Source organism: Nicotiana tomentosiformis, chromosome 2 (assembly GCF_000390325.3).
Source record: "Nicotiana tomentosiformis chromosome 2, ASM39032v3, whole genome shotgun sequence".
Classification (NCBI taxonomy): Eukaryota; Viridiplantae; Streptophyta; class Magnoliopsida; order Solanales; family Solanaceae; genus Nicotiana; species Nicotiana tomentosiformis.
In genome coordinates this window covers 110,849,025-110,993,203 of record NC_090813.1, presented here as the reverse complement: position 1 = coordinate 110,993,203, position 144,179 = coordinate 110,849,025, and the positions used below count along the sequence as shown (strand labels likewise).

Sequence of the window (144,179 nt, the reverse complement as noted above, 5' to 3'; positions counted from 1 at the left end):
TTAGTTCATGCCTATTTGACTTGGTCTCTATTTGAGAAAGAGAGACTTAGTCTAGAAAAACTTGGCTAACAAAAAATTGGGTCAATCATGAGATTGATAATACCAATTAAAGGGTTCAACCTAGAGATGGTAATAACCCGACTTGAGCTTTAATCAACCATTTTGTGCAATACTCATTTGGACTTGAGAAAGCCAAATTAGGCAAAATCACTCTCTGACCGAGAGGTATTGAGTGGGTAATTGAGTGTTGATAGCTATAATAAACCCCGATCAATAAAACAAGCATTAAGGTTTATATTCCATTAGGCAAATACCTAGGCGATGGTCATAGTCTTAGGCTTTTTATAAAACTTGAAAAACAATAAAACCAATTTCTTAGTTTTATTTTTCAACTTGCACTCTTAGTTTTAAATTAGACTTAAAAACAACTCCAATTTGTGGAAGTGAAAATTGAGATAGTAAAATTCACATACTATAATATATACTCCTAACTCCCATATATAGCTCCTTGTAGAAATCAACCTCGATTCTTGTTGGGTACTATCATTGCATTCGACCGTTTTATAACCTTGAATTGAGGTGTGAAATTGGACGAGATCAATTTTTGGTGTCGTTGCTGGGGAGCTAAAAACGGTGTTAGCTATATATTTAGGTGTATTTTGGGGAATATCTTCTTTTCCTTCCGTGTTACTAACGTGTTGAGAAATTGTAGGTGCAATCATGGCAAACAATGAGCTCGAAAAATTACCTTTGGAGGATGTGGACGTTGAGGATGATCAAATGGATGAGGTCCCTCTTGAACCTCAAGCAAATAGACGAGGCCGATAGCCTCATGACAATGTACCCGCTCCACCCCCACCTCCCCCACAAGCGGCTCCACACCAGGATTGCCGAATGAAGGGTATGCAAGTGCTATAGTCCCTCCCCATATTAGGGCGGGCAACTTTCAAATAACCAATGTGATGCTCACTTTCCTCGAGCAACGAGGGTTCTTCACCGGTGCACCGGGTCAAAATGCATATAAACACTTAAAGGGGTTCGTAGATACGTGTTGGGGGAGTAAACAAACAAATGTCTCCGAGGATGCTTTGAGGCTAAGGCTTTTTCCCTTCTCTCTATGGAAAAAGCTTTAGATTGGTTGGAACGTTTGCCAAATCATTCCATTCATACTTGGGATGAATTAGCGGAGAAATTTATTTCTAAGTACTTCTCTCCCGGACACATGGCTATTCTTCGGAATGAAATTCTAGCATTCAAGCAAGAGCCCAATGAACCACTACACGAGATATGGGAGAGGTATAGAATAATGGTGAAAGAGTTCCCCAACAATGATATGATCGAAAACATGATCCATCAAACTTTCTATCGGGGGATCAATACAACCAACCAATGTATAGTGAATCAATATGTCGGTGGGAACTTCATGACTACGCCTTATACGGAGGCATGTGATATCTTGGATGAGATGGCTGATACTTCATCGGCATGGAAATCTCGGGCTAATGTTCCATAAGGTGGCCCCAATGTGATTCTCCTTCACAAAGAGTTTCATGATCAAGGACAAACAATAGCCGAGTTGACTACCACCATGAACCAATTGGCAAAGGCTCAACTTCAACAAGTGCAAAACCCGAGGCAAGTCAATGCAATGGAGGGAGTAGGTATGATGGTGAACAAGCGAAGAACAAGAAGTCCATAAGTGCAACAAAGAGTGGACAATTTTGTGCAAGATGAGAGTGGATTTGATCAAGATGAATCTTACAATGACAAAGAAGAGGAGGTCCAATATGTGAACAACTTTCAAGGGCAAATAAAGAACTACCAAGGCCCTAGCCAACAACAATGGAGACCTCAAAACAATCAAAGCAATTGGAATAACAACAACAATCAAGGTAATTCGAGTGGAAGCAATAATCAAGGGAATTGATATTGATGACACGGTGGAAGAGACTCAAGAGGAAGTGAACCCGTCCAGGGATCATGCTATTGGCATAACAGAACCGGTAATGCAAAAGGCTAAGGCAGAATTACCTAAGCCACCTTCTCCATATCCTCAAAGGCTCGCCAAGTAAAATTGCGAGAACCAATTCAAAAAGTTCATTGACATGATGAAGAGTCTGTCGATAAATGTGCCATTAGTTGAAGCCTTGGAGAAAATGCCCGGTTATGCAAAGTTTATGAAGGATTTGGTGACAAAGAAGCGGTCGATGAATTTTGAAACTATCAAAGTCACTCATCAAGTGAGTGCAATTGTGCATTCGATGGCTCCTAAATTGGAAGATCCCGGTGCTTTCACAATCCCTTGTACCATTGGAAGTGCCGAGTTTGCCAAAGCTCTTTGTGATCTTGTAGCGAGTATTAATTTGATGCCCTATTCGGTTTTCAAGACCTTAAGAATTGGGAAACTAAGACCTATATCTATGAGATTACAAATGGTCGATCGTACAATGAAGAGACCGTTAGGATTGATTGAAAATGTATTGGTTCATGTTGATAAGTTCATTCTCCCGGCGGATTTTGTTATTCTTGATTGTGAAGTGGACTATGAGGTGCCAATTATTCTTTGAAGATCTTTCCTTGCTACATGGAAGGCTCTTGTTGATGTGGAAGCCGGAGAACTCACTTTTCGGGTGGGTGATTAAAAGGTGGTGTTCTACGTGTGCAATCTATGCGGCAACCGAATAGCAATAAAGTGTGTTCTTTCGTGGACTTGGTGACCTATATGATTATTGATGATACAAATGCCACGATTAATTTGGGTGATATGTTGGAGGTCGTCTTGATCAACTTTGATAATGACGAGATGGATGGCTTCATGGAATGTGTGAATTCTTTGCAAGGAATGGGGCCATACAACTATGCACCCCGAAAATTTTCCTTGTATCATGAAAATAGGAAAACTCTTCCTACAAAGCCTTCAATTGAAGAGACTCCTACCTTGGATTTGAAGACATTGCCTCCACATCTTAGGTATGAATTTCTTGGCCCTTGTTCTACTTTACCAATTATTCTTTCCTCTTGTTTGACTAACGTGCAGGTTGACTCTACATTGGCAGTGCTCCACAAGAGGAAGAAAGCTATTAGGTGGACTTTGGCAGATATTCGGGGATAAGCCCCGCATTTTTCATGCACAAAATTAACTTGGAGGAAGATGCCAAACCATCCATTGAACATCAAAGGAGACTTAATGAATCCATGTAATACGTGGTCAAAAAGGAGATCATCACATGGTTAGATGTCGGGGTTGTCTACCCCATTTTCGACAGTTCGTGGATTTCTCCGGTGCAATGTGTCCCAAAGAAGGGGGCATAACAGTGGTCACCAATGACAAGAACGAGTTAATTCCCAGAAGAACGGTGACCGGGTGGAGAGTGTGTATGGACTATCGCAAACTAAACAAAGTCACGAGGAAAGACCATTTTCCACTTCCCTTCCTTGGCCAAATGCTTGATAGGTTGATCGGTCGTGCTTTCTATTACTTTCTAGATGGATATTCGGACTACAACCAAATCCTTATTGCCCCGGAAGATCAAGAGAAAACAACTTTTACATGTCCATATAGCACTTTCGCTTTCAAGCGGATGCCATTTGGCTTATGCAATGCATCGGCGACTTTTCAAAGCTGTATGATGGCGATCTTTACGGATATGGTAGAGGACTACCTTGAAGTCTTCATGGATGACTTCTCGGTAGTCGGGGATTCCTTTGATGATTGTTTGGCAAATTTGGATAGAGTATTGGCAAGGTGTGAAGAAACGAACTTGGTGTTGAATTGGGAGAAATGCCATTTCATGGTCGAGGAAGGCATTGTCCTTAGCCACAAGATTTCAAAGAATGACATAGAGGTCTATAAGGCGAAGATAGAGGTGATTTCTAAACATCCACCTCTAACTTCGGTGAAAGGCGTGCGAAGTTTCTTAGGTCACGCGGGGTTCTACCGGCGCTTCATAAATGATTTTTCTAAAGTGGTGAACCCATTGTGCAAGCTCTTAGAGAAAGATGTTAAGTTTCACTTCAATGATGGTTGCATAAAAGCCTTTGAATTTCTACAGTTCAAGTTGACAACCACTCACATTATCACCACTCCTAATTGGAGTATTCCTTTTGAGCTCATGTGCGATGCTAGTGATGTAGCGGTTGGAGCAGTTTGGGGGCAATGCATCAACAAGGTTTTTCATCCGGTCTACTGTGATAGTAAGACCATGAATGATGCCCAAGTCAATTACACCGTTACAGAGAAAGAGCTCCTTATCATTGTGTTTGAAATTTAGAAGTTCTGCCCATACTTGATGGGTGCAAAGGTTATTGTTCATACGTATCATGCGGCACTTCGCTATCTTATAACAAAGAAAGATTCTCTTGGTTGATGAGATGGGTGATATTGTTGCAAGAGTTTGATATTGACATCCAAGATCGAAAAGGGAGTGAAAATCAAGTGGCGGACCACTTGTCTCGTTTGGAGGAGGGGAAGCCAGATGATGGCCTTGAAATCAATGACTCCTTCCCCGAAGAGCAACTCTTGGCTATTTGAATAAAGGAGGTGTCATGGTTCGCGGATCTAGCAAACTTCCTTGTGTGTGGAATCATCCCGGATGATTTCTCTTCAAATCAAAGGAAGAAGCTCAAACGGGATTGTCAAGATTATTATTGGAACGAGCCATACTTTTTTCGGATTTATACGGATGGTATAATTAGAATATGTGTACCGGACGAAGAGAAAAATGTTATTCTTGAGGTTTTCCATTCTTCGCCCTATGGTGGTCAACATAGCGGAGCAAGAACGACGGCCAAAGTGCTGAGTTTCGGTTTATATTGGCCCACTCTTTATAAAGATGCAAGTGATATGGTGAAAAGATATGATGAATGCCAACGAGCCGGTGGAATATCGAAGAAGAATGAAATGCCTCTCACTACCATTTTGGAGATTGATATCTTTGATGTGTGGGGTATTGACTTCATGGGTCCTTTTGTGAGTTCTTGTGGAAACACCTATATCTTGGTCGCGGTTGATTGTGTGTCTACATAGTTTAAGGCCATTGCTCTACCCAACAATGAAGCGAGAAGTCTGGTGGCGTTCTTGAAGAAGAATATTTTCACAAGACTTGGTACTCTGCGGGCTATAATAAGCGATGAGGGGTCGCATTTTTGCAACAAGGCTTTTGACACTTTGCTTGGCAAGTATGGTGTCACTCATAAAGTTACAACTCCCTATCATCCACAAGCTAACGGTCAAGTGGAAGTTTCCAACCGGGAGATAAAGAGTATCTTGTCCAAAAAAGTGAATGCTAACCGAACGAATTGGTCAAAGAATCTTGATGATGCACTATGGGCTTATCAGACTTCTTTCAAAACTCTTATCGGGATATCTCCATACCAGTTGGTGTTTGGCAAAGCTTGTCATCTTCCGGTAGAACTTGAGCACAAAGATATATGGGCTTTAAAAAAGTAGAATCTTGATTGGGATGCAGCCGCTAACTTGCAGGTTGCATATTTGAATGAATTGGATGAGTTTCGGTACCATACATATGCAAGTTCGTTCTTGTGCAAAGAGAAGATGAAGTACTTTCATGACAAATACATTCGGAACAAGGTGCTCAAGGTTGGCGATCGTGTTTTGTTGTTCAACTCATGGTTGAAGATGTTTCCCAGAAAGCTGAAATTTAAGTCGAGTGGTCCCTTTGAAATTATGGGCGTGATACCTTTTGGTGCTTTGGACTTGAAGAACAAAAATGATGAAGTATTCCGAGTCAATGGTCACTGAGTGAAGCATTATTTAGGAATGGTTGATGATGGCCATGTGGTGGCAGTTATTCATTTCAAATTATGGTAATCTGCGGCATGCCGCGACGTTAAATCAGGCGCTTCTTGGGAGGCAACCCATGTTTATTTTTCTTTTTCTTTTCTTTTCTTCTTTTGTAGATATGCGTTATTTTTGTGCTAACTAGATTTGAAGTGTGTTGCACGGATGAATGTACTTTACAGGAATTGTGTACAGAAAATTGGCTAAGTATAGGAAGAAGTGTGGACCGCATGTACATTGTGCGGACCGCACAATTGTGATTGCTACAGCAAAAGGGAACTATGGCCGCACAATTATAGTGCGGACCGCACAAATTAAAAGGGAAAAATGCAAACTCTCTACATTTGATTTGTCTGAGAAATGGGCAAAGTGCGTCCACACATCAAAATCTGCGGTCCAGATCAAAAATCTGTGGTAGCACTGCAAATTCTGCGGACCGCAGATCAGCAAGGGATTTTGAGCCCCATGTAACAGAGCGCGGACCGCAGTAGGAATTCTGTGGCTGCACTCATCCCTTTGTCCCTTAGTCAGACCGTCCAGTATAAATAGTAGACTTAGGGCTACTGTTCATTTTTCCCTCTCTGAGCACTCACAAATCTAAAATATGAAATCGTCTATTAAATCATCTGCCACACAATCAACATCTGTGATCACTCATTTGCACTACTTCATATCTGGTATGCCTCAATTAGTTGTAGAAATTTTCAATTTTTAGTTTAATTTACAATTTGTTAGTTAGTTTTGGTCCATTTGTCAATAGAATTCAATTTTACAACCATGTGGGGTTTAAACTGTAGTGGGTCAATTGGTAATTGCTCTAAGGGGAATGGGTGAATTGATTTTAATGCTTAAATGTTAACACCATGTGAAATTTATGAAACAAATTGTTAACCCTAAGACTCTGCTCGTAAATGTTTTGAAATTTGCAGTCGCACAAGAAATTATGCAGTCCGTAGAAGTTGAGATTAGGGTACATTAGTCAAGACTGATTCTGCAGCCGCAATGAAAATTGTGCGGACCGTAGAAATCCCATCGCGACCGTAGAAAAGTGATTGCGGCCGCAAAATAGCCCACTCTTTGTCATCAGAGAGTTGGCATTTTGGTGGAATCTGATATGCGTCCGCGATAGAAAATGTGCGGACCGCACTCCAATTCTGCAGCCGCACTGACAATTGTGCAGACCGCAGTTTCACTTCTGCGGCCGCAATAAAATTTGTGCGGTCCGCAATGCCCAACCTGCGGCTGCACTGATTATTCTACGGACCGCACTCCCCTACCCTGCAAGCATGTATTACACTAGGTTGTTCACTGTTTCATTGGTGTGTTCTTGTTTGTTTGTACTAAAATTACAACTGACACTTGTTTTTGCTTGGTACATACAATGGTTAGATCACGAGGCAGAGGTGATACTTCAAAGGGGAGGGGTGAACCTTCCAGGGGCCAAGGCAAAAGTACTTTACCCCTCGCCCTCCAAAAGATAATCACAAAGAAGGCTACAACCGGCCGAGGAAGAAATGCAGAGCCCTCCGAATCCAGTTCTTGTGCCCCATCTAGGGAAGCATCGGAGGGCAACTCAGTTCAAGAACAACAGGCTGTACAATCAAAGCCACCGGGAAAGTATCAACTCCGGGACGAGCCTTCAACATCACATAGCACCTCCGAGGGTTCGGAGAGTGCCAGTCAGGCTTGAGCCCTCCTCTACACCTGTCCCTGAGGCACTAGTGACTACAGTGGATTACATTCGAGATGATGGCCGAGGGGGAGACACTACAGTTGACGGCCTTGAGCGGTCGAAGAAGAAAGAGGTCTGGGAGGACTGGTTCATCGGTCTAGCTACCTTCACTAGTTTTCGTGGGTGTGGCCAGTGAGATCGCTCACTCTTGAGCAACAGTTCCAACTGAAAGACCTTGAAAAATACAATCCGACAGTCTTGAGGCAGTTCCGAGAGCGGAAGGGGTGGAATTGGTTCACCCAGAGCATAGTGGACGCAAAGGAGTATCTTGTTAGGGAGTTCTATGCCAATGTGGCGCACATAAAGAAAGGGACAAAAGTGACCAAAGTGAGGCATCTGAAGGTGCGATTTGACCAGCACACATTGAACACCTACTTGGGGTTTGATAATGTTAAGCCTGCACAATACTTGGAGAAGTTGGAAATGGAAGATATAACTCGCCCATGGCTAGCTCAGATTCTTATAGCTCCGGGGCCACCACCATCATGGATCACAACAGGGATTCTATTTAGCGAAACACCCTGAACTTCGAGGCGAAGGGATAGTAGACCTTTGTCTGCAGCAGACTAGACCCGTGCTAGAATAAAACAAACCTTCCTATACCGCGGGCAGTTCTAGTCGCCTCTATCATGGCCGGGTACCCGATCAATATGGGTGTTGTGATGTCGGCCAACATGTATGTGGTTGCCAGGCAAGATGATACCTCCTACTCGTATCCCAACACCATTACTGAGTACCTTACGGATGCACGGGTGGAGCCGAGAGATTTTGATACGAAGGTTTGGGATAAGAAGTCCTTCTCATGGTATTCCCTGATGGATGCACACAACCCTAAGAGAAAGGGTCAGCCGACTACCACCATAGGCCCATCTGATGAATCATCGGTGGTAGCTGCAGAGACAGCCGACATGCCCTCCACTTCAGCCAGTGCATCAGCCATGCCCCTACCTTCAGCCTTTGTGCCTTCCATATCGGCTTTGAAGTCGGTGCCTATTCCCATTGCTCCGCTTTCTGCACTGCGAGTCTCCCAGACACTAGCGGGCCTCAATAACTGGATGCAAAAAGCTACTAAAATGTTGTCTGACATATACGGACATGTTTTAGCATAGTCATCCATTCTAGCACCCAAGATTCCCCCCACAGTTGAAGAAACCTTGAAGAAGCTCTTGGAGAATTAGAACACAATTATTGCCACTCTGGTACAGCATGGGCCAGTAATAGAAGAGCTAGGAAAGGAAGTGAAGAAGATGCGGAAGTCCCAGGCCTCCAAAAAGTCAGTGGACAAGCTCCGGAGATAGGTTACCAAGCTTGCAGCAGTCGGAGACATTCCATTTGATATGTTGATTGACCTGCACCACCCGAGCCCAGATCCTGCAGCACCTTCAGCACCAACTGGCCATTCTGAGGAGCCAGACATTGTTGTTGACACTGCCGAGGCAGTATGTCAGATGATCACCAACCCAACCACTCCCAGAGTTGAGAGTGATGAGATACAATTGGATGAGGCCGAGGTCGGTGCCACTGCTGGGGACACAAAGATGGCCACAAAGCCATAGGGAGTTTTCTTCACTCTGACCCTTCCTTTACTCTTATTTTGTTAAGCATTGGGGACAATGCTTATTTTTATTCGGTGGTGGAGTTTATTTGATATATTTTGATGATTCCGAGACATTTGGCATGTAATTAACTTAATACTATTTTCTTCTTCTTTCTCATTATGTATATATTCTCTCTACTCTCTCATTATGTATATTCGTTACGCTTTCAATAGTTTTTGTTTTGTAGCTTCTTTTATGTTTGTTTTCTTATTAGTTAGTGTTTAACTAAGTAGCTTATTTTTTATTTAATAGCTACTTTTCATGTTTTGGTAGATAATAAGCCTTTGGTTTTCTTAATGCCACGGTTCTTTCCAAAGATAGTTTTTGTGTGAACCGGGTGACTCTTTCCAGCGATGAATGACGTGACAACCTTCTTAAGGGATTGAGTCCGTTTTTGGTGTTTAGGTAATAATAGTAGTAGTAATGAATAAAAAGACCTAATTGAGTCATGCTCAAAGAGTCACTTCACTTGGTACCAACGCACTTAACTACACGCTTATGGTTAAAAATAAGGTTTTTGGAAATAAATAGCTCTAGTTAGTGACCTTGTGACTCTTGTGTTGACTTAGGCAATCATCGAGTGGTTTAGTTGAACCATAGTGATTTTCAATCTTGAATATGGTCGTTGTGGGCCCTCGACTCTATCCTCTTTAACAATCCAGCTGTGTGAGAGGTGAGATATTTTTGTTGCAAGTCCAAGTACCCGTGTGAATGGTCTAGAGCTTGCCCCGAATGTGTTTCAAGGTGAAATCTTAAGTTTTACTTGGCTTGAGAAGTGATTGTAGGCTTTCCTTGACTCACTTGAAGTTTTTCATTGCCCACCAATGTTGTTATCCCTTGTCAACCCATTTGAGCCTCAAACCTTTCTCATTTGATAACCATGTCACAAGCCTTTACCCGTTTTATTGTGACCCTCTATTGGCACCCGAGCTTTCCTTAACACTCTTGTGAAATAATTAGCTTAAAAACGTAAGTTGGGGGAGAGACAAGGAAAGAGCAAAAACAAAATGCAAAAAGAAAGTGAATAAGTGAAAAAGGTGAAGGGATTCAAAGAAACGTAATATTGCAAAGCATGGAGAAATCAAAGGGGGGGGAAATGAATGTCATAATCAAGAAAGAGTGATGTTAAGTCTCTCTAGTTTCCCCTAAGGAAAAGAAAAATGCGTCAAAGAATTGGCAGAGCATGAGCCGAGAACAGAAAATGGAGTGCTTAAGGAAAGATGAACCCGCTCTATCATAGCATATCCAAGCTTAGTCCAAAAGCCTTCATTGCATTCCGAAAAAACCCTACGTGATTTCAAGTCGAGTGAGCTTACATTAGTAGTGATCTACATGAGGGGCAAGCCTATGGTACTTAAAGGACTACTTGCGACATTCTTTTGAGAGAGATGAGTGCTAAAATTCTTAAGTGAGTTAGTCAAACGGAGAGTAGAGGAGGAGGAGGAGTTTGGGATCCACAATGACATACATGAAAGAGCGAGCTTCTTTGATGAGTAAAGTTAACTCTTGATGCTCAAGTGTCACATTAGACCTATTTGTGCATAAATATTTAAATTGTTGCCTGGTTACAAGTCTACGAATCGCAGAAAGAAGGCCTTGAGGCCGCAGATCAGAATTATGCGGCAGCAAACCTCCAGTTCCTACAGGTTGAAGAAATCTGCGGACCGCACATTGAATTGTGCGGCCGCAAAACCTCCCGAAGGGCATTTTTGTCCGAAATTTCCAGCCTTATATAAATAGACAAGTTTCACAATTTTAGGTTAACTTTTGAAATCAGCAACTACAATAGTCGTTTCTCTTTACTTCTTTTAGTAGTTTTTCATATTTTGAGCTATTTTAACATAGATTTTATCATTTTAATCTTGCAATATGAGTTTAATTATCATTTCTTCTTTTGTTTTCTTCAATTTCAAGCATGAGTAGCTAGATTTTCACTAGGGTTGTGACCCAACCCTAGTGTGTAAACCTTATGGGTGTTTAATTTAATGCTTGTTTATAGTTGGGTATTTATTATTTAGCCTTGTTCATGCTTTAATTTATGGAATTAATGGTTGCAAATATTAGTTCATGCCTATTTGACTTGGTCTCTACTTGAGAAAGAGAGACTTAGTCTAGAAAAACTTGGCTAACAAGAAATTGGGTCAATCGAGAGATTAATAATCCCAATTAAAGGTGTCAACCTAGAGATAGAAATAACCCGACTTGAGCTTTTATCAACTGTTTTGTGCAATACCCATTTGGACTTGAAAAGGACAAATTAGGCAAAATCACTCTCTGACCGAGAGGTATTGATTGGGTAATTGAGTGTTGATAGCTATAATACACCTCGATCAATAAAACAAGTATTAAGGTTTATATCTTAGGCGATGGTCATAGCCCTAGGCTTTTTACAAAACTTGAAAAACAACAAAACCAATTTCCTAGTTTTATTTCTCAACTTGCACTCTTAGTTTTAAATTTGACTTAATAAAAACTCAAATTTGTGGAAGTGTAAATTGAGATAGTCAAATTCACATACTACAATATATACTCCTAACTCCCATATATAGCTTCCTGTGGAATTCGATCCCGACTCTTGTTGGGTACTATTATTGCATTAGACCGTTTCATAATCTTGAATTGAGGTGTGAAATTGGACGAGATCAGCAAGCGGAATCGACGAACAAAACTATATTGCAAAACCTCCAAAAATGATTGACCGGTTCGAAAGGAAAGTCGAGTACCGGGGCGACCCCGTTCTTTCTGGTCTACGGAGCGGGAGCCTTAATACCAGTCGAGGTAGGAGAACTGAGCCTTAGGTTCCAGTATGCTATAGAAGAGTCAAATGGCGGGGCCATGACCACGAGCCTGGAATTATTGGACGAAAGACGGGAGGCTGTCCTGGTCCGGTTGGCCGCCTATAAGCAACGAGTAGAGAGGTACTAAACCGAAGAGCCAACCTCTGATATTTTCAAGTCGAGGACTTAGTATTGAGAAATGTAACACTACAGACCAGAAACCCAAATGAAGAAAAACTGGGCCCGAATTGGGAAGGACCGTATCGAGTTGTCAGAATAATCGGCAAAGGCCCGTATAAAATCGAATCGGGAAACGGTGTACAACTACCAAACAACTGGAATATGGCACACTTAAAGTGGTACTAATGTTAAGGTACGAACTTAATTTCTTTTTAATTTAGTTACATTACGGACTAACGTATGCAGGTACTCGGCTAGGGGCGAATATGACTATTAGGTTTGAAAGCACGTGTTGTACTCTTTTTCCCTTGAACTGATTATATCCCGAAGCGGGTTTTTTCAGAATGGTTTTTAACGAGGCAACAGTAAAATGTGCTACCTTAGTTTAAGAGACCGGCCTTAAACCGGAATTGATTATCGTTTGCACCAAATCAACAGTATCTGAGCCCTCACTAGTTCGACCTCGAATACTGGGGGCCATTACCCCTAAATTAAGATCTTTAGCAACGGAAAAGAAAATTGAATATGTTGAAAACCAAGGCTTGGTGGTTAGTATTCATTGTAAGGGTAAAACGGTCATGCAAACTGTGCCCATGTAGCCCACTCTTGCCACGGCACGAGGCTTATGCGCCTCCGATCATGTACCCTACATATAAAGCAATGAAAGAAATCTCTGCTTCCCTTGTACTTTATTACTACACATTTTGCTTCTTCGATCCTAGATCCTAAAGACCACGGGCTACCCCTACTTAGGGACGGTCATCCGATAAAACATTCGGATGGCCCGGGCTATCGATTCCCGGAGGCACCAAGCCTATTAGCCAGTGCCCAAATACGAAAGGCTACGACCACCCTAAAAACAGTTCGGAAACATCCGAAGTCCGTACCCAAAAAGTAAGGCCCTTACGTATAATCAAAACTTATTAAAAGGTTACCCTCAGCAAAAACATCATCGTACATGACTAAAACACTTAAGCATCTTAAAGGCCTTCAGTTTTATCGAAGACTCGAAGCCACGAGTAATCGGGAGTTGCCATTGAAATCGGGCCCATTCAGGCCTCTGAAGAATGGATGCTCTAGACTATATTTGATTTTATGCTAAGGCATTAAAAACGATATGCCAGCAAAAAATTGCAAATAGATGCTAAAAGGTAAAGATACGGTATTGCCAAAGGGGGAAATTTTATATAGTTAAAATAATATATACAAAGGCACGATAAAATGACCGCAAAATAAACAAAATATACAAGGAAAAACTAAAAAAGAACTAAGGCATCTACGCCTCATCTTCACCGAGACTCGACTCATTACCAGAATCGTCGGAACCCTCGGAGCCTTCGGGACCCTCAGGCTCGAGTCTCTTGGCTTCTTCGATCTCAGCCGACAAGTCAAAACCTCGGGCGCGAATCTCCTCGAGGGTCTCTCTCTGGGATAGCCGCTTCACATACTCGGTCTTCTTCTTTAGGTGGGCCTCAGCTATCTCCACGTCAGCCTTATACTGGGCCAGTATTTCCTCAATCGAAGGAATCAATCATAGTTGCCTCCAATTTGGACCTCAGCATTGTGTATTCTTGGCCGAGGGCATCCCATTCTATGATGGCTGAGTTCAGTTGTGCCCGGAGTTCATCATTTAGCCAAGACCACTTGTCAACCTTGTCTTTTGCCTCCCGAAGCTAGTCCTTGACTTATTCTAGCTCCTCTTTTGTAGCCTTTTTTCCGAAGCCAACAGGTCCATCCTGCCCCTCAATGATTTGGCCGTGGCCTTGACCTCGTCCATCTCAGTCCGAAGTTGGTCGATCAAGTCTATATTCTCTTGGACCTGCGAAGTTGCATTGTTAGTCATCACGAGTAGCTTCTCATTTTTAGCCTCAAAGATCCTTACCTTCTAGACCAGATCTGCATGCTCCTGTTTCACATACGAGGCCTCCTTCTGAGCCATTTCTAGCTCGGCTCGGAGAGTTGAGAGATCCTTAAGAGCCTCATCGTTTTGCTCATTGAGAGCCTTATACATGTCCTTCTTCCGGATCTGCTCTTTAAGCTCGAACTCGAGCTGACTGATTTCCAAGCGATACCGAAGGAAGCTTTCATGATGAAGCACCGAAGCCTCAAAAATAATAAGGTCATTAGACATACTAAGCAAAAATCCGCAAGGGATACAAAGGATAGTTGTAGTACTCGGTTCAGTGCATGTTGTGCCTTGTTAAAGAGGCTTGATGTGCCTACTTCTTTCATATTTGCCTGATCCTCCTCGTTCACCAGGCAACGAAGGTAACTGGCCACGCCCACTGGAGCGGACAACGCTCGGGCGTCCGCTGGGATAGTAAGAACAATTTTTCTCTTACGGTCGGGATCCACACTTGGGGTAGGGAACTGCCTCACTAGTTTCGGGCTCAAGCTCGGCTCACCCGGCCCCGATGGCACATCCTTTTTTGGGACCTCCAGGTGACCAAGCTCGGAGTAGTCCTCCAATGCGGTCATGTCCATGCCGTTAAAGAACATGTTGAGGGCATCATATGGGCCCGGTGTCATCTTGATTGATTTCTCTTTGTCATCTTGAGCCTCTTCGAACATAGACTCAGTGTGGGATGGCGTCTCCGTAATTGATGACACTAGCTATCTCCTTCGGGGCAGGAGCAGCTCCTTGGGAGGTCGTGGCCTCTAACTCTCCCACTAGTTCCCGAGTTAGAGGGGGATCGACCTCTTGGTCACCTTTTTTCGGTTGTCGCCTTCTCCCCCTCGTTGATGGTCAACTCATGAGTAGTGAAATCAAGGTCTGCATCATTCGGGTAATACCTGAGTTGGTAGAGGGAATCAGAGTTTGGTACCCTGGACTTGGTGCTCTTTTTGTTGCTTTTTCGGGCCCGAACAACTCGGTATCCGGGTAGCTCGAGGGATTCCTTTTCTTTTTCTTTTTTTCCTCCTTTGCAGTAGCCCCGGTCTGTCTCGAAGCGAAGGGTTCGGCGAGTAAGGATGGATCCTCATCATCATCCAAAGGTCTGAGCTCAGTGGTCTTGGGCAAACATGTGAGAAGGAAAAAGACTTAGCGAAATATAAGTCAAGTGTATGAATATAATTATTCGGGAGAGAGCCTCACCATGGGAACGGTCCTCCCACTTACCATTCGAGAGCTTGCACCATGCGTGCTCGAAGTAGGACATCTGTTTACAGATCCCCTCGATCCACTCCTTAAAGCGGGGGACTGCATTAGGAACCTGGACAATCGTTGCATAACGATAAACACATATAGTTAGGTAAAGAATAAAAGGAAGTGCCAAATACTCGAGAAGGAAAAGACTTACGTGATGCATTCCACTTTTCGGGGAATAGTAGAAATTCAGAGGGAATGAGGTCTTCGGTTTTAACCCGAATGAACCTCCTCTGCCAACCTGGATCTCGGTCCTCGTCAATGCTAGAGAATGGAGCTTTACTTGCTCGGTGAACGAGCTTGATCAACCCCCCTCGGATAATTCAGAAACTGTATAGACGAAGTATGGTTGATATGGGTGGGCATAATACCGACCAAACCGAAAAAACCGACCGAATCAAAAATTTCGATTTATTCAATTTTGGTTTTTTTATTTATTTGGTCAGTTTGCGGTTTATTATTTTAAAATTTTCGGTGTTCGATTCTGTGGTCGGTTTTTATGGTTCGATTTTCGGTTAAACCAAAAAATCGAAGAACCGATAAAGAAACCAAGTGTTAAAATAGTCAATGTATTTGTACATTAGCCTTGGAACAAAATTACATTATAATATTATTATTTCCACCATCACTAATATAGTTTATTAGCTAATAGTACATGTTGGATATTCTTTGTAGCAATATGTGTACCGTGTATAGGAAATAGACAACATCAAACAGTTTTTCATCTGCATTGCTGAACGTTCGAATTTTATCATCCAGGTTGTACCAAAGCAAAAACATATTTGCTATGTGTTCCAACACAATTAATGACCGCAAGAGCTTATTGGAATAGTTCTCTTAATGAAAGATTAAGAGATAATGAGTTGGTTCTGGAGCAAATGAACATCCAATGCTTCTCCTATAGTGCTTCCACTGCCACTGCTGCTACTTATGCTTTGTCTTAGCTCAGTCAAGGATTATCATAAAAGGAATTATATGAATTTGAACCGATTAAACCGAACCGAACATGAAAAAATTGAACCGAACCGAAGTTATTATGGTTCGGTTTTGGTTATTAAAATCACAAACCAAAAACTGAATTAACCAAACCAAAATTCTATAAAATCGAACCGAACTGACCGATGCCCACCCCTAATGGTTGAGTGTGAATCGAGGTGCTTCGGTGTTGTTTACGAAGTGACGGAAGAAGATTACGATCCTCCAAAAGGATGGGTGAATCTGCCCAAGGCATACCTCGTACCTTTTGTAGAAGTCGGGGACTATGGGATCCACCGAGGCGAGCGTGAAGGGGTAAGTGTAAATACTTAGGTACCCCTCCACATGAGTGGTTATGTATTCATTGGGCCCGGGGATGACGACCTCCTTACCCTCGCAGTTACATTATACCTGAACTGTGGGGAGTGTCTCCTTGGTAATGGAGCATATGTACCTACATGCTCCCTCGCCTTGGTCTTGTTGACTGGAGGCATTCTCGACGTTGAAGTCGTTCTTGATAGAGCAGCCCTCGGGGACCCAGGAAGAATGAACGATATATCCGACATCGAACATGGTAAAGCGATGCATCTCAGACTAATTGTAAGTTCTTGACCTCGGGAGACACAGTGAAGGTTTATGCATGATGGATAGAGGGCCGTAATACTCGCCCTCAATCGGATATCACGGTGTGAATCTTATTCGATATCGATTATGGGTCAACAATTACCGGAAAAAGAAGATTTTTACCTTTTTTAAACTTACGTTTGAGACTAGTCACGTTCCAATTGCTTGAAAATTTAACTCCATCTTAATTTTCTAATTCATATGATCCTTTACTGGTTATAGCTGAAATAAGGTCCTCCCCATGTTGGTCCCAGTTTTCTGGCGTTAACTTCTCGAGAATTTTGAGTTACCTTTCTCGGAACCAAATTCCCAACTTTGAAATATCGGAGATTTTCTTTGTGGTTGTAATATTTTTCCATCCTTTGCTTTTGTGCCACCATCCTCACATATGCCAGGTTCTGGTGTTCTTCAAGCTAATCCAGCTTCACCAGCAATTCTTCATTATTTGTCTCCTCGTTTGCTCCGGAAAACCTTAGAGTCGGTTCTCCCACTCCACCGGGATCAAAGCCTCTGAACCGTATACAAGTGAGAAAGGTGTTTCACCCGTGCTCGACTTCACCATAATTCAATATTCCCACAATACACCCGGTAGCTCATCTGGCCACTTACCTTTAGCATCTTCAAACTTTTTCTTAAGGTTTTGGATTATTACCTTGTTCGTTGACTCTGCCTATCCGTTAGCACTTGGTTGGTATGGTGAAGATGTAGTTTGTTTGATCTTCAATCCTTCCAAAAACTTTGTGACTTTGGAACTTATAAATTGTGGCCCATTGTCACAAGCAATTTCTTTTGGTATTCCAAACCGGCAGACGATGTGATCCCATATAAAATCGATCACTTCTCGTTTTTCGATATTTTGGTAAGCACATGCTTCAACCCATTTAGTAAAATAATTAGTTAAAATAAAAAAATCGACCTTACCGGGTCCTTGTAGTAAGGGACCGACTATGACCGTCTCCCATTTTATGAATGGCCACGGTGACACTACCGAATTCAAACGTTTCATCGGTTGATGCACTAATTGTGCATGGCGTTGACATTTATCACATTTTTTGTACAAATATATTTATGTCTTGCTCCATCTGGGCCAATAGTAACCAGCCCTTACTAATTTATGAACCAATGAATTTGCACCGGAATGGTTAATGCATACTCCTTCATGGTCAGCCTCCGATGTCCCTAAACACCAAGCCAATGGTCCTTGGAACGACCTTCTGTATAATTGACTATCAATAAGACAGTAAAGACCTGCCTTGGTATGTAGTGCCCGGGATGCTTTTGGGTCTTCAGGCAATTTGCCATGCCTTAGATATTCTAAAAACTCATTTCTCCAATCCCGAATTAAGTTGGTTGAGTTAGCTTCATAGTAGCCGTCCACATCCAACACCGAATGTGACAACTGAACTACCGCTCCAGAATTAGACCCTTTTATTTTCATGGATGAATCCAAATTGGTCAATGTGTCTATGAGCACTTAATTTTTGACTATATTTGAGTTTTTTATCATTTTTTAGTATGTAAATACTTGCTAAGTTTAATTTTAAAATTTTAGCCTTTATTTTACTTTTTATTAGGTTTAATTAATAAAATTGAAACCACAAAAATATTTTATATTCTTAGAGTAGTAGTTTTTTTATTTTTTTTTATTTTTGTTTTTGCAAAAGAAAGAAAATTCTTTTAAAATATGTATATTCTTATACTAGAAGTAGTTAGTTAATATTTTATCTTACTATTTCAATTTAGTAGGAATAATAATCTCTTTCACTTAACTAAAAAAAGGGAAGATTCCATATTGTTTCCATTTCACAAATTTTGCCCTTACCATTGGATTTCACGTGATCACAGTGCACACACCTGCACTTTGATTGACTTTATTATTTATTTTATCACTCACTCCTTTAGGGATAATATATAAATATTACTCTTTTGTCCCTTAGCCATCTCAGCTACTGATGCACACACTCACATAGTAAATTAATTCTTCAATGACAGCTAGGAAAGGTGGCCTTCCAAGAAACTTCCCTAATTCTTATCCCAATTCCAAATACAACTGCACACACATGCCTATATATCTACACACACATAGACATAAAAAAAAGGACCTAATTCCTAAAAAGAGCTTCTGCCCTCTAACCTCTAATCTCCAAGAGATTTTTCTAAGCTAAGAGACCTAACCCCCCAAAAAGAGAAAATAGATAGACCCACACACAGTCACGAGGACGACGAGAAAAGAAGAACAAAAAGCAGAAGTCAATTTGGGTTTCGAGTTTTTCGGTGCCGAGTCGAAGTTCCGGTTCGCGATTTCGGCGCTTCATTCCAATAACTGCTGCTTTGGTATTCCGATTGAGTTATAAATTTTCAACTTTGTTCGTCAATATAAAGGTCCATTCGCTTCTACTTTTTAAATAAATTTTGCATTTTGGCTAGCTTTAGCGGTGCTTCATGGATTTACCCGTTTAATTATGTTAATGTGAGATGAGATGTGTTGAATATATAACTAATATTATCTTGACAACTTTAACTTTTAATTAATATCCAACAATGTCAAAACAAGTGGAGTTCTACATTTTATGAAGAATAGTCGTGTAACACAAGTCTTAAAATGGTACAATTACTGGCGTTTCTTCACTTTGTGTATACCAAAATTGTTCTAACTTCCAAAATTAAGATTTTAGTAGCTATGTGGTCTAGATATATTATCGGTGTTTGGAAGAAATTATGAAAGATAAAACAAAAAGAGGAAGGGGCACAAAATGATATGTTTCAATCATATGGAATGAAGAGTTTGAACACATATGGAGTTAATGGCCAAATGTTTCATAGAAAGTTTGTTTGTTTAAATGATTAAAGTGTTTCATGTAGTATCTTTATATTTCTTTTAGTAATATTAAGTTGTGTTACTTTTAGTGCTAGTTAGCATTTGTTTTAGTTTATTTATTGTGACGTGACTGAGATTTGTTGGATTTTAGGAGATGTTTGATTATGTTTGGATTAGTTTGAGGCTTACTCATATGTCACAATTATCTCCATAATTTGTGGCCTTACAACAATTTCAAAACTTAGAAAAATAAAACGCTTATAAACAAACATCGTAGCTTACTTTAGGCGCGATTAATAAATCATTGTGACTATGGGTACGGTTCTCGTGGCATAGTCATGATACGTAAATCCCAACTCAAGTGCGTGTTTCACGCAACTTGACCACAACTTCAAATAATTAAAATAAACATGTTATAAATCGCGGGTGTGTTTCACGTGGCGCAATTTGCAATATGTACAAAAATAACGAGTGCGCGACATCGCGACTTTTTCAAATAAATTCCATAAATATTAAAAGCGGTAAAAGACAAAATGCACAATAGGTTTAAAACATGTAATAAATCAGATAATTACGCCAAGTATTTATTGTTAAGTGACCGTGCTAAAACCACGGAACTCGGGAGTGCCTCATACCTTCTCCTAAGTTAACAAACTTTCTTACCCGGTCTTCTGTATTCGCGGACCAGAAATAGAGTCAATTTACTCGATTTGGTATTTAAAATAAATCGGTGACTTGGGACACCATAAATTATTTCAAGTGGCGACTTTGAATTAAATAAATAATTTTATTTCTATTAATGTCAATTTAATTGGAAAAACTCCCCTATCCCCTCGGAAAAAAGGAGGTGTGATAGCTTTGGCGACTCTGCTGGGGAAAAGAACCCAGAATTTCTGGTTCAGGGTTCAAAATTCAAGCTTAGAATAACTGTTATACTTGGCTTTTGTTTATTATCTGATTTTTACGTGTTTGAGCCTAATATGCTAAATGTCATTTTTTACCGCTTTGATATTGATTGAATTGTATATAAACTGTTACGAAATCCTCTTCTCTCTGAGTCTTCTGAATCTTCTCGGAAGCGTGCGCTTCGCGTGGCTTCTTTTCTGTTAGAGTCATATCCTAATTTTAGAATGAGGTACGAACAAGTTGCAAAGCCCGTGAAGCTTCTGTATTCCCGGTACGCTGCCTCCCCTCTGCTCGAGTTGTCCGCTCGGGTAAGCCAGGTCTAGAACAATACACCCTAGGATTTAAACTTAGAATAACATAGCCTTATGTCGGATCTATAGTAGGAACGTTTGTTTGCATCACGTGCATTTAACTTTGGGGACTTAACACAGAGATTGAGTCCGTCTAGAACAAGTGTACCCAATTTAAAAAGACCATCGTGATGCATCTTACGTGCTACTTGCGCATTTGTTTGTGTTGGCTTGTATGTTGACCGGCTTCTAGAATAGGGAAAGAAAATCAAAAAAAAATCAAAAAACCAAGAGTGAGAGATAGGTATTTAAAAAAAAATCTGAAACTCTGCCGAAATTTTAAAAAAAAAAAAGAGAAAGAAAATAAGCCAATATTTTCAAAAGTCATGCTTCCCCTTTTCCGTCAAAACTGACCGAACTACGCGGGTATCATTCTCACCGGATATGAGATATGTAGGCAAACCTCATCGGTTCCGGCCCAAATTTTTAAAAATCCAAAAAATATTTTCCTTTAACTCATTCTTTAGGAGTCTTTTCTTAGAAAAATCCAAACAAATAAAAGATAAGAAAATTTTTAACCCAAAACTATTTTTTCTTTGTAGAAGTCTTTCATTCGAAAAAAAAAACAAATCAAATCAAAATCTAAAAAAATATTTTTCACCATTTTTAGAAGTCTTTTGCCCAGAAATTCAAAAACAAATCAAAAATCAAAAACCCAAAAATATTTTATTTCTTCTTTAGAAGTCTATAATTCGAAAATTTCAAAAAAATAAATCAAAACCAAAAATTCAAAAATGCTTTCTTTCCTCTTTAAAAGCCTTTCCTTCAAAAATTCCAAAAAAAAAAAACAAAATGCAAAAAAAAAATACTAATAATAATAATAATTTATATTCTTTTTCTAAACGCTTCCATAGTCTAAGTGTTATAAAAAGTAAGTAAAAAAAAGTTAGCTTATTTACTCCATTCCTGATATTTTCGAACTACGCGAGATCTGATTCATGCGACGTCCTGATACGTAGGCAATCCCCATCGGATTCGATCATAGCCGTAAACAAATTGAGTGAATAAATAAAGTGGAAAAAAAAAAGAGAAAAATTGAGTGAAAAGGAAAGAAAAGAGTGGCAAAAATAACAGAAAAACAAAGAGCAAAAAAAAAAAAAGAAAATAGAGAGCCAGAAATTGAAATGGTAGAGGTATAGAATGGAAAGAGACATTTAAAGGCCTAGATGAAACACGCAACCGTTCAAACACAGGGTAGAAGCGTTTAACTGTTAGGTGCATTGCATCCTAACGTGCGATTTCCTATCTGTTAAATGTCTCAAAACTAACAAGGTTGTTGGGTGTGCAAATTAGCCAGGTTATGTTCAGGTGGTTGGTTTTGTTGGTAATCTGGCTTCCCATCCTTACTTCACAATATTCAAAGACAGGATTCCTATGGTCTTCGAAAGTCATCTACCAATTATCGATCCTAAGGATAGCCCAGAACCGGCTATTCCACAACCAGAATCAGTAGTTGCTGGAGAGAATAGGATGTTGCATCTCCGCATATTGAAAATGTGGGACGTCTGGTCCAGTAGTATGGAATCGTCAAGTGCAATCCCTGGGTTCCCTGATTTGATCCCCAGGTCAGGGGAGACTACCAACACCCCTGTGCCCAACCCATTCATCCCGTGCGAGTACCCTCCAATGCTATTTAACGGTCCCGGAATGCCTTCTATGGTTCTCCCCCAGGCGCCGGCTTCAAAGTCACCGCCAACAATGTTCTCTGCAGCACCAGTCTGCACCACAGCACAACCAACTTTACCACGGTCGTATGTTGAGCCTCCAATGTTCACCTTTCACGGTCCACAGTTTTAACCAAAAATAACATATGTGACCCCATACTCATTTACTCAACCTCCGCAATGTGACTTCTCGGTGAGGCAAGAAAAGGTTGTCAAGAATCCCGAGCAAGAGAAAATGACTCGGAAGATAAATAGCCTGGAACAGAGCCTGAAAAACATGCAAGGTCTGAGTGGCCAAAAGAGTGTCTCTTACTCTGACCTGTGTATGTTTCCCTATGTTCACTTGCCGGCTGGTTTCAAAACACCAAAATTTGAAAAGTACAACGGGCACGGAGACCCGGTCTCTCATCTGAAATGATACTGTAACCAGTTGAGGGGTGCTGGTGGAAAACATGAGCTGGTAATGGCCTATTTTGGAGAAAGCCTCACTGGAATCGCTTTTGAGTGGTATATGGATCAAGATATTACCCATTGGCATGTGTGGGACGATATGGCTCGAGATTTTGTCTGCCAATTCCAATATAATGTGGACATCGCTCCCGACAGGAACCCTTTGTCCATTTTGAAAAAGAAAACCGCGGAAAGCTTCCGCGAATATGCTGTCAAATGGCGTGAGCAAGCTGCCAGGGTAAAGCCTCCGATGGACGAAGCTAAAATGGTTGTAGTCTTTTTACATGCCTAAGAGGCGGACTACTTCCAGAACATGATGTCCGCTATGGGTAGGCCATTTACTGAGGTTATCAAAATTGGGGAGTCGGTAGAAAATGGGTTAAAAACGAGCCAAATCTTGAGTCATGCTGCCTTTAAGGCTACATCACAGGCCGTTCAGAGTGGTTCGGAGGTTTTGATGAACAGAAATTGGAGAGATGAGGAATTTGATACTGCATTGAAGGACCTTACAACCATTGCCGAGACAGAAGAAAAGCCAAAAAATGGTCGCCAAGCCTAAAAGTTCCCCATCAGATGGGAGTCTCGGTAGCTAGTCTTGCTATCCTTTCTGGATCTGGATTATCTCAGAGTGTGATCCGGATGTTTTACTTTATTGTCTTACTTTCCAATGTAAACCCTTCTATCTTTAAAATTTAAAAAAAAAATCAAAACAAAATCAAAAATCAAAACAAAAAAATCAAATGAAATTAATATTTCATTGTCCATGAATGTCTCTTTTCTTAATTTTGTCACTTCTCTTATTCTTTTTTCAGTTCTGTTAAATGCAGATTTCAATAACATGACATGCTTGCAGACTTCATGCCCAGACCCTAAAACGATGTTAGACTCCGAAATAATGAATCAAGAATCAGAATGCAATCAAGATAGGTTAAAGGAAATAAAATAAAGAAATAAAGAAAATTGGCTCCGGATTGGAATGGTCCATACATTATAACAAGATGTACTGCCAAAAGAGAGCGTCGTACCTAGGAAACATCAAAGGAAATGTCCCTGAAACAACTGTCAATGCACGTGTAGTCAAAAGGTACTATGTTTGATCCTCCATAAAATATTAATGTTGTCCGATTGGGATGACGAAGGCTTTCATTCTTGCTACCCAAACACTATTAACCTTTTGTAAAACCTTTGAGCCGGTTCTCTTTTTCTTTGATTACCCTCTTTGGAACCTGAAAGTCATGTAAAAAAAATGAAAAAAAGAAAAGAAAAGAAAAGGCAAAACAAAAGAAAATCAAAAAAAACGTTTCTTGAACTACGTTCGACTTGATTCCGAAAGGATACGTAGGCAACAGCTCTCTAGGGTTCAGTCACACCAAAACAAAAATTCATATTTCCCCAAAGTTGAAACTGGGGTAGAAGTTACAATGATTCGGCGATGGTTTCGCAAGGTTCTAAAGTTGTAATTCAATCCAAATCCTTTTTACCCAAATCCTTTTCAAGTCCTTCAGATCAATCGGCAAAGAGATTCAAAATGGAAGGATACAGTTACTTGGATATGATACAATAAAATGAGAGAAATAAAATGAGAGTCTTATCAGTGAAAACTCTCACGGGCACTGTAAGGCGATGGTAAGTAGAGAAATTCGAAAATGAGAGAGTCTTGTTAGTGAAAACTCGCAAAGAGCACTATAAGGCGATGGTGAGAAGAGAAATGAGAGAGGCCAACTGGTGAAAACCCGCAAAGGGCACCACTGATCGAAAAGAGGATCCTCACAGTCACTGGCATCGACACAGTCGTGGGCAAAGTTTCTCAGTCTCGAGGCAAGAGTTGTCATGAATTTTTGAGAGTTGGATGGTTTATACAGATCATGCATCCAGTCCAAGAGGCATGTCATGTTCATTGAAGTTCGTATACACTCTAGATAAGTCTTTATTTCTTTTCCCCGAAAGGGATACCTCTCGTCTAAATTCATTTGTCCATTCCATTGTTTGCTTTTCTTTGAATCCTTTTCGGTTTAACTCTGTTACAAAACTAAGACAAAGAAGGGAAGGCAAGATTGATTTACAGGGTTCTCACTTGATACAAGCCAGTATGCAAAAGAAAAGGCACCCAATCTCGGCAGGGGCATCAAGTCGACTCCAACTAGCCATGTTGGCCGATGTTTGGAAATCAAAAACTGTTGAAAGAAGAAATTCAAAGTAAAATGCCCACAAGGGCAAAATAAAAGTTGAAAAGGTTAAGTCCCATGTGACTAACCATCATGGCAAAGTCTGAAAAAGCCAGAGGTTCTCCGAGGTTAGAAATGCAATCGGTATTCAGGAAATAACTAGTTGCAGCTGAAAGGGCCGAGACCAAGTGACTGAAACAATCAAGGCCATAAAACCAACCACAGTTTCAAACTGACAAATTGTTCTTTATTTGAAAAAAAAAATAGGAAACAGGTGCAATCCAAAAGAAAACTTTGCAAGAAAGCACGTGCAACCAAAAAGAAATTGCGCAAAGGCTAGAAACAGTTTTGCAGCAACCACTTCAAAAGGGAAGTCTCCTCCAAAAAATTCTTTCCTGCATTTACTCATTCTCAGAAATAAAAAAAAATGATGATGAAAATGATTTTAAAAAAAAAAAGGAAGAAAAAAAAAGAGAGTTCAAAATCATGGTAGTATAGGGTCTCCAATCCCTAGCTGCGTTTTTCCAACATAGGGTTTTCACTCCCTAGTTGATTTTATTATAGACATAGGGTCTCCCCTCCCTAGTCTCTTTCCCAACATAGGGTCTCCACTCCCTAGTTGATGATTTTCCAACATAGGGTCTTCACTCCCTAGTTGATATTTTTTTAGACATAGGGTCTCCACTCCCTAGTCTCTTTTCTAACATAGGGTCTCCACTCCCTAGTCTCTTTTCCAACATAGGGTCTCCACCCCCTAGTTGATGATTTTCCAATATAGGGTCTCCACTCCCTAGTTGATGATATTTTAGACATAGGGTCTCCACTCCCTAGTCTCTTTTCCAACATAGGATCTTCAGTCCCTAGTTGATGATTTTCCAACATAGGGTCTCCACTCCCTAGTTGATGATTTTTAGACATAGGGTCTCCACTCCCTAGTCATTTTTCCAACATAGGGTATCCACTCCCTAGTTGATGATATTTTAGACATAGGGTCTCCACTCCCTAATCTCTTTTCCAACATAGGGTCTCCACTCCCTAGTTGATGATTTTCCAACATAGGGTCTCCACTCCCTAGTTGATGATTTTTAGACATAGGGTCTCCACTCCCTAGTCGCTTTTCCAATATAGGGTCTCCACTCCCTAGTTGATGATATTTTAGACATAGGGTCTCCACTCCCTAGTATCTTTTCTAACATAGGGTCTCCACTGCCTAGTTGATGATTTTCCAACATAGGGTCTCCACTCCCTAGTTGATGTTTTAGACATAGGGTCTCCACTCCCTAGTCATTTTTCCAGCATAGGGTCTCCACTCCCTAGTTGATGATATTTTAGACATAGGGTCTCAACTCCCTAGTTGATGATTTTCCAACATAGGGTCTCCACTCCCTAGTTGATTTTATTTTTGGACATAGGGTCTCCACTCCCTAGTTGATTTTATTTTTGGACATAGGGTCTCCATTCCCTAGTTTCTTTTCCTACATAAGGTCTCCACTCCCTAGTTGATGATTTTTAGACATAGGGTCTGCACTCCATAGTCTCTTTTCCAACATAGGGTCTCCACTCCCTAGTTGATGATTTTTCAATATAGGGTCTCCACTCCCTAGTTGATATTTTTAGACATAGGGTCTTCACTCCCTAGTCGATTTTCCAACATAGGGTATCCACTCCCTAGTTGATGATTTTTTAGACATATGGTCTCCACTCCCTAGTCGTTTTTTCAACATAGGGTCTCCACTCCCTAGTTGATGATTTTTAGACATAAGGTCTCCACTCCCTAGTCGCTTTTCCAACATAGGGTCTCCATTCCCTAGTTGATGATTTTTTAGACATAGGGTCTCCACTTCCTAGTCTGTTTTTCTACCATACAGTCTCCACTCCCTAGTTGACATTTTTAGACATAGGGTCTCCAATCCCTAGTCGCCCTTTTCAACATAGGGTCTCCACTCCCTAGTTGATTTTATTTTAGACATAGGGTCTCCACTCCCTAGTCTCTTTTCCAACATAGGGTCTTCACTCCCTAGTTGATTTTATTTTAGATATAGGGTCTCCACTCCCTAGTCTTCTTTTTCAATATAGGGTCTCCACTCCCTAGTTGACATTTTTAGACATAGGGTCTCCAATCCCTAGTCGCCCTTTTTAACATAGGATCTCCACTCCCTAGTTGATTTTATTTTAGACATAAGGGTCTCCACTCCCTAGTTGATTTTCCAGCATAGGCTCTTCACTCCCTAGTTGATTTTATTTTACATATAGGGTATCCACTCCTTAGTCGCTTTTTTCCAACATAGGGTCCACACTCCCTAGTTGCTTTCATTTTTGATATAAGGTCTTCAATCCCTAGTATCTATTTTCTTGGGGTGCACCAATCCCGACTTTTATTAATTTTAATAAAGAAATAGTTAGAATTGTGTTACAATAACTAACGAAATTTTCCTAGTACAAACTGGGGCAGAAAAATTTTGTTCGTTTGTTTGTTTTGGTGTCTGAGTAGGTTTTACCTCGAGGCACAAGGTTCGAGATGACCAAAAGAAGAAGTCTCAATTTAGAATAAAAGAAAAGAAAAAATAAATGAATCCAAAATACAAAAGTAGTTAAAAAGATGTGGAATGCTCAAGACATGATTGAAGCCACGAGTATTGGAGTCCCGTTTTTATCAAAAGAGACCGTAGAAAAATGAACTACCACCTGCAGCTAGCAATCATCAAGGTTCAAATCAAAAGTTTGCATGAAGAACCATTCAAGACTCAAGATCAAGTTTCAGAAGACTTATAGATAGGAATCTTGTAATTCAGAGCTGATAGGCTTGTTTAGTTCTTTTAGATTTTGATTTTGATGTAATAACAGGACCACGGACCGGAACCTCGAACGGTACCTCACTCGACTCTCTCATCCTCTCCATATACTCCATCACTTCATTCACTTCTGAACTACACGTGACCTGATTTTCTTATTACCGGGGATATGTAGGTTGTCCAAAACCAGTACTCGATTGCACCTTTTTCTTTTATTTTATTCCTATTTTGGATAACGATATGGTCAAAAATTAGTCACACGGCTCACTTTGTCTTTGCCAGAAAATTCTTCATGTTTCCAAGCAAAGAGGGGCAACTGTGAGCACCTAATTTTTTACTATATTTGAGTTTTTCATTACTTTTTAGTATGTAAATACTTGCTAAGTTTAATCTTAATATTTTAGCCTTTATTTTACTTTTTATTAGGTTTAATTGATAAAATTGAAACCACAAAAATTATTTATATTCTTTAAGTAGTAGTTTTTTTATTTTTTTTATTTTTGTTTTTGCAAAAGAAAGAAAATTCTTTTAAAATATGCATATTCTTATACTAGAAGTAGTTAGTTAATATTTTATCTTACTATTATAATTTAGTAGGAATAATAATCTCTTTCACTTAACTAAAAAAAAGGAAATATTCCATATTGTTTTCATTTCACAAATTTTGCCCTTACCATTGGATTTCACGTTATCACAGTGCACACACCTGCACTTTGATTGACTTTATTATTTATTTTATCACTCACTCCTTTAGGGATAATATACAAATATCACTCTTTTATCTCTTAGCCATCTCAGCTACAGATGCACACACTCACATAGTAAATTAATTCTTCAATGACAGTTAGGAAAGGTGGCCTTCCAAGAAACTTCCCTAATTCTTATTCCAATTCCAAATACAACTGTACACACACATGCCTATATATCTACACACACATAGACATATAAAAAAAGTACCTAATTCCTAAAAAGAGCTTCTGCCGTCTAACCTCTAATCTCCAAGAGATTTTTCTAAGCTAAGAGACTAACCTTCCAAAAAGAGAAAATAGACAGATGCACACACAGTCACGAGGACGGAGGACGACGGGAATAGAAGAATGAAAAGCAGAAGTCAATTTAGGTTTCGAGTTTTCCGGTGCCGAGTCGAGGTTCCTGTTCGCGATTTCGGCATTTCAGTCCAATAATTGCTGCTTTAGTATTCCGATTAAGTTGTAAATTTTCAGCTCTATTCATCAATATAAAGGTCCATTCTCTTCTACTTTTTAAATAAATTTTGCACTTTGGCTAGCTTTAGCGGTGCTTCATGGATTTACCCGTTTAATTATGTTAATATGAGATGAGATGTGTTGAATATATAATTAATATTATCTTGACAGCTTAAACTTTTGATTAATATCCAACAATGTCAAAATAAGTAGAGTTCTACATTTTGTGAAGAATTGTCGTGTAACACAGTCTTAAAATGGTACAATTACTGGCGTTTCTTCACTTTGTGTATACCTAAATTGTTCTAACTTCTAAAACCAAGATTTTAGTAGCTACGCGGTCTAGATATATCATCGGTGTTTGAAAAAAATTATGAAAGATAAGACAAAAAGAAGAAGGTGCACAATATGATATGTTTCAATCATATGGAATGAAGAGTTTGAACACATATGGAGTTAATGGCCAACTGTTTCATGGAAAGTTTGTTTGCTTAAATGATCAAAGTGTTTCATGTAGTATACTTGTATTTCTTTTAGTAATATTAAGCTGCGTTACTTTTAGTGCTAGTTAGCATTTGTTTTAGTTTATTTATTGTGACGTGACTGAGATTTGTTAGATTTTAGGAGATGTTTGATTATGTTTGGATTAGTTTTTGGCTTACCCATATGTCACAATTATCTTCATTATTTGTGGGCTTACAACAATTTCAAAACTTAGAAAAATAAAACACTTATAAACAAACATCGTAGCTTACTTTAGGCGCGATTAATAAATCATTGTGACTATGGGTACGGTTCCCGTGGTATAGTCATGATACGTAAATCTCAACTCAAGTGCGCGGTTCACGCAACTTAACCACAACTTCAAATAATTAAAATAAACATGTTGTAAATCATTGTGCGTTTCACGTGGCGCATTTACAATATGTACAAAAATAACGAGTGCGCGACATTGCGACTTTTTCAAATAAATTCTATAAATATTAAAAGCGGTAAAAGACAAAATGCACAATAGGTTTAAAATATGTAATAAATCAGATAATTACGCCAAGTATTAATTGTTAAGCGACCGTGCTAAAATCACGGAATTCAGGAGTGCCTCACACCTTCTCCCAGATTAACAGAATTTCTTACCCGGCCTTCTGTATTTGCGGACCAAAAATAGAGTCAATTTCCTCGATTTGGGATTTAAAATAAATCGGTGACTTGGGACACCATAAATTATTCCAAGTGGCGACTCTGAATTAAATAAATAATCTTATTTCGATTAATGTCACTTTAATTAGAAAAACTCCCTTATCCCCTCGGAAAAAAGGAGGTGTGACAGCTCTGCCTCCATATTTTCTTCCCTTGGAATGTGGATGATTGACCATCCCCTTTACCGGGAAAGTAATACTTGAACCTTGTTCAAGTACTGTTGCATGCGCTCCTCTTTGCTGTCAAAAATTCTGTATACTTGGTTTACCACTAGCTGGGAGTCGCATTTTATTTCGATGACTTCGGAACCTAGACCCCGAGCTATTTTAAGTCCTACAACCAAAGCCTCGTACTCGGCTTCATTGTTAGTTAATGGCACAATTCTAATGGCATGCCTCAGGGTTTCTCCCGAAGGAGTGATTAATACTATCGGACCCTTTTACGTTGGAAGCTCCATCAGCAAACAAGGTCCAAACACTTGATACCATTCACGATACCAACACTGCTTCTTTAGCAGCTAAAGGTAGTAACCTCGGACTAAAGTCAACCACGAAGTCGGCCAAAACTTGTGACTTAATTGCAGTCCTGAGCTTGATTCAATGTCTAATTCACTAACTTCGACTGTCCATTTAGCCAAACGACCCAATAATTCAGGCTTATGAAGGACATTCCTCAAGGGAAAGGTTGTCACAATGGCTATAGGATGGCATTGAAAATAAGTCATAAGATTTTGAGAGGAAACTACGAGAGCTAAGGCCAACTTTTCAAGGTGCGGATACCGTGTCTCTGCTCTCAATAACACTTTACTAACATAATAAACGGAAAATTGCGTACCTTCTTCTTTTCGGACCAAAACAGTACTTACCGCTACTTCCGAGACCGCCAGATAAATCAACAACTTCTCACCTTCTTTCGATTTTGACAACAACGAAGGACTAGACATGTACCTTTTTAGATCTTTCAGTGTCTGTTGGAATTCTGAAGTTCACACAAAATCGTTCTTCTTTTTCAAAAGTGAAAATAAGTGATGACACTTCTCTGAAAACCTCGAGATGAACCTTCTTAGAGCCGCCAATCTACCGGTCAACCTCTATACTTCCTTCACACTTGTTAACTGGTCTTGGATATCCTTGATAGCTTTGATTTTATCGGGATTAACTTTGATTCCTCTTTGAGAGACGAGAAACCCCAAGAACTTACCAGAACTAACTCTGAAGGCACACTTCTCCGAGTTGAGCTTCTTGTTGTATTTTCTCAGAATATCAAATGTCTCTTGGAGATGATTCAGATGATCTCCTGCATAAAGATACTTAACTTAACATGTCGCCAAAAGGCATCACATTATAGCAATATGTGCCAAATTTTGTGATAAAAGAGTCTTCTCTTGATCTTTCAGGTCTATTAAATTTGATTATACCAGGAATAAGTATCAAGAAAACTCATTTAACTCATGCCCGACCGTAGCATCAATCATTTGATCAATGTTTGGCAACGGAAAAGAGTATTTAGGGCATGCCTTATTTAAATCTTTATAATCTACACACATTCTAACTTTATTATTCTTTTTAGGCACTACCACTACGTTAGCTAACCAATCGGGATAAGTTACCTCTCACATTGAACCTATAATTAGTAATCAGGTTATCTCTTCCTTGACAAACCTGTTTCTGATCTTTGCTATTGGTCGTTTCTTCTGCCTTACCGAAGGAAAGTTAGAATCCTAACTCAACTTGTAGACATCCACCTCCAATGGAATACTTGTCATATTTGAATGCGACCATGCAAAACAATCAATTTTAGATTTTAGAAAATTCATAATTTTTAACCTGAGTTCTGGACTCAAACTCATTCCTAAGTGAAATTTCCTGTCTAAGAGCTCTTCGAACAAAGCCACTTGTTCGAGATCTTTTGCGGTTGATTTGGTCGCGTTCGTTTCCTTCGGTACCTGAAAAGACCTCGGTACCTGATAAAATTCTGATGACTCTTCTTCTTTATCATCTTCAATCTCGGTGGAGGAAGGCACCGTTCCTATAATTACTATTTGCTCATTTCTTTGCCCTTGGTACTGGAAACGGTCCTTGCGTTCATCTCCCTTGCAGCCAATTGATCACTTCTAATCTGCTCGATCCCTTCTGGTGTGGGGAATTTCAACAACTGATGGTATGTTGAAGGTTCAACATTCATTTCATATATCCATGGTCTTCTAAGGATAACATTATAACATATGTCACCATCTATCACTTCGAAAAGGGTGGTCTTTGTTACTCCTTCGGCATGCATGGGTAGCAAAATTTCTCCTAAGGTTGTAACACTTGTTAAGTTGAACCTAGCTAGAAGCTTTGTTGCCGGAACTATATTTTCGGTTAACTTCGATTGCTACAAAACTCTCCATTGTATGATGTTGGCTGAATGATAAGTGGGGATTTTGACTACTTATTAGTGTCTTTTAGCTTTTGTTTTAGTCTAAAAGCATTAAATTGTGTTCCCAAAACTAATAAAATGTGTAAAATTGCAGGAATGCTGGAAATTGGACTCCCGAGATGAAATCCGACTCAAAAATTTACGGTCCACAGAATTCCATCTGCGATTGCAACCAAAGAAGTAAAATTCAGCAGGCATTCGTGCAAATTGCGTACCGCTCATGAATTGTGCGGCCGCAAGAGATGGTCTTAAGATCAAGATCAGAGAGATGACAAAAAGACCAAGTACAGAGCTTTATTGAATTGCGGACCACGCAAGATTTGTACGGCCGCAGAAGATTGTCTTGCGACCGTAATCATACTATTGCAGACCGCAGAAGAGTGCCTTGCGGCCGCAGTTCTAAATCTGCGGACCGCAAAAATGTTGCCTCGCAGCCGCAGTTCAGAATTGTACGGCCGCAGAATCCCAGCTCCTGCCAGATGAAGAAGTCTATGGACCGCACATGGAATTGTGCGGCCGCAGAACCTCCCGAGGGGTATTTTTATCCGAAATTTTTAGCCTTGTATAAATAGACGAGTGTCACAAAATTAGGTCAAGTTTTGACATCAGTAATTACAGTAGCCATTTTTCTTTACCTATTTTGGAAGTTTACTTTATTTTGGTGTATCTTACAATAGATTTGATCATTTTAAGCTTAAATTATGAGTTTAATTAGTCTTTTTTTTCTTTTTCTTCAAATCCAAGCATAAGTAGCTAGAGTTTTACTAAGATTGTGACCCAACCCTAGTGTATAAACCTTATGGATATCTAATTTAGTACTTGTTTATTATTGGGTGTTTATTATTTAGCCTAGTTCATGCTTTAATTTGAGGAATTAATGGTTGCAAACTTAGTTCATGCCTATTTGACTTAGTCTCTACTTGAGAAAGAGAGACTTAGTCTAGGAAAACTTGGCTAACAAGGAATTGGGTCAATCGAGAGATTGATTAACCCAATTAAAGGGTTCAACCTAAATATAGTAATAACCCGACTTGAGATTTTATTAACTGTTTTGTGTGATACTCATTTGGTCTTGAGAAAGTCAAATTGGGCAAAATCACTCTCTGACCGAGAGGTATTGAGTGGGTAATTAAGAGTTGATAGCTATAATACACCCCGATCAATAAAATAAGCATTAAGGTCTTTATCACATTAGGCAAACACTTAGGTAATGGTCACAGCACTAGGCTTTTTATCAATTTGAAAAACCTCAAAAACAATTATCCTAGTCTTCTTTCTTTATTCTGAAATCTTTAGTGTTAAATTAGAAATAGCATACAAACCTTTTTGTGGAAGTGCAAATCAAGATAATTCAATCACGCGCATTGAAATATATACCCCTAACTTTCATCTTAGCTCCTTGTGGATTCGACCCCGACTCTTAGTTGGGTTTTATTATTGCAAACGACTGTTTCATACCTTTTTAGAGATGTGCAATTGGACGCAATCACTGAACTTCCTGGATCAACCAAAACACGCTTAATTTTGAAATCTAAAACATTAAGATAAATTACCAAAGCATCGTTATGTGGTAAAAGAAGTCCATCAATATCCTCTTCTGTAAAGGTGATATCATCTTCTGAGAATTCTCAGATCCTCTTGCCATGAGTTACCGATATCTTAGTCTTCTTTGCTACCGAAAATGTCACCCCATTTACTTCGTCTCCACCAAAAATTATGTTTATCGTCATACGAGGTGACCCTTTAGCCAGTTTTGATGGTTCTGTAACATCCCAGTTTTTTCCATAGTTGTTCCTGGCCCGGTCACTTAAAAACTCTCTGAGATGACCATTCTCCAATAATGTTGCTATCTCTTCTCGAATGTGTCGGCAGTCCCCAGTCCTGTGACCATGAGTTCCATGGAACTCACACCATAAATTAGGATCTCTTTGGCTAGGATCCGATCGGATAGGTTTCGGGAACCCAGCTTCTTTAATATTCCTCATAACTCCTCTTGAATGAGAATAAAACCGTCATTGATGGTTGCATAATAGTTGGATATAAATGTAAATATTCTCTGTAACGATTATTCATTGAATGTTATTCGATATCAATTCTTCAAACCTTTGTTATCAGTTACCCTGCCATCGAAATTCATCCAGCACCGGTCACACGCTTGCAATCGGTATTAATTATTTGCTGACTCACATCTTGCCTGTCTTCAATTCCACGTGTTACCTTCTTATATGTCCAACTGTCACTAATCAATTTCACCTTATACAACTGCGAGATGTGGGAAATCGCCTACTTAATGAGGAGCTAGACTATGACGAAAAGGAGCTAAATATACTGCATGACAAATCATTTTCTCTCTTAAATAATTGCCAAAAGTCAGCTTATGATGCAATAATAATATCAGTTGAGAATAAACAAGGACGATTATTTTTTATGAATAGACATGGTGGTACTAGCAAGACATTTCTATGGAATATAATAATTCCAAAGATCATATCACAATCAAAAATAGTTCTTCCTGTTGCTACTTCTGGAATATTAGCTTTGTTATTATCAAATGGTAGGACGCCTCATTTACGCTTCCATATATCTTTGGACGTTACTACAGAGTCTACTTGTAAAATAAAATAAGGCACCCAGTTAGCTGAATTCTCAACAACACTTCTTTAATTATTTGGGATGAAGCCCCAATGGCGAACAACTTCTGTTTTGAAGTCTTAGATAAGATGTTGAGACATATCCTTAGAGTCTGGTTGAAAATAGCTCTGACAAACCTTTTGGAGGCCTGACAATCGTATGTGATGGTGATTTTCATCAGCATTACTTGTTATTCCAAAGAGTACTCGAGTTGATATTGTTGATGTATCACTAAACTCCTCTTATTTGTAGCCATTTTTCACAATATATGAATTGAAGCAAAATATGAGACTCTGCAATAGAAAAGTAAGTGATTACGATGAGGTTGCTAAAATTTTTACTTTTGACAAATGGTTGTTACAGATTGAAAATGGATCCTTTACGATGATATTAACAAGGAGCTCATAAAATTTCCTCCTGATGTATGAATGAAGTCATCTAATGGCTTAAACCTCCTTTGCAAAAGGTTAAGATAAATACCGATGGGAGTTACTCTCAAGATAAAGCAGGAATTGGGGACATTGTCAGAGACACTGGTGGAAACATGAGCATGGCTTTCTCAATTCTAGTTGAATGCAACAACAATAATCTGACAGGAGCTTATGTAGCCAAGTTTAGGTTAGAATGGTGTATGCAACATGGATATTGGGATTGCATTCTTGAATTGGATTCACTACTCATTGCTAATATGTTAGTGGATGGGAAAACCAACAACCTTAAGTTGAAGGAAGCAATTGAAGATATTTCTCAGACCTTATACCAAGTGAATTGCACAATAATTCATTGCTATAGGGAAGCCAACTGGTGGCTGATGGCTTGGCAAAATATGCAACAGATAACACAGAATCTCAGTTTTTCTATAACTGGCATCGGCTTCCAAGGATGGCAAAAGGACCTTTCCAGATAGATTTGTGGCAGCTTCCGAGTATTAGAATTAGATACGATAAAGCTAACTTTATTGTGGGTTAATGTAAATTAGTATAGTCTAACGGGAAGGTAATAGATCCTCCAGACTATTTTTTGAAGGCAAATGGCCTATGTTGTAGCCTTAGTAATGAAATCTTCTCCCATCGTGGGGTGTTTAAAAAAAAATCTAACGACCCAATCGGATCGATTGTTGAGGCAGTTTATCCATCTCCTACAAAATTATAATCACCCAGCATATATGAAAGAAAGAGCAATACTAACGCCAAAAAATAATATGGTACATGAGTTGAGCGATAGAATTCTGAAAATGATACCAAGTGAAGGAAGAACATATTTCAGCTCTAACAATGTATGCAAAGCGAGCGTGAACACTAATGATGAAGAGTTGTTGTACACAACCGAATTTCTAAATAGCTTAACATTCCCCGGCATCCCTAATCGTGACATACACTTAAAAGTAGGTACCCTAGTTATGCTTCTCAAAAATTTAAACCAAACCGAAAGCCTATGCAATGGAACAAGATTAATTTTTACGCATCTTGAAAATTGGTTTGTCAACGCAAACGTCATGTCTAGTAAGAACATCGGTTCGAGAATCACAATTCCAGGAATCATTATGTCTCATAACGATTCAAAGTGGCCGTTCAAGCTTAAGAGAAGGCAGCTCCCTTTGGCGCCATGTTTCGCCATGAGAATCAATAAAATTCAAGGACAATTTCTTAGCCATGTCGGATTGTATCTTCCGAAACAAGTATTCACCCATGGTCAATTATATGTGGTTGTCTCCCGAGTGACAACAAGAGAAGATTAACCATACTAAATGTTGACGAGGACACAAAAGATCCTACATTTATTAAAAATATTATTTACAAAGAGGTATTCCAAAATATATGTCATATGGTTGCTAAGACACGCGAGGTATTTCTTTCTCTTTTCCAAACCGTTTACATGCACTTTATACAATTTTACAAATAATTACTTCATTATAATTATTTCGAAATGCTTGTGCTTCAGGATAACTAAGTATACCATTAATGATTCATGATGAAATGAGCTCTCAATCCCGATGACCATTTTAACTGTGTTGGTTCAGTTGGGCTTAAGGCATCCAAAAATAGTGAACACCTTTCAATTAGTAAATGCAGATTATTTACTTTTTCCCGGAAGGCTCTACTATAATTAATACATAACTAATGTGTGTCGAATTAATATATTTTTGTATTTACTTTAATGAATCGGAAGAATTTACAAAAACTATAACTGATGTATAATTATCTAACAGGTTCACTTATTAAATGCTCAGGTAGTAATACAATTCTTATTTATTATTTTGTTTTTCATGTGCGATCATGCTTCTAACGTATTTATATTAAAATTATTTTTTACATGTCCAATAGCTGACAGGAGTCTCTATATTTTGGTGAGATTGTATGACAATGTAGTGAAAGGAGTGAGGTTGAATGACGTTATTCATGAACGCACTAAGCGCATGCATATTACCTAGTTTTGCATAAAGAAAAGTAGCGAAATTTTGTTTGGAAATCCTAATATCTACATCTAACAGTTATAATTATTTTTTCTCCAACGAATGTAGTAATGTAGTAGCTGAACTCTGATTAGGAATAGTTTGTTTATATGCCAATCGATCTTGAAGAAATTATTAAATGATACCTTCATTTTAATATGATCCGATAACTAAAACATAAGGATATCTAAGACCTTTGATTTGTTAAATTATAATGATTGAATTATTTAAAAGAATAGTCTGAAATGTAAAAATTGAATACGTAATTACTTTAAGTTATTGAATCAAGTTTAAATAATAGGAGTTTAAACAAAACAGAAAAAAAATATTACTAGTACTAAAGAGGTTAAAATTGTAGTAGTATAAAACTACTACAGAAAAAGCACTCCCTCCATCACTACTACAGTTAAATTGGAAGACAAGTAAAATAGTTACTGCGCATTTTGATATTTTTAAAATACTAATTTATTTAAAATATTTCATTTAATTTGAGATCAATTGACCTTTTTTCATTTTTAATATTCAAACGTAAAGCATTAAAGTTTGGTGAGACAGAGGGACGTGGCAACGAGCAACAGTGTAGTAGGCGCCCATGGTTTGTTTGTAAACTAGAATGTTCTTAATTCGTATTGACAATCAGTAGGTGTTGCCCCCCACCGGTTAGCTTTTTACCCTCTAAAAATAGTAACCATTCCAACCCAACATCATGGAACGACATCTAACGGTGACCAAACCTAGCCGGAGCGACGAGGTTTTGGACGAACATCAGCAGCTCCAAATCACCAACCAAGTCAAAGCCCTGTTCGATGCTCAAGCACCTAAAAGACTCGCCAAACCTAACCGTAGTGAACCTGATTCAGTCTCGCCGACAACCCTTTTAGAAGATTTCCCTATTCCAGAACTTGACAATCTCCGATCTCTTCAGACTCAAGTACTCTACTCCTCGCTTTCTGCTAGTTACTCTTACATTCCTTTAATAGAATGTAAATTATTTTAATCTTTTTGATAAGTTCTTTTGAATCTTGATCAGGGTGGTAGTATCTTTTCTGAAAATAGTAATTGCTCGGAACAAGAAGAGTTTGTGGAAACACGGTACTACAATGAGTTGGTTTCCATTGACAAACAGCATCACACGGTTCTCTACTCTTTTCCTTCTACCATTGAGTTTTAAATTTTTAATTACTTGTCATGCTGCATATATAGGTAGATCCCGATCCAACAATTAATCTTGACATGTTCAACTTTTAAGTTCCTTATATTGAATCTATTGCACTTTTAACATTACGGATTCAGTTTAGTAAATTTTCACATGTATTTTTATAAAGGTAGTTAGTGTACCTTTTTAGCATGTAATAATTTTTTTCATATAGTTTTTATATACGCATGTATAGTGGCGAAGCTAGTAATTTTCCCGAGAGTGTTCAAAGTTGAAAGAAGTAATTTCCTCAAGAGTGTTCAAAGTTGGCGAAGCTAGGAATTTCCCCAAGAGTGTTCAAAGTTGAAAGAAGTAAAAAAAAATTCCGACAAAATGTTATTCAATATATGTTAAAACCTAATATTTTACCTATATATACAGTGTAATTTTTCGACGAAGGCGACCACCCTTAGGACAATGTGGCTTTGCCCTGCATATATAGTTTAAATTTGAGATATACATCCATCATTCGTTGTAATGTTTGCACTATAATGTGTGACACTCGAATTGTGTTATTCATATTTTTATTGTGCTAATGTTCAATTCTTGGCAGACTGGAAGTGGGTTCATAAAGATGGTCAATCAAACGGATGGTAACATTTACAATCTTCAATTGAATGGTGGTCATGAGAATGGCAGAGCCAGAGAGTTCAACACTAATCCAGCGAGAAACGACTGGATTCCCAGCAGTGAAGATTATCAGGTGCATTTTAATGAGCTTGCTAATTGAATCTCCATGTGTTTGCACTATAATTTATGTTCAGGTTCATATCTTTGCTCTAAGGCTTATTATTCAGGTTGGATTCACGTCCTCAAAACCCAACCGGAGTGAAAGTGATTAGAACAGAAGTCAAGAATCAACCAGATGCTGAAGTTGGTCTCTCCTATTTTCCTGAATTTGCTAATCTTGAATGATTGGAGAGAGAAATGAGAGAGGATACCACGTCCTTAGGTTGATGTGCCACTGTATACTGGTTTGTATCTGAATAGTAATGTAGTATATAATTTCTAGTAGGGACGATGCCAAGGCTGTTTTCGTGATTGGCTAATAAAAAGTTGTAAGCAAACTCTGCTCATGGTAGAAACTGATCTCACTGGCCTCTGCTCTTAATCCTCAAGGATCTGAATGGTCCGGTCGGACTGCCCATCAGTGTGTGTGAAATGCACTACTAACTACTAAGCTCCACATGCATGCCAACTATCGTGTTGATTAACATTGGACATCGATAATTTCCTTTTGTTAAGCTGAGCGACTGGTTTTGCCTTCTTTTCTTTGGGTTTTATTTATCAATCAATCAACTATAAACTATGTCTCAGTTGCATATTAGTTGAGACAATGGACTAGATTGCGCATACCTTAACTATTTCATAAGATACAATGAACTTTTGCATTTATTTTGCTCTATTCAGTATCAGAAAATTCATTATATTTTGACTACATTTGCTTCACAAGATATTACAACTCTGTTCCAGCTTTATTCAGATTTAGGACTAGCTATACATTGCAAATTTAGAAAATGCTTAATAAGAAAATTAGCCCCCATATTCGGTTTTGGGAAGATTTTCATAGATGTCTACGAAAATTTCGTGAATAAGAAAGATAGACTAGAATAACAACAACATACCTAGTGTATTTCCACAAGTGAGATTTAGGGAAAGTAGTGTATATGCAGATCTTATCCATACCTTGTGCAGATAGAGAACTCCTCGGTTCAAGGGCAAACATAATTACAGCAGTAAAGAGAAAGAAGATGAAAGATGACTAGAATGTTGATGGTAATAAAGATAGAGTCACTTTCATTTTTATTTCCTTTGTATATTCCCGAAAACTTTTGGGGTTGAGGTGAATGCGAGGACTCTAATCTTGAAAGGTTCCTCTATATTGCGTTGTCGATAAACGAGGTAACGATTTTGGGAGTTTTTCCATGAACATAATTGGTTTTAATAGAGACAAGAAACTGTTTGTGAGGATGCCAAAACCTGCGGGGAACAGAAGCAAGGTTTCATCTTATTGTGGCAGTTGCTCGTGTTCTGCAATCTGCACTTTTCCATACATTTGTAAATCAAAATTATGTCTAGAATTGAAAGGATCCATAGAGGAGCTTCGTGTGCTCCTCTTTTACTTCTACTGTGTTATTGATATGAACAAATTTCAGAAGTTAAAAATGCGAACTGATTATGTCGAAGTGATTTTGTCCTTGCAACATTCACTTTCTAAGTACGCTACTTAGCTCTTATACTTCGAGTCCATTTGAATAAATGATCAATCAACAATTTGAAATTACCTAGTAAAATTATCTTTCTTTGTTTGTAACATTAAAGTTACTTAACTATTTATAGCACACTCAGAAGGTCATTCAATCAAATTTCTCAAACAGAAAAATATCTAATCCTTCCCATATATTTCTTTTTCATCGAAGAAAAGGAGAAAACAAAAATATAGTCTTACCTTATTCTTATGGTAACAACACCGCTAGATCAGCAAGGGATTGGCTCATCCACTTTATATCAATAGCGTAAAGTAACTCTTATACCTTGAGGAAAAAGGATTAAAGCTTATTCAAAAGGTAAGTGTTAATGTTACATTAATAATCACTAATCCAGATGAATGCACAAGAACAAGTAACAGATTATCTAGTCCAAACCGATTAATTAAGTTATAGCTAATGGTTAGGCATAAGTCAATATTAGTGGCAAACCACAAAATTAATAAGTACAATTACAGGGCGTTAGTTATATCTTTTTTCAACAAAGTTGGCCGGTGGAGGACATTAGTCCTAGGTCACGTACATTTGTTTAGTCATTCTGTCGACTTTCTCACGTAGTTAGACGCACGCATAATAACTTGTTCATCTTTGTTTTTCATTTCTCTCTACTCATTATTCTCCCAACAAACAGTCTCCCAAAAAGAAAGCCAAATTCACTGTGCCATCAAATTAAAGGCTTCACAAACTCTGCCAGCAAAAGATAGTATTGATCGAGTAAAAATCTTCTCTTTTCTTTTCACCGTTTCCACACTTTTCATAAATGAGAATTCCCACTTTTCTGTACACTTTTCATTTATTCTTGCACGTTATTGCTTTTCTGTTACGTAGTTGTCCTGTTTAATCATTCACGGAACTTGAACTATAAATTTTAAGCCTTTGTTTGCATCTTGCGGTTTACTAAAAAAATTGGTTTTTGGTTTTTGTATTGTTTTAGTTTATTTAAGTTCAGAGGAGCATTGCAAGTTACTATCAAGCCATGGGTCTTGGGAAGAAGAAGAAAAAGGGTGCTTCTTTCCAAATTGATTACATTGTACATATCCAATTGATTAGGCCATGGCCCCCATCAGAATCATTGAGGTCTGTTCAGTCAGTATTACTTCAGTGGGAAAATGGCGATCGCAATTCTGGATTTGTGACTTCCTCTGTTGAGGATGACTATCTTGAAATTAACAAGACTTTCACTCTATTCTTAACTTTATGTCGCGAGAAAAAATCCAAAGATAAATTTCTAAAGAATAACTTGGAGTTCTCCTTGTATGAATATACAAAGGAGAATGCAGCTCAAGGTCAACTATTGGGGACAGCTTCAATAAATTTTGCAGAATATGGAGTTATCAAAGAAACTTTAGCTATTAGTGTTCCTTTAAACTGCAAGAAGAGTTCTAAAAGCTTGCTGCAACCATCTCTATATGTTAAGGTTCAGCCAGCAAAAGATAAACAAGAATCAGACTTAATGATTGATGATGCTGAAGATGATTCTGATGCTGCTTCTTATACTGATGATGATGTTTCGTCGCACTCATCCTCAACTTTTGCCTCTTCTCTTTTTGAAGCTGCTTGGGCTTCACCATCTAACAATGTAAAGGTATTTCGCGTTCAATCAAATTCCATCATTATGATTAACGGCTTGTGCTTCTTTTACTGATGATGATTCTTCCTTGCATTCCTTCTGGAATATGATTCTTCTGCTTTTAAGGTGGCATGGCCCTCGCCATCTCGAGTTGTAAAGGTACTTGAGTTAAATTATCTAGGATTTAACTTTCAGTGTATTTTAACCTATTGTAGCAAATAATTTGACTGACAAAGCTGCCTTATTTTTCAGGTTGTTACTACCACTTATAATGGACGATTATCAGTAGTTATCTTTTTGCTTATATGATTGTGTAAAACACTATAGTGTATTGATGTTAAACTCATTATCCATTGGTTAACAAGCATTCAGTTAGCTCAACCTCATTTAAATTCCTTGGATAATCTGAACGGTTCTGGTTTGAAATTTATCATCTGCAACATGAGAATCGTATGAATTTCATATCGTGCTTCTACTTTTCTCCGGTCTGGAACTTTTGGCTTATATTCCCATAGGCCACTTGTAAGAACTAGACATTTGACTTCAATTTCAGCTTCTTCCTCAATAGAAAGGGCAAAGAAAAAGAAATCAAATTAAGCTTTTTAATGTGGTTAGTTGATCTAGATTGGAATGTCACTAGTTATGTACCAGTAGAGCACCTAATGAATTAAGGTTAAGGTTAATCATGGGATACCATTGTTACATCTACATCAGACTCACGATGCAATATGAGATTATCTCTGGTTAATTGTATTTTCTGTCCATTGTAGTGTTATTGTCTGCTTAAGATTTTACTGACATTAAATTGCAGAATGACATGCATGAAGAAGCAGCCAGCGGAACAAGCAAAAGTGAAGAAAATACTCAGATATCTAAAGAAAAATACATTGATAGATTGATATCAAAAATTACGACTTCACATATGCATACTCAGGCAGGTGTCGACAGTCAAAATAGTTCGGATGAAACAACAGAACATGATTTTGGACAGGACGAACTGTTCCTTGATGACACAAGAGACTTGTCAGACAACAAAATAGCTAAAAGTATGAAAAGACAAGGTACAATGAGTTCCATTCGTAAAGCTCTTGGAGCTCAGATCACACATGGCCGATTGAAGCCAGTGAAGTCTGTTCAGATAAGAGACTCTGCAAGTGCAAATGTATTTTTGGGGAACACTGAGATTATTAAGAAAGAAATAAAAGAACACACACCTATAGAAACTAGTAGTATTGCTAAAAGTACAGTAGTGGAGAAAAAAGAACCAAAGAATACTACCAGTACCTCAGCAACTGAAAAAAGAGATCCTGCAAATGTTATGTCAAAGAGTAAACCTGAATCGGAATCTAGAATTCAGATGCTTGAGGAAGAACTAAAAGAAGCTGCAGCTATTGAAGTTGGCCTTTATTCTGTAGTTGCTGAGCATGGAAGTTCAATGAACAAAGTTCACACTCCAGCCAGGCGCCTTGCTAGATTTTATCTCCACGCTTGGAGAACAAAATCCACTGCTAAACAGGCAAGTGCTGCTAGAGCCGCTGTCTCAGGATTAGCTTTGGTTTCTAAAGCATGTGGAAGCGATGTTCCAAGGTACACTCTTGTGATTGATTGTTTTATAAGCTACTTAATTTTCTTAATAATTCTAATTTTCCAGTTTCTAATTAATAGATCAGCATCAATCTTCGATTGATATCGTGAATTAAGTGGATAGTGGACCCAAAAAAAAAGCTTATCGATATGTTGGAACAAATATGTTTTAAGGATAAAATTGGAAACTTTACAGGATTTCTCTAATATTTTTCCCCACAAACAGGCTAACTTTCTGGTTGTCGAATTCCATTATGTTAAGAGCAATCATCAGTCAGGCTGCTGCAGGAGTGCAATTTAATGAAGGGGCACCAACTGAAACTACTGGCAACAAAGGTAGGTCTGCGTTGGAAAAAATATATATGCAGCAAAGCATCAAATCAATTGCTAGCCAAGGGAACAAGAGTCATTTAGTTAAGCAATATTATAACTGGGAGGACATCGAATCATTCACTCAAGCATTGGAAAAGCTTGAAGGTTGGATCTTCTCCAAAATCACCAAGTCCCTTTGGTGGCAGGTTGATCACCTAAATTTTTCTGAGCTTTTCTCCCATAACAAGTGCTACTTTAATTACAGTGCAGTCACTTATTTTTGCCTGCAGACTCTGACTCCACATATGCAGTTTTCGACTGCAAAAACTAGTAAGACTAAGGGCTCAAGGGTGAAGAAAACATATGGGAGTAGACATTCTTTGGGCGATCAAGAACAGGGCAAATTTTCCGTAAAACTTTGGAAAAGGGCTCTGAAAGATGCCTGTGAAAGGCTTTGTCCACTTCGGGCAGGTGGCCATAAATGTGGCTGCTTACCTGTTCTGCCAAAGTTGGTGAGTTGATTCATCAGAATGAGGTGTCTTCTGTTGTCCACACAAGCAGCCACTTCTACTTCTTGTTTGAGTGATTTGAGGTTCTAGTTAGTAACGATTTTCCAGCATCTTGTTCTTTCTTCAACAATGACTTATTGTGAAATGTATTCATTGTGTTTCTAGGTGATGAAGCAGTTGGTGAGTAGATTGGATGTGGCAATGTTCAATGCTATTCTCCGCGAATCCACTGAAGAAATGCCAACAGATCCAGTGTTTGATCCTATAAGTGATCGTAAGGTCCTCCCAATTCCTGCTGGAAAATCAAGCTTTGGAGCTGGTGCACAGTTGAAAAATGCTGTGAGTAGAAAAAGTTAGCTTTAGTGTGCCTAGTTTCATGCTAGTTTATCATTCCTGAAGGATTATATAATATACTTCTACTAATTAACCAGAGCTACACTAATAGAAATGGGCCAATATTTGGTGAAAAATATACAGCATTTTATGAAAAAGTGAGAATACAGTTGTTTATACTTAGTTTCCACTACTTGAGTTCTTTCCCTAAAAATACATGAAAATATGACAAGTTTAAATTTTTCTCAACTGTATTTTGGTTCAAGGGAGTATTTACTTATCGATTATGACCGTTTTGGTTTGTTGATAGGTTGGGAGCTGGTCTGGATGGCTTACAGATCTTATTGGCTTTCAAGATGAAGTTTCACCAGAGTATAATAACATATTTGGGAATGACAAGAAACCAGAATCGTTCAAGGCTTTTCGTTTCCTTAATGCATTGAGCAACCTCATGATGCTTCCATTTGAAATGCTCATAGATGCATCCACAAGAAAAGAAGTTAGTCCAAATTTCCCTTTAAATTTATCAACAGATCAATCTCTAGCAAATCCATTTTCTCCATACATAATTTTTGAACTTGCTGTTACTAGGTCTGCCCAATACTTGGTCCAGCTTTGATCAAAAGAGTTCTCGCCAATTTTGTTCCAGATGATTTCCGTCCTGATCCAATTCCAATGAATGTCCTTGAGGCCCTGGATTCCGAAGTAAGTTTTCCCTCTCATTTTGTTTATCTCAAGCAGATTTATGCAAGCCAATATTTCGTCATCCATAATGCTCAGAGCAATTTTTGCCCTATTTACGGAGCTTATTAACGTGAAGTCACATACCCTTTCTTACACCATATTTTTCCTGATTAAGGATGTAAAAGATGCTCCTGGAGAATTGCTGACTAGCTTCCCGTGCACTTTCACATTGCCTGTCTATACACCTCCTCCGGCATTGTCTCTCACTATTTTTATAGAGAAGGTTGGCAATCAAGCTCCAAAGATTAGGGGGTCATCTGTACTCAAGAAAACGTACACCAGCGATGTTGAGCTTGATGAGCTGGACTCACCGTTTACTTCGTTCCTCGCTGATAGCTTCAAGGATTATCCAAATTTAGCAAAACCTGCTAGAAATATTGTCAGATACCAGCTTCTCCGTGAAGCGTGGAAGGAGGTTCAACGGTGAGGATACCAGCAAGTTTACATATTTGGTCAGTTCCTGCCTTCCTTGTAAGAAATGAAGTTATTTTCCTTTCCACCGAAGAACAAACATTTCCGAGTACTTGATGCAATTGGGAGTTGTAACTGACTCCAAAGGCTAATAAACCTTGTTTCTATTTTTTACACCCAGAGGCGGATCCAGGATATATATTTGATGGATTCAACCTTTAAGGTTCTTACTACTGATCCACTATACATTTAAAATTATGAGTTCGGAATTAATATTTGTTGACATATAGTGATTTTTCACATGTGCAGTCGAAATAATGAGTTCTGTTGAATCCATCAGCCTCTACTTACACCATTAAAAAGAAGTAGCACCTCATATATTTAATCCAAAGTATCTAAGTAACAAATCAGAAACTTACATAGCGCATATTATATGAGAGAATGAAGACACATGGTACTTTATTACTCAAACCTTTCTAACCTAAAAACTAGAGGTATGGAGCACTAAAAAAATGCAAGAAACACTCTGAAACATTAGGATATTTCTGAAACAACTTTGTGAAGAATATCACGAGCTTCGCACCTAGCCATGAGTGGCTCAGCTTTTGGCATGGTGAGACCTTTTCCTTCAGTCAAATCAACCATCTCTTCACTTACCCTTTTCCACTCAAAACACTGCACTAGAGTTGCTAAAGCTAAACCAACCACACGTTGAGCAAGTCCAGAACCTGGACACGCTCTCCTTCCCATTCCAAATGGCAATAGCTTCCATGATTCCACTTGCACACCTTCAAACCTTTCTGGCTTGAAGCTCTCTGGATCCTCCCAAAGTAATGGGTCCCTGTGGATGGCCCAAGCATTCACCAATAGCATCGTGCCACGTGGAATGTGCAACCCAGCGATAGTGCAATCATCAGATGATTCATGAGGCACTAGCATTGGTCCTGCAGGGTACAATCGAAGTGTCTCTGAAATAATACTTTGAAGGTATTTCAGCTTGGGTAAATCTGCTTCATCCACTAAACGATCTTTACCCACATGGTCGTCTATTTCAGCTTTGGCCTTTTCCAACACCTCTGGATGATTGAGTAAAAGAGACATTGCCCATTCTATTGTTACAGATGATGTTTCAGTCCCCGCATTCAGCATGACCTGCAGTTGTTAGTTAATGAGAAAAGTGTCCGGCAACTGCTTTTGTAAGTTGATATTTTGATATTCCCGGGGTTCTATATGCAGCAACAATCTATAACTTTAAATCAGTGGATACAAAGGCAGTTATACTATGTTTTGGTGACGATTGCTTCTTGCTTAGTATAAATATAAAAAATTCAAGCAACGGATGCAGCCTTTTATATACATCATGTCAAGAAGATGGACATGGTACTAACTCAACCATACAAGCTAGCTCATGAGATGATGATTAGATAAAACCATATAAAGAGACAACAATCCAGTCCTTCAACCCACGAGCTAAGGATTGACCAAACCATATAAAGAGACAACAATCCTATCCTTCAACCAATGGGGACATTCTAATATCTTGTACATCTAGAACAGGAAATCCAGAGCAACGTTCACTAAATCAAGAATTGGGATGATTAGCCTGCGGCTAAGTTAAACAAAGATTCTCAATTTAAACATAGAGTGGGAGATGCAGTAGTGAAGAGAGCTTACCAATATTATTCCTTTGATGATTTGATCAGAGTAATATTCTGGTTCTGATTCTTGCAGAGAAAGCAAATGATCAATCATGGAATTTCTGCTTTTATCACGACGGTGTTCATCAATCAAGCCTTGCAAGAGCGCGTCCATTTTGCTACCAAGCCTGGCCAAATTCTTCTCCATACTCCTGAAAAAGCAACGAAATATTGCAGGCATGAAATCCGTGGGATTTGATGCACCCCCATATGAAATAACCTCTTCTACAAGCTCCCGAAAATGGTTTGCCTCCTCGTTATCTACCTCTTCACCATAATATCTCTTTCCAGCTACCATTCTCATGATAATATTGTACGACATCTGAAATAACTTGGACTTAAGTTCAACAGGGGTCCCAAAACTCCCACCCGAGTTTTGAAATACTCTATGAACAAGAAGCTTGACTTCATGTTGTCTAATTGGCTGAAAATTGTTGAGACGGTTAGTGGAGAAAATTTCAAGTGCGCAGAGGCGGCGAAGGTTGCGCCAGTGATCACCATAAGGGGAACCAGAGAGTGTAGTATAATTATAGCCTATGTATTTGCCGATCATTAAACGAGGGCGATTGGCCAAAACAATATCGTTCTTGGTGAAGCATTCTTCAGCAGCAGATGAGGAGGACACTACCAAAACAAGACGGGTACCAAATTGAAGAGAGAAAATGGGACCATATTTAGTTGTGAGCTTTGCAAGAGTGCGATACAGAGGTGGTTTTAAGAGATAGAGATGGCCTATAATAGGAAGTTTAAGTGCTGGGGTTGGTGGGAGGTTAATAAGTTGTCTTCGTCTTGAGGAAACAAGAGCTACAAGTAGAAAGAAGATAGAGAGAGAAGTATACAACAAAGTTGCTTCCATTTTCTGTTTTTTAGGACATATCTGAACCTTGTTGCACTTGGTTGGTTTATATATGATGGGTTGCTGAGTCAACAAAGACTTTTCAATTCAATGGTCCTATGTGCTACATCGTTCTTTTGTTTGTGCCCCAAGTTCTCCACCAGTCCATCTTAAATAAACGTTCTTCTCGTCCTCCTTTAAATATTAAAATAAAAGCTGGACATGATAAGGAACGTGAGGTTGTTGGAGCCAAAAATCATAAAAAAACATGGACCTTTATGAGTGTCTAAGCGAAAAAAAATGGATAAGTTTAGGGGGCCGCCTATGTATTCAGGCGGCTCCAATATTTTTTTTCGAATTGGGGGTAGAAGAAGAAAAAACGGGGAGGGAATTATTACAAGGTAAGAAATAGAACTTTGACCGATAAAGTAAAAGCTCACGTAACCAACGCTACTAAGATTTTCCATGCATGCTGCTCCAACATGTTAAGCCTTTCAAAGAATTATTTTAGCCTATCAACTGTCGGGTCAAAGTTTGCTATGCTCTTGATATTATTAGAATCAAACTCTATTCATTGGCTGCTTGTACGCCAAGATTAATTTCTACACCTTCTAGACCCTGGAATAACACCAAAGATGCATACTACTCCTGACGGTGTACATCTTTTGGCAGTTCCCTTTTCAATATCTTTTTTTTTAGTCTGGTTTATGCGTTTTACCACAGCTTTGCTTTCTGAAGTTATATGAGAAATTGCCGCACTTGTACCTTCACTATTAGTTGAACTAGTAGAGAAGAGAACAGAGAGTACCGAGTTTTTTACTATTTTTGGTACAAGAACTATGCTATTCCTATGATATCTGTTTGGTCTTACCTAGAAATCAGCGGATCAATTTTAATACTAGGTGACTACACTTAATTTTCAAATCAATTTAACGCATGGAAGTGATGGTATCTCTTGCAAATGAAGTCGTTAAATTTCTATGGAAGTTGATGAGATTTTAGGAAAAGTTCGATTAGGGGTTTACAAAAAAAACCGATAAATCGCACCAAACTAATAATCCTAGTCAAATCGGAAAAAAAATTCGATGTGGTTTGGTTTGGTTTGGTTTGATATTGGAAAATAAAATTCGACCATAATTGGTTTGTTTTGGTTTTAACTAAAAAAGTCAAACCGAAACCAAACCAACCCGATAGTACATTCATATAATTTTTAAAAATATTTTATACATATAAATATTTATTGTAATGTAATTTATAAATATTTCTTAAACGTTTTCACAGTTTTATCTTTTAACGTATTATTTCAAGTTTAGACTTAACATTCTTGAATGGTAAATAAATTTTATAACCCATAAATATAGTAACTCAAACAAAGTTCAAATCAATACTAATGATAACAAAAGAAATTCAATTCAACACTAGGAATGACGATAGTGTTGGATAATTATTTTAGTTTTACATTGGTTTATAATGAAAGTGCATAACTTAGTTTATCTTTTTCTTTAGTGCTTAATTATGTAATTAATATTAGTACTTATTAGCTATACTTATTTTAGCATGACATATATAGTATTTTTAAATTATGTTAATTTTTATTATGACTTATTAATTAGCAAAATTTGCTTGATGTAATTTTATTATCTTTGTTATTGAATATTTTAGTATAATGCTATGACTTATCTCATATTATTGTGTTAGTTTCTTGGAACATACATTATATAGTTGTATTTTACTAAGACTTAAGAAATATTTAGAGCACAAGTTACATATTTTATGTTATGAAGACTTTACTGGAAAAAAAAACTCGAAAACCCGAGAAAAACCGAGATTGAAAACCCGACTTTGTTGGTTTGGTTTGATAATAAAAAAAATACAAACAAACACCCGACCTATGTATACCCCTAAGTTCGATTTACATATCAAACGAATTAATTTCCCTTCCGCTAGAGATTATACCTTTTTTATTTTCTTTTAATTTGGGTCCTGACATCTAGGTTGGCCCCGATGAGCCCGTAAATTCCATTTAGCTTATGCACGTTGAATTATGTCATTTTACTTAATTACCTCGAGCCTTTCTTTCACGTAGTACCAGCAAACGACCTCAATTCTTTTCCCATATGAAATTATTAATGGAGTTTAAGCAATAATTTTCTTGTCACCCTTCAAGTTTAAGCGAGAGTTTTTCCTCTAATTTTTCTCCCTTTGTGTCGGTAAAAGTATGATAAACTTTCAAAGTCTGCCATTTTGCCTTCTAAAATTGTTCTATTAGCTAAAATCACATTCTAGGCTAAGGTTTACTTCCAAAATTGGATAACAATTGAATTTATATGTAATATAATTTGATACAAAGCTCGAAATCAGATTTAATATGGAAGAATAAATAGAAAAATAAATACAAACTATGCATATTGAACAACTTAAGCCTCGTAGGATTAACTTCCTTCGAATTTAGACGTAATCTTATTCAAGCCAGAATAATATGAACAAAGCTGGAAAAATAGTATGTTGTTCTTTGAAGTAAGTTGCAATGTGTCCATGAATTACTCAGTTTCCTCTATATATTTAGGGAAATGAAACTTTTAAGACATTTTATAATAAATTATGTAGATCGTTGGCCCCCTTTTTTATTTAATTCTATGATTTCTGCCATAATGATGTTAATGGCGAGAATCGCGGATCCTTATCAGATGAGTTGGCGAAACTTTTCTTCGAGGCTGTCAGAAGCAGGATTGGTTGTGTCTTCGGTAAAATCGAGGGCAAATCTGATGGTCTTGTCGATCTTCGAACCTCGATATTTCGTCCTTCTGTTATTTGGCTAGGCAAATTTCCCTCGATCTTGTTCGGTCTCGATTTCGTTCAGTCCCGGGGTCACGAGCTCAACGATGTATCTTCGAACCTTGGTTTGATATAACTCAAGATGAAGCTTTAACCTGTCGTATTTTCCGTATACATAGATACAACATTATATTGAGTGCGAATGCGAAAGATTAAAATGCAGTATTTTTTAAAGTTAAGGATTTCTTTTCTCGATGAGAAGCTAAACACTGTTAGCTACAGACGATAAGGTATAATGTAATTGTCTGCACTAGGTAGAAAAGTTAGTACTACTATAAATGTGAGAAACAAGAAGACATGTTTCAAAATGAACCCTTATTTTAGTACATGGAAATGAAAGACATAAACAGAAAAGAAATTGCCAAAATCTGATCAATATATAACTCTTACCCGCAGATAACACTTGACCTCACTTTTTCGTCTGATCTTAAATCAAACCTCTAAAAATATTTGGTACGTTAACATGTATAAAATCCGAGCTCGCCATAATCCAGTAACCTAAGCTGATTCTAAAAACTGAGAATCATATCAGCAGCAGCCACACAGAATTACCCGTCCTGCTTCAAACTTGTCCCTGTATTTATATGATTATACTTATAGCTCAATATTAAGGGAAAGAATTATATACATTACATTCATCAAATCTCCCAAATTATAAACTCATCATCTTCAACTGCCCATATCCACGTATTCCTTCCATTCATTTTCATCCTTAACCCTCTTCAATACTCCTTCAACTGCAATTTCAAATGCATCCTTGATAGTCCCAAGACCTCCACTTGGCCTTGCGTACACTATTCTTGGAATTGTTTCTACTACTTTCTCCCTCATTTTCCTTACTTGATCTTTACTGTAACTTTTCAATATTTCCTTAATGGAAGCCGTCCCATTTCTCACTGCTTCAGGATCTATAAAAACCGAATAACTCCCCGGTTCCTCTGGTAAAAACCACTGGTACTGTGTGTAAGCCGTTCGTCGCCAGAAAAAAACCGGCACTGAACCGGTCACCATGCAATCGAAAACCGACCGCCGAGTCAAGCTGTCCCCTTTCGGCTGTAAGCAAAAATCGGAGCTCAAAAGTGCTTCTTGGATTTCTGACGAACCGTTAGAGCACTGAGTCACGGCACAGTCAACGACTCGGCACGAGTCCGACTCGTTTCTACAGTAACTCATTAACCTCGATCTGAAATCGCTGTTGATATCCCCACGCGCTGCGCCAATGAACGTGAAAAGACTCGTGCGGTTATATGAAAGCACAAAGTTCTGCCATTCCCTGAGTTCTTTCTCGGAGTGAGGGTGGAATCCAGTAGGGTACGGTACACTGATATCATTTGCATCCCATGGAGCCCTCTCGATGGTGAAACGCGAAACGTTCTGCATCTGTGGCCGATTGAGAAAAGTCGACCCCCACAGTTTCTCCGGGTCACCTAATCGCCGGAAATCCCACGTTATCCGACCCAGAGTCAGGAAATGGTCCGACCCGTTATATCTTTTCCAGTATTTTTGCCTCTGGACCCATTTCAGTACTTTATTGCTAAGCAAATCACGATTTTCGATTTCATCGGTCCATAGGTATTTCCCCACTGCTTGTCCGGCGTAGAACGGAATGTAGAAAGCAGTAGCAGAATCCGGGTCGTTTGTTCTACATCTGTAGTTTAAAAGCCGGTAATGAAATATTACCTCCGAGGAGAACTGATTTGTCCGGTACCACGCTGCAGAGAGATTACCCGGCAAGATTCCGGCGAGGTCCGTTGATCTCTTTCCGTATCCGTCATTGGTGACAAGTCCACACTGCCACTTCCATGGGTCTAGATCGTCGCAGGTAGTTAAAGCTAAGTCTTTGTTAAATTTGGAAGGTAGATTATAAACATAAACACGACCGTACTCGCATTCGGAGTCTCCGAAGGGATAAATAGCATTTGGATCATGATGGGGTTTCTGTATGTCGGCAAATAATGCGGTTTCTGAAGGGAAGTGGGGGAGGGATTGGGGTGGGGAGTGGGTTGAAAAGGGGAAGGGGGAATTGCGGGTGAAAATGAGAACTACGAGTTGGAAGAAGAGGAAAAAGGTGAAAAGCCAGAAACGTGGGTGAGTAGAAATCTGGTACTGGAAATTGCTCAGTGCATTCTTGAGAAAGTCGTTGCTATTGGCTTTGGGAGGTTTGCGCAGGGTTTCATCGGCTTCTAGGGACTCGTCGGCTGAGTAAGGAGGAAGCATTTGATGAGAAATGGAGACTGAATCTAGCAATTGGGAGAATTGCTAGAAACAAGAAATGGCTGTAAAGTAGAGAACAGAGCAGGCAGACGGAGAAGAAGTGAGAGTGGTAGTATAGTATTCTTTAGTAGTATATTTCTTTAGCAGAGTGGTGCTTCGCTTTCTGTAACTGACGTTTGATTGTAAGATAAACAATTTTAGGTTCTCTTCACTATTACCACCGACAGAGACACCCAGCTTTTACATCTCCTGACTTCAAGGGCAAATTATTTGTATAATTCAACAAATAATTTTTAATGTTCCAAAAATAATATATTATTGCTATAAATAGGAAAGCCAAATGCATAGTAAATCCATCAGTAATCACGCAGAGAATACTTAGAGCTGATAGACGAAAAAGTTAAGGGATTTAATTAATCTTCCGGATCTTACTTTATCAACTACCAAATCAAGACTCCAGCGGAGGCCCTGTGAAAAACTACAGTAATTTTCTTGCGGTTAATTTATCTTTTCATGATATCACCCTTCTCTTTTCTTTTACGGAAGCTAAACGACCCGAGCTTGCAGTTGTCCTGCTCCTAGATGATTCTAAATGGAACAGAATAAATAATTTAGTGATGGTAGACCTACTTTGTGTCATACGATTTTGTCCATCTTTAATGTAAATTTCGTCGTTTAACTATTGAAATTTTAAATCATTCATTAATTGTTCAATAGTACAGAAAATTCTTATGAAATTCTCTTGTTTCCTTTTAGTACAATTTCCAATTAGTTTGGCAAAATAATTATGTATAGGGTGAAATATGCTATGACACGTGGTCATTTAAAGAAAAGACAAGTGAAATTCAAGACGGGGATGGCCGAATACCGAACACAGCCATTTCGCTTGTCACCGGAAGGAATAACGTTCATAAAGATGTATTAAATGCTCTGTGGCCGGTAGCATTTAATAAGGAATATTCTGCAGCATTAAGAGCGACGGCCCGTTACAGAGAATTTGGTATTTATGTTCACCATTATATCATCTATGACCCTCATAATTGACATTAAAGGAGGGCACGATCCTAGGACATCCTTCCCTAGACGTAGCTATAAATAGTGAGTCCGGTTATAATTGTAGAGTACACAAATTTTTTACTTTTTGATCTAATCATTGCTGTACCCAGAAACGTTGTTCCCGGAACTGTCATTTCTGTTATTTCATCTACATTTTAAGGCTAAGTATTGTACATTTTTTCAATTATTGCATTATTTCAGGATCAAATTAGTTCACTTGTCTAGAAACCACGTATAAATTCAACTGTACCGTTTTATGGGTAAACAGTTTAGCGCCCACCGTGGGGTCTAGACAGTCGTGCAATTAAATTGATTCTTGCCTTTTTTACTACGTGATTTGATTATTTTGTCTTAGAAAAAATCACAAAAAATGACAGATAACACTGTTAACGACACGTACAACTCTGAAATTCGAGGGGGGCGGCCTCATTTCGAGAATTCAATCAGTGACACCCGCAATGAGGGGAATGACATCATGTCGGTGCATGACAGGCAGTACCCTCGATAGGTTCGGGAGACAACTCCTGATGATGTTGATTAGGAGCATGTCGCGGATGCGGTGAAGGTCCTGCAAGAGCAACAGGCGGTCATTTTAGGCCATCTCACGCGGCAGGATAAGGTTATGACGGAGCTGAAGCAGGCACTATCGGGGGCTTTGAATAATGCAAACAGACGAGATCCAATTCCTCCCGGAGTTTCTGCAAACCAAACAACGCAGAGAGGCGACAACAACACTCCCAGGGATGAAGTTGGCTCCGACGGGGCTGGGGAGAGCGGATCCGGTCTCAACAACAAGAACGACCCGTTCAAGAATGAACTTTTAAGGTTTATGAGGGAAGTAAACGCCCGCATGGACCAAATCCAGGGAGCGCCACCAGTATTGAAAGGTCCGGACTCGAAAAAGTATACTCAATCGCCGTACAAGCCGAGTGCGGTATCAGAATTAATCTCGAAGTGGTTCAAAATACCTGAAGTGCCAAAATATAACGGGACTTCATACCTACAATAACATATTACCACCTACACAACGAAAGTAAAAGAAAATATTTAGCTCCTCACGAAATTAGCATGCTTCGCTCTGTAACTGACGTTTGAGTGTAAGATAAACAATTTTAGGTTCTCTTCACTATTACCACCGACAGAGACACCCAGCTTTTACTACTCCTGACTTCAAGTGCAAATCATTTGTATAATTCAACAAGTAATCTTTAGGAATCAATATATTATACGTACGAAGTTATTGTCTCCAAAATAATATTATAATGCAATCACGCAAAGAATACTTAGAGCTAATAGACGAAAAAGCTAAGGAATTTATTAATTTTTCGCACCTTACTTTATCAACTACAAAATCAAGACTCCAGCGGAGGCCCTGTGAAATTTCTTGCGGTTAATATATCTTTTCATGATACCCCCCTTTTATTTTCTTTTACGGGAGCTAACGACTGAGCTTGCGGTTATTCTGAATGAAACAGTAAATAATTTAGTGATGGTAGACCTACTTTGTGTCATAGGATTTTCTCCATCTTTAATGTAAATGCCATCGTTTAATTTGGTGCAATTGTTGAAGTGTATACGGCCATTTTGCTGTTTGATCGAGGCCTGAGCTTGCTGCAGAGGAGATAAGAAAAGGCTCAGCAGAGGGGATCTGGTAACAGTTATGAATGTGGAGGAGACAAGGGAGTTGCATCGGGGTAGCCTCATAATAAATTGGATCAGGACTCGAAGATGAGACATCGAGCCTAGAGATCGAAGTGTACGTTGAGACCGAGACCAACAACAATCGAGATCAAGTATGACCGACTTCGAAGGAATAACGGAATGGCGAGATATCAGTAATCGGTCGAAGATCACGGCGTGAATCTCGGAACGGACCAAATCAGAAGTGGATAACTAGCTGTTTATACGGTTTCCTTCTGTAATAAGAGACATGCCATAATTAGGTCTCCTCTACTATATAAAGAGGAGGTCCAATCATTTGTAGACAGGATTCACTGAGAAGAATATACATATACGCTGCTTTCTTTGCTTTACTTATTGTTCATCGCCGTTTGTTCCATCCTCCATTGTTCTTATTAACTAACCTCAAGACTATCTCGAATCAAGATCGAGGCATTGTTTACGGACCGGTTTGATTTATTTTATTGTCCAAGTTATCTATTTAATTCGTTGTTTATCAATTGGTGCTGGTTTAAATCACATATCCTTAAAACCACAATATAAGTTTAATTGTTACTCAATTTTTAGGGTAAACAGTTTAGCGCCCACCGTGGAGCTAAGGATAATAGTGATTGTTCAGTACTGATTCTGGTAAAACACACACTATTTTACGCTTGTTCTTGTCAAGTATCTTTGCTTTCAGGTTAAAACATGTCAACTCACAAAACGCATCCACTCACGGAGACAATGGCTTCGGATTCCACGGTGAAAACAAAAATGTGATTGCTCCAGGAGTCGAGGTTCCACAGGCTAATCTCGGGGGAGCACCGGTTGCCAACCCAGTCGACGTCAGTTCACACGTTGCTCTAAACGCAGACCTATGCGCAAATCTCGATGAGAGTGTACGCAGAGAAAGCCGATCTAGTGGCCAAGGAACACAGGGTAGAGGAGACGAATGAGTCAATCTCCAAGTGATATTCCATATGCTTCAGGCTCATCAAGCTGCTATTGTTCAGTTACAAAATCAACATAGAGCTCCGAATAGGGTTGAGCCGGAAACTACTCGTTGTACCGAGCCAGAACAGGAAAGGTCGAATGGTAACGAATCGGGGACTAATCCTACGGTAATGAAAATGCTCGAGGAGCTCGCCAAAAGAATTGAATCAGGGGAGAAGAGAATCAAAGCTAAAGATAAAAAAGTGAAAACATACAACTCTCAAGTTGATCGGATACCAGGGGCACCGCTAATCTTGAAAGGAATGGATTCGAAGAAGTTTGTACAAAAGTCATTTCCTCCAAGTGCGACTCCGAAGCTTATTCTAAAGAAGTTTCGTATGCTAGAAATACCCAAATATAATGGGACCACTGATCCCAACGAGCATGTTACTTCATATACATGCGCTATCAAGGGTAACGATTTAGAAGATAATGAAATCAAATCAGTGCTGTTGAAAAAATTCGGAGAGACCCTTTCGAGGGAGCAATGATTTGGTATCACAACCTACCACCAAATTCCATCGACTCATTTGCCATATTAGCAGATTCTTTCGTAAAGGCACATGCCGGGGCCATAAAGGTCGCAACAAGGAAATCGGACCTCTTCAAGGTAAGACAAAGGGATAATTAAATGATGAGGGAGTTCGTGTCCTGATTTCAAATGGAACGCATGGAGTTGCCACCGGTCACAGATGATTGGGCCGTTCAAGCTTTCACCCAAGGGTTGAACGAGCGGAGTTCGATAGCATCACGTCAGTTGAAACAAAATTTGATCGAGTATCCAGCAGTAACTTGGGCAGATGTGCACAATCGATATCAATCGAAGATCAGGGTCGAGGACGACCAATTAAGAGCCCCTTCCAGTTCAGTACATCCAAACAGGTCGGCAGTTAAAAACCAGAGGGATGTCGACAGGGAGCCAAGATCGAACAGAGACCGATATCAACCATATACCGCAGATCGAAGGAACAATGGTTCAAAACGTAATTCCGCCTGGAGCGATCGAAGAAGTGATCAAGGACAGAATTCTCGGGGACTTATGAGCAAAAGTGGTTTTGACAAGTATGTCGATCCCACAGAGGCACCCTGGTTATCGGAATATAACTTTAGCATCGAGCATCAGGTATTATATCGGCAATCGAAAGGATCAAAGATACTAGGTGGCCTAGACCCATACAAACTGATCTTTCACAAAGAAACTCAAACTTGATGTGCAAGTATCATGGCATGCATGGTCACAAGATCGAGGATTGCGGACAATTAAGGGATGAGGTAGCCCGTCTATTCAATGAGGGCCACCTTTGAGAGTTCCTCAGTGATCGAGCCAAGAATCATTTTAGAGAAAGGGACGCCAACAAGATAAATGAACAGGAGGAACCCCAACATGTCATTCGTATGATCGTCGGTGGGGTCGACATTCCATAGGGACCCATATTCAAACGGTCTATGGTATCAATACTAGGGAAAAACGAACCCGAGATTATATGCCCGAAGGCACTTTATCATTAAATGACGAAGAAGCAGAAGGCCTCTCTCAGCCCCACAACGACGCTCTGGTAATTTCTATCTTATTAAATAAAGTTCAAGTTAAATGTGTTTTAGTGGATCCAGATAGCTCAGCGAATATCATCCGATCGAGGGTCTTGGAGCATCTTGGCCTGTAAAATCAAATCGTGCCCGCTGCTCGGGTCTTAAACACCTTCAATATGGCCAGTGAAACAACTAAAGGGGAGATTATTCTACCGGTTAACGTGGTTGGAACCATTCAAGATACCAAGTTTCACATAATCGAGGGCGACATGAGGTGCAATGCCCTACTCGGAGGACCTTGGATCCACAATATAAGGACAGTCCCTTCGACTCTCCACCAAATGATGAAATGCCTGACGACGGCCGGTGTAAAAACAGTATACGGGGAGCAGCATGCTGCAAAGGAAATGTTTACGGTCGATGAGTTAACGCCGATATCGACACTATTAACCTCAGACAGGTCGAGCATCAAAAATAAACAGGAAGTCAAATAGCAATCACAGCCACCAGCCTCGACCGAATCAGGGAAGTAGGAGATAGAAAAAGAAGAGAAGGATTTTCTAATCCCTCGAACTTTTATTGTTCCCGGAGACTCTAAAGCCACTGAATCAACGGTCTAAGAGCTGGAACAGGTTATATTGATCGAGTACCTACCCGAGCGAAAGGTATACCTGGGAATGAGATTAACCCCCGAACTCAGAAAAAAGCTTATTCAATTTCTTATTGATAACATAAATTATTTCTCTTGGTCCTATTTAGACATGACATGGATCCCACCGGAGATAACGACGCATCGGCTAAGCCTGGACCTTAGGTTCAAACCGGTAAAGCAAAAGAGAAGACCCCAATCCGAGGTAAAACACGCATTCATAAAGGACGAGGTAACTAAAATTCTCAAAATAGGGTCAATGTAGCTGTAGTCCCTAAAAAATGGAACAAACTTAGAATGTGTGTAGATTATAAGGATTTAAACAAGGCATCCCCCAAAGATTTTTTTCCACTGCCTAACATCGATCGCATGATCGATGCCATGGCCGGCCACGAGATCCTTACTTTTCTCGATGCCTATTCCGGGTATAATCAAATCCAAATGAACCCGGAGGACCGAGAAAAGACTTCATTTATCACCAAGTATGGAACATATTGTTATAATGTAATGCCCTTCGGGCTAAAAATTCAGGAGCTACTTACCAACGCCTAGTAAACAAAATGTTTGAAGAACAAATAGGTAAATCAATGGAAGTTTATATTGATGACATGCTAGTTAAGTCCCTACGCGCAAAGAGCCATTTGGCTCATTTGCAGGAAACGTTCGAGATTTTAAGGAAATGCAACATGAAGCTCAAACCCGAGAAATGTCCTTTCGGAGTCGGTTCGGGCAAATTCCTTGGTTTTATGGTATCGAATCGGGGGATCGAAATCAACCCCGATAAAATCAAGGCCATCGAAGACATCACCGTCATGGAGAGTGTAAAAGTCGTGCAGAGGCTAATTGGACGAATAGCTGCCTTAGGCCGATTCATTTTGAGGTCGTCGGATCGAAGCCACAGATTTTTCTCTCTGCTAAAAAAAAGAATGATTTCGCCTGGACCCCGGAATGCCAACAGGCATTAGGGGAATTAAAGCGATACCTATCGAGCCCACCATTGCTTCACATGAGAAACTTTACTTGTACTTGGTAGTATCGAAAATCGCGGTAAGTGGTGTCCTAGTTCGAGAAGAGCAAGGTACGCAATTTCACGTTTATTATGTAAGTCGAACCTTAGGAGAAGCAAAAACTAGATATCCACATTTGGAGAAATTGGCACTTGCACTGATAAGCGCCTCTAGAAAGTTAAGACCATACTTTCAATGTCACCTCATATGCGTATTAACCACTTACCCACTTCGTAATATTTTGCACAATCCCGAACTATCGGGCCGATTGGCCATATGGGCCGTCGAACTCAATGGGTACGATATCGAATATCAACCCCGGACGGCCATCAAGTCTCAAATTTTAGCGGACTTCGTGGCCGACTTCACGTCAACCCTCATACCCGAAGTCGAAAAGGAACTCTTGTTAAAATCGAGTACATCATTGAGGGTATGGACCCTTTTCACAGACGGTGCTTCGAATGTGAAGGGGTCCGGGCTAGGCATCATTTTGAAGCCGCCCACGAGTAGCACTATTAGGCAATCTATAAAAACTTCTAAGTTGACTAACAATGAGGTCGAGTACGAGGCCATGATTGCAGATCTCGAGCTAGCTAAAAGCTTGGGAGCAGAAGTCATTGAAGCCAAGTGTGACTCTTTACTGGTAGTGAACCAAGTAAACAAAACCTTCGAAGTTCGAGAGGATAGAATGCAAAGATATCTGGATAAGTTGTAGGTAACCTTGCATCGTTTCAAGGAATGGACTTTACAGCATGTATCTCGAGAACAAAACAGTGAGGTCGATGCACTTGCAAATCTAGGTTCATCGGTCGAGGAAGATGAGATCAGCTCGGGGACTGTCGTTCAACTCTCGAGATCCGTGATCGAGGAAGGTCATGCCGAGATAAACTCTACAAGATTAACCTGGGATTGGAGAAATAAATATATTGAATACTTGAAGAACGAAAAGCTCCCATCGGACCCTAAAGAGTCGAGGGCCCTACGAACCAAAGTTGCTCGATTCACATTGGCTGAAGATGGAACGTTATATAGAAGGACATTCGATGTACCATTGGCAGTGTGCTTAGGACCAGGGGACACCGATTATGTTCTACGAGAAGTCCATGACGGCACGTGTGGGAACCACTCCGGCGCCGAATCACTGATTCACAAAATCATTAGAGCAGGATACTACTGGGATAGCATAGAAAAAGATACTAAGGAGTTTGTTCGAAAATGTGATAAATGTCAAAGGTTTGCACCGATGATCCATCAGCCCGGAGAACAACTTCATTCAGTCCTATCCCCATGGCCATTCATCAAATGGGGGATGGATATCGTCGGTCCTCTGCCATCGGCCCCAGCTAAAGCCAAGTTCATTTTATTTATGACTGACTATTTCTCTAAATGGGTTGAAGCACAGGCGTTCGAGAAAGTGAGAGAGAAAGAGGTTATAGACTTCATCTGGGATCACATCGTATGTCGATTTGGGATACCTGCCGAAATAGTGTGTGACAATGAAAAATAATTTATCGGCAACAAAGTGACAAAATTCCTCGAAGACCACAAAATAAAAAGGATACTATCAACGTTGTATCACCCTAGTGGGAATGGACAGGCCGAATCGACAAACAAGACTATCATTCAAAACCTAAAGAAAAGGTTAAACGACGCTAAGGGGAAATGGAGAGAAATTCTACCCGAAGTCCTTTGGGCATACCGAACAACATCAAAGTCCAGTACATGGGCAACCCCGTTCTCCTTAGTATATGGCTCCGAAGCCTTGATTCCAGTCGAAGTCGGAGAACCCAGTATCAGGTTTCAACATATAACAGAAGACTCAAATCACAAAGCTATGAATACTAGCCTGGAATTATTAGATGAAAAACGAGAAGCCGCACTCGTTCGAATGGCTGCACAAAAGCAACGAATCAAAATATACTACAATAGGAGAACCAACCTTCGCCACTTCAGAGTCGAGGACTTAGTCCTGAGGAAAGTCACCATCAACACTCAAGATCCTAATGAAGGGAAGCTCGGCCCAAATTAGGGGGGACCCTACCAAGTCCTCGACATCATCGGAAAGGGATCTTATAAGCGCGGTACGATGGACGGCGAACTACTGCCAAACAATTGGAACATATCGCTTCTCAAACGGTACTATTGCTAAGGTACAATTTTATTCCCTTTTTTCATTCATATATTCGGCACTAACTCACTGCAGGTGTTCGGTCGAAGACATCGAAACCCTAGGTTTTAAAGCACGTGTTACACTCTTTTTTCCTTAGATTGGTTTTTGTCCCAAGTGGGTTTTTCCGACGAGGTTTTTAACGAGGCAACAATTATGTGCTACCTGAGGACAATTCAACAGTATCCAAGGCTTCTTTACAATCAACCTCGAATACCGAGGGGCATCACCCTCGGATGTTACACTTTTGAGGAAAATATTTCGTGTCAAAGGGTCTTGATAGAGAAACTTTGTAATGGTCCAAACGGTCGAATGAACTGTATCCGTATAGATTAGTCGAGCCCTGATGGAAAAACATGTACGCATGTATAAATTATACAAAGAAGCATTCTTTTTATATTAAACATCTTGTGTCTCGAAGAAAATTTTCTATTATACAAGCTCCATACTTATGATTTTATGAGAAATGGCTCAAGGGCCAAGTGCAAATATACCTCGTATACTCGGGGACTGCCATAGACGATCGACAAATTCGAGTAATCTAAACTCGAATTTATAAGACCTCAAAGAGGCACCCCTCTATCTATAGGCCAAGGACATCATTCTCGGGGACTAACACTTCAAACAAGTTCGAAGTGTTATTGGGAAATAAGCCCAAGAGGCATACCCAAAGGTTACAGCCAAATTAAGGCGGCTCGGAGACGTCCGAATCCCGTAATAAAAATAGGCCTTCGAATTCTTTGAAAAATCAGTTAAAAAGGGCTACCCTTGGCAAATAATCAAAAGGGTTTTGATAAAATCAGCCCTCGAAAAACCTTAAAGGTATCAAATTATCTTAACACAAATGTGCTAAGGCACAAAAAGCAAAGGGGTTTCAATCGACATCGAACCCTCAAAAACCCAATGGGTGAAGAATACGTGTTAAGGCATAAAGAAATTTTTTACCAAGTCTTCTAAGCCGAAAAAGAGAAAAAATAGTCATCTTTTAGAGGCCATATCAACCCAATCTAAAGAGCCTTAGGGTCAATACACTTAGAGTTCGAGATTTTGTTCTCACTCAATTCGGACCTAAGGGTTCCACCATTCCAAGCTCAAATAAAATTGACTCGAATATAGCTCGAGAATTCATCATTACTGTGAGTTCGAAACTTACTCGAACTCGATTTTCTTTTTTTAAAACAGAACAATTACGGCTCCGATCAAGCCGTCCGAAATCAAAACCCCGAACATATTGTTGAGCTCGGGGACTCGCCCTCGCTTAACTAAAAAACCTAAGGGTTTGTTCTACTATGAGTTCGAGCTATTGCTCACTCGATTATAGAAGCTACAGCAACCCGATTACAACAAAGTTCTCACAAGACAAAGGCAAAATAGAATTTATCATAAATCAGAAATCGAAGACGAAACGGAAAGAAAAGAAATCTTTCATATATGCAAAGTATTTACAAAGACCACACAGGGTATTACACAAAAAAACAAAAGGAGAAAAAATCCTAAGTGCCTAGTCCGCCTCGGGAGCTGCATCTTCGGGAGCTTCCTCTTCATCTCCTTCGCTCTCAGATCCACTCACAGAGTCTTCATCATCGGAAAGCAAAGCTCCGGCCTCGTCCTCCAAAACTTTCGCACTCCCGATATCAGCTGTGAGGTCGAAGCCACGAGCAAGTACCTCCTCAAGAATCTATCTTCGAGACTGGTGCCTAGCATGATCGGCAACACGGGACAATCTAACCTCAGCAGCATCAGAATTTTCCTTTGCCCAAGTGTTAGCAGCTTTAGCGTCGGCTCGGTAGGAGGCCACGAGCACCTCTGCCTCGGATGTGGCCCTTGCAAGCTCAGCGGCCAACCGAGTCTCTAGTTCTTTAACCTTCTGGGCTCGGTCCAAGTTCTCTACCTTCACACTTTGGAGTTGACGCTCAACCGAAGACAGTTGGGCCCGAACCGCATCTTTCTCCGAGGCGAGACGGTCCATGCTCTGCTTCCACCCCAAAGTCTCTACCTCTCTCATCTTGGCTTCCTCACGAAGCTGCTCAACCAATTCGGCCTTTTGCTGAACCTGCAGAATCAAAGTGTTAGTCACCAATATCAAGTTAATACATAACAAGCTCCCAAAAATTGACATTATCTGCTCAATGAGCTCGGTCTGATCTTGATGAGCTCTTGTGAGCTCAGCTCGAATACTCATGATCTCCTCTTCTTTGTGCACATAGAGGAGTTTGAGAGCATTTCTCTCCTTCGTAAGCTTTTTGAGATCGGCCTCACATCGGGCTAGCTCAGTTCGGTACTTGGAAGACGCTTCTCGATGGAGCGTTGTAGCCTGTACAGAAAGAAAGGAAATCAGATTTAGAGAAATAAGAACAAAAGCAAGCATGGTAGCATGGGCTAAAACTCACTTAGTTCAGAAGCCGTTGAGCCTCATAAAAAATGAGTGATGCGTTTGTCACGACACAAAATCCATTAAGGTTGTGATGGCGCCGGACTCCACTGTCAGGCAAGCCAACAATAAATACTTAATTAGGTTCTCATTTTGTTACTTTTGAAATCATATTTTCCTTCAATTAAATAGCAAAAGATGGAGTTTATAAAGTAAATAATAATATTTTCAATAATTTCAATACAAGACAACCCATAATCACCCCAAAACCCGGTATCACAAGTGCATGAGCATCAACTAGGAAGATAAAATAAAATACAACACCTGTCCAGAATACAAATTAGACAGGAAAATACATAAGTAACTTTGAAGGGGACTCTACTGGCTGCGGATCGTAGACGGGAATGCTGCTCACCTAAGTCTCTGCATTTAACCGCACCTCTATGCCCGCCATGCTTCTAGTCATATATGCACCTGCACAAAAATATGGAACAAGTGTAGTATGAGTTCGTAAATCAACATGATACCCAGTAAGTATCCCGCCTAACCCCGAAACAAGTTCCCTCCGCAACCGGAGCATATATATAGATATAGTGGATTTCATCAAAGAGGTTGTCATAATCCAAATCAGAAAAAAACCCTCAGATACACGTGCTTCTTGCCAAACATTACGCACGATTCCATGAGGATAATATATATATAGGAAATGTCGAGGCGTACGGCCCGATCCAACATAAAAGTAAATTGTGCACTGCCGAGGGTCGAACGGCGCGAACCATAGATACATCTATTAACCTGCCGAGGCGAACAGCCCGCTCCCATGAGAGTGTGGTACATAAATTCTGTCGAGGCGAACGACCCAATCCCATAAGAGTGGTAGAAGGAAATACCCCGTTCGCGAATCATACGTGCGACGCGGTCAAATATAAATTTAAGGAATCTCCCCACTCGCGGATCATACTTGCGACGCGGTCAAATATAAATTTAACATTAAAATCATATCTCTTTCTCGATTCTTTTCAAATTAAGCGAAACTCAGCTTGTAGCTTTTAAGGAAATTATCCCGCTCGCGAAACATACATGCGATGCAGTTACACATAGATTTCTTAAGCTATTATAGCATTACTCAATCCTTTTCGAAATTTCGAAGTTCAAACGAAACCTTTTAAATCTTACGTTCTTCAATATCAACTCCTTTCAAAACATTTAATAAGCAAACTCAATCTCTCCCCCTCTCAAGGCAAACAATAAACATAAATCAATAACAATATCAGCAATGCATGATGTGAGCCTAAAACTACCCGGACATAGGCATAGCTAGTAGCTACGTACGGACTCTCGTCATCTCGTGCGTACGTAGCCCCCACAAATAGAAACACACAATAATTTAGTTTACCTATGAGGTTAATTCCCTCTTACAAGGTTAGAAAGGAGAGTTACCTTGCTCCGAAATTCCATAACTGGCTCCAAGGCCGCTCCGACAATTCAAACTGATGCCCGTCACTCCAAAACTAGTCAAATATGACGCAATCGAATCAAAATATACTCTAATACTCATAATTAATCATTTTATAACAATTTTCAACTTCGTTCGAAAAGTTGATAAAATCATCCCCGGGCCCACGTGCCCGGATTCCGAAAATTTTCGAAGATAAACTTTACTCATAACCCTACGAACTCAAATATATAATTTATTCTCCATTTCATGCCCAAATACGTGATCAAAATCCAAGAATACCAATTTTTACAAATTTCCATGTCTAAATCTGTATATAAACCATGTATTTAACTTGAAATAGGTGGGAATTACTTACCTTGACATAGATTATGAAGATAGGGATCCAAAATCGTTCCAAGATCGGCTCCCATGGAGAAAATGAAGTGAAAATGGCCAAAAATCTCGTCTTAAAACATCTCACTGCCCAGACCAACTCCTTCTTCGCGAACGCGGCAACACCTTCGCGTTCGCGAAGCTCAGCCAACCCAGGCCCAGAAAATCTCCTTCGCGTTCGCATTCGTGTTCCTCATGACGCGTTCGCGAAGCTTTCTGCCCTCACTGCTTCGCGTTCGCATACCCAGCCTCGCATTCGAGTAGGCCAAACATCCTCAGGCCCAGTCCTCATTTCCTTCTACGCGTTCGCGACACCCCACTCGCGTTCGCGTAGGTTCCTCAAGTTCTTCACCACGTTCACGTCTCAACCTTCACGTTCGCGAAGGCCAATCTCAACAGCCCCACAATTTTCCTCTTCGCGAACGCGGGACTTCCTTTGCATTCGCGAAGAAGGACACCAGACACCAGCAACAACAGTTCCGAAGCAGCTCCAAATGATCCGAAACACACCCGAGGCCCCGTCCAATCATACCAACCAGTCCCATAACATAACACAAACTTGCTCGAGACCTCAAATCACATCAAACAATATCAAAATCATGAATCGCACCCCAATTCAAACTTAATGAACTTCGAAACTTCAATTTCTACAATTGATGCCGAAAACTATCAAATCACGTCCGATTGTCCTCAAATTTTGCACACAAGTCACATTTGACATTACGGACCTACTCCAACTTCCGAAATCGGATTCCGATCACGATATCAAAAAGTCCATTTCCGGTCAAACTTCTCAAAAACCTTCAAATTTCTAGCTTTAGCCAAATGACTCCAAAATGACCTACGGACCTCCGAATCCACTTCCAAACGCGCTCCCAATACCAGAATCACCATACAGAGCTATTCCAGACTCGGAATACCAAACAGACATTGATAACATTGAAATGCACTTCAACCCAAATTTATGAAATTCTTCCAAAATGCCAACTTCCACAATAGGTGCCAAAACTCTCCTAGGTCATCCAAAACCTGATACGGACATACGCCCAAGTCCGAATTCATCATACGAACCTGTTGGGACCTTCAAATCTCGATTCCGAGATCGTTTACTCAAAAATCTAACCTTAGTCAATTCTTCCAACTTAAAGCTTCTGAAATGAGAATTTTCTTTTTAAATCAACTCTGAACTTTGGAAATTTCAATTCCGACCACGCGTACCAGTCATAATACCTGAAGTGAAGTTGCTCATGGCCTCAAACTTTTGAACGACGCGCTAGAGCTCAAAACGGCCGATCGGGTCGTTACATTCTCTCCCACTTAAACATACGTTCGTCCTCGAACGTGCTAAGAACTGCTCTGTGGTTATCCGAAATCACTGTTTAATACCTCGTGCACTTACCCGTGCTGCCACAACTCAGTTGAGCACACTAGCTCAAGCCAATCTGAAGATTCTCCCTTTTTACTTAGCCAAATAAGCTTTAGAGTCCAATTCCAACATCCTAAATTCTCTGCCAGGCATGTTCTCATCATACGAATACCGTATCAATCACTACACGATGCACTGATGCATGATTGCATACCTTTGTTGAATTCACATTATGCACTGTATAACTCACATGACCATAATAATGTCCTCTGATAACAATAGCCGAAATTCCACGAATTTGATGCTGACAATGCACCTCACGACATATATAAGTCTTGTTCCAACTCTTGCAATACCGCCACGACGGAAGAGATGTGTAGAAATCTATAACCAACTGCAAAGTCAACAAATCATTGCATCTCTCCCTTTGACTAGAATCATCACCCCATTATGAACCAAATAATGGTATTTGCTCTTTAATATACTTCATATAATCCGATCGCACTGATCCCGGATCTAAAAATCTAGTCTCACCCAGTATAAGCTACTCAGGCAACAATCCACTCCAGACATGACCAAAAGTCTCATGTGATGTCGCAATGTGCCAATAAGCTACAAACTCAAACGTGATGCATAAGGAAAATGAATCTCTGGAAGGGACTACTCAACCCACAAAACTAATTAGACAACCGAAAAGGTGTTACGAACCTTCCTCATAAAATGGAAAACAAAACACTCGAAAATAGATATAGAGGACTGTACTCAACATCACACTGTTGCGGCGCGCAACTTGATCCAAACAACATACCCATAGCGGCGTGCAACCCGATCCACACATAAAATCTATAAGGAAATACTTACCGAGCTAGAATGCTCATTACTACAAAATACCCGAATATCGGCCACAAGCACGCTAAGTGCATAATACCATCCCTGGGAGGACAAACAACGCCATACGCTACAAACCTCAAGCACAACTAAGGTGCGATATATGATCTGAATCTCGAGAGCCATCCTGCTCACATAACACCATCGCTACGCAGAACCTCAACCCATAGGAAATTTATCAAGACGTTTCACAACGCACACGGCACAATATAATATTACATGAAATAGTCGACGACGAAATAACATCCAACATCCAAATACTCCTCCATAAGGAGCGCTATGCTGAAATGAACCCATCCGGACTGATATAGAGCCCATATTCATATTTAAATTCATCCACAGACCTCAAGCCGATTCTGATCGCACCGTACTAGGCTAATAACCTTTCAAGGATCCATAATAATCCTTTTTCCCATAACACACAAGAACAACCATCATAACCGGAACAAACTTCCACAGTCCATAACCAAGTGAATCGAGCGCCCTCCACGCATAAATTCTTAAATCGACGATATTACCACAATCTTCATACTTGGTTTCAATCTTTACTCAATCAAGTGACTACATGCCACTCTTACACAATCTTTCCGTGGGACACGCTCCCACGACCTTTCGTACTAGGTAACAAGTCTGCACATCCATACCACCGGTCAAACTAATGTTGTAAAACATATCAAGAATCCGCAATCAGTACGCAAAGCCTCTTACACAGGACACTGATCTCAGGTGACGCTGGAGACAATACCAGCTTATTCTAAACATCTAAATTCCTTTTCCTGCTCATCCGAGCTCGTGACATCCTTGTCAATACCGAACTGCGACCTCAATCCCGAATCTTTCAAATTTCATGCCGCTCACCACACATATCTTACCAATACGCGAGGACCCAAGAATTGCATCATAACTTCTAAACGACTAATAGGATACACACTTCACTTTGTAGAAACCTTTTACTTTACTCGTTTCAGGAGAATCATTGCAACACATGACTGAATTCTTATAACCGTAGAACACACAAATCCTCAAGTAGTGGTCTAAACCACTATAACCCTTCCGGGATCCGCCTATACATAACATGCCATAATACTCGAATGCATCAAAATACAATCAACTACGGCGGTCGTCAAGCCTCGCACGTCCCGCCACAAATCACATGCATAATCTAATCACGTTGGAGGAATTGATCACTGCCACCATCATGCCAATTCAACCATGGCTATACGATCCGACTTCTTCTAACTTGTCTTTAACTTGTCTTAGAAATAATAATAACTCCAGTCAACATATAACGAACTCAATCCGCAATCATATTGAGTGGCCTTAAATCACGAGACCATGCTGTCTCATACCCTCCTTGTGCGTATATTCACATCTTCAACTGGTACACCCATTCTGATAATTCCTCTATGAGTCTGAAGTTATTTTCTCTCATTTCTCCAATAATACACCGAAGACCGAAGGTAACATAGAACACTCCAAGCCCCTTTTCATAATCTGCAAAAGCTCGATACTCAACCATACTATTGGCTCGAAATCCTTAGGCACCGCACTCTGAATTATTATTTTTTTGAACCCACTAGAATTATTGCTGCGAGTCACTCACTTCGGCCTGGTCCCCTAATATAATCAACTTCAAGGCTCTGCTAGCCCTTGAACACTCTCTCAATAAGCACTCGACTGAATCACTTTCCTTGTACATCACATCTACACGAAACATAAACTTTGAGTCTTCCCAAAGCCTGAACATGAATCGATAAGGCCAATTATAGCACACATTCCTCAAATTCTTTGCCCAAATCACCACTGATGACCCTCTTCCTTAGTCATAATATCCTACCATTATGTCGATAACCAGAAATCTCACAATTAGACCACCATGCCATCCAACTGTAGGCGGTGGAACTCTCCCACTTAGCTTGAAGATACCATTGCATAACTCTAGAACCCACCAAGATTCATTCTTCATCGTTGAACTGATCTTGCACAACCAACTCGTCAAATTCCTCGAAATCCTTCCATTTGACCTTTCATGAACACTCTGAATTACTAACCACATTCACATATTCGACCTCTTGCCGGATAACCAGTAGAATTCTTTCGTGACAGCCCCATCAACACCACACAACTGCTAACATGCTCACATGAGATAACCCACATGTGGAAATTCCATGCCGACATCATCCAATGTCGCTGCACTAGGTACAATAACTACGAAATCAGTAACCCATCCTAAGCCCGTGCTCATTCACCAGCTGTACAGGTCCGTTCACTCATCATGGACATCAACTAAATGTGCGACAATATATTTCAATCCAAAGTCATGTTGTATCCTTCTTCGGATCAAGCAATTCCCTCATGTCACACTCAATCTTCCTCAATATAGCAGCCAATATTCCAAATTAAGTTCATAGACCTAGTCACGGTCAACCATGAATCCCAAATCACTCTAAACTTTCTTAAGGCGTGTAGTCATCCTACCACAGAACCCATATGCTACCCTGCCCCAAAGGCGAATTGAAGAAAATCATAACACCGGCGAACTTAACACATTCAATCAAGGACGACGACACCACACCTCGGATGAAGATTCCATTACACTAGAAAATACTAAGCCTCGTTACTCCATCAACCCAAATTTGGACATTCGTATCCTCCACTGAAATAAGATACTTAATCCCGGAACCATGCACTAAGTAAACCTCCTTCCAAGTCATTCACTGCCCCGACACATAGGCAAGGATCCTACCATCACATCAACATTGTGCGATAATAACTCTTGAGCATCATAGCAACCTGTGCATAGCCTCAAAGCTCTCAGAAGTACAGTTACTGAGTTGAAATGACAGAATATCCTTCTGTAAGGCGACAACAATAGCCCAAACAACTACGCAGGGAGAAACATTCCGCACCACATCTATAGTTCCATTAAAATTCCTCAATTCCCGATTTGTAACCAGTGCTTCACGTTGCACAAGATTGAATGGGAAGGAAATGAAGGCATAAGCCTCAAAGGAATCAAATTGCACGATGAGGAATCAAGAAGGGAAGATAGTGCATGAACATCAACTAGGAAGATAAAAATAAAATACAACACCTGTACAAAATACAAATTAGACAGGAAAATACATAAGTAACTTTGAAGGGACTCTACTGGCTGCGGATCGTAGATGGGAATGTTGCTCACCTAAGTCTCCGCATTTAACCATACCTCTGCGCCCGCCAGGCTGCTAGTCATATATGCACCTGCACAAAAATGTGCAGCAAATATAGTATGAGTACGTAAATCAATGTGTACCCAATAAGTATCCCGCCCAACCTCGAAGAAGTAATAACGAGGGGTCGACTTTGACACTTACTAGTGGTCCAATAATATCAGGTACAGTAAAGAAGTGAATGAATATGAGACAGAGTAAATATATGAAACAACCAAGTATAAAATACGTAGTACAATTGTCCTCTTTATAATTTACTCAAGCTCTCAACTAGCAAGTTCCCTCCGTAACCGAAGCATATATATAGATATAGTGGATTTTATCAAAGAGGTTGTCATAATCCAAATCAGGAAAAAACTCTCAGATACACGGGCTTCTTGCCAAACGTTACGCACGATTCCATGAGGATAATATATATATAGGAAATGCCGAGGCGTACGACCCGATCCAACATAAAAGTAAATTGTGCACTGCTGAGAGTCGAACGACGCGAATCATAGATGCATCTATTAGCCTGTCGAGGCGAACGACTCGCTCCCATGAGAGTGTGGTACATAAATCCTACCGAGGCGAACGGCCTGATCCCATAAGAGTGGTAGAAGGAAATACCCCGCTCGCGAATCATACGTGCGACACAGTCAAATATAAATTTAAGGAATCTCCCCGCTCGCGGATCATACTTGCGATGCGGTCAAATATAAATTTAACATTAAAATCATATCTCTTTCTTGATTCTTTTCAAAATAAGGGAAACTCAGCTTGTAGCTTTTAAGGAAATTACCTCCGCTCGCAAAACATACATGCGGCGCGGTTACATATAGATTTCTTAAGCTATTATAGCTTTACTCAATCCTTTTCGAAATTTCGAAGTTCAAACGAAATCTTTTAAATCTTACGTTCTTCAATTTCAACTCCTTTCAAAATATTTAATAAGAAAACTCAACCTCATCCCCTCTCAAGGCAGACAATAAACATAAATCATAAACAATATCAACAAGGCATGATGTGAGCCTAAAACTACCCGAACATAGGCATAGCTAGTAGCTACGTACGGACTCTCGTCACCTCGTGCGTACGTAGCCCCCACAAATAGAAGCACATAATAATTTAGTTCATCTATGAGGTTAATTCCCTCTTACAAGATTAGAAAGGAGACTTACCTTACTCCGAAATTCCATAACCGGCTCCAAGGCCGCTCCGACAATTCAAACTGATGCCCGTCGCTCCAAAACTAGTCAAATATAATGCAACCGAATCAAAATATACTCTAATACTCATAATTAATTATTTTATAACAATTTTCAACTTCGTTCGAAAAGTTGATAAAATCACCCTCGGGCCCACGTGCCCGGATTTCAAAAAATTTCGAAGAAAACTTTACCCATAACCCCACGAACTCAAATATATAATTTATTCTCCATTTCATGCCCAAATTCGTGATCAAAATCCAAGAATACCAATTTCTAAGTTTCCTACCAAAACCCCACAATTTCTACAAATTTTCATGTCTAAATCCGTATATAAACCAGGGAATTATTTACCTTGACATAGATGATGAAGATGGAGCTCCAAAATCGCCCCAAGATCGGCTCCCATGGAGAAAATGAAGTGAAAATGTCCAAAAATCCCGTCTTAAAACATCTCATTGCCCAGTCCGACTCTTTCTTCGCGAACGCGGCAACACCTTCGCGTTCGCGAAGCTCAGTCAACCCAGGCCCAGAAAACCTCCTTCGTGTTCGTGAAGCTTTCCGCCCTCACTGCTTCGCGTTCGCATACCCAGCCTCGCGTTCGCATAGGCCAAACATCCTCAGGCCTAGTCCTTATTTCCTTCTACGCGTTCGCGACTCCCCACTCGCGTTCGTGCAGGTTCCTCAAGTTCTTCACCGCGTTCCTGTCTCAACCTTCGCGTTCGCGAAGGCCAATCTCAACAGCCCCACAATTTCCTCTTCGCGAACGCGGGACTTCCTTCGCGATTGCGAAGAAGGACACCGGACACCAGTAACAATAGTTCCCAAGTAGCTCCAAAATGATCCGAAACCACCTCGAAACACACCCGAGGCCCCCGGGATCCCGTCCAATCATACCAATCAGTCCCATAATATAACACAAATTTGCTCAAGACCTCAAATCACATCAAACAACATCGAAATCATGAATCGTACCCCAATTCAAATTTAATGAACTTTGAAACTTCAACTTCTACAATCGATGCCAAAACCTATCAAATCACGTCCGATTGTCCTAAAATTTTGCACACAAGTCACATTTGACATTACGGACCTACTCCAACTTCAGGAATCAGATTTCGACCCCGATATCAAAAAGTCCACTTTCGATCAAACTTCTCAAAAACCTTCAAAATTCTAGCTTTAGCCAAACGGATATTGATAACATTAAAATGCACTTCAACCCAAATTTATGAAATTCTTCCAAAATGCCAACTTCAACAATAGGTGCCGAAATGCTTCCGGGTCATCCAAAACCCGATACGGACATACTCCCAAGTCCGAATTTATCATACGAACCTGTTGGAACCTTCAAATATCGATTCCGAGATCGTTTACTCAAAAATCCAACCTTAGTCAATTCTTCCAACTTAAAGCTTCCGAAATGAGAATTTTATTTTCAAATCAACTCTGAACTTCTGAAATTTCAATTCTGACCACGCGTACCAGTCATAATACCTGAAGTGAAGTTGCTCATGGTCTCAAACTGCTGAACGACGTGCTAGAGATCAAAATGACCGGTCGGATCGTTGCAGCGTCAAGGTCAAAAACATCATCGACCCCCGCGAAGCATCCACAAAATATGTCATCTGCTTCGGGGACCATCCCCACATCAGGGGTCCCCATGGATCGGGCATCCCGAAACTGCCCCCGGAGAACGTGGGGCCGAGCGGCGAATCGTCAATATTAATTACCCCGAGCGAGTCACTTGGGGCATTCTCTTCTTTTTGAAGGGCCTTAGAACTAAACCCTTCGAGCATACCCGTCGGTTGCTCATCACGACAGGAGGCATCATCAACACCCGATGATTCAGGGATTCTACTCGGACCCTTCCCCGGCTGAACTCTTTCGACCGTCACCGGCTCAGCAGCTTTCAAAGCTTCGATGCTTTCCCTCTTCCGAGCCACCAGCATGTAGTCGGTATCTTCTCCCTCCTCATCATCATCTCGTATCATTTGGACTACATCGGCAGACAGAACAACGAGATCAGTCTTCGACTTCCGAGCCCTGCTTTTCTTGGGCCTTGGGGTATCTGGTGGCGAAGCCCTTTTCCTTTTCTTGTCTTTGGTCGGCTTCGAGACCACCTATTCCCCGAGGGGAAGCGGCCTCATAACGACGTTATATCCAAGACCTGTATGAGAAGAAATCAAGTTAAAAAGAAGTATTTCACAGGAAAGCATCAAACACGGAGGGGGAACTTACCATGATTTTTGGCTTCCCATCGACCCTTGGCCAAATCATGCCACGAGCGCTCAGCATACGAAGAAGTTGAAACCAGTTGTCGAACCCAAACTGCAAGGTCCGGGACTGCACCAGGAAACCAGGGGGAAGCTACACCATAAAGAAGAATATAGATGAGAAGAGCTAAAGGAAACATAACAAGTAATCAAACGTTATCGGTGAAGTTTTACTTATGCTTCATGTTCCATTCTTTGGGGAATGGCATCTTCTAGGCGGGGATTAAATCGGTGGTCCTGACTCGGACAAACCGGCACATCCATCCTCGGTCCTTGTCCTTGTCTATGCTCGAGAATAGCACCTTCGTGGCTCAGCGTTGAAGCCTTATCAGTCCACCCCGATAAAAATGGGGGTTGTATAACCTAATGAGATGATTGAGGGTGAAAGACATCCCCTCGATCTTACTCGAGAAGAATCTGAGCAAAATGACAATGTGCTAAAAAGAGGGGTAGATCTGGCCTAGGATTACCCGGTATTGGCGGCAAAAATTAATTATGACAGAATCGACGGAGCCTAGTGTGAAAGGGTAAGTATACACACTTAAGAACCCTTTCACATGAGTGGTGATGTCCTCTTCAGGGGTAGGAATCACTACCTCTTTATTCTCCCAGTGGCAGTCCTTTTTCATACGCTCGAGATCGCCTTCGGATATCGAATAGATGTATCTAGACATGGGCTCGCATCGGCCGGGAACCGAAGTGGGTTTTTCGACTTTAAAGTCGGAAGTAAGTTCACATGGCCCGGGGATGCACTCTTCGATACTTGGCTCCATCGGTGTTTTGTCACCGGCCGACCGCGATGAGGAGGCTTTTTCTTCTTGAGGAACGGTCTTTGATGTTTTTGTCATTGTTATATGAGGTTTAAGGAAGAAGAAGGCGGAATCTGTGTTTTAATAAGAGATTGGTAAACGAAAACCGGCAAAATTGATGAACTTGAAGAAGATAGAAGAGCTTTTGAAGATTAGAAGAAGTTTGAAACTAAAGTTTGAGAAGATTATGAAGGTGGTCTATTTATAATAGCCACTTTGACGGTTTGAAAGCACTAGTGGCCGACCATCAACTGGCGTTAATTAATGACTTTGGAAACTGTGCAGACGCGACGCTTCAGTCGCTTCTGTCGCTTACGTCACGATGTTGACGTCATTAAATCGAAGTCTCAAATTCGTTTCTTCTCGTTACACTTTAAGAAATGAGGGGACTATCTGTATACAGTCAAAATCGGGCCTGTCCGATTTTGCTGTTTGATCAAGACAAGGGAGTTGCATCGGGGGGTAGGCTCGTAATAAATCGGATCAGGGATCGAAGATGAGACGTCGAGCCTAGAGATCGAAGTGTACGTTGAGACCGAGGCCAGCAACAATCGAGATCAAGTATGACCGACTTCGAAGGGAGCATAATAACGGAATGGCGAGATATCAGTAATCGGTCGAAGATCACGGCGTGAATCTCGGAACGAACCAAATCTGAAGCGGATAACTAGTTGTTTATACGGTTTCCTTCTATAATAAGAGACATACCATAATTAGGTCTCCTCTACTTTATAAAGAGGAGGTCCAATCATTTGTAGATAGGATTCACTGAGAAGAATATACATATACGCTGCTTTCTTTGCTTTACTTATTATTCATCGTCGTTTGTTCCATACTCCATTGTTCTTATTAACTAACCTCAAGACTATCTCGAATCGAGGTCGAGATATTATTTGCGGACTGATTTGATTTATTTTATTGTTCAAGTTGTCAATTTAATTCGTTGTTTATCAATTGGTACTGGTTTAAATCACATATCCTTAAAACCACAATATTAGTTTAGATGTTACTCAATTTTTAGGGTAAACAGTTAAATCATTCATTAATTGTTCAGTGGTACATAAAATTCTTATGAAATTCTCCTGTTTGCTTTTAGTACAATTTCCAATTAGGTGGCAAAATAATTCTTAGATTTGTCAATACTCAATAGCGAGTTATGTATAACTTTCTATTTTTTTTGTTTAATATGTGTTGATTAAGTAAAAAAAATTCTTTTTATAATGAAAAATTTCTCAAGTACTTTAACAGTGTGATATTGTACTGGCGGTAATGTGCCAATCTTCTTATGTTAAATCTTGGGTTCACATAGTAACTTTAGTTACAGCGTAGAAAGAGGAAGAGGGGCAATATCGCCGCCGCCCCCACTGCCACAAATTAAGGCGCGACTGTGCCCTGCTTTGGTGGAATGGTAGGCAAAGGGTTTAAAATTCCTATGCGACTAAAATGTACGTGTCCCGTCTTTGTAGGAAATTAAATTTAATCTATAGCTTTATTTGGACAAAGTCAATAAATGCGATGCATGTTCTATGGCTCGGGAAAGTAATAGTTGTCCGCTCTTCTTTAGCCCCTCAGTCCCTTTCTCTTCTTTTCGTCTGTTTTTAGCCATGGCAGCACTTCATGTTATATGCATAAAAGCTATGCAACACAACAGTACCCTTTGTAAATAAGGCTGATTTTAGTTGGTGCCGATCTTGTTAAAAACATATACGCTGATTTTAAATACTATTATTTGCTTTTTGGGTGATCTTAGCTTCTTTGGTCTATTTTAAATCTAGATAGCTTCTATTTTATCTTTTCGAACTGAAATATTTCATTTTTAAGAACTAGCCATAATAAAAAGGAAATACTATTAACTTCTTCTTTTACTTTCCTTCTGAGTTTGTCGAATTCGGAACAAGTTTTATAATAATATCACAGAGATTTACCCATTAAATATTGTACGCACCATTTAGCTTTTTTGCACTGTATTTGAAAAATATTGTAAATAATTTAAAATATACAATAAAACGGCGAGAGTACTCAAGGTCAGCAGATTGAATCGCTATTACTGTCCATAAACAGTTTATGAAGAGTGTTTGATTATTTGCACGTATCCGATGTAAATTGATTTTGTAGTTCTTTACAAACTTATTTTGTAGTTCTTTACAAACTTATTTTTTGTTTCATGACCCTACACATGAAAGATCTTCAAATGTCATTTCTTAATTTTAAAATTGTAAAGGAGATACAAATAACATATCCTACTAATATGTAACTCTTTCAACCGAAAAAGATGTATCAACTACTTTTGATGATTGATCCTGGAATTTAGACATATTAAAAGGGAAATGATAGTTCAATCTCAATCTATTATTCCACTCGTTTGACTAAAGCATTTCATAGAAAGGTGACTGGTGATCTGATGAGTTTTTAGTACATACTGACTTGGTCTTGAAGTGAATTAATTGTGGATCAATAAAATTTCTACAACACAGATGTATCACTAAAGAAAAAATAAAAAAAGTATCAAGTGGAATTGATCTGTGTTTGTTTGAGTAAATAACTTAGTATTCCATCAAGTGCACTATTCAACATATTTGGAGCATGAGTGCTAACAAATAATATTAGAATAATTTTAGAAAATATATACATAAAATATTTTGTTTGACAAAAAAATCATAAATTTACGTACCTCATATTTAGGTTATAGGTCCGCCCCTGGTAAACAAATCCATGCATAGTGTTCATATCTTTATTCCCATGTCATGATTTTTTAATTTAATAACTAAAACGAGTGTGTGATGCACGGTTGCCGACGGTAGATGTGGAAGAACTATGAAAGGTGCATTATTTGGACTAGTTAACACATTAATTTGACTGGCTCACTTACACATGAGATGGGCCAAGTGTCTAACAAGTGGGAGGGACATGGGGTTCGGCAGGTTGTGGAACTGTCACATGCAACATAAGCAAGATCATGGACTATTATTAGTATTAAGTTTTACGTTCAATTTCACCTAACAAAATGTAGTTGTTTGTGTAATTCTGGTAATTCATTACATGTGTATTACGATTTGGCATAAGATACAACCAAATGCATACTTTATTGTTATCATTTTGAGGTGTTATATATTTTCTATTAACTACTACTGTATCCTAATTTGTTTGATACCTTCCGAATTTCGAGAGTCAAACTTTTCAGTTTTGACCACAAATTTGGACATAAAATCTTTTTCTTCTTCTTCTTTTGATTTTTTATAACTATTTGGAAGCTAAATCAAAAGTACTATAAGAAATCATGATTTCTTTTAAAGACAAAAAAATCATGATTAAAGAAAAACTCGTTTGACTCTCGAAATTCAAAATGCATCAAACAAATTGGAACAAAGGGAGTATGATCTTTTATATATATACTAGTCTTAGTGTATGTGCTTTGCGTGTGTATCTAACTCAGTGAAAAATTTATTTAAAATTTTTTTTTGAGTTATAAAATAAAAATATAAGTTCTTAAAAATAATGAATGTTGACCGTATATAACTAATAAAAAATGAAACTGCTCCACGGAAATACTCAATATTCAACTTAAAATGTATTTCAAAGAATCACTGAAGTTAGAATGGAAAGTGTTTATTTAATTTGGAAGTATCATTATTTAAGTGAGATTAGTATTTAAATAATATTAATTAGCTAGCTCATACCAAATTTTAGGTATTTAATTACAATTATATTTTTATTCGATAAAAATTCTTTTTCAAATAGTAAAAAACCGATTAGATGAAAAACCATTCATGCATGACATGTTCCAAAAAAGCAAATGAAAATTCTTTGTAAATCTAAAAAATTTAAGAATCACTTTATATTTTAAATAAAGTTTACAATTGAAATGCCCTTTTAGAAGCCATAATTATAGTCAAAAAATTCATTTATATTCAGCTAAATTTAATACAATCTAGAGAAGTTAAAAGAGCTCATAAATTATCTTGTTGGAATAATTGATAATTTTGGAGTTTGTTATTGATTTCTACTCAATATTCCAAATAATTGTAATTGCTAATTTAAAAGCTTTGAAAACTAAAATTATAATACTATTATTAGTGGAATAGACTTCTATATATTTTTAAATATTCAAATATAGAAGAGCTTCATATAAATCAGAACGTATAAAGGTTTTAAAAAAATTGACCACTTCCATGTAATCCAAAGCCAAACGCACTTCCTCTTTCTTTAATGTTCTTATTCTCTTCTTTATTTATTTTATTTATTATTTATAAATAATTTAAGTGTAAAATTTATATAAGGTAAAATATTAATAATTTTAAAGTTTTAAATGTCAAATAGTTAATACAGTTCAAATAAGGAAAAAATTTATTATATAAACTCCTAAATATTAGAGAATTAATTAAATGACTATTTTTTAATATTAGAAAAATAAGCAAATGACTATTTTATCTAGTGTGACCTCTATTTTTAAAGGGTAAAAAAATCCAAACAAGCGTTAAGAATTTTCGTGCTTTTAATATAGTATATATATATATATATATATATATATATATATATATATATATATATATATATATATATATATATTATAATTTCCTAGAGTAATTTCCTACTATATTCAATTTTCTTCATCTCTTTCCTCTTCTATTTATCGTTTGACCCCATTAAGAAATGTGTTGCAAAAATAGCCTCACTTCATAGGTTGCCAAAGGTTTGAAACACGTAACAATTATGATGATTGTGAGGTTTCTATCATAAAATTCTAATCGTCACCAGAATTTCAGCCACAATAATAAAAAACACAAAATTCTGACGATCACCATAACTATTGCGTGTTTTAAAAAATTGACCAACATACTTTAAAATTCTGACATTTAAGGAAAATTCTGTCTAACATGCTTTAAAATTTTAGTATGGGAAAAAAATTCTATTAGCAGGATTAAAAAATGAAAAATTAACACTGGAAGACAACATATAATAGGAATTGATAAATTTTAGGCCTTAGTTATATTAGGCAACCCAAAAACATTAGCATTGTATACCAAAATCCCAAAAAACTCTACTTCCCTATTTATTTTCTCTCTTACCCTCTCTACCTCTCTTTGTCATCTCCCTATCCCCTCTCTCTCCGTCTCCATATTTCTTATTCTATCTCTTCTCTCTCTATCTCTCTCATAGTTTAGGAAAGATTATTGCAATTCATGCATCAAAACTTGAGCAACAATGCCGATCGAATTTGATCTTTCAATGACAATTAACTCGAAAACTGAAATTTTTGCCACTTTAAAAGCCCTGAAGTAGTAAACATGACGAAGATGTGCCCGCAAAGATGGTCACAACGCAACAGAATATTTGACACTTATGAATATGAGTTCGTACGAAGAAATTAAGCACTAAGTTGTTGATTACGAGTTACTTAATTCGTATTGAAATTAAATGAGTTAGATCCAAAAAGTTGAATCGATATATGGAGAATATATATATAATTAGCCAGAACTTTATTTTTTCTTCCCGCTTTTTTCTGATTGAAACATAATTTTCATTCTCATTTTGTATTATTATATGAGTAAATAAAATTTTGACATACATTTTGATATACAAAGAAAGAAAATAAGTTTTTTATATACATCTTGGTATACACAAAGAAGGAAAATTATCTTGTGATAGCTATTTTGGTATATATATATTATTTGATGTGTTATACATTGTGATATACAAATAATATAATTATTTTTTTTATGATATACATTAATATAGAGACAACAATAAATTTTAAACAACTATATTTACAAATCATTTTTTAGATGTGCAAAGAAGGAAAATAAAATTTTAATACACACAAAGAAAAAAATAAAGTTAGGATATACATTTTAATATATATATATATATATATATATATATATATATTATTGTGATATACATTTAATGGCTATCAGGCACCAATATTTATAATTAGGGCCTTTTTTTTGCTAATGATGTGGATATGTCACCATGCCAAAATCCCATAAAAATTCAAGGGAAACTACCACTTATGTCTATTTATAAGTAACTTATTACAAAATTGGCCAATACATAAACTATTACTATTATTAGCCAAATATTTTTAATATTAACCAATTAGCTATTTGTTGCAAAAAAAAGGGTCAATTTTTTGCTTTTATTTGCGTGAGTGTTATTAGAATAGATTGGGTATATCTTAACGAGCTTGAATCTCAATTTTGGGATGATTTGGTGGAGTTTTGAGGTGGTTTGAATTTAAAATTCAAAGTAGAAGATGAACATGAAAAAAATGATATGTGTATCATTTGTGTATCACATATGTATCATATTTGTATCAAATGTGTATCACATGTATATCCATGCATACTTGTGTGTGAGTTACATGTTTGATACATGTGTCGCAGAAGAATTTTTTGAACTCGATTTGAACTACGAATTTTGATACCAAATCAGTCCAAATCACCTTCAATCTTTCTCAAATTTTGTATATTGACTCATCTATATATTTTCAATGAATTTCAACCATACCCATTGAAAAAGTTCCCTTTTTGCTTAGATTTTTAGAATCTTGTATATAATTTTTTTTTTGTATTTCATCACCTTATTTGCTACCTCATTCATGAAATTTTCTTTCCGTCTTGCATCTAATGTTGTTGATCACGCTTAAAAATACGGAAGAAGATCTTTGCGTGTGATTTTTAAAGAAAAAGAACCTTATTTATTTGAATTTTTAATTTTTATATATGCTTGATTAGTATTGATAAATCTATAATTAATAGCTAGAGATTGGTAAGTCAAATAACTTACATTTGTAAGATTCCCAAAAATCAATAGTAGCACACAAGTACATCCAATTTGTGTCACTCTCTTTCATCCCTCTCAAAAAGTCCATATTCCGAAAATTTCCACCCAAGTCGGTTACCTATTCATAACAAGCCCATAGCCCGAACCGAGATGTAGTTAGTCCCTTAAACCCTGAATCTCACCATTCCCACGCACCCTGTGAACCAGTGGGAATACAGTAGAGGAGCAAAAATCATGGCAAGGCGCTGTATATCGGTTTCGAGGACTCTTCTCTCTAGCAGTAGACCATCAACAGTCCATTCATCTCCAAGTGTACAGTCCATTCTCGGCCAGCGCCTTCAATCTCGCCGTTCTATTTCCACCATACTCACCAGGTTCCTTTTCGTATCTATGCATCGCCCTTTCTCGGTTCTCTTTTTACATTTCACTTAATTTAGACTAAATTTTAGTCTTTTATTTATTAATTAATTTTAATTTTCAGGACTAATGGAGTACTGGGTTGCACCCAATCGCTGCTACCGCTTCACAGCGCGGTGGCAGCCAGCCGTCTAACATCACACATCCAAATGGAGGCGCGCACTTGCTGCCAGCTGGCTCAGGGTACCTTTTTCTGTCGCACTTGCCCTGATCGGTAATTTTCAATTGTGAGTCCTGTTTTCCGCACCTAATGCTGATAAAAATCACAATTTTGCAAAGTACATGTTCGGGAGGATCAATATTTTGAGCTCTGTTCTCCTCATATGATGCCCCGATTTTAGCTCTTAGAAGTTTAACTTACCCATTTAAACTTTATTTTGGAATCAAAATTGAGTATGCTTCATTGGTACCTCTTTTGATTCATCATTTTTGTTTTCTACTGCCAAGTGTAGCTTACGGCAGGACACATTGATAAAAAAGGAGGAAGTTTTACATATGTTTGTGTTTTTTCGTTGAAGTGGAGATGATGAGGTATTAAATAAAATACCTATTATCTTGAATTTAGAAGAGGATCCTATGAGGCTATGACTCATAGCAAGACAATGACTTCAAGAGATTATGCTTTCTAGAAAGAAGATACGAATGATGAGAATGGATTCTCTTATATCGAATGGCTTGACAAATTTATCTTCTTATACTAAATCTATTGGGTGTAAGTGGGTATTTAGAAGAAAGCACAACACCGATGGTTTGCTACGGACCTTCGGTGGTAGAATAGCTGGCAAGGAATTAGTCAAAAGTCAGGAGTAGATTATTTTGATACATATACTCCTGTTGTGGTGAGATTGACTGCAGAATGACTGAGAAATATGTTGCCAGATATAGAGTCATGGCCTCAACCAATGCTAGTTGTCCACTTGCATCGTGACAGGGAAAGTGTGAAACAACTATGTCTAAGACATTCAACAAGATATACAATAGAAAATCTAGACATATTATTTTAAGAGTACATAAAACAATTGGTTTCTGATGATTATTATGAGTTCTTATGTTAGGTTTAAGACAACTTTGCTGACCATTGACTGAAGGACACTCAAGAGATACGATAATGACTACAAGTGCTACCAGTCTAAGGCAGTTTTGATTTATCACTATCACGGGTACCTTATCTTTTTTATTGCTTAGCAATATGAAAGGTTTGCAGTATTCGAAATGATAGTACTTAAGAAAAATAGGGCCAGTGCAAAATTACTCTTCATGTAGAAACAAAGTTCGGATTAAGAACTTAGAAAGTTAATGTTAAGAATTTGATTAAATCTTCACCAATATAAACACGAAATGGTGCTGCTTCAATCTAAGTTTGAAATTATGAATTTAGGAGGTAGCACAAGGTCATAATATGGTGCTAAGCTCATGTGAAAGACGTTTTGAAGTTAATACTCCTTCCGTTTCAATTTACGTGAACCTATTTCTTTTTTAGTCCGTGCTTTTTTTGGAAATAATTTACCTTTATGCGATGATTTATAGCCACACAAAATATATGTGCCTCATTTTACACCACAAGTTCAAAAGTCTTCTCTCTTTTCTTAAACTTCGTGCCCAGTCAAATGAATTAACATAAATTGAGACGGAGGGAGTATGATTTTATGTGTATAAATTTTTTCATCTCGTCAGTAAATGAATGCGGTTTAACAGAAAATTATCCTTACTATCAATTTTGATGAGATTTTAAAATGTTTATATAAGTAGTGGGCTCAAATACAACTACTATATGCATAAATCATAAATAACTACATCAATCACTAAGTGGAAGATTGTTAATGTAGTTAGGCTTTTTTTTTTTGATGAAATAAGATTCTTCATTGCAGGCATCCAGAAGATGCAAAGTTACAAGAAGTAATTGAGTTAGCTCCATTACAAAGACTTAATCTGCTTAGGGAGCTAACTCAAAAACAAAAGTAAGGATATAACTGAGTTAAGCTAGACTTAGAGATCCAATGAAATCTAGAAGAGGAATTACATTATTTATAGGTATTAGAGAACTCCAACTAAATAGTTGCACAAGGCAATTGGCTTTGATAGCGTGTATAGAAGTTGAAATGCCATCAAAGTATCTGCGATTCCTTTCTTGCCAAATGCACCAAAAAATGCATGCTGGGATCATCTTCCAGACTTTCTTGATGGCCCTTTCAACTTTCCAGCTGCTCCAACCTTCCACTGCTTCCCTGATGCCCTGTGGTTGTGTCCAGCTTATTCTCAGGATAGAAAGAAACATACACCATATATCTGTTGCCACTGGACAATGTAAGAATATGTGGTTGATTGACTCAGAACTTTGCTGACATAGGTAGCATCTATTTACCAGCTGAAAGCTCCTTTTGCAGAGATTGTCTTGAGTTAGGCAAGCTTCTTTGAGTGTAGTCCAAGTAAAGCAGATAACCTTTGTTGGAAGCTTTGTCTTCCAGATGAGCTTCCATGGCCACGAGTCAATGTTTCCATTATGCTCACATATGCGTCTGTAGCCCATCTTCACTGAATATGGACTTGAGTCACAACCAACCCATCTGATTCTGTCGGGGATCTGCTCATTCATAGTGAAGGTTCCTAGTCTACCAAGCAATGTAAACAAACTACCTAACTCCCAGTCATGCATATTCCTTCTGAAAAGTGGGACCCATGAGTTTCCTGATCTGTATTGACTTATTGTAGAGTTGGGATCACTAGCAATCTGAAACAGTAGTGGAGAGTTCTCTTCCAGTGGGAGACTGTCCAACCAGATATCTTTCCAGAATCTAACATGTAACCCATTACCCACCTTGAATGAAATATTCTGTGAAAAATCCTCCCAAAGGCTACTGATGTGTTTCCATGGGCCAACACCATGAGGAGACCTGCTGAGTTTAGTACACTAGTGATCAGTGTTTAGAAAAGCGATCGCTTCGTCGCTTTAAGCGCGAAGCGACGCGACGCGACTCAGTGTCGCTTCTAGCTGCCTGAGGCGACTCGACCGAGGGAAGCGCACGCTTCAACGGAGGAAGCGACGAAGCGAGTAAAGCGACGAAGCGATCGCTTCTGTTAAAAAAGCGACACTGAGTCTGTTTTTTTAAAAAGAGGGCCCTTTTTTAAAAACACTATATATTTAAGTTGAAAAACTTTGGGTCTGTTTTTTTATTATACAAAACAGACCCTAAATTGACAAAAATTGGCCATTTCTTCTTCTCTCTTCTACGATCGAGGTCGACCAAAGCCTAGGGTTCTTCATCGACATTTCTGACCAGTCCAGGTAATTTTCTTCTTCTCCTTTCTTCTTCTCTTTTTTTTTTTTCTTCTTTCTTTCTTCTTCTTGGTCCCGTCAGATTCTGCTTTTTTTTCTTTCTTTTTCCTTCTTTCTTCCTTCTTCTTCTTCGTTTATCTCTGAGACTCTGACAGTCCAGTTTGCACTGTTCAGATTTCAGCGTCTTCTTCTTCCCTTTATCTCTAACCCATTTTGTTTTTTTTCCCCCTTTTATTCTTCTTATTTATTACTTTTAATATGTATTTTAGTTTATAAAATTAATTATTATTTATATATGTTATATTTTTCAGTTTATTTGATTTTTTTAATGTATATTTCAGCATATAAAATTAATTATTATTTATATATGTTATATTTTTCAGTTTATTTGATTTTTTAATGTATATTTCAGTATATAATATTAATTATTATTTATATATGTTATATTTTCAGTTTATTTGATTAATTTTATATGTATTTCATTTTAGAAAATTAATTATTATATATATATGTTATATTTTAGTTTATTTGATTTTTTAATGTATATTTCAGTATATAAAGTTAATTATTATTTATATATGTTATATTTTTCAGTTTATTTGATTAATTTTATATGTATTTCACTTTAGAAAATTAATTAGTATATAGTTGGTGAATTCTCCCAAGGGAAGTTTGTTTCTTGAGTCCATTGATGCTAGCGACTCATCCACTGACCACATCAAAATGTTCACCTTGTTTCAGAACACCATTGAAAAGATTGGCCCAAGCAAAGTTGTTCAAGTGGTCACTGATAATGCGAGTGAAAATGTGAAAGCGGGTGGCATGGTGGAAGGAGCGTACAAGAATGTCTATTGGACTCCATGTGCGGCTCATTGTATCAACTTAATCTTCGGGGACATTTTCAAGGAAAAACCCTTCTCTACAGTTTTTGGCCAGGGCGTTAGGGTACATTCTTATATTTCTCAGCGGCCCTTGTTATTGAATATGATGAGAAGATTCACCGGACAAAAAAATTTGGTGAAACCGGGCAAGACAAGGTTCGCCACTGCTTTCTTGACTTTACATAGTATCCACTTGCAAAAATCCAATTTGAGAAAGTTGTTCACTTCAGAGGAATGGAGCAAGAGTAAATTTGCAAAGGAAAGTGCAGGGAAAGATGTTGCACGCATTATTCTTTCTTATTCTTTTTGGAATAATGTCCTTCATGCTCTTAAAATTGGTGGCCCTTTGGTTAAAGTACTCCGTTTGGTGGATGGGGAGCAAAAACCACCAATGGACTACCTCTATGAAGCTATGGATAGGGCCAAGGAGGCTATTCAAGCATCATTCACTGATGAGCAGAAATATGCAAAGGTCTTTCAGATCATTGATGCAAGATGGAGTGAGCAACTTCATAGACCTTTGCATGCAGCTGGACTTATTCTGAACCCATCACTCTTTTATGATCAGCATGAGAATAATTCATTGGCTAGAGAAGTGTGGACAGGATTCCATGAGGTTGTTATCAAGTTGACCCCAGATGAAGACATGCAAGAAAAAGATAGTAGATCAGCTTGCTATTTACAAGGCAGCTGAGGGACTTTTTAAGCTCCGACTTGCTATTAAACAAAGAAAGACGAAATCGCCAGGTGACCAAGTGCTTCTATATTTTATAGCTCTAACTTTAATGTATTTTTTATACTTATTAACTCTTGAATTTTTTTTTCACTTCTATAGTTGAGTGGTGGGACCAATATGGTGTAGAGACTCCGAATTTACAGACTTTCGCCATCAGAGTTCTAAGTTTAACTTGTAGCTCATCCGGATGTGAAAGGAACTGGAGCGTTTTTGAACACGTGAGAAATAAAAAGAATTATTTCGTGTTTTGAGATAAAGTAAATTATATCTCAATTGTCCCAACTCCTACTAATTAGTTGACACATTTTGTTTGCAGATTCATACAAAGAAGAGGAATCGACTAACCTTGAAGCGCCTCCATAATCTAGTGTTCATAAAATACAATAGAGCATTGAGGCGTCGCTACAACCACCGCAATCTAATTGATCCAATTCTTTTGGACAATATTGATGAGGCTAATGAGTGGCTAACCGGAGTCCCCGAAAATTGTGAAGATGAAGAAGTATTTGAAGGCGATTCTAATTTCACTTGGGGTGATGTTGCAGTTGCTAGTGGAGTTGGGGAGAATCCTTATGGTTTAAGGGGGAATACTTCAAGTTCAAGCTCGATTAGGAAGGGAAAAAGTGTGGCTACTACAAGTCGATCCCTATCCCTAATTGATGAAGATGAAAGTGATCATGAAGAGCAAGAGGAGGGGGAGGAGGAAGATGACGAGCAATATGAAGATAATAGAGGAATTCAAGATTTTGACAATCTTGAAGAAGAACAAGAAGAGTAGAAGAATAAGAGGTTGATTCTAGTAATTTAGCAGCTTTGATTTTGACAATTTGAACTTTTTGATTATTTATAATTTTATATTGTGTCTTTGCAAGGTTTACATTATGTTTTTTAAGAACTGCGCTTCACTTTAATAAAGCGTGCGCTTCGCTTTGCGCTTCGCTTTTGAAGCGAGGCGAGCCCTTGTCGCTTTTTTGCGCTTCTCGCTCTTAAAAACACTGCTAGTGATTTTGTAGTCCATGTTTAGCAGTCACCACCTTCTTCCATAGGCTGGCGTCTTCCTCCCCGAATCTCCCAAGCCATTTCATTAGCATGCTCTTGTTGTGTTTTGCCAAGTCTTTTATTCCAAGTCCACCAAGGTCCTTTGGTTGAGTTACTTTGGCCCATTTGACCAGGTGAAACTTGTGACCTTCACTGTTCCCTTTCCAGAGAAAATTCCTTCTAAGTTTGTCCAATTGTTTGAGCACTTTGCTGGGCATAGGATATAGTGACATGTAATAGGTTGGTATGCTGTCCATTACACTACTAATCAAGGTTACCCTGCCTCCCATTGATAGATATTGCAGTTGCCATGTTGCCAATCTCTTCTCCACCTTCTCTATCACACCATTCCACACTGCAGTAGACTTGTACTTAGCTCCCAATGGAAGGCCCAGGTATGTTGCGGGGAAGGAACCAGTACCACAACAAAGAATATCAGCTAGATCTCCCAGGTCAGGAACTTCATTAACATGGTAGATAATGCTTTTTGCCATATTGATATGAAGTCCAGAGATAGCTTCAAAAATGAGCAGAGTTAGATTAAGATATTGAACCTGAGATATTCCTGCTCCACAAAAAACTAATGTGTCATCCGCATAGAGCAGGTGTGAGACTGACACTGCATTCCTTTGAGGTCTCCCAACACTGAAACCATCTAACCACTGCAGCTGCTTTGCTTTGTCCATCCCATTTTCCTTAACATTAAAAACATGTATGACCAATTGACTTGGTCAAATGCTTTCTCAATGTCTAGTTTGCATAGGATGCCTGGAATTCCACTTTTTAGCCTTTCATCCAACATCTCATTTGCAATCAAAGCTGCATCAGTAATTTGCCTTTGTTTGATGAAGGCATTTTGATTCTCTGAAATGAGCTTCCCAATCACTGATTTGAGTCTCTCAGCTAATAACTTTGCTGTTATCTTGTAGATGCTGCTTATGAGGCTTATAAGCCTGAAATCTTTGAGCTCAATAGCACTCTTCCTCTTAGGGACCAATGCTATGAAAGATGCATTACAAGATCTAACCATATAGCAATTTTGATGAAAGTGGTTTAAAGCCCCCATGATGTCCTGCTTTAGAATATCCCAAGCTAGCTGGAAAAAAGCCATAGTGTAACCATCTGGGCCGGGGGCTTTGTCTGGTGCACATGCCCTGATTGCTGCTATTACTTCCTCTTCTTCAAACACCCTTTCCAACCAGTCTTTCTCCTCTGTGGAGATGCTATGCTAGATTATCAAAATTGGCAGTAGGTCTCTATTGCTCATTCTCTGTGTATAGCCCCTGATAGAATCTTAGGATTTCCTCTTTGATGACCTCTTTGTCCTTTGTGATTTCTTCTCCAACCTTTAGTTTGTCTATATTATTTGATCTTCTGTGAGAGTTAGCCATTCTTTGGAAAAATTTGGTATTCCTGTCTCCTTCTTTAAGCCATAGGCACCTAGATTTCTGCCTCCAAGATATCTCTTCTTCAACTGCTACTTGCTGCAATTCCTTTTTGAGCCTTATCATCTTTTCTTTTTCAGCCTGAGATTGCAATCTACCTTCAGTTTGTTGTTCCATCAAGGCCAGCTCCTCCAGAGCCTTATTTTTCTTTGTTTCCAGCTTACCAAACTCCATTTTGTTCCGGTGAGAAATATCTTTCTTTAGACATCTTAGTTTTTGCATTAGTATAAAGTCTGGCCTACCCCCAACATCATAACTTTGCTACCAAACTTTAACATTATCTAAAAACCCCTCCACCTGGAGCCACATATTCTCAAACTTGAAGTATGAGGGGTTGGCTTCCCAATCGCCACATTCTAAGAGCAATGGGTTGTGATCAGAAATTGCCCTTGGGAGAGCAAGTTGCTTCATAGCCCCAAAGCTGTCACTCCACTCGTTAGAGACTAAAAATCTGTCAATCCTAGAAGCTTGTAGTGAAATCTCACTCCTGAACCAAGTATAGAAGGCCCCTTGAAGAGGAAGATCAATAATATCAAGGTCTTGAATTATGGCAGAGAAAGAGTTCATAGCTTTAGATCTCCTGATGCAATTGAATCTTTCACTTTCGTATCTACATACATTGAAATTCCCCCCTATCACCCATTTCTCATTCCAGATGCCTCTAATCGCTGCGAGTTCATACCAAAGCTCCTCTTTCCGGGTTTGTATGGGGGCCATAGACCCCTGTGAAGCACCATCTAAACTCATCTTGTGTGCTTTCTAGCATACAAGTTAAAGTGTAAGTGCCATGTTGAATGCCTAGGACGTTCCACTTCCTTCTGTCCCAAATCATAATAATTCCCCCACTATAACCAACTGAGTTCAGGACAACCCATTCTGCCCAACGGCTACCCCATAACTGTCTGACCAAAGAAATTGGCCACTCTTCAATTTTTGTTTCTTGCAAACATATTATATCAGCTTTCCATTTCTGTACTAGAGATTTGATTGTACTTCTCTTTTTCCCATCATTTAACCCCTGCACATTCCAGCTAAGAACTTTGATTTTCATCCAGAAAAGGCTTTGTAGTACCTGACCCTGTCCCCTTTGCTTCTACTTTCATAATTAAGTCCACACTTCAGTCTTTCAAGCTCGATTGTCTGCTTCTTTTTGCTTCTCTCTTTGGGATCCACCACTGATTTTTGTTTTTGTAGTTGTAGACGCCTTTTTTCCTCCATTCGCAGTATGATGTCAAAAATTTCATGTTCAAATCCAGCAACATTTAACTCAAATGCTTTGCATGCTTTAGACATAACTGATTTTGTCCACCTTGATGTTTCCACAACCGCAGGATTTTGAATCACTTGCAAACCCGAATTGTCCATGCCATACCATGGAAGAGAGAGGAATTCAGAAGAAGGGGATAAATCTGCCTCTGAAGAGCTTATAATTGATGGTACTGATGTCGGTATCCAAGGGCGTACATGATTGTGGATGTTAGTTGCACGATCTGCTTCATCATCGGCCTCTGATGTCAACTCATAGGTGGTTACTTGTGGAGCTGGAGTTCTTATAGTGGGTTCTGCACAGGCTGTTTGTATTTCCACCGATATAGGGTCGAACCTATTTTCAATCAAGAGCCCAATAGACTTGTTGAGGCAAGGATCAGAGATTGGCCCAACATCCCTCCATATTGATTTATTATTTGCTCTCCTTTCTTTGTTTTTTTGGGCCCTTAGAATAATAGAGTTGATCCAATTTATGTCCCAAGACCTGCTGCTTTTCTTTACCCTTTTGGGCTTTCACTGAGTGGGCTGGGGTGTTGACTGGGTCAGCAGGTGTTTTGACCACTTTATTTGAATTAAAGTGGTTCAAACCCAAATGTAAAGGCTTAGGTTTGACAGGCTGGACATCAGCGGCCTTTGTGTGGCTCGAGGAAGCTACTGTACTAGACTTCATCTTCTTCACCTCCCCTCTAGTTCTCTCTATTCCGTCACCGGTGACAATTTCTACGAGATTGTCATCCAAAATCGTAATTTTGTACTTCAACTTCCCAATTTCCAGTACCAAATTGTTGGGTAAACCACCTTCCTTAAAATTAATACAAATTCTAGCCCAAAAAAGGTGTGACCTAAGCTTCGTGTCTTCATCAGTGTCAATGAAGCCCCCGCAGTTGTCTCCAATAAACCGAAAGGTATTGGGGTTCCATGAATGCAATGGTATGCCAAAGGCCTTTATCCATTTTTGCTCAGATTTGTTGTTGGTCGGAGCTGCACCATTTTTCGGCGACCACCATTGAAGCGTGAGACGCCTGCCATTCCAGAACCACTCACCAGCTATGATTCGCACCGCTTCAAGCCTTGATGGGAACTCAAAGAGAAATTTATTGTGGTCTAATGGTGTAATAATAAGTCCAGCAGTAATCTTCCACCTGTAAAGAAACCATTTTTTAATAACTTCCGTGTTGGGGCTGAGATTAAAGGCGTCGTTGAATGTTCCCACCAAGCATTTGGAGAAGAAGTTTTCATCATCTCTGTTTCCGTCACCCCTGTCATTCTTAGTTTGCTCCTGTGACTCAGTCTGTTTCGTTGGCCACTGAATTATTTTTGCTGCATCCAGATATTTCTTGTTATGTACATCTGCAAAGTAAATCTGATGTTGATGCTCTTCCCCAGAAATTGTAGGATCCTCCCTGCTATGTCTCCCCAACCCTTGTTGTAATCTATTTCTGGAATAATGATAGCAGAACTTCTATCTCCCAACCATGCTTCCACTCTAACATATCTGCCATAAACATTGTAGTTTTGATAAACTCTGAACAGGTAGGAATGGATCTTCCTCCTCCACCTCCGGTAGAGGTTGCCTTGACCACGTGAGGCTTTCTGTAATGTTTCACAAACCCAGCGCAAGTTCTCTTCATCGATCTTGATTCTGCTAGTGAATCTTGTCCCCCGCTCAATCAAAACAAACCATCTGTCGTAATCCTCACTAATGTCAATTAATTCAAAAGACTTATCACCTGAAATGAAATGTATTTTTCCTCCCATGAGGAAAGTTTTCTTCAATGCTTTTTTATGATTGTTAATGTAGTTAGTTATTGGGAAGATAAGACAAGTTGTCGCTCACTTGGTAGAATACAAAAGAAAAGAAATGTTGTTGAACACTTCTTATACCACTTGAAGTAGTAACATTCTTTGAGGAAAATTTTGGAGGGAAAGTCAAAATTGAATATATAATTTATACAATCAAAGATGACACTTGGCATTTGGGCATTGGCCTAAAGGTAGCCCAAAATTAAATATTTTATTAATATTATTATTATTATTATTATTATTATTATTATTATTTATTTAAACGTTTTGAATTTTAAATTAGATGGTTGTAATTTAAGTGCCTTTTAATTGGTCATGTTTGTATTTTACATACATGTCATAATTAACTTGTTTAAGGTATTAATGTATTATAAACATGTTTATACCTCCAAAACGAAATAATTACGATCAAACTATCATTCTCTTCTCTACTCTAAAATATTCACTTCATGTTATTGTTAATAAATAATAATAAAAATATTAAAACAAAAACTAATAAGATAGTTGTAGTAAAATATTCCGGCTTTCACTCAAAATTTATAGCTGTAAAAAATAATCATACAATTTTGTGCAGCGTCACACCACAACTCATGGATGCACCCAAGGACATGGCACTTTAGGCCTTTAAGTTTATGCTTATAGTCAAAGTACTAACGTAATTCTAATAATAGATTAAAATAGTGCAAGAATGAGTCTACCACATGAGTATGGATCATCCCATCATAGAACCAAATATGCCCACACATTATGGGACTTAGATCTCTAATTATAAAACCCAACAGATGTAGAAGCATTTCAAGAGTATAATAGAGCTAAGAGGGAAGCGAAGAAGGTTATTAGAAAAATTCAAGGGGAAGCCCTTGATATCTTGTACTAGAAGTTAGGGCACGAGAAATGAAGAAAGAAATGTTTAAACTAGCACTGTTGAGAGAGAAGAGTATAGACTTAAATCAGGTGAAGCGTGTTAAAGAGATGAAAGGCTATCATGATCAATTGGTCAACTTGACCCACATGAAAAACTTTTTAGATCTCTACACATATGTGTAGGATAGAAACTTTAGTTATCCTTATAAATTAGAGCGACAGAGATAGAAGATGCCATGAAACATATTAGGATTAGAAAAACATGTAGTCCAGATGGTATCCTATAGATGCTTGAAATGTCTTGGAGAGGTGGGAGTAGGATTGCTTACTTTGAAGGGAAGTAAGCGGAAATAAAGAGGTCCTTTGATTGAAGTACATGAAGAAGCTTTTCCCCGAAAATTGAAGAGCTCTTTTCTAGACAGTTGATTGATTTTTTTTTACGAAGTAAGATAATATCATTAAAAGGGCATTATGAAGATGCCAAATTACAAAAGATAGAAATTGTGTTAGCTCCCATACTAAAAGACAAAATACATTATAAGCTATAGTATAAAAGTACTTATGTTATAATTAAGGAACTAACAAAATCTGAAAAAGTGTCAACGCTATTAACAGGGGAAAGAAAGTTCCAACTGAACGAACTAACTAAACACCTAACTTATAGGGAATGTGTTGGAGTTGATATTCCATCAAAACATCTGCTATTTCTTTCATTCCAAACAATCCAAAATATGACTTCTGGGATCATTCTCCATATGTTTTTAATGGCTTTGTCAACTCTCCAAAAAATCCAGATAATATAGGCTTCCTTAATGGTGTGAGGCATGATCCAAGTTATACCAAAAATGGATAGGAAGAAGTTCCAAATGTTAGCAGTGATTGGGCAATATAGAAACAAATGGTTAACACTTTATAATCTCTGTTGGCACATATAGTATCTGTTGACTAGAGTAATTGATAGCAACCATGGAAGCTCAACGTCATTAAAGGACAATGATGAAGTTTTAGAAGCTCCAAGAAGGCCTATAACAAGATCTCAAACGAAGAAGTTTCAAGACAAGTTTAATGAGCTTCAATTAACAATTTAAAGGTGTCTTATGGTGGGAGAAGGACTCCAGCCCAAAGAAGATATTTTGGGCAAGTCTTAAAACTATTTGGAGGCCCAAATATGAAGTCTAAAGGGAGGTGGAATGAGGCCCAAATCACCCCAATAAGGAGCAACTTCATCAGCCCAAACTAGTGTTGATTTAACCTAGTTTTTAGAATCTTTCATTAATGCTTTATTGACAATATCGAACAAAGTGTGGGTAGTAGCCTCAACCAGAGAGATCAACCCGCGCCTTTGAGTTGAGGCCGTTGGCGGCGCAGAACGAACTAATCCGCGACCCCAACAAGCCACCCCAACCCTACCGCCAAAGCTTGACTTTATTAAACAAGCAAGAAAGACTCCTTCTATCTTATTAGTCAAGCACTAACGAGCAAGAAAACGGGTAGTCTTTAATTTTGACTACGTTGAAGAAAGTGTGGGTAGTCTTCAATGTTGACTACATTGAACAAAGGGTGGGTAGTCTTCAATGTTGACTACTTGATAACAAACACGGATATCGGAAGACTTTAGAATTAGAAGTTAGAAAGGGGGAGGATTGATTCTTAAGAGGGAAGAAAACAAGTTCAAGTATTTGATACTTAAAACCTTGTTTAATAGTAAAAGAAGCAATGAATCAATTAAGAAGAAGAAGAAGAAGAAGAAGAAGAATATGAGGGATAGAACTCAAACGAAGAATCTTACTATTGAAGGATCCAAGATACGGTTCAAAGTAGAACAAAAAGGGCAAACCCTAAAGAGAACCTCCAAGCTCTCTTGAAGCCACAAGGCTAATAATATTAATATTCATTAAACTTAGTTACAATGAAGAGCAAGGCACCCCTTTATATTGTTGTAAAGAAGGGCCGGTCAAAAGTCAAAACAAAAATAAATAAGCTAGTAAATCCCTAGGTGCATAAAGACTACCATCACTTTATTCAATGTAGTCGACATTAAAGACTACCCACACTTTGTTCAATGTAGTCAACATTGAAGACCACCCACACTTTGTTCAATGTAGTTAACATTGAAGACCACTCACACTTTATTCAATATAGTCAAAATTAAAGACTACCCACATATTGTTCAATATAGTCAACAAAGCATTAATGGAAGATTTTAGAAATTAGGTTGAATTAACACTAGTTTGGGCTGCTTAAGTTTCTCCTTGTTGGGGCTGATTTGGGCCCCATTCCACCTCCCCTGGGACTTCAATTTGGGCCTCCAAATAGTTGTAATACTTGCCCAAAATATCTTCCTTGGGCTGGAGTCCTTCTCCCACCATAAGACACCTTTTAATTGCTAATTGAAGCTCATTGAGCTTGTCTTGAAACTTCTTCGTTTGAGATCTTGTCATGGGCCTTCTTGGAGCTTCTAAAACTTCATCCTTGTCCTTTAATGACGTTGAGCTTCCATGGTTGCTATCATTGTCCCCATCTCAAAGAAGATTCGTCCTCCTCGAATCTTGATAGGATAATATTTGCTCCTCCAATGAAGTTGAGCTTCCATGGTTGCTATCAATAATGCTCCTTCTGCTAAGATTGTCCTGTGTTAAAACAACTTCATTGAGGGCACCCCATGTGAGGCATGCTACTTTGAGGGGCATTCTGGTCCTCCAGACATGTTTCCAGGGCCAATCCTCTAATATTCCATTCCGTGACACATAAAGTTGTAGCCCTATTTGACTGTGTACTTCCCTTCTTTTGAATTCCCCCAGATGATTCTGTCTGGTTGTTGATCTTCGGTGATGAAATCTCCCCGTGTGGCTAAGAGAGCAAGTAAGTCATTGATTTCCCAATCACGAAGATTTCTTCTAAACACCGTATTCCAAATGTTGTTTTCTTTATTTTGAGCAATATTTGAGTCCTGATTGCAGGCTATTAGGTATAGACCAGGGTACCAATCCTTTAGTGCTGTATTTCCAAGCCATGTCTTTCTAGAATTTCACATGAACACCATTACCAATTTTGAATGATGTATTCGGAAAGAAATCATTTTGAAAGCTGTTGATGTGTTTGCATAGACCCACTCCATGAGGTGCTGAACTTTTCTTGAGGCTCCAGTGATTCTGAATTCCACATTTGGCGTCAATGATCTCCTTCCAGTAACCTGTTTCAGTTTGTCCATGCCTCCATAGACATTTCATTAGCATACATTTATTGTGAAACCTAAGATTCCTGATACCCAATCCCCCATAAGACTTTGGCTGAGTTACTTTTGGCCACCTAACAAGTGAAGATTTGTGAGTCTCACTGTTTCCTTCCCATAAAAACCTTTTCTTAGCTTGTCTAGCTGCTTTAGGACCGAGCTTGGCATAGGAAACAAAGATATGTAATAAGTTGGTATGCTGTCAAGGACATACTGATCTGTGTGAGTCTGCCCCCCCATCCCCCTCCAGTGGATTTGAATTTGGCTTCGAAGGGGACAACAAAGTATTTCAGCTAATTCCTCCAAATTTTGAACTTCATTCACTAGATAGAATAATGTTTTTAAGCATAATGAGTAAGATGAGGTTGAGATTGATTACTTGTAACCTTTCTGCACCACAGAAGATCAATGTGTCATATGCATATAACAGGTGTGGTACATTGACTAAGTTTGCAGGATTTCTCCCCACCTGAAAACCTTGTATCCATTGAAGCTCCTTTGCCCTTCCAAGCATTTGTGAGACACCCTCCAATGCTAATATAAAGAGAAAATGAGAGAGGGGATCTCCTTGCCTGAGGCCATCTAAGGAGAAAAGAAACCTACAAGGATTCTGTTAACCAACACGGAATATTTCACAGTTGATTTGCAGATTTTATCCCCCTTATCCACCTATCTTCAAATCCCTTCTTCTTTGGGATGTTGATGAGATATGCCCAACTCAGTTGATCAAAAGTTTTTTCAATGTCTAATTTGCACAACAAACCTGTTTCACCACTTTTGATTCTCCAATTCAAGACCTCATTGGCAATCAGGGAGGCATCTATGAGCTGCCTGTTTTTGATAAAAGCACTTTGTTGTCCAGAGATCAACTTGGCTATGACCTTCTTTAATCTGTAGGCCAAAAATTTTGCAGCTATCTTGTAAACACTCCCTATTAAACTGATAGGTCTGTAGTCCCTAGTTCTATTGCTCCTTTTATTTTGGGGATAAGAGCAATAAATGCAGCATTGTAGGATTTGACCATATGGCAGCTATGATATATAAGTGATTGAGAGCCTCCATGATATCTGTTTTAATAAAGTCCCATGCCTTCTGAAAGAAGGCCTAGTGCTTTATTAAAACAGATAACTTTGAGGCTGACAAGACTTCTGATTCCTCAAAAAGTGATTCTAGATCAACACATTCATCTTCAAATAATGAGGGTAACCCCTCAAACTCTGTTGTAGGTCTCCAAGGTTCCTTCTCCTTGTACAAAGTCTAATAATAATCCAGTAGTTTCTGTTTGATCTGCTCCTTTTCTTCAACTAGATTTTCTCCCACCCTGAGCCTATAATGCAATTCTTCCTCCTTTGAGAGTTAGCAATTTTATGAAAATACTTTGTGTTTCTGTCTCCTTCCTTTAGCCATAAACACCATTAGTTTGTCTCCAAGAGACTTCTTCAGCTAGTGCAATATGTTGAAGTTCCAATTTGAGATTGAAAATCTACAACTTTTCCTCCGGAGAATGTACCCTATGCTATGTTGCTCGGACTCTCCAAAAGTGTTGCCGCACCCGTGTCGGATCCTTCAAAAATGCACTAAATTTGGAGGATCCGACACACACCCAACAACATTTTTGAAGAGTCCGAGCAACATAGACCCTATGTTTAACCACTTGGTCCAAGAGTCTTAACTCATCCAGGTTGTTATGTCCTTTAAAGATCTCAACTTCTGGATGAAAATATAGTCTGGGGAGTCATTGAGCCAATGACTGTGTAAGATTGCCACCATTCCTTTATCATGTCCATAAACCCTTCAGTTTGTAGCCACATATTTTCAAACTTGAAATAAAATGGTGTTGGTTCCCCGAGGATTGGTTTGTGGTCCGAAATTACCCTTTACCCGGGCATTGCTAGCTGCTTCACTGCTTTAGATAAATTAATCCATTCAGTTGAAAGCAAAAATCTGTCAATTCTGGATCTTAACTTCTTTTTGTTTACATTGGATTCCTTTGGATAGATTCATTGCATGATAATGAAGTTAAAGCATGGCTATTCTTTGTGTAATTGCTCTATTTTCTTTTGGAAAATATAATAATACAGACATGGGTTTATGCAGCGTAGGATGTGTTTGAAAACTGATAAGATGCAAAAAGTGACGAGCCATCTTTTAACCATGTATCTGCTATATGAATCATTGGTTCTCTGAGTATCTTATAATCTGTTTGTGTACAGGTAAAATTCGGCAGCTCAGGTCATTTGTTTTTTTGGAATTAATACTAATGTGGTCTTCATTTGAGTGTTATTCAATACAACCTCCGGTCCACTTTAAGTGATTTTTTGGCCTTTTTTTTTGTGATCCACAATGTTTGATTTTTTCATATATCAAGAAGAAATTAACTTCTTCTTTCCAAAGTTGCCCTTGGAGTAAAGAGCCTAGGAGTAGTTTGTTATATTTCCAATGAGCAAATTAAGGTTAATATGATCAATTTCATTGTTAATTAATGCTAAAAGGTGCATTCCTTAATATGTGTGAAAAAAGCCAAAAAATCACTTAAAGTGGACCGGAGGGAGTAATTAATTAGTTCAATCATTAGTAAGTTAAAATTCATGAGATCTCCACTTCTGTCAAAACTCATACTGCTTCTAGCAATATCACCCTCTTTGTGGTTTATTTTTGTTTGACCAATTTTTCATACTTGCTTTTTAGCAGCTTATAGAACTATTTCTTTTTAGTTTGCTTGATCAGTCATCTTCTATTCATAAGCTCGGCAGGATTGGGGGGCTGGGGAAAGAAATATCTCAGAACAAGAATTTTTTTTATTAGATTTAATGAGCTTACTATTTGTACAGTTTTTCTGTTCAAAACAGGCTTGATCTCGATTTCTATCTGTCATAGGTACTTAAGAATGCATTACGTATTAGCCGGAAAAGCTGCCGTAACAAACATTTTGGAGTATTTTCGGTGAAATTTGCCCTGGAAGTGCAAAGCTGTAAGCTCTAAATTCAATTTGCTTTCCTAGTTATTTTTGGGCTGATGTTGAAATTCCAGAATACTTGAAACTCCTGAAAATGATAATTCTCTAGGAGAAACGTATCCAAGTCCTTACATCTTTTCATTTGAAGTACTATTTTAATTTTTTGCTTAGCCATCAGTTATGGGAGTTAGATGGCTGAAAGCTATAGAATGATTGCCGAAAGATAATGCTTTTACCTGTGAAAACCTGATTTTGGGACTTACTACTCATGTTTTTCTTTACTAAATAAATTAAATTTACATCTTTTTAAAATGATTCTAGACTTCCAGTTTGATTAAAGCCATAAAAGCATATGTCGCAGTCTTCTTTAGTTACCATCTGACGCAGAATTAGTGACATGTACTGTATGTGTAATGATGTTTCTTTGTCTCTATTGAAACTAAGAGAAGCCTGAGGCAATTCAATCCTTTGTAGTAATGAAAGCAAACCTTTTGACTATTTCCACGCAACAAAACTTTCTACTTAGTTATAGTCTCTCTCCATCTCTCAAGCAAATACATAGCACTAGGAGTTCCAGTGAAGTATTAAACAGGCATTGCATCCACAGTCCAGCCTATTAAGGAAATTGGGAGAAAGATCTGATTATGCATGGTGCATTGTGATAAGTTGCGGATGGATGCCTTTATTTCGCCCTTTGCATTGTTACGTCTTCCCATTAGGTGCATGATTGCAGTTATTTAGCATTGCACATTTGATCAAGCATCTGCCTGTTCCCTTTTTGTTCCATCCATATCTTGCACCGCAAACCCTTAATCGGGGAGATAGGGCATTCACCACAGAGATATTTGAACGCAACTATAACGCATCCATGCTCCACCTATTGCTAATTGCTTTACCAAGTGGGGTTGATAAGATAAGTATGATTTTGGGAAACTTCTTTTGCTGATTTTGCCTATCTTACCGGCCTCATAAAAATAAGTTTCTTAGGCCTCATTTTTTTTTTGTGGAGAATAAGACATCTCAATCTGAATATACATCTGAATACTAAGATGTGTTTTAAGATCTGAATACCAAATGATTAAGACTGTTTGTTTTTTAAACATCTGAATATATAGAATTTATCTTTATTTAAAAATTAATAAACATACATTTAAATAAAATACTAATTAATCTAATATTCTATCAATAATATATATAAATGTAGTTGGTAGTGGTGATGGCTAACGAAGGTGCTTGTGAGTGCCAACTAGAGGCGATGGTTGTGGTGATTTTGGTTGATAATGCTGGTTCTGGGTAGTAGCTAGTGGTGATTGGTAGCGATAACGATTATGGTTGAGGATGGTGGTGATGGGTGGTAATAGATAATAATGGTGGGTGGTGGTGGTGGTTGTGGTTGTGATTGAGGAAGGCAATGGTGGGTGATGGTAGTTTATGAAGGTGGTGGTGGGCGGTGTCGGCTATGGTTATTGATGGTGATGGGGTGGTTGGTGGTGGTAGTTGAGGTGGGTGAGTGTGTGGTTATGGTTGAGGGTAATGGTGGTGGGGGTGGTAGTGTTGGCGGCTATGGTTGAGGATGGTGGTAGTAGTTGATAATGGTCGACAATGGCGGTAATTAGTAATGAATGTGGATGATAGCATCTTAATGAAATTAAGTCTTTGTTATAGATCTTAATCATACAGACCTATTCAGACCCATTTAGTAGTTGTGAGATCTGAATGATTAAGATTCGGACTTTAAAAACAAATGCACTTAATGTGGATTTGCAGCCATACTCTATATTTGTGCCACCTTTTAACATGTACCCTATTTTTAAAAATTATTAATTTGGTACCCGGTTGACAAAACATCCGTAATAATATGCTCATTATACCCCTGACAAAACATATAAAAGATGCATCACGCATAAATCACTTTGTGGTTCTCCTCCATCACTTCGCCCCTCCTCAGATTTCTCGCATCTGCCATAATCACGAAACCAGAAAGTTGAACCAGATTCAAATTCCAAATTCAAAATTACAAAATACATTGTAAGTATTGCAAATCATCTTCAGAATTCAAATTAGTTTTTGAAGTTTTAATCAATCAACCCATATATTTCAATCACACTTGCATGAAGTTATAGAATAAATTTGTTTCTGGATACTGTTAAATGCACGACACATAGGCATTCAACAGTTTTGTCATGAGGACAAACATGCTGAAGTTTTTGGTTTGTTTGCTAGAACATGATACTAAACAAGCTGAGTTTTTACATAATTTACTAAACTTTCACACTAAAACGCTGAAGTCTTTGTCTTGCAGTATAAACAAGCTGAAGTTTTTTAGTTCATTTGCTAATACTTCAGCACTAAAATATGCTTAAGTTGTCCTGGATTCAATAGTTTTGTCATGAGTTTTTTCCGAAACTTCAGCAGAAGATGCTGAAGTTGTTTAGTTCATTTGTAAAAATTTCAGGACAAACCTGCTGAAGTTTTCCTCCCGCACTATGTAATTTCCTAGTGAATTTAACTAGCTGAGTTTTTACATAATTTGCTAAACCTTCACACCAAAACGCTGAAATCTTTGTCTTGCAGTATAAACAAGCTGAAGTTTTTTAGTTCATTTGCTAATACTTCAGCATTAAATATGCTGAAGTTGTCCTGGATTTAATAGTTTTGTCATGAGCTTTTTCAGAAACTTCAGCAGAAGATGCTGAAATTGTTTAGTTCATTTGTAAAAACTTCAGGACAAACCTGTTGAAGTTTTCCTCCTACACTATGTAATTTTCTCCTGCATGCTGAAGTTAAATTTAGTTCATGCTTAAGTTTTATCCTGCATTAAACAATTTTTTCATGAGCTTTTTTTCGAAAACTTCAGTATAATTAAGCTGAAGTATTCTAGTACATTTGCTAAAACTTCAGCTTAAGTTTTTTTCCTGCAGTATGTAATTTTCTAATGAATTTTTATGAACTTCACACTTAAAATCATTGAAGAATTTATAGAATTTTCATCAAAAAACACAAAAACACGTTCAAAAAACCTAAAAACACAATCGTAAAAGTAAAACCTAGGAAACTATTTTATCATAAATAAAAAAAAAGGGAAACGATTCAACTAAGATGACTATAAACAAAAAAACCAGAAATTACATCGTAAAAATAATACTAAAATAAAACCCAGAAAGTTAATGCAATGTACCCGTGATTAAATGTAATGTTATTGGGGAACAAACAGTTGAAAAATCAAGAAGAATCGAAAACCGTTTGATTTTAGAGAAAAACAAATCAAAAACACGCGAAGAACGGGAGAAGAGAGACAGAGACGGTAGAATGGCGTATATTTGGAGAGAAAGTAGTCTTTTAATAAAGAAGGACAAAATCGTCTTTTTAAAAGGCTTTTAAAAAAAAACGGGTACGAATGCCTACAGAAAAACAGAGCGGGTACAGGTTAAAAAGGGGCGATCAAATAGAACGCCCCATGCAATTTTTACACTCAATGTTTGAAATCTGAATGATTAAGATTCAGACCTCCATTAAGTGCAAACAAATGAGGCCTCAGTGAGCTTGTGTAAAAAGCTTCTACAGTGTCTTTTCTAAGATGCTAATGTGATGTTTTCTTGTGACAAACTGATGATTTTGTGTGTCTAAAAAGTTGTAGAAATGACAACAGGTTGCCTCTCTTTAAGGGTTGCTATTGAAGAATTGGCCAGTACGTCCTGAATTTTAGTTTTTCAGTTCAATTTTCGGGACACAGTTGTCCTGAATTGTCATGGTTGAGATTTTTAGTTCTAAATTTCAGGACAAAATAAGTACTAACTAGTCTCTAAATAGTATCAGTAAGAAATTAAGAATGGCTGTTTGTGCACCTGCCCCTAAAAAGTCTCACTCGGATTGGGCTGGTTCAAAATATTGGGCCTCGAATTTTCTATTTTCCATGAGCCGATTGCTTTCCATATTGTCTGGTCAATTGTTGCAATATCAGGTGACATTTGAGACTCAAACTTTTGACGCGTTATTTAATGCAAAGCACACGTTTGTCTCGGAAAAATATAGCCCGTATTTCCGAACTTCATTGTCCACGAGTATAAGTGCCTGGGAAGTGCACCATTACAATTTAAACCCCCTTAATTTTCTGAGCTTGATTTCGTGCCCTACGACAAAAGTAGCGTCCTACTTGGAGCAAATGAGATTTATGTTCAGTTGACTACGGTTAAATCCTATATTCTCTTTTGTTTTATTTCATTCTAATGCTAAATAATCTATCTTTTACTGTAAATTAGAGATTATTCAAACATAGAGTTTTTCTATGCTTCACAATATTTCGTCTATTGACATCCCAGTATCTGACCAAAGCTTTTCTAAAATATCACTAATCTGAAGAGCAAGCCCCTATAACAAATCACTTGAAAATTTATGCGGGTTTTGCGTTAATATAGTTAATGCTTCAAAAACTTTCTAGGTTAATTCTTTCTCATATTGGATGATCGCTTAACAACTTGGATGAGATCAACTAATAGTCTAAACAAGTTTAATCTTCAGTTTGATGGCAAAAAGTCTTATGTTCTCCCTTACGAGGAAATTTGTCTGGTCAGTGTTTAACTAAAGAAGTGAGTTATCGGACTAATCCGCGGGGAAAAGAAAAAAAAGACTTGTTTGTCGACATGGTCCTAGTGAGTTTATGACCATAATAGTTTAGCTTAGATATTTCTACGGCATAAATCGCTCTTTGTTTGGCCAAAATAAGGCACAAGTCGACAATTTCACTCATGTGGCTTTGTTATTGGATTATGAATAAATATCTTGTTATTGTATGCTCTCAGCGGTCGTTGGTGTTTTCCCATCAAGGCTACAGGTAATTTATACATATGAGTCATATAGGAGTAGTAGTCACCTACCTAAGGTGCCTTTTCTTCAATTTTTTTAGCCCGGGGTGGGAAAATTTCCTGCATAGTAGCAAATTAGCTATAAAAGGGCACATACACAAAGAAATGGACCTGAAGTGAGGGGTTGCATTTTCTCGTTTTCTAAGCTCTTTATTTATTCATTTGCCTACACTGTAAATTGACGATTGTAGGTGATCCTGTCTCTGTGTGGAGATTTCTATAGATCGAAATAGTTCAAAAATATCTAATTCCCAAATTTATATATCTAAATGACAAAGTATAGCTGGAGTTTGCAACTGGTCTTGCTAGCACTGGATCAAAGTAGTCAAATAGATCAATCCAGTGCGTTTGCTCTGAAATAAAGGCTGGCAATGATAATATCGAAGAGAACAGAATGTAATGGAGAAAAAATATGTTGGGGCTTAAGTAACAAAATAAAGGAAATGAAGCTGATTAAATAGAACTTAAGAATTAAGAATACAGGCGACTTTTAGAAACTAAAGCTGGAGTTTTCCCTTGCAACAGATTATATATTTGAAAGAAAATGGGAATAAAAGGAAGAAGGTCTAGAAATAGTGTAATGATGGAACAAACAAACAAGGATGGGGAAATAAATGTAAACGCCAAAATAGGTCCACTGCTTTCGACAAAGTAGTAGTTTTTCCACTTGACAAACACTTTGGTATAAATCAATTTGCTTTTACAAACACGGTCATTCTCCATGTGCTTTGCCTCACTGCGCTTTCATCTCTTTTAGACCAGACCTCCTCACTTTCCCTTTCAGTTTCTTTCTGTACTTTACCAATCCCAATGTACACTACACAATCAAGGATTCCAGAATGAGCTAGTTTCTGCAATATCTTGAATTTCTTCAATTTAAAAGAAAGGAGGACAAAGACAGAGAAAAAAAAGTACTCAGCTTAGGGATAACATGATAGATTTAACCTATGTACACTAAGCAGACGGATAGTGTAAAGAATTTCACATATAATTGTATCTTAACTTGTAGTAGCTAATTTGACTTATTTTTCAGGTTATTAATCCACATTTTACGGACAGTTATGTTTAGGTTCCTAATTATAGCGTAAAAGTTCTCGTTACTGTTAATGTATAAAAATTAAACTCGGATGGAAGACAAGAGAGTGGGTTGATGGGAAAGAAGCTAGTACTAGGCAAACAGGAAAGATATGCGTGATCGAGTATTGCCAAGAAAAGCTAAACATATCAGAAGAATGATCAGAAAGTAAAAAGTTGAGAATGGAGACGTCTCTTGATTCTTTTACCCACCTCATCACTATTCAGGACAACACAGTTTAGTTCCCAAAAGGAGAATGACAAACGCCAAAAAATAATATTGCACTTATTGGAAACAAAGAAGTGAAAAAAGCACACATCTCATCTATCTATAGTGGATATATATATATATATAACCAGAAATAGCAGTGCAATCAACGTGATTTTCTTAAACAGCAATGTATTTTTTTTGCAAGTTCCAAAAGATGCAGAAAAGTTGTCACTTCAAATTGTTTTCTTGTTTAAAATTTACATCATCAAATAGTACTACGTAAAATCACCTTCAATGATAAAATTTCATAATAAAATAACTATAAGATGTTGGAAAAGATCCTAAAAGATTGTTGTTAGACTCTTCTAATATAGTAGTAGTAACTAATTATAATATTTTACGTGAGAAGTTGATAGGTTCATGAAGCATTATTATTGGAACCTAGAGCAAGATGATGATTGATGACCCAATACAACCTTAATGCGAATAAGTTTTTAAGTTTTTATATAGTGTAAAAAGTATTTAAACAATTAGGTTATTTTAAAAGTAATTACAAGTAAATTCTCTAGACAAATTAATCAGTAACCCAAAAATGATAACTGACTTGTTTTTGTAGGTTAAATTAATCCATATATATGGTCATAGTATAATCTTTTTCACAATATTAGTGTATATGACTTTAATTCATGCAATACATGAGAACAGTTCACTGTGCCATTTATCCAAAAACAAATCTGGGATAGAATCGCCAAAACGTCGGCAGTTTGAGATAGGAAACAGTTCGCTTGTTCCCATATACGCCGGCGAAGTTAGGATTTAAAATTTATGCGTACTGAATTTGCTATCAACTGCGATAGTTCGTCTTTATTAGTTGGTTCACAATTAAATATTTATATATATTTAATGAGTTTCTTAATACAAAAACAACATCTAAGCAAATGTTACTAAATTCGTACTTCATACTTTACCTCCGCTCTTGCACATATACATCCTTAGCGGATCCACTCTTGGCGAAGCGGTGTCACGCGACACTGCTTCGTCGAATTTTTACTAAATGTATGTATTAATACTGTGACGAAACAGATAAGTAGGAAAAATTGACACCACTTGACATAAATTGTCTCTTAGTGTATCGGTTATGTGCTTGATTTTGCTCTAAAAGGTGTATGGTTAAAAATTGTGATGGATTAGAATTGAACTCATGACCTTTTCTAACTTGAAACTCAACAAATTAATAGACTAAGAATATTCCTGTACGTCTATAAATTTTGACAGCACTCGCAAAAATTCCTGCACGCTCGTGCTCAACTTTCCATGAAGCATGAATAATGAGAGGAACCATACTTAGCAGTCAAAGCTGTGCAGCTAATTCTACTCGACATCCCTTAAAACTTGAAGAGTGAAATCGAAGCAAAGTGATCTTACGTCCATAAAGATATTCCATCTTTTCTGAGCTTTACAAAAAGCCTATTATTACTGTTTTCCAGTTAGCTTCCATCAGTCATGTGCTTCGTTTCAATGCAAGGAACATATATACTGCATAACGCCCGCAAAGTGAGAAATAATTGAAAGGGCAATGACAATATAATGCCTTTTAGCTGTTAGATTTCTTAATCATTGTTTTCATAATCTTTCAGCAATTGTTATGTTCTTTTTGTCTGTCGCTACTTTTAATGTCTCTACTAGCAGAAAACCGCGAACAACTTTATGTTTGAACGCCCTCTTAAGACAATAGATGCACTATAATTAAAACTGGCCAGTATATGCACTTAGAACTGGAGAAATTTTTTAACCTCGCGGTAGTACATGATGCATGGACCCAATAAAAGATGTATGATCAGAGGCGGCGAATCTAAAATTTAGAAGTGTGTATTTCAAGGTTCTAATCTAATTCTTTGAAAGTATGAGTCTTAATGTTTAAAAAAATTTAATACTTAGAGTATTTCCTGAATTTTCCAAAGTTATAAGTAGCGTCATATTGGGATCAATTACCTGTGCTTTGGAGTGGACATGAAAAAGTATTGGATGGTCTATCTCTTTAATTTAATATCATATTTTTTGGCTAACTTAATACTATCATTGTTTCATTGCCTTATCTATAATATTCTCTTCAAAGAAAAGTCTTCTCTAATATTTCACCGCTTCTAGATTTTACGTTGAATTACGAAAAAAATATTGTCTTAATTAAGACCTCTAAAGGTCTTACACAGAAATTCCTCTACCTAATTAAACCGGTATACGATGACTAAAAAGAGGCAGTAACTAAGCAGAAAACAGCGGCGTGGATGCGGAGTTGACTTTCACACTCATACTTATATATAATACTAACATATATCTTTGTTCGAGAGTCAAGAAACAATGCAGTAATATTTATATTTTTCTTGGCTTTAACTTATAATATACAATGATAATATAAAGAAATTTATATTAATAAATGTTATTTAACATGTTATACAGTACTAGCAGATTATTTGCTATATTCTTTTGGTAATTAATTCCACAATTATTGTTGATGCAGTTATCTTTTCAATCAGAGGCGATTGTAGCATGTTCGCTACAAGTTCAACCGCTTCGACATAGAGTATAAATATCTATTTAAAAGTTATTAATAATTTCAATAAGTATTAAACTACGAATCTATAATTCCAAAATAGCAGTAGGTTAATGTCAAGCCCATGGAATTTCAATTTTTGATTTACAATTGATTTAGATGAACCTAATAATATAATATTCTTTTCCATTGTCCGAGAATAGAAGTTAAAATCATATTTTTTCCAAATTGCTTTTCCGAGAAGCAAGAAGCAAAATGCGACCACGCCACTTGAAATGAAGACAAACGCGTGTACGACTTGTTTAGATTGTTATTACATGTCGTTTCAAAATGTATCGTATCGTATTGTATTGCATTGTACTGTATTGTTTGATGAAACAACGTTTGGATAGATTACGACGTTTGCTATCGTTTTATGATGTCACGCACCAAATACACTTGCAACATTACTAAGAAAATATACGATATACGGAGTAAAATTATTATATTAAAAAGTATGATAAAAAATAAAATATAATTATTTAATAATAAGAAATGGCAAGATGATAGAAAAAAATAAGGTAACGACACCACTGTATTATATTCAAAGGAATAATACAATACGATAATATAAAACAATAGGTAACAACCGTCCAAACAAGCTGTAAGTCAAACTATAATTTTTACTCAGAGCTCTTAAACTTCAACTCAAACAGACATTAACCTTCAAGAACGATTTTGTACACGGCAAAACTTTTAAAGTCAATGAATTTAGGGAAAATGAAGATTGAAATTGTCATACTTGGTTAGATACTTCTATAAGTAAGTCCATGAAGCAAAATCCAAAAGACAAGAAATGTGAAACTTCCTTGGAAAACCGCAATTAAACTAACAGTTAAGAGGAATTCTTGATAAGTATTAACAACTCCTCCACTCTTAATTTGCATGATATATTTCTTAATATTGAAGCATTTCAAAAAGTTATTATTCTATTAATAGATTTTTGTATTACAAAAAAAATATGTTTCAAACATTAATTTTTGAGTATTATTTATTTTACTATTACTATAATCCTTAAAAGAAAAAGATTAGTGACACGTGAAATGGGATTAAAAATTTATACAATATGCATAATCAGGTTTAGACACGATCATTTTCGGTACTAGACATGATTACGTCTAGACACAAAACACAATCATTTTTTTTGTAGTACTAGTAGTAGTTTTATGTAGTAGTAACTCAATTACTTTAATTGCACCAAACACCAATCAAAGCTTGCATATATTATCTGTATATCTTCAGCAGTCTACAAGATTACGGACAGACATATGGCTTCTGAAATCAGAAGTCAAAAATAAGAAAAGCTTCGCGCTTTGATTTTGAATGTAGAGATAACGGAACATTTGGGGTGTTTATACTTTATACAGCAATAAAGATAAAATCAGTGCCTCTCAAGATTTCAACCCTCGTCACAATTCAAAATTATACCAAGCCACAATTCTTTCAGGCAACTACCATTTAACATAAACTAAATTCCAAAATGAATAAATACCAATAATAATTCCTCGAATTGCTCACCAAATATGTATCTGGAGGATAAAATTATTGTTATATTTGTTTACCCTGTATATGGTAAAATATGATATGACGCGTGGCTGACTAAAAGGAGGACACGTGGAATCCAAGATGGAATGACTGAGCACCGGACGCAGTCACTACGCTTGTCACCGGAACGGATAACGTTCATAAAAGTATATTAAATGCTATGCGCGCGGTAGCATTTACTAAGAAATATTCTACAGCATTAAGAACGACGGTCCGTTACAAAGAATTTGGCATTTACGCTCAACGTTACATCTTCATCAATGACCCTCATAATTGACATTAAATGAGGGCACAATCCTAGGACCTTCTTCCCTAGATATAGCTATAAATAATGAGCTCAGTTATCATTGTAAGACATACGAAATTTCTGGCAAGAACATATATTATATTCTATACAAAGCTTTATATAATTTCACTCTCTTACTTTTTGATCCCATCATTGATGTGTTCGGAAACCATGTTTACAGAATCATTATCTTTGCTATTTCATCTACATTCCAAGGCTATGTATTGCATATTTCTTCGATTATTATATTATTTCAGGATCAAATTAGTTCACTTGTCTAGAAACTATATATAAATTCAACTGTACCGTTTTACGGGTAAACAGTTTGGTGCCCACCAAGGGCCTAGATAGCCGTGTAATTAAATTGATCCTTGCCTCTTTTACTAACGTGTTTTGACTATTTTTGTCTTAGAAAAAATCACAAAAAATGGCAGATAATAGTGTTAACGATGCACACAATCCTGAAATTCGAGGGGATCAACCTCATTTCGAGGACTCAATCAGTGACACCCGCAATGAGGGGAATGATGCCACGCCAGTGCATGACAGACGGTACACTCGACAATTTCGGGAAAGAACTCCCGATGGTGCTGACGGGGAGCAGGTAGCGGATGTTATGAGGATCCTGCAAGAGCAACAAGCAATCATTCTAGGCCATCTTACGCGGCAGGATCAAGTTATGACAGAACTGAAGTAGGCGCTATTAGGTGCTTCAAATAATGCGAACAGGCGCGATCCGATTCCTCCCATTGTTCCCGCAGGCCAAACAACACAGATAATCGATAACAATACTCCCAGGGGTGAAGTCGGCTCCGATAGGGCTGGGGGGAGCAGATTAGGTCTTAACAATGAGAACGGTTCATTCAAAGATGAACTTTTACGGTTCATGAGGGAAGTAAACGCCCGCATGGATAAAATCTCGGGAACACCACCAGTATTGAAAGGCCCAAACTCGAAGAAGTATGCTCAATTACCGTATAACCCAAGTGCGGCACCAGTACTAATCCCAAAGCATTTCAAAATGCCTGAAGTTCCAAAGTATGATGGAACTTCAGACCCATAATAACATATTACCACCTACACAATGGCGGTGAAAGGAAATGATCTAGATCCTCACAAAATTGAATCTGTATTGCTAAATAAATTCGGCAAAACTCTCACGAGGAGAGCCCTAACATGGTATTCGTTACTGCATAAGCATTCCATAGATTCCTTTGAAATGTTCACGGATTCTTTTATTAAACCTCATGCCGGGGCCGAAAAGATGCAAGTCCGGAAGGCCGACATATTCAGAATCGCACAAGTAGAATCAGAATTATTACGAGAGTTTGTTACATGATTCCAGAAAGAAAGAATGTTGTTCCCGACCATCCCGGATGAATGGGCAGCTGAAAAATTCACCAAAGGATTGAATCCGAGAGGTTCAGACGCTTCCTGGAAGCTGAATGAGAGCCTGCTTGAGTTTCAAGCAACAACCTGGGTAGATATTCACAACCGGTACGAGTCAAAGATAAGGATCAAAGATGACCAGGCTGGTTCTACATCATCGGCCAAAGGATGGGAGAAGAACAAAGGAAAACCAAAGGATGAATACGACACGGATAGGCGGACTGCGAGGGGGCTCGGTTTTTACCCTACGAGCACACTGAAGGCCATGGCAAAAATTTTCGAGCAGCAAACAAGTTCACCGTTGACGAAGGGACTGATCGTGGTTAAAGCAATAGATCACTTCAAGATAAACAAACATCAGGGTCTCGAGATCTTTCTTACCCTAGGTTATCAGAATATAACTTTAACGTCACTATAGTGGAACTTGTGTCAGCCATGAGGAACATCAAAGAAGCACGATTCCCGAGACCTATGAGGTCCGATTCCAGCCAGAGGGATCCTAATTTATGGTGCGAATACCACATGATGAGCGGTCACCAGATAGGGGACTGCCGACATCTTCGGGAGGAGGTGGAAACGCTATTGAAGAATGGTTATCTTCGAGAATTTTTGAGTGATAGAGCTAAGAACAATTACGGTCGCAACAGAGACAACACGGAATCCTCAAAAGCAGGAGAAGAAACCCCACGCAAAATGATCAACATAATCTTTGGGGGGAACGGGATTAATGAGGTCACCTTTTCGGTGGCAAAGAAGGCTAAAGTATCGATAACTCATAGCAAAAGACTCCAGGAGGACGATATCATTATCACAGAGGAAGACGTAGACGGATTGCTGTTACCACATAACGACACACTCGTAATCTCTTTAAATGTGTTCGATTTTAAAATAAGTGGTTTTAGTGGATTTAGGAAGTTCGGCTAATATCATACAATGGAGAGTATTGGAACAAGCTAAACTCACCGGAAGAATTATTCCGACGACAAGACTTCTCGCTGGATTCAACCTTACGAGCGTGACGACCTGGGAGAGATCTTGCTGCTCACGAATGCTAAAGGAGTAATGAAAATAACTCTCTTCGAAGTAATGGATGGTGATATGGGATACAACATCATCTTAGGTAGGCCATGGTTATACGAGAAGAAAGATGTACCTTCGACGTATCACCAATTGCTGAAGTTTCCGACGCCCGAAGGAATCAAGCAGATAAGAGGTGACCAACCGACAGTGAGGGAGATGAATGCAATCTCGGTTTCCAGTAGTATAGGGAAGGAGCGCACGACATAGCAGTTACAGGAACCGGCGCCTACTCCTGAGTTAGAAAAAGTTATTTCAGGGGCAAAATTGTTAGAACAATATCAGGAGCCGAGATATTTCCAAGTTCCGTAAGAAACGGACGCAACGAAAACCACGGCAGAGGAACTAGAGTAATGGCATTGTTTGGAGAATTCTTAGAAAGAAGATTTCACTTGGGGACAGGACTGCATCCCGAGCTCAGGTCTGGTTTTATTAAATTCCTTAAAATTAACATTGATTATTTTTCATGGTCGCACAAGAATATGACAGGTATCCCGACGAAAATAGCCGTGCACAAGCTGAGTTTGGATCCCAACGTACCACCGGTATGACAGAAGAAGCCCCCTATTGCCGAGGCCAGGAATAAATTCATCAAAGAAGAGGTAACCCGCGTGCTTAAAATCGGTTCGGTCAGAGAGGTAAGATATCCAGATTGGCTAGCCAATGTTGTAATAGTTCCTAAGAAGAACAATAAATTTCATATGTGTGTAAACTATAAAGATCTTAATAAGGCATGCCCGAAATATTCGTTTCCACTTCCAAATATCAATCAAATGATTGATACCACGACCGGGCACGAACTGATGAGTTTCCTTGATGCTTATTCCGGGTACAACCAAATTAAGATGAACCTGGAAGATTAGGAAAAGATTTCATTTATAACAAATTTCGGTACATATTGTTACAATGTAATGCCTTTCGGGCTGAAAAATGCTGGAGCCACTTATCAATGGCTCGTAAATAAGATGTTTGAAAAGGAAATAGGAAAAAACATGAAAGTTTATATAGACGATATGCTTATTAAGTCTTTGAATGCAGGTGACCACCTTAAGCATTTGCAAGAAACATTCGATATCCTGAGGAAGCATAACATGAAACTTAACCCCGAGAAGTACGCGTTCGGGGTCAGATCCGGTAAGTTCCTGGGGTTTCTGGCCTCACAAAGTGGAATTGAAGTAAACCCCGACAAAATCAAGGTCATAGACGATATCCCGAATCAATTATCAAACTTGAAGGAAGTCCAAAGACTCACAGGAAGGTTAGCAGCTATGAGCAAGTTCATTTCCCGGTCGTCGAAAAAATGTCATCGCTTCTTTACATTGCTCAAAAAGAAGAACAATTTCGAATAGACGCCAGAGTGCCAGCAGGCTTTGAGGGACCTGAATAAGTACTTATCAAGCCCTCCATTGCTCTCGAAATGAAAAGAAGGTAAAACATTGCTAGTCTACCTCGCGGTTTCAAAAGTTGCGGTAAGTGTGGTTTTAGTCCTGAAGGACGAAGGTACGTAGTTTCCTATTTATTACGTTAGCAAAATTTTAATGGGAGCAGAAACTCGCTACCCACATTTGGATAAACTGGCCTTAGCTCTCGTAGTCGCCGCTCGAAAGCTGAGGCCCTATTTCCAATGCCACCCAATAGTTGTGGTGACTACTTTCCCTTTGCGGAACATCCTTCATAAACCCGAACTCTCGGGCATATTGGCCAAATGGGCCGTCGAAATGAGTGATTTCGACATAGAATATAAACTGAGGACTACAATTAAGTCATAAGTCTTAATGGTGTCGGAATTGGCATCAGGGGTTTGGACCTTATTTACGGTTGGAGACTCGAACGTAAAAGGGTCCGGGCTCGGAATAGTTTTAATCACGCCTTCGGGGGAAACCTTAAGGTAAGCCATCAGCACGATCCCTTTAACTAACAATGAAACAGAGCATGAAGCTTTGATTGCAGGGCTCGAATTACCCGGGGACTTGATTCCGAGGTTATAGAAATCAAATGCGACTCACAACTGGTAGTAAATCAGGTTTACGGGATCTTTGATACCAAAGAAGAACGTATGCAACAATACGTGGTAAAGGTCCAGACTCTTTTGGCACGATTCCGTGAGTGGTCAATAACTCATATCCCGAGAGAGGATAATGCAGAAGTGGATGCATTAGCAAACTTAGGTTCATCGACGGAAATAAAAGGATCGAAGTCCGTAACGATGGTACAACTGATAAGCTCAGTCCTTGATACGGATGGTTACTACGAGGAGAATTCGGCTAGTCTGGTCTGGGACTGGAGGAACGCAATAATCAATTATCTCGAGCATGAAAGGTTACCCGGCGATCCCAAAGCAACACGAGCGTTACGCACCAAAGCTGCACGTTATAGCTTCAAGAAAGGCCAATTGTATAGAAAATCTTTCCAAGGCCCACTAGCCCGGTGTTTAGAAGCGTTAGAAGCTGACTATGTCATGAGAGAAATCCACGAAGGGATATGCGGCAATCACACAGGTGCAAAGTCTTAACTTTGGTGCTGAAATTGGAACGGGCAGGATATTACTGGCCTCGCATGGAACAAGACGCCAAAGATTTCGTACAAAAATGTGATAAGTGCCAATGCTACACATCACTAGTACATCAACCGGTAGAACCCTTACATTCGGTTTTGTCCCCATGGCCATTCATGAAATGGGATATGGACATCGTCGGACCGCTGCCACCCGCTCCCGGAAAGGTAAGGTTTCTTTTAATTTTGACTGATTATTTTTCTAAATGGGTGGAAGCAGGTTCTTATCAGAAAATCAGAGAACGCAAAGTGGTCGATTTCTTGTGGGAAAATATAATTTATAGGTTCGGAAAACCAAAAGAGATAGCATGCGATAATGTGCCACAGTTTATCGGTGCAAAAGTTACAAAGTTCTTCAAAGACCTGAAAATAAAGAGAATCACATCCTCACCTTATCATCCAAGCGCAAACGGTCAAGTGGAGTCAACAAACAAAGTGATCATTCAAAACCTCCAGAAAAGGTTGGAAGCAGCAAAAGGAAAATGGCTCGAAGAGTTGCCCGGAGTCCTATGGGCCTACCAAACAATGGCCAAATCAAGTACATGAGAAACTCCTTTTTCCCTCGTGTACGGTGCTGAAGCCCTAATCACGGTTGAAGTGGGCGAACCTACTTTAAGATATTCTCAGACAAACGAAGAATCAAACGACGAAGCAATGCTAATCAACTTGGAACTGCTCGAGGGACGCATGGACTTGGCACATGTAAGAATGGCAGGTCAAAAGCAGAGGATGGAGCGATATTACAATCGGAGAGCCAACTTCCGTTTTTTCAAAGTAGGAGACTTGGTTCTAAGAAAGGTAACACAAAATACCCGAGAGCTCAACACAGAAAAGCTTGGTCCAACATGGGAAGACCCTTACCGAATTTTAGCTATCATTGGGATAGGTTCATACAAGTTAGAGAACCAGAATGTAGACAAGTTGCCCAACAACTGGAACGTGGCACACCTCAAAAGATATTATTTCTCATGAACAACACTCAAACAGAAAGTATGTGCTGCACTCTTTTTCCCTTCGTTCAGTTTTTGTCCCAATTAGAATTTTCTGGCAAGGTTTTTAACAAGGCAGTGACGGAAAGCATACTATGAAGACAACAGCAATAAGACCTTTGATAGCAAGTCAAACGGACAAGCTTCCTCTCGGGGACAATTAGGTAATCTTTGGTTCGATAGCAAATTCCCACCGGGAAGTTAAGTTTGATATCGAACATAGGTTATCCAACTTTTCACGAGCACAAATTGCCAGAGGGCTGTTAGGTATTCTTTCGCTCGATAGGATGTATTCCTAAGGGGAAACAAGATATGTTACCGAGTGATGGATTACCTAGCAATTCGTTGGTGGGACCTTCGAAGATACAAGGCTTCCAGTGTTCCAATTCGCATTCAAACACGGGGGGGGGGGGAGGGGGGATGATATGAGAATACGATAACAATGACTGCCACGTCAACCGGGAACGAAAATCCAAAAACAAAATGTATTATCGGGACCGGGTACTGCGCAACCATCCCCGTAGAAACAAGTTGTACAAGATAACCACAAGTAATGGCAATTTCTTTTCTGCATAGCAAAATGCTTATGTAATTTCTGAAAATAGAAGGAATAAAATAAAATCCTTTTGCTTTTATCGTGTTTCTTGTCTAAACGATGAGCTAACTTTGTCATTTGAAAGTTAAACAAGTACTTCAAATGTTAGTACCGTAATGAATAGGAGACGTTCTCTTTAAGAGCATCGTAAACATAAGAGGGCCTCTCTTATAAAAACCCTCACGTTAAAGGGTTGGTTCCAAAAGAATTAATGCCCGAAATCCAAAATATCATCGGGGAAAAATACACTCGAAGCCACATATGAAAAGGACGTAAAAAGCAAACTTGCGCAAATATTCATAGAAATCCTCATGTAAAAGGGAAACTTGCGCAAATATTCATAGAGACCCTCATGTAAGAGGGAAAATTGATAAATATTCATAAAAACCCTCACGTAAAAGGGATAATACTCGGAACCAAAATGGTTCGAAGAAAAGGCATCAGAGACTACACATAGTAAAGCGCGAATTGAACAACATGCACAAAATACTTAAGCAAATGCAAAAGTTAAAGGCTTGCATGGCTATTCAAACGAAACTAAGACTCAAATGACTCTTGAACAAAAATAAAAAAATATGTATTTATTTACAAGAACGGGCCAAAATGTTACAAGTGCAAAATGAGAAAAGAAAAAACAAAACTGCAGCGCCTCCGGAACCAGGAGGAAGCGAAGTATCCGCGTTGCCGGAAAGAGTAGGTGGTTCCACTGATGGCTCAAAGCTTTCCCCAGTTTGGTCTTCGGCCTCATCGCCTTCCGATCCTTCTTCAGTTTCCAAAAATTCGGAACCGGAATCAGAAAAACCTGGAGTATCAGACTGTGCCATGAGTCCATTTTTTGTAGCCAACTCAAGCTCTCGAGCCTTAGCAATTTTGGCATCAACATCAATGGTACCAACTTTGGCCTCTTCCAAGGTTTCCCTCCTCATGCTACATGGAATGAGTTTTTTCAACAATGAGGGAAGCCGCTCGGTGCTTGAGTTCTTCTTTTAGTTGAATAACCTCGACGGAAAGGGTTTCCTAGGCGAATCTAGCAGATTTGAGGCTAACGTCAAGCTCACAGACAGTTGAACTAAAGAGCTTATTATGTTCTATAGTTTTCCTGTACTTCTCTTCTAGCTGGGCATGTTTCACCTCCACAGCAGCAAGCTCTTCACTTTTGGAGTTCAAGGCTACCTCCAAGTTAATCACTCTTGCAGCGGAGGCAGCCTTACGGTCAGTTGCAGAGATGGCATTTTGGATTTCTGCCCATTCGGCCTTGGCCTTATCAAAATTAACCCTCAGTGGTCTAATTTCTTGGTTGAGGGTTACCACTTCTTGCTCAGTTTGCTGCAAACGAGCCTCCAAAACAGTGGCCTCAGTAGCTCTGGTTTCCAGTTCCGAGAGGCGGAGAACAGTCTGGTCCCGTTCCGCCAAAATTTGATCCTGTTCAGAAGTAAGTTCTTCCTTCTCACGAATCAACCTTTGAAGGCCCTCAGAGGCAAGAAAGTTGTCCTATAAAATATGAAGAGGAAAAACTTAAAATACATTCGTTCAAAAGTAGAAGAAATAATAGAGGAAAAAATGAACGTACCACCGCGGCGTTATGCATAGCATTGTTCAACAAACACTCGCCCGAGAGTGTCTGAATCTTTTTCCAATCTTTTTCTGAAGACAAAGGCTTCAGGTAATTAGCAAGCTCTACCAGCCGTGATAACAGGTTGCACCCGATAGAGATCAAAAGAGTAATATTCCTCCTCTTTTGTGGATCTTCAGAAGGAAAAGCATAATTTTCCCCCAAGTTCCCATGAACTGGGGGCTGTGGAAGAGGAACACCTTCTTCATGGTCAGGTGCGACCGATGGAGATGGTGTAGCAACCGCTACTGGAAGAGTAGACCAAGATGGAAATGATGTAGCATTTGCTGGTGTTGGTGAAGGTAGAGATGAAGCTGATGGAGTTGAAGAGTGAGAAGCAGCTGCATCAAATGCAATGTTGGTTGTTTGATGCTCGCCAACCAAAGACGGCAAGGACCTGGTACTCAGCCCCGCAACACCGGTTGTATCAATTGGGGCCCGAAAATGGGAGTTGGTATATTCTATCAAATCAAACTCTCCCCAAAGTGCCGAGACATCATCTTCAGTTGGTGTAACTATCTCAACAGGTCGAGCATCCTGCTGAGATGATGAGGATCATCGCATTCTCTGTAAATAAGCTCCCTCATCAATAACTTCTTCATCATTATCAATCATCACGGTGTCTACGACCGGCCACAAGGAGGACCAGTCATCATTGCCACTGGAGATGATTCGGGGGCATCAACCTTTGCCCTTTTATTCTTTTCCCCGGCCGCGGAGGAGCGTCTTCTCTTTATTTGTTTATCCTCCGACCGGGACTCCGTAAAAATATATTTGCACCCAAAACAGGCCCGGAGATACCCGTTCGAGTAAGTGCTTCATGAAGCAGCTTCACTGCATCAACATGATCAGCCAGAACGTCCTCCTCGGGGACAACAACAGAACCCGCAGGTAGACCTAATTCTATGAACAAAGTCATAAGGGTTCAACCAAGTTCTTCATATACAACAATGAAAGCAAGGTAAATTAGAGTTACCAGGATTTTTGGCATTCAACCCGTATTTAAAGGCTAGTTCTTTCCACGAATGAGTTTTGGGCATTGTGACGTCCAAAATCTTCTGAACCCACCGGTTCAAACCTTCCACCACCGGTGGGAGCCATCGAGTTGCTGAAATATGTGAAGGGTGAAGAGATGATATGGCCATAGAAGAATATCTAGTAAGAGGAATATTTTACAAAGAACTTACGAGTGCGGTTCCAAGCAACCGGAAAGGATGAAGCCGTTGTCGGAATGATGTCGTTGGTGGCAACTGCAACGAACTGCTCTATCCACCCACGATCGTTGTCATCATCCATGCTAGACAACAAAGTATGGTGGCCGCGCTTGCAAAGCTTTATCATTCCCCTGCGAAAGATTTTTGAGAAATAGAGATTCATAACATGAGCGAAGGTTAGCTCGGAGGTAGGCGATCGTCGTCCACACTGAAGGACTTACCTGTGCCAAGCATACTTGGTAGCAAAGGAAAAACTCTACAATCACGGAATCAAGCTCTCCGCTCAAGGAAAACGCACCCAAAGTAAAGGGATACGTGAAAAATTATGTAAAACCTTCCTTGGGAAGGGTCACTCGCTCCGATAGATCAGGAGCGATGATTTCCAACTCATTGCAGCGGCAGTCCCCCTTCACAGCAGGAATACTAGAAGGACGAATGGAATAAAGGTACCTACTAATAACCCATGTACGAGGGTTAGCAGTAAGAAATTTCTCTTCAAAATCCTTCAAAGTACTAAACCTTCTTGGGATGATGAAATCCACTGTTGGAGGAACAAAATCCTTGGTTTTGTTCTTATTCTTCGTAGAACCACCACGTTTGGAGGAAGAAGCCATTGGATAGGAAGAAAGTAAATAGTTTGTGTTTGAAGAAAATTAGAAAAAGGATGGAAAACAAGGATGCAAATTTGAAGCTCAAGCAATTGTGAAACGCAAAGGAAAAGAAAGTTGCATATAAGTAAAATTTTGGCGGCTAGATTTATGGCCATGATTACCTCGATAATATGCTAAAGTTGTGCTGAATCATAGGATGACGCGTGTTTGGGGCATTAAATACGGAAAGACGTGCGCCTAATCAACTGTCAGAAACCTTCAGAGGGAATTATAGTAATTCCCGCCAAAAAGATATTTCTACCAACTTCTCGGTAACATAAAGTTATGTCACCAGAAAGTAGAGGGACTATCTGTATAAGGTAAAATATGATATGACGTGTGACTGACTAAAAGGAGGACACATGGAATCCAAGATGGAATGGTTGATGACCGAACGCAGCCACTGCGCTTATCACCAGAACGAATAACGTTCATAAAAGTGTATTAAATGCTCTGCGCCCGGTAACATTTACTAAGAAATATTCAACAACATTAAGAGTGACGGTCCGTTACAAAGAATTTGGCATTTACGCTCAACGTTACTTCTTCATCAATGACCCTCATAATTGACATTAAAGGAGGGCACGATCCTATGACCTTCTTCCCTAGATATAACTATAAATAGTGGGCTCAGTTATCATTGTAAGGCATACAAAATTTTTAGCAATAACATATATTATATTTTATACAAAACTTTATATAATTGCGCTCTTTTGCTTTTTGATCACATCATTATTGTGTTCGGAAACCGTATTCACGGAATCATTATCTTTGCTATTTTATGTACATTTCAAGGCTAAATACTGCGTATTTCTTCGATTATTATATTATTTCAGCATCAAATTAGTTCACTTGTCTAGAAACCACGTATAAATTCAACTGCACCGTTTTACGGGTAAACAACTAGGGGTGCTTATCGGGCGGATCAAGCGGTTATTTACGCTTAACGGTTCGGCTTATCGATTATCGGTTTATAAATGTAGTAATCCGCTAAGCCATCCAATAAGACATCAGATGGATTGGTATCGGATTAATATTTATCGGGCGGTTTATCGGCTAAACTAAATAGACAATAAAAAATAAGCAGAGAACTAAAGATGGTTTATCGGCTAAACAAAAAATATGTTTGAAGAAATGTTTTTTGAACCTTACATGTTTTATGCCTTGGCTACCATATCAGTTATATGAATATGATAGATGACGGAAACCTGAGAAATGTGACTACCAGCTGCTTCCTCTTATCAAGCATGGATATTATGACAAAACATACGAGCAGAAAAAGTAGGAAAAAATGACCAACTATTTGATGCAGAACACAATGGCAGCAAATCTCCGATACACCATGCAAAAGACAATGGCATCTATTTAGATTTGATAAATTAGGGATTTAGATTTTAGGTTTTGGGTTTCAAATATTACTTTCTATACATAGGGGTAAAAGTATAAATATAAAAATTATTAACGGGTTAACAGTTTATCCGATAAGAAATTGAGTAATCCGCCCCTGATGTTTTAACTTCAATACCACACAAGAGGGGGGTGATTTGTGTGGTGTCCAATTTTTCGCGTGCACAGATTATGGAAGGACCTGGTTCTTTTATGTGTTCCTTATACTACTGTTGCGGAATAATAAATGCAGAAATTAAAGAACACAAGTATTTTACGTGGAAAGCACCTAGCTCAAAAGGTGAAAATATCACGATCTACTTCCCACTAGGATTTTTCCAAACTCTCTAATAAATCACAGAGCCAAAAACTGCATTTACAAAATACTTTGTAAACCTAGGATTAACTCTAATCCCGTTATGGCAACCAGCCTCTAACTGCTGCGACAACTTCAAGTTAACTCTAACTTGAATACTCTGAGTACCTATTACAATTGTCTCTAGATAAAGTTGAAAGGTACAATATGAAAACACCTACTACAATTGAACTAGAATAAGAGACAGACACTTGGAGTTGGTTCTTATATCTGGTTCATGTAGCTTCAGGTTTGCACACTTGAATCACACACGAACTGCTGGCAAAATGCCTTGCTATTTTGCTCTCAATTCACGTTTAACTTCTGCTTTTGTGCGTTCCCTGTAGAATGAGAACATCTTGCGATTTATAGAGTTAGTAGAGTAGAAAATAACTAGAGTTCTAATGCTACTCTTCCTTGGTGGAAGAGTTCTAGTTAATCTCAACTCCTAACTCCTTCTTTATCTTGGATAATGTTCTCGTTGAGTAAGGAGTCCTTCTCCTTATCAATTATGCAATCTTTTCGATCAGGAGATATCTATTATTATGCCAGATTTCGTTTATCTCCTGCATGTGCATCTCACGTGCTTTAAATCTGCCCGTGTCTATGCCTACCAGTGACGGACCTGGTTCATCTCTGAGTTCCTTTGTCAATCTTCAAAACTATCCTTTACTTGGGCCAATAACCCCCAAATTGTTAAGCCGTTAATAATAAAATTTCAATCCGTTCACCAACTATTACCCCGATAAGCCGATACCAATAAGCCAATAAGCCAATTTTGCGGTTCGGTTAACGATTACGGTTCGATTTTGAACAGCTCTATAAACAATTCCAAAATTGAGTAACAATTAAATTGGTACTTGGTTTTAAGGATATGTGGTTTAATCCAACACGAACAATTAGGAATATCAAATAAACGAGTTAGAAATGAAATAAACGTTCAAACCAGTTACAATATTATGGCTAAGCCTGGGCTTAGACTGCCCAATGACCTCGTTCTCGGTTGGACCCTTGGTTCAAGCCCAGTCGTGAATGAAGAACAGAACAAATGAGCAAAAACTTTAACAATAGCTAAAAGGCAGAAAATAAACTTATATTGCTTTGATTTGCGTGTACAGTGTTTGTTACAGAAGAAAAACTTTTCCTTTATATAGTAGGATAGTTTCAACCTTAGTATAAGTCTAAAAAAGGTAAAAAAAAAATCTTCCTTTACTAGTAATCATTGATCTATAATCGACATCAAGCGAGATCTACGTCGTGATATCCGGGTGAGCGCGAGTATCACAGCCCTTTATCCGTCATGCGTAACCGTTCGCCGTGTCTCCCGAGGTATTAGAACTCATTCTTAGCCCGGGGCGCGTCGCTTTATCATACCTGATGACGGATACTGTTGGTTCCCCAAGTACACACAAGTATACGTGGCTGTCAAGTAATAAAGTGACTCAAAAGTCGGATGTCGAACCCACAGAGACTTAGATTAATCGTTAACTAAGTAAACTAAAATCAATTAACTGTCCAACTACTATTACAACTACTATTGCAAAATTTAAACACGTAATTAGCTAAATTAATTAGGAGCAAACGATTGTGATTGGATTTTAATCAAAGGAGATGAAGATTACAGGGTTGTGGTCGGTTTGTCAATCCTATTAGGTTCGTAATTACACATGTTAATCCCCATTATCTATGATTGCTAGTTGACCGGATCATTTATATAAATAGCATGTTCCCACAATACTATCCGTCTATCCATAATATATCAACCATATATTCCTATGGTCTTGAATTTATCATGAACGAATATAATACGGTATTCAACTAAGCAAGACTGTTAGGTATATTCCTATCCCAACCGCGAAATCTTTCCCCGAGCCACGAGTTCAGAAACAAGCTCTCTCTAATTCTACTCTAATCTAAACACGGCTTTCCCAAGCATAACATAGATAGTAAATAGAACTCAACTGCTGGCCAAACAATCAAGCAATTATGCACAGAATTAGAGAAACAACCAAAGATGATAATTCGAATTAACGGTAATATAATTAATAAATTTCAATATTCATGACAACCACAACCCTAGAACATGAAATTTAGCTCCACATAGATATGGTAGCAAAATAATAAATTATCAAGAAAAAGTAAAGAATACTAAATTTGATGGAAGAATGATGAAATCTGATGAATTCTGGCTTCCACGGCGGCTCCACACTCTCCCTAGGTCTAAAGCCTATCCAAAGTCGATCTAAAATGATATTTAATGACTATTTATATGTGTGGGAAAAAGACCTAGACGAAATAATCAAATCCAAAATTAAAAAGAAGACAAATTAACTTTAAAACCCGAAACACGCGAACACCTCGCAAAAGACCTCGCGACGCACGCTCTGTCGCGAGCAAAATATCCTGCCTCGCCTAATTTGTAGCGAGAAATAAAGCTCGCATCGCATGCTTCATTCTTCAATTCAATTTGCTCTGCTGCCTAACTTTTCCATTTAATCGTTTTTCATTCTGTTCTTTCTTTCAATTCTTTGCATTACTTCTTCGGGGTCTGATTTTATCCCTTTACTATCACAAATAGGCCTTATTTATCCTTCGTTTATTTTTTCTATCAAAAATATCATTACAGTTATACATTAGGTTCATATTTACCCCTTAAATATTTAAAAAAGTTACATTTGCCCTTCGTTATACTTTAGGATCATATTTACCCCTCTACTTTTCGAAAAGGGTTACATTTACCCTTCGTTATACTTTCTTGACATATTTATCCTTACAATTATCCGTGTCAGCTCGTCACCCCCCACCCCACCCCAACCCCACACCTACACTCGTCCATCTCTCTTATCCGTGTCAGCTCCATATTTTTCGGAGAGCGAGAAAATTTTGAACAGTGAGTGAACGAAACTATAGTGTTATCTCTAATTAATTTATTTAATTATTTCACCTTTGTCTATGTTAATTTGTTTCCCTTTAATACTTAGGAGTTAGGAGACATGAATCACTCAATGATATTTTAAAGTGTTTGTAGAGATACAATTCTGTAAAGTCTAAACTGGGATAATTGACCATGATTGATTCACGAAAAATAATTTTTTGATACGACATTTATGAAGATTGTGCGAAATACAATAGTTATAGCAGCGACAACATATTAACAAACAATAACTTTGAACTCAAAATCACTAATCTAATACAACTCACAATTATTGCAGTAACTAAAGTAAATTACAAGAAGTTGCACAATAAGGGAGTTAATGGAGTCTTATTTAAATTGGGTGAGCGGGTTAAATTATCTTAAATAAGTGACCATATTTAAATTGGAAGAATAAGAATTCCACATAGGGCCCATGTAGGAAAATAAAGGTGGGACATGGCAATCTACCGGATGAGGGTAAATGTAGAGTATAATTGTAAGGATAAATATGTCAAGAAAGTATAACGAAGGGCAAATGTAACCCTTTTTGAAGAGTAGAGGGGTAAATGTGATCTTAAAGTATAACGAAGGGCAAATGTAACCCATTTTAACGCGTAAGGGTAAATATGAACCTAATATATAACTGTAGGGATATTTTTCATAAAAAACGTAAATGGAGGATAAATAAAACTTATTTATGATAGTAGAGGGGCAAATCAGACCCTTATCCACTACTTCTTTTCCTCTTCTTTTGCATCATTTCTTTTCCTCTTCTTTTGCCTTTGGTTCTTTTTTTGTCTTCTTTTTTATTTGTCTCTTTTATAATATTGTTTTAGAGCATGAATTACACATTTAATATTTACTTTGCTCCAATTTCATCTCCAATGTACCTACATATAAAATAAACTCAATTAAGCACAAATATAGTATAGTTTAGCATTAAAGCACCTAAAATGTAAGGTAAGTAATGCACTAAAACTATGAAATTATAGACAAACATCAGGTACATCGCTCACCCTTCCCGGATCTCGATACGAAGGGTCTCGTGCATCCGTGCTCTCCCTCCGTTTTCTCATCGGGAAATCGGGACATGCATTACCCCCGATTTTACCCGTATACAATATTCTAAGTTGAGATTGTAGAATGCTTCTTCTCCCCGCGTTTCCCTACTCCATCGATATGAATTAATTGTTATACCATTTTAAAGGATCTTTATACCCATTGAATTAGTTACAGTTCAATTACAAATAATTAGCCTATATGTGAGCAGGCAAAAGGACATCAAAAGTACAGGATTTTCTGTCCACTGTACTGGGCTTTCGTCATCAATCGTTTGGCATTAAAAAATATTACTTCCTCTCATATACTCATAAGGTAATAACAAGGCAAGGTTGATTATAGTGGCCACGATATTAAACCATAACTGAAGAAACATAAACATTATTGAAAAAGTTGGTTCCTCCCGTTTCAGAAATACTTAACACACACGAGATTCTGATCTTTTAGTTGAATTGACCTTTCGAAACATTATTGAGTGTTGAACGTGCTCGTTTCGCAGCATTACCCCATTATCATTTGCCTTTACCACCAATAATTGAATTTAACTACCAAATAGGACTCTCAATATATGTAAGACATATTTGAATTATTAGTATCATGACTAGAAAGGATTCTACTAAAAAAAAGTGTAAGATAAACACCGAGATATATGGTGTAAGCCAAATAAACTGCCCTATTGTGATCGTCACCTTACTGATAAATCCTCTTATCTAAAAACACACTGAATCTTTTTATTGCATTAATTCTTTTAATATGAATATATGCCCATCTCTTGATGTCAACAATTTTGTTTCATGCTCAAAACACAGCTAGTACAGTTTCTAATTAGTCATGGTGGCTGGCAAGCCTAAATTAAGTTCTCCTCAACTACTATGCGAATTGAGCGGTGGCATTGATTATAATCAAGAACTATATGATCATTTGTACATCACCTAAGTCCGTCTATTACATCAAACTAATTAATCTTCTAGTTGTAGGTCAAAAACACAATACGTTACAAATTGAATTTTATTTTAAACCGTAATATAATGAAACGTAATACGTTACGAGAATTCAAATATGAAACACAACACAAGTAATTGAATTATCAAAATATTCAACGGAAGCCCTAAATGCATAATCATATCGTAAAAAAAATAAAAATAAAAATAAAAATTGGCAGTCTCATTTCCGATTAGATCAACAAAACGTGAAAAAGAGAGAAACTATAGTTATAGCAGACAGGGAATTTAGCTAGGCAATGAAAACTATGGCAGGGGTATCCTGGTGGGAGGCTGGGAGCTATACAAGTAGACAAATAGCAAAAGAACAATGCAGGAATTCTAGTGACAACCCCGAGGATATATGTTCATGTGATTGCTGCACAATTATATTCTTTTGCACACTGATTAATTATCTTTGGATAAAATATATATATACTTTATCATGTTAACCTCATGAATTCCTTTCATCACCTGACATTTTAAACAAAAAATAGTCCATTTAATAGTAAATTATCATTCACACTCATTATTCATTAATTAGTATTAGCTCCTAAAACATAGGTTACTTTCTGTTATATTAAACAGTGAAATTTGCTCCTTCGCCGGCAGCCTATGTTTGTCCGTGACCAACAAACTCACCAGAAAGGGTCGTCCATTTGAACTCCGAGACAAAAGAACCCTCGCTGGACTTTGCTGACCTGTCATGCATACGGGGCCCACAAGTTCTGAAAGAGCAGACACAGTGACGTAATGTGGGCCCAGATGTTCCCTCCTCAAGAGACCATAACTCCGACAAAAAAATATTACCAAGTCCATGCACGGCAATTGCATCGTCCAAGTCCATGCCTAAAATTACCAAAGATTTTTATTAGTGTGGCTTCCACGTGTACATTCTTACGTGGAAAGTGACGTGGATAGACATAGAAGAATAGGGCCTTCCTTTCAGTACTATAAATAGGTTCCCATTTACAGGTACCAAACCACACAATCGAAATTAACAATCTCTGAGAATTAAGTGCTTTATATCTTCTCTTCCACTTTCGGTATTCTCTATTCTCTTTTCATATACATTATGGCTGTTGATTCTGGTCTTTCATTTCCTCTTGGCCCTCCGGTATGCGAGAAAGACGCCAAGTCCCTTCAGTTTATTGAGGAGATGACTAAAAACACTGATTCAGTACAAGAGAAAGTGTTGGTTGAAATACTAAGCCGAAATGCCAATACTGAGTATCTCCAAAGATTCAAAGTTGGTGGTGCTACTGACCGAGACACGTTCAAGTCCAATGTTCCCGTTGTCACGTACGAGGATCTTAAACCTGATATTGATCGTGTCGCTAATGGCGATCGTTCTCCAATCTTCTCGTCTCATCCTATTTCAGAGTTCCTTACCAGGTCAGATTTCCTTTAAGGCAAATAAATGTCACTGTATCTTAATGGTACATATATTTGTTCTAAGTAGTAGTAATAGTAGTACTTTCTTTATTTTCTTTGATGTAATTTTCTTTTCTAGCTTACTGCTAATATGGAGTATTTAATATCATATTGAAATGTTCTTTTGGTTTTATATATAGTTCGGGGACGTCTGCTGGAGAGAGAAAGCTGATGCCCACAATTGCAGATGAGCTAGAACGCAGACAGAAATTGTACAGTCTTCTCCAACCCGTGATGAATCTGTAAGTGATCTACCCAAGGTTAATGTTACTAAGTTATAACATGCATGACATCTTTACTTTATAAAATGTTTCTACCTGGAATTTAATCTGGTAATCCACGGATTTTCAAATTAACCACTCTTAATTAATCCCCATTAAAACAAAAAATTGCTGAAATTAACATTAGCCTTACTTTGTGATATGGAGAAAAATATTGAAAATTTTGTAATCAGGATTAATGTTGGATTTTCTTGGACTCATGTTAAACAGGTATATGCCTGGTCTAGACAAGGGGAAGGGATTATACTTTCTGTTTATAAAGGCAGAAACGAAGACTCCTGGTGGCCTTGTTGCACGTCCAGTCCTGACCAGTTATTACAAGAGTGAACAATTCAAGACTAGGCCATACGACCCATCCAATGTCTACACCAGCCCTAACGAGGCTATCCTCTGCGTAGACTCTTTTCAAAGCATGTACACTCAAATGCTTTGTGGCCTTCTAATGAGGGAAGAAGTCCTCCGAGTTGGGGCTGTCTTTGCCTCTGGCCTACTTCGTGCCATCCGATTTCTTCAGCTCAATTGGCAGCAATTAGCTCATGATATTGCAACTGGAACCCTAAACCCTAAAGTTTCAGACGTTTCTATCAGAAATTGCATGTCCAAAATACTCAAACCAAATCCTGAACTTGCTGAGTTTGTTACTAAAGAATGTGAAGGCGACAATTGGGAAGGAATCATTACTAGAATTTGGCCAAACACAAAGTACTTGGACGTCATAGTCACAGGTGCAATGGCTCAATATATCCCTACTTTAGATTATTATAGTGGGGGTCTACCAAAGGCTTGTACAATGTATGCATCGTCCGAATGTTATTTTGGACTCAATTTGAGACCAATGTGCAAGCCTTCTGAAGTTTGTTACACTATCATGCCAAATATGGGCTACTTTGAATTCATCCCACATGACCCAGCCAACCCGGTACAAATCTCTCGTGATTCACCCCCTCATCTCGTGGACCTGGCTGACGTAGAATTGGGAAAAGAATACGAGCTCGTGATCACAACTTATGCCGGATTATGTCGTTACCGAGTTGGTGACATACTCCAGGTTACTGGGTTTCACAACTCAGCACCTCAGTTCAAATTTGTTAGGAGAAAAAATGTGCTGTTGAGCATTGACTCGGATAAAACTGATGAGTCTGAATTGCAAAAGGCTATTGAAAATGCAACAGCACTTTTGCGCCCGTATGATACTAATTTGGTTGAGTACACGAGTTTTGCTGATACTAAGACAATTCCGGGACATTACGTGATTTACTGGGAATTACTAGTAAAGGACCCAACCAACCCACCGAGTGATCATGAAGAGGTTTTGAACCAGTGCTGTTTAGCTATGGAAGAATCATTGAACTCGGTGTACAGGCAGTGTCGCGTGGCGGACAATTCAATTGGACCACTAGAGATTAGAGTGGTGAAAAATGGAACATTTGAAGAGCTGATGGATTATGCAATTTCGAGGGGTGCATCAATTAATCAGTATAAGGCTCCGAGGTGTGTTAATTTTACTCCTATTGTTGAACTTCTTGATTCCAGGGTGGTATCTGTGCATTTCAGTCCAGCTGCTCCTCACTGGACCCCAGAACGACGACGTTAGATGATATCAAGTCAAGTAGTCTTAGTGTGGTTAATAAACATGGCAAAAGCCAGAAAGATCCGGTTAGCTACTAACCAAACATGCTCGGACAGTGAACCAAAAAGAATATTTGCCTTCGGCTCTGTCCTCATCACTTTAATTTACCTTTTCTGAATCTCCTGTTGGTGTTATGTTGAACGTTCAAAGTTGATTATGGTCTTTGTTTATGTAAAGAGTCTTTAGTATATGCAATTAAACTATGAATGCTTTGGTTTGTTTTGATTTGAATTATGCGACGGATGTGTTCCTTTTTTTTTTATGGCTTAGCAATAATTGTCCATGCATGAAAAAGACGTAGCAATATTTGTGTTACAGCAGCTCTTTGCTTCTTCCCTTGATATATGCTTTCCTCTTTACGTGCATGGATATGTATGCACCTGATGTATATTCTCCTCCGCTTAATTCTTTCCTCTTTTTATCCCCCCTTTTTTGTGACAAAAAAAAAATTATCAAGCTTTGCTAGTCTTTAATTTGCATACTGTCAGTCCAGATTGAAATTTCTTCTTAAATTAGTTTGGAGGCTAGCTAGTGAAAGATTAGTTAATTTAATTGATGCTTAAATCAGGTTCGCTTATATATATTCTAGGCTTTTGGCAGAATATCACGAAACATTTAGTTTATGGATGCCTCTGCTTGTATGAATTCCAGTACAATTTTATACTGGCAAGACTACGTCAGCACCACGCTGAGTAGGTTCACTTTTTTGTATACGTACATGGTTGCACTATGATGCACTACAAATTCAATTATTTGGAATTCCTCATTACTAGGGGTAATATTTACTTTAGTGAGAGAGACAAATTCAATTATTTGGAATTCCTCATTACTAGTATAATATTTACTTTTTGTTCATTTCTTTTTCTTCTGTTCCATTTCTTTTCCCTTCAAAGGGAATGAAATTCAGTCAAAAAGAGACAGCGGCCAGTAATAATGTTGAAAATTATGAGTCAATTCAGAAATTGGAGACCTGAGCATTGTTGTTTGATGATTTTACTGCTTTAAGCAGATTTAATGGAGTAGTTTTTAACTTTTTAAAGTGGCTCGCATTATGTGTTTGTTTTATTTTCTGGTTCTAGCAATCATTAAGTTATTTGAAATCGCATCATAAAGTGTTCTTCATGGATACATGCATGATTAAATAAGAAATTTGTACCTCAACAACAGTTTTGTTATAGGAAAATTAAATTAGGGTGGATGTCTATTTTTCTCCATTATCTCCATAACTCTCAATACTCTAATAATTATGGAGTTATGATTGTAACTTCATAACCTCCTCCATGATATTCCTCTCAAATGTTTAATGACATGTTCAATGACATATTTTGCAATCGTGATTCTTCACTTTTCATGCCTATATAAAAGCCTTGTAATAGATAGGAAAATACACACAATTGAAGAAGAAATAAGAATCTTTCCTCTCTTTCTCTCTATATCTCTTAGCTTGTTTTTCCTTGTTCTATATTGCTACTTTGAGCTATATTTCATAACACGTTATCAGCATGAAGTCTTTAACCTCAAGGTTGAATTCCACTTCTGTGTTACAAGCACGTCTTTCTGCTACAATAACAAGTCCGAGCTTTAAACCAAATAAGTTTATACCAATATTTGGAATAAGCAATGGTCTGGTTATTAGAAAATTAGTATTTATGTGGCTGTTAAGGATGTCACCTTGTTAAATTTTCATGAACTAAATAATAGGTGGCATGCGGTATACTAAATAATCTACAAAATTAAAATTATACTTTATTATGTATGCTTATGGTTTTACCTTATAATACGATTTTAGTATGCCTAGTATAATGATTATACATTAGTTTACTGTCAAATATAATATAATAATAATACTACTTGTAACTATTTTATTTTAATAAGATAAAATATTAGTACAAGAAGTATGTACTACACTAAATTTTTCATTGATGATAGTTCTTATCAAATTAACATGTTGAATCATTTCTATATGGAAAGTATATAGTAGTAGATAGTAGATAGTAGACAGAGATTTGTCCCCTTTTTTTTTTTGATTCCCTGATTAACCTAAAGGTTCTGCTATATCTCTTTATTTTTCTAGAGAGCATAATACTTAGTTTCCACAAAGTGCATGGTAACTAGCAGTACTATATTATTCTATTTGATACATCATTTTTCTTTAATGTTCTGGTCATATCACTTTCATCTTGAAGTAAGCTTATTGCAGCAAAGACCACATGTAAATTTTAAATATTATTTTGTATTTTCATATATATGTTTGACACTAATTACTTAGCTGATTTGAGTAAACGATAGTCTATTGTTGAGAATTATATCCAAATGACATTATGAAGAGTTTAACTCAAGAGGTAAGAATTTCCTTCGTATTTGAAATTGTTTTTGTCATTTGCTATTAATGATATCTATTTCAATGAGTTCAAGTCGCAATACACCATGAGGGTAAGACATCAAGATCAAGTCCTGATGCTCCATGATGATAAGAGTTGAGTTTGAGTCCCAATTCATTATGGCCTAACATGTCTTTATATTGGTAAGACATTGGGTTTGAGTCCCACTATACCATATTGATGATATAATGATGACTAAAGAAAAATAATATATTTTTCATAAAAAGGCATGAATATTGTCCCACTTGATTTGCTCCATTGTTGAAGTGAATGTGGTAGCGACGCATAATAAGTCTAAATGAAGACAAGTGGTTGAACAATGAACGTGGGCGTTCCAAAGATCAAAATAATAATAATCATCACTATGATTATAAAAGGAGAATAATAAGGGTTCTCAAAATAGTCCTTCAAAATGTGAAGGCAATGTTTACCATCAAATTGGTATGAAAAATAATAAAGCACGCCGTTGATTATGATCCATTCCTCGAAGAGAATGTGACTTGTGATAAGTATTAAGAATGCAGACCCATTCCTAAAGGTGAATGTAGCAATATATGATAAAAGTAATGAATAAAGACATGCAATGCATGATTAGATGAATACCACACAACTCATCTCTAAGGGAGATTTGAGTGAAATAAAGAGAACAAATATTATTGTGTGGTTACATAAATATGTCATTGGTCGCGTACATGTGATACGCCAAAAAATATTTTGTTGTGCTTTATAAAAGGTTATTAAAGGCAAAATTAAAGCAAGAAATAATTTTGCTTATGATGATTTTGACCACGCCAATTTATTATGATATAATTTTCTCCGTCAAGGAGAAATTTATCATATGAATGGTGTGACAAAAGATCTTGTAGTACAAAAGTTATTAAGAGCTTTGGAATAATTAATTTGTTATTATCCGGATAAATAAAATTATTCACGACATTGATATTGTAAAGTCTCAAAAGAAACTTTTTGAGTTTCAAATGTATAAGTCAAAGTGGTTGGCATATTGAGACTATAAATGAAAAGAATATTGAATATCTTCATATTTCTATAATCATAACGGGTAAATATGAAAGATTACCCGATATTCTTTCTATTTGAACTACACAAATATAAGCATGATGATGAAATTATATGTCACAAGTAAACTAGAGGTTTACTGAAACAAATATTAGTTGGCATGACCGGTTGACCATCTCGGTTCAATTATGATGCGAAAAATTAATTGAGAATTACATTGGCATATATTAAAGAAATATAAGATTCTTCAAGAATTCTCTTGTGCTGCTTACTCTCATGATATACCAGTTAAAGTTGGGATTGAATCCCTTGATTTCTGGAATGAATAAAAGGTGATAAATATATGAGCCCAGTCACCTGCCATGTGGGTTGTTTACTATTATATAATTTTAATAGATGCATCTATTCTATGGTCACATGTGCATTTGTTATCAACTTGTAGTTTGACTTTTGCAAGATTGATTGCTTAAATTATTAGAGTACAGTTCCAAAATATAAATTATGATGATTTATCTTGATAATACTGGTTTAAATCCAAGTTGGTTTAACAAAAATTGTATGCCTCTAATTATAACTAAACCATTGGTTATGAGAATAAAACTGCCAAAATAAAATTTGGTATGTGATGTATTATTTAATATACAATAACACTTGTACGCATCTAACCAAGTTATAATAAGTTCTCCCTATCACAATCGGTTCAGGGTCAGGAACCAAATAATTTTCATCTAGAAATATGAATGTGCTATATGATTTAATCGTTCCACCACAATACACAAAGATGGATCCCCAAATAAGGCTAGGGATATGTGTTGGTGATCCCAACAATAGAGGAAGAAAATGGGCTGCTGAAAAAGTAATGCATGTAATGAATTATTATGAGTACATCTAGATCCTCGTATGAGAAAATGTGAACTTGAAGTTCAAGTGATAATTTATTTGCAAAATATTGCTAGGCGTATTTGCTGACCCAAAACTAAATATCATATTCAGCTGCTAATGCTCCAAATAAAATAAAGTTCATAATGAATAGAGTCTATAGCATGCATGAAGCATAATAGACTAATCAGTTCCAAAGATAAAACTCCTTGAAGAAGGAGAGGAGCAAATGTTCAAGATGGTCATAATAAGGAGGCAAGTGCTCTAGAACAGCACCACGACATAACACTTCATAAGACCTCATGGGAGAGGCTCGGGTACCTGAAAATAATGAGATAAAGATATCTCAATAAGTTATGTCTTTATTGAATAATAATAGAACCGATATAAAATGATCGTCGATGATATTGTTAATATAATGTAGCCCTCAATATTATTAATATTGACGAGGATATTGAGCTCAAATCTATCATGAAATTTGGACAGATAAATGATTGGCCAAATAAAAAATACGCAATGAAAATTGATTTCACCTGAAAATATAAAGTTGGACGGATAGTCCCAACACCTGAAAGTATAAAGCCAGTGGATTTATAAATGTGTTCTTGTGCAAAAAAAAAAAGGTCAAGTCGATAGACATAAAGACGACTTGTGTCACAAGAAGATTTGTAAATATCTTGGCATTGATTATATAGAGACATTTTCTCCTATGGTGGATGTCGTCATTTCAGGTTTTAATCTGGCAATACATGAAAAACTTGATATGCGTATAATGCAAATTATTGAAGGATTTAAATTGTTCTGAAGCATATTAAGGTTTCCAAGAAATTTATTAAATAAAGCTTCAAAAATCCTTATACGAATTGAAACAATCAGCGCACATGTGCTATAATCGCCTGAGTGAGTACCTGTTGAAAGATAGGTACAAGAATGATTCAATTTATTCTTGTGTCTTTATAAAATGATCTGAATCTGAATTTGTTATATCGCCGTGTATGTTGATGATTTAAATATCACTAGAACTTCTGGGGAGCTTCCTAAAGCAGTAGAATGTTTAAAGAAAGAATTTGATATGAAAGATCTTGGAAAGATAAAATTTTGTCTTGATCTACAAATTGAGTATATGAAAGATGAAATTTTTGTCCATCAATCAGCATACACTAAAATTTTTTTAAAGCGATTCTATATGGATAAAGCACATCCATTGAGTACCCCGATGGTTGTGAAATCACTCGATATAAATAAAGATCTATTTCGACCTCATGAAAATAATGAAGAGTTTTTTAGTCCCGAAGTACCATATCTTAGTGCAATTGGTGTACTAATGTATCTTTCTAAGATTACAAGGCCTCACATAACTTTTTCAGTTAACGTCTTAGCAAGATATAACTCTGTTCCTACAAAGAGATATTGGAATGGAATCAAACACATATTGCGGTATCTAAATGGGACTACCGATATGGGCTTATTTTATGGCAATAATTGCAATCCTGATCTTGTTGGTTATGCCGATGCTGGGTATTTATCTGACCTACACAAGGCTCGATCTCAAACAGGCTATGTGTTTACATGTGGAGGCACTGCCATATCTTGGCGATCGACTAAGTAATTAATCGTGACTACTTCATCTAATCATGCTGAGATAATTATTATTCATGAAGCAAGTCGAGAATGTATATGGTTGAGGTCTATAATACATCTTATTAGAGACAAATATGATTTGAAGTGTGACAAACTGCCCACAATTTTGTATGAAGACAATGCAGCATGCATAGCCCAATTGAATGGAGGATTACTAAAAGGAGATAGGACAAAGCACATTTCACCAAAGATATTTTTCACACATGATCTTCAAAAGAATGGTGATATAAATCTGCAACAGATCCGTTCAAGTGATAATATGGCTGATTTGTTCACCAAATCTCTACTAACGTCAACCTTCAAGAAACTAGTGTATAAGATTGGGATGCGAAGGCTCAAGGATGTGAATTGATGCTCTCATCAGGGGGAGTTAATATGCACTGTACTCTTTTTCCTTACAAGGTTTTGTCCCACTGGGTTTTTCTTGCAAGGTTTTAACGAGGCAACCAAAAGGCGTATTTCTAAATATGTGTACTCTTTTTCCTTCATTGAGATTTTTTTTTTCTAATAAGGTTTTAACGAGGCATATTATCTATGAACATCCAAGGGGGAGTGTTATAGAAAAATTAAATTATGGTGGATGTCTACTCTTCACCATTATCTCCATAACTCCCAATACTCTAATAATTATGGAGTTATGATTGTAACTCCATAACCTCCCCCATGATATTCCTCTCAAATGTTTAATAATATGTTCAATGACATATTTTGCAATAGTAATTATTCACTTTTCATGCCTATATAAAGGCCTTGTAATAGATAGAAAAATACACACAATTGAAGAAGAAATAAGAATCTCTCCTCTCTTTCTCTTTATATCTCTTAGCTTATTTTTCCTTGTTCTATATTGTGACTTTGAGCTATATTTCATAACAAGTTTACTATTTTTGGTACATTATATTAGTCTTCCGACTTTTCCCTATTCATGCTTGCCTTTAATAGTGTTATACCTTCCAAATTGACCACCTGAATTTACCAATAGGACTTATTCTTTATTGTACTGACAGATGATATATATAGTGTCAAGGATGTATAAAAACTTAAAACAAACTCAATTTAAATCACTTTGAGACAAACCGCCAACTTTCTTTTTTCTTTCAGAATAATTATTAATAAACAAAAAGAATCTAACTACTAGACGTTATGAGAATTTACTATGTACAAAAGGTAACACCACAAAGTATTTGTACAACTTAATTCTATTTCAATAGAAGATGAAAATGCTCCTACTTCTCTCATGTTTTCGCTCTTCCCCCTAGTTTTTTCAGGATGCAGTTGCCCGTACAAAAACACCAATTCAATAGAAATAAAAAAACATTAATAACCTCTTTAAATTAAGAATTGCATTCAATATTTTTTTATTTCCGAGAGAAATATAGAAAAAAATGCATGCCAGGTACTTTTGTGTAATTCATGCCAAATACTTGACTCTGGACGAGCAGCTTTTGCTCTTCTTTTACTTTCTCTTTATTGGATTCGATTTACATAATAGGATGAGATATTATCACTTTTAGCCCGCAACAGAAACTATTTATATTTGGTAGCCGTAAAAGTGTATAAAATTTATATAATTATTATATATAACATACATAATATGTGTGTGTATATATATATATATATATATATATATATATATATATATATATATATATATATATACAAAATTTATATATTTTTTTACTATTATTTTTACAGCGGCTATACAATGTCATTTTTCCTAATAAAATTTGGTAAGATTTCATATCTAGGGCCCAATTGACAACTAGAGGGTTGCTTCATAATGGGCTGAATTTCTGAGCCTGTATCTTATCAGGAACTGATGGACTGCCTAAGTGATATGGGCTGCACCTACACACTAGCTCTGTCTACTAAATGAAGTTATGCTCATATGAGATTTTTTAACTAAACTTTTAGAGGGGCTTTTGCATCTATACCAGATTTTTGGATCACAATTGAACCTATACCCACTTTGCAAAAAGAATTGCAAGCCTACTCACTTTACGATTAACTTCAGACTTATCGGGTCTGAAGTGTAACCAATGGTTTCATGCACTTAAGGCCAATAAGTTTGAAGTGAAAAATTGCACTTCAGATGCACTTAAAGCCAAAAGATCTGAAGTGCAACCAACGCTTTCATGCACTTAAGGCCAGATAGGCCTGAAGTGCAATTTGCCCAGAAACAGAAATTTGTTCTTCGAATTTTAACAATCCAATATACGATTTAATACCTAAATCTACTCCAAATGAGCTCAACTTTGAAACATAACCTCCAAATATCATCAAGAAAAAATCTCAAACAATTGTCAAAACAACAATAAATCTAATGAACCCATTTTGCAATTAAGAAAAAGAAGAAGAAGAAACCCTAAGCAATAGTAAAAATAAAGCGCCACAACAACTCACCACTGTAAAATATCATAAACTACCTTCAAATATGTTCACAAACTCCATATAAAATCACTTTCACCGAAGAAGAAGAAGAAGAAGAAGAAGAAGAAGAAGAAGAAGAAGAAGAAGAAAGAGGAGGAAAATGTTTGAAGCTGTTTAAAAAGTAGGTACAAGTTAAAAAAAAATAAAAAATGAGTACATATTAAATGAGGACGACCAAATAACGCGCCGGTGCAATTTTTACACTCTTGGATTGTCAGCCCTTCTAGGTATTTCTTTCAAAACAACAAAGATAATATAACAGGAAATATATTATTGGTGTTTGACAGTGCTTTTGGCAGAAAGAATTCATAAAAGAGGGTGAATCTTTGTTAATCAAGTTAAAATGCCTTTTATAATCGATAACCACTTCATTTAGTACTGTTCGATTGTGTTTTAAAGGCGGGATGGTTTTTTTTTTTTTTTTTTTTGGGTAACTAAAAAGGGATTGTTTTTCTTAATTATAGAGAAATAAAGAACTGTCTTAATACTTGCAACAAAATGAAGTGTCCGCGTCTTTGATGATCAGAACTTTGGAAAGGAGTATTTGCAATTTCTACTGTAATTAAAAGAACTACATATTGAGATTTGAGAATCCTATATCCGCCTATCGCAAATGCTAATTTTTTTTAAAAAAAAATGCTAATAGTTCAAGTGAGAGTCAACTAATGCAACAGTCAAAATGCTTCTCCTTTTAGATATTAGGTTTGAGGCTTGGGCTAAACTCATATGGATCAAATGTTATTCTCATTCTAATATTTAAAATATCGAACGTTGGTGTTTGAAATGTTATCAATCTGTATTAACTACAATATTATGGAATAGTAAATTTTCTGTAACAGAAAACAGAAACAGAAAATCAGAAGTAAAGTAGAATTTCGAAATAATCAAAACAGAATTTGAAAATAAATTTCGGAATGAAATCGAGCCCACTGAATGCATAGTGTGTCCTTAAGAAATATTATCCTCCTATAAGATATTATTCTCAGAGAATGATTTTGCCCAATTTGGCTTGCTCAAGTCCAAATGGGTATTGCACAAAACGGTTGATAAAAGCTCAAGTCGAGTTATTACTATCTCTACGTTGAACCCTTTAATTGGGATTATCAATCTCTCGATTGACCCAATTTCTTGTTAGCCAAGTTTTTCTAGACTAAGTCTCTCTTTCTCAAGTAGAGACCAAGTCAAATAGGCATGAACTAATGTTTGCAACCATTAATTTCACAAATTAAAGCATGAACAAGGCTAAATAATAAACACCCAACCATAAATAATCATTAAATTAAACACCCATAAGGTTTACACACTAGGGTTAGGTTATAACCCTAGTGAAAATCTAGTTACTCATGCTTGAAATTGAAGAAAAAGAAGAAGAAATGATAATTAAACTCATATTGCAAGATTAAAATGATAAAATCTATGTTAAAATAGCTCAAAATATGAAAAACTACTAAAAGAAGTAAAGAGACACAACTACTGTAGTTGTTGATGTCAAAAGTTGACCTAAAATTATGAAAACTCGTTTATTTATACAAGGCTAGAAATTTCGGACAAAAATGCCCTTTAGGAGAATCTGCGGCTGCACAATTCCATGTGCGGTCCGTATATTTTTTCAACTTGTAGGTACTGGAGATCTGCGGCCGCATAATTCTGATCTGCGGCTGCGAGGCCTTCTTTCTGTGGTTCGCAGAATCGTAACTGCGATCGTATCTTGCTCTTCTGCGGTCCACACAATTACATTTGCGGCCGTGTAGCACTTATTCTACGGCCACACAATTCCTGTATGGACCGCACTTCTGGGAGACTTGGAATATACATTCTCTGAACTTTTGTTCCTAGTCATCTTCTGCGGCCGCATGCGGACCTCACTTTGCACAAAGATCTAGTGCCCCTTTTCTTCATCATCTGCGGCCACAGATGATATTCTGCGGTCCGCACTTCTGAGCTTCTGTGTCTTTTATGGCCTTGAGTTTAGATTACTCCTTTTTGAGTTTGATTTAATCTCGAGAGTCTATCTTCCAATATTCCTGCAATTTAGCACATTTTATCAGTTTTCGGGAACACAATTAAACGATTTTGGACTAAAATAAAAGCTAAAAGGCGCTAATAAGTAGTTAAAATCCCCACTTATCAAGTATGCATATGGTTTTATCACTATGTTGCATTGCATTCGACATGCACACTCGACATACAGGCATAGAGATGCATTTTCCTCATGACGTACGGTGTTACGTCATTCATGACTTCACATACATATTGACATATAGGCATAGAGATGTACTTTCTTCATGCCATTTGATAATGAAACATCTTACATGTTGTTGAAAGTTTTGGGAGAAAATCACAGTGTCACGACCCAAAATTTAACTAGTCATTATGGCATCTAACCCATCCCGTTAGGTAAGCCAATTACCAACTATCCAATTTCAATAATAATTATTAAAGCAGTTTAAGTGAATAAAGGTCTAAATCTTGTACAATCCCCAAGAACAGGTGATACAAATCATGAGCTTCTAAGAATAGAGTATACAAAACGGAAATGAAATAAATACATAGTCTGTTTGAATAATACATAAACAGAGCTTTAATAAATCTAAGGCTACCCTGAACAAGAGGCAGCTACAACAGGAACGCAGGTACATCTTCAAGTCCCGCAACCATCGAGCACAACAACAACAACAACCAACATCTGCACGCAATGTGCAGAAGTATAGTATCAGTACAACTGACCCCATGTACTAAGTAAGTAACAAACCTAGCCGTAGGTTGAAAGTAGTGACGAGCTTCTACCAAGGTCGGGTCCATAACCAATAGTCCAAAATAGTCCATAATAACATAAAGCAAATAATACCAGAAGTAACTTAGAGATAAAATGCTCAGCCAAATCATGATTTTAAAAATAATAGTTCTTCCTTTCAAATAAACAACAACAACAACATCAATCCAGTAAAATTCCACTAATGGGGTCTGGGGAGGGTAGTGTGTATGCAGGCCTTACCCCTACCCCAAAGGAGTAGAGAGGCTATTTCCGAAAGACCCTCGTCTCAAAAAAAAGACA

General features: G+C 38.1%; 7 protein-coding genes across 14 annotated transcripts; 4 read left to right on the top strand and 3 right to left on the bottom strand.

Moving 5' to 3' along the window:
• Positions 1-38,432: 38,432 nt before the first annotated feature.
• LOC104120544 (uncharacterized) lies at positions 38,433-40,162 on the top strand. 2 transcript variants are annotated; one of them, XM_009632335.3, is made up of 4 exons: positions 38,433-38,813; positions 38,913-39,017; positions 39,631-39,780; positions 39,875-40,162. In XM_009632335.3, the coding sequence occupies exons 1-4, from the start codon at positions 38,589-38,591 to the stop codon at positions 39,917-39,919; spliced, it is 525 nt and encodes a 174-aa protein (XP_009630630.1). In that variant the 5' UTR covers positions 38,433-38,588; the 3' UTR covers positions 39,920-40,162. The 2 variants fall into 2 exon arrangements, with proteins under 2 accessions (XP_009630630.1, XP_009630629.1); XM_009632334.4 differs by having other exon boundaries at positions 38,475-38,813; positions 39,862-40,162.
• Positions 40,163-41,882: 1,720 nt separating this feature from the next.
• On the top strand, positions 41,883-46,987 carry LOC104120545 (uncharacterized). Of its 3 annotated transcripts, XM_009632336.4 has the most exons (10): positions 41,884-42,058; positions 42,279-42,929; positions 43,041-43,073; positions 43,726-44,501; positions 44,725-45,016; positions 45,101-45,322; positions 45,485-45,658; positions 45,963-46,151; positions 46,244-46,357; positions 46,512-46,987. In XM_009632336.4, the coding sequence occupies exons 2-10, from the start codon at positions 42,321-42,323 to the stop codon at positions 46,821-46,823; spliced, it is 2,721 nt and encodes a 906-aa protein (XP_009630631.1). In that variant the 5' UTR covers positions 41,884-42,058; positions 42,279-42,320; the 3' UTR covers positions 46,824-46,987. The 3 variants fall into 3 exon arrangements, with proteins under 3 accessions (XP_009630632.1, XP_009630631.1, XP_018621844.1); XM_009632337.4 differs by lacking the exon at positions 43,041-43,073 and having other exon boundaries at positions 41,883-42,058; XM_018766328.3 differs by lacking the exon at positions 41,884-42,058 and having other exon boundaries at positions 42,084-42,929.
• Positions 46,988-47,162: 175 nt separating this feature from the next.
• On the bottom strand, positions 47,163-49,506 carry LOC104120546 (cytochrome P450 81Q32-like). The gene is made up of 2 exons (XM_009632338.4): positions 48,482-49,506; positions 47,163-47,959 (listed from the first exon to the last, which is right to left on the bottom strand). Exons 1-2 carry the CDS (start codon positions 49,358-49,360, stop codon positions 47,342-47,344), a joined length of 1,497 nt encoding a protein of 498 aa, XP_009630633.1. The 5' UTR covers positions 49,361-49,506; the 3' UTR covers positions 47,163-47,341.
• A 2,919-nt stretch (positions 49,507-52,425) lies between these two features.
• On the bottom strand, positions 52,426-54,784 carry LOC104120547 (xyloglucan galactosyltransferase XLT2-like). Its single transcript, XM_018766329.3, has one exon. The coding sequence runs from the start codon at positions 54,389-54,391 to the stop codon at positions 52,844-52,846; it is 1,548 nt and encodes a 515-aa protein (XP_018621845.1). The 5' UTR covers positions 54,392-54,784; the 3' UTR covers positions 52,426-52,843.
• Positions 54,785-65,130: 10,346 nt separating this feature from the next.
• Positions 65,131-76,301, bottom strand: LOC138905396 (uncharacterized). Its single transcript, XM_070193917.1, has 2 exons — positions 76,041-76,301; positions 65,131-65,766 (listed from the first exon to the last, which is right to left on the bottom strand). The coding sequence occupies exons 1-2, from the start codon at positions 76,299-76,301 to the stop codon at positions 65,131-65,133; spliced, it is 897 nt and encodes a 298-aa protein (XP_070050018.1).
• An 11,456-nt stretch (positions 76,302-87,757) lies between these two features.
• On the top strand, positions 87,758-102,402 carry LOC104114067 (uncharacterized). Of its 5 annotated transcripts, XR_011414155.1 has the most exons (6): positions 87,758-87,875; positions 88,608-89,494; positions 89,583-89,701; positions 89,800-90,272; positions 101,232-101,347; positions 102,012-102,402. XR_011414155.1 is itself a non-coding variant. In XM_070195966.1 (4 exons), exons 1-3 carry the CDS (start codon positions 89,386-89,388, stop codon positions 90,259-90,261), a joined length of 690 nt encoding a protein of 229 aa, XP_070052067.1. In that variant the 5' UTR covers positions 88,520-89,385; the 3' UTR covers positions 90,262-90,272; positions 102,012-102,402. The 5 variants fall into 5 exon arrangements, 2 of the variants coding, with proteins under 2 accessions (XP_070052067.1, XP_070052066.1); XR_011414157.1 differs by lacking the exon at positions 87,758-87,875 and having other exon boundaries at positions 88,520-89,494; positions 101,237-101,347; XR_011414156.1 differs by lacking the exon at positions 87,758-87,875 and having other exon boundaries at positions 88,520-89,494.
• A 28,027-nt stretch (positions 102,403-130,429) lies between these two features.
• On the top strand, positions 130,430-133,007 carry LOC104114068 (probable indole-3-acetic acid-amido synthetase GH3.1). Its single transcript, XM_009624423.4, has 3 exons — positions 130,430-130,826; positions 131,006-131,107; positions 131,357-133,007. The coding sequence occupies exons 1-3, from the start codon at positions 130,507-130,509 to the stop codon at positions 132,738-132,740; spliced, it is 1,806 nt and encodes a 601-aa protein (XP_009622718.1). The 5' UTR covers positions 130,430-130,506; the 3' UTR covers positions 132,741-133,007.
• Positions 133,008-144,179: the final 11,172 nt, after the last annotated feature.

What these genes read in the sequence shown, in the direction of transcription:
- LOC104120544 (XM_009632334.4), top strand. Translation starts at nt 38,589, where the DNA reads ATGGAACGACATCTAACGGTGACCAAACCTAGCCGGAGCGACGAGGTT. An exon ending in TCCGATCTCTTCAGACTCAA is followed by an intron (nt 38,814 to 38,912) that starts GTACTCTACTCC and finishes AATCTTGATCAG; the next exon opens with GGTGGTAGTATCTTTTCTGA. An exon ending in TTGACAAACAGCATCACACG is followed by an intron (nt 39,018 to 39,630) that starts GTTCTCTACTCT and finishes AATTCTTGGCAG; the next exon opens with ACTGGAAGTGGGTTCATAAA.
- LOC104120545 (XM_009632336.4), top strand. Translation starts at nt 42,321, where the DNA reads ATGGGTCTTGGGAAGAAGAAGAAAAAGGGTGCTTCTTTCCAAATTGAT. An exon ending in CCAAGTCCCTTTGGTGGCAG is followed by an intron (nt 45,017 to 45,100) that starts GTTGATCACCTA and finishes TTTTGCCTGCAG; the next exon opens with ACTCTGACTCCACATATGCA. An exon ending in TTGAGGCCCTGGATTCCGAA is followed by an intron (nt 46,358 to 46,511) that starts GTAAGTTTTCCC and finishes TTCCTGATTAAG; the next exon opens with GATGTAAAAGATGCTCCTGG.
- LOC104120546 (XM_009632338.4), bottom strand. Translation starts at nt 49,360, where the DNA reads ATGGAAGCAACTTTGTTGTATACTTCTCTCTCTATCTTCTTTCTACTT. An exon ending in TCATCAAAGGAATAATATTG is followed by an intron (nt 47,960 to 48,481) that starts GTAAGCTCTCTT and finishes TAACAACTGCAG; the next exon opens with GTCATGCTGAATGCGGGGAC.
- LOC104120547 (XM_018766329.3), bottom strand. Translation starts at nt 54,391, where the DNA reads ATGCTTCCTCCTTACTCAGCCGACGAGTCCCTAGAAGCCGATGAAACC.
- LOC138905396 (XM_070193917.1), bottom strand. Translation starts at nt 76,301, where the DNA reads ATGATACGAGATGATGATGAGGAGGGAGAAGATACCGACTACATGCTG. An exon ending in CCCCAAGTGACTCGCTCGGG is followed by an intron (nt 65,767 to 76,040) that starts GTAATTAATATT and finishes CTTTCTGTACAG; the next exon opens with GCTACAACGCTCCATCGAGA.
- LOC104114067 (XM_070195966.1), top strand. Translation starts at nt 89,386, where the DNA reads ATGAAGACATGCAAGAAAAAGATAGTAGATCAGCTTGCTATTTACAAG. An exon ending in AAGAAAGACGAAATCGCCAG is followed by an intron (nt 89,495 to 89,582) that starts GTGACCAAGTGC and finishes TCACTTCTATAG; the next exon opens with TTGAGTGGTGGGACCAATAT. An exon ending in ACTGGAGCGTTTTTGAACAC is followed by an intron (nt 89,702 to 89,799) that starts GTGAGAAATAAA and finishes TTTTGTTTGCAG; the next exon opens with ATTCATACAAAGAAGAGGAA.
- LOC104114068 (XM_009624423.4), top strand. Translation starts at nt 130,507, where the DNA reads ATGGCTGTTGATTCTGGTCTTTCATTTCCTCTTGGCCCTCCGGTATGC. An exon ending in ATTTCAGAGTTCCTTACCAG is followed by an intron (nt 130,827 to 131,005) that starts GTCAGATTTCCT and finishes TTTTATATATAG; the next exon opens with TTCGGGGACGTCTGCTGGAG. An exon ending in CTCCAACCCGTGATGAATCT is followed by an intron (nt 131,108 to 131,356) that starts GTAAGTGATCTA and finishes CATGTTAAACAG; the next exon opens with GTATATGCCTGGTCTAGACA.